General features: G+C 39.4%; 6 protein-coding genes and 1 pseudogene across 10 annotated transcripts in view; 6 read left to right on the top strand and 1 right to left on the bottom strand.

Annotated features, from left to right (window-relative positions):
- Positions 1 to 21615: 21615 nt before the first annotated feature.
- ptgs1 (prostaglandin-endoperoxide synthase 1) lies at positions 21616 to 37586 on the bottom strand. The gene is made up of 11 exons (XM_080894542.1): positions 37491 to 37586; positions 37324 to 37410; positions 30440 to 30556; positions 29702 to 29842; positions 29289 to 29432; positions 29036 to 29217; positions 28849 to 28932; positions 26800 to 27046; positions 25455 to 25741; positions 24871 to 25018; positions 21616 to 22301 (listed from the first exon to the last, which is right to left on the bottom strand). The coding sequence occupies exons 1-11, from the start codon at positions 37495 to 37497 to the stop codon at positions 21952 to 21954; spliced, it is 1794 nt and encodes a 597-aa protein (XP_080750668.1). The 5' UTR covers positions 37498 to 37586; the 3' UTR covers positions 21616 to 21951.
- An 18168-nt stretch (positions 37587 to 55754) lies between these two features.
- Positions 55755 to 65158, top strand: lhx6b (LIM homeobox 6b). 3 transcript variants are annotated; one of them, XM_080894746.1, is made up of 9 exons: positions 55755 to 55876; positions 56594 to 56724; positions 57280 to 57411; positions 57852 to 57973; positions 59836 to 60056; positions 61219 to 61319; positions 61407 to 61502; positions 62251 to 62422; positions 64454 to 65158. In XM_080894746.1, exons 2-9 carry the CDS (start codon positions 56722 to 56724, stop codon positions 64534 to 64536), a joined length of 930 nt encoding a protein of 309 aa, XP_080750872.1. In that variant the 5' UTR covers positions 55755 to 55876; positions 56594 to 56721; the 3' UTR covers positions 64537 to 65158. The 3 variants fall into 3 exon arrangements, with proteins under 3 accessions (XP_080750872.1, XP_080750870.1, XP_080750871.1); XM_080894744.1 differs by having other exon boundaries at positions 55759 to 55966; XM_080894745.1 differs by having other exon boundaries at positions 55759 to 56724.
- A 9758-nt stretch (positions 65159 to 74916) lies between these two features.
- Positions 74917 to 87593, top strand: krt1-c5 (keratin, type 1, gene c5). The gene is made up of 9 exons (XM_080893264.1): positions 74917 to 75066; positions 75928 to 76313; positions 76528 to 76610; positions 78005 to 78161; positions 80102 to 80266; positions 81176 to 81301; positions 82767 to 82984; positions 84135 to 84166; positions 85458 to 87593. The coding sequence occupies exons 2-9, from the start codon at positions 75936 to 75938 to the stop codon at positions 85571 to 85573; spliced, it is 1275 nt and encodes a 424-aa protein (XP_080749390.1). The 5' UTR covers positions 74917 to 75066; positions 75928 to 75935; the 3' UTR covers positions 85574 to 87593.
- Positions 87594 to 92108: 4515 nt separating this feature from the next.
- shoc1 (shortage in chiasmata 1) lies at positions 92109 to 107122 on the top strand. The gene is made up of 28 exons (XM_080894752.1): positions 92109 to 92156; positions 92459 to 92534; positions 92608 to 92737; positions 93108 to 93198; positions 93279 to 93448; positions 93544 to 93706; positions 93789 to 93903; positions 93969 to 94110; positions 94203 to 94307; positions 94467 to 94596; positions 94836 to 94930; positions 95615 to 95860; positions 96464 to 96886; positions 97417 to 97602; positions 98011 to 98205; positions 98313 to 98405; positions 98831 to 99012; positions 99128 to 99200; positions 99369 to 99432; positions 99801 to 99976; positions 100061 to 100160; positions 102445 to 102556; positions 103358 to 103479; positions 103648 to 103735; positions 103923 to 104054; positions 104633 to 104782; positions 105142 to 105850; positions 106867 to 107122. Coding segments are annotated over exons 1-28 (4356 nt in total). The 5' UTR covers positions 92109 to 92154; the 3' UTR covers positions 106953 to 107122.
- Positions 107123 to 110023: 2901 nt separating this feature from the next.
- On the top strand, positions 110024 to 112747 carry tal2 (T-cell acute lymphocytic leukemia 2). 2 transcript variants are annotated; one of them, XM_080894590.1, is made up of 2 exons: positions 110024 to 110981; positions 111546 to 112747. In XM_080894590.1, the coding sequence occupies exons 1-2, from the start codon at positions 110798 to 110800 to the stop codon at positions 111896 to 111898; spliced, it is 537 nt and encodes a 178-aa protein (XP_080750716.1). In that variant the 5' UTR covers positions 110024 to 110797; the 3' UTR covers positions 111899 to 112747. The 2 variants fall into 2 exon arrangements, with proteins under 2 accessions (XP_080750716.1, XP_080750717.1); XM_080894591.1 differs by having other exon boundaries at positions 110025 to 110975.
- Positions 112748 to 116851: 4104 nt separating this feature from the next.
- LOC308404403 (UDP-glucuronosyltransferase 2A2-like) lies at positions 116852 to 119960 on the top strand (the record flags this gene model as incomplete). Its single annotated transcript, XM_080894429.1, has 6 exons — positions 116852 to 117600; positions 117758 to 117906; positions 118047 to 118178; positions 118457 to 118544; positions 119031 to 119250; positions 119675 to 119960. Exons 1-6 carry the CDS (start codon positions 116886 to 116888, stop codon positions 119958 to 119960), a joined length of 1590 nt encoding a protein of 529 aa, XP_080750555.1. The 5' UTR covers positions 116852 to 116885.
- Positions 119961 to 124916: 4956 nt separating this feature from the next.
- Positions 124917 to 129648, top strand: part of LOC308404366 — a 32350-nt pseudogene continuing 27618 nt past the window's right edge. The window contains exons 1-5 of the transcript in view: positions 124917 to 125634; positions 125786 to 125934; positions 126077 to 126208; positions 127197 to 127284; positions 127531 to 127750. The product of the transcript in view is annotated as an uncharacterized misc_RNA (transcript). The remainder of the gene's footprint in view (positions 125635 to 125785; positions 125935 to 126076; positions 126209 to 127196; positions 127285 to 127530; positions 127751 to 129648) is intronic.

Genomic DNA, 129648 nt, shown 5'->3' with positions numbered 1-129648 from the left:
TATGTGTGTGTGTGTGCCAGATTGTGTGTGTTAAGTGGGTGTGGAGGGTGTCCAGAATATGTGAGCTGTTGCTTGCTGTTCACTCCCAGCTTGAAGCTCAGCAAATGTATCAGGAGAGAAAAGAGCAGAGGCACACAGAAACTGACTGAGAGCAAATTAATGGGCACCAGCGCAGAGAAAATTGTTCTAGAGTAAGTATCAGTTCTCTATATGAGCTTTCATTAACCCTGTGGTGGATACATTTTAATAGAAATCTTGTGAAAACAGCATGTGTGGGTATCCGAGGTTTATTTTTTACAACATGTACCTTTAAACTATCAAACTAGCTTTTAATATCAAAGCACATTAAAAGCTGCAATTTTGTAGTTTCTGAAAGTGCTTGTGCTGCACAACAGGTCCTGAATTTGTATGTCTATTGTATATCTACTGAAGGCATGGTCTTAAGTGTCAATAAGCAAAGAAAAAGATGAGATGTAGGCAGCAGGTAATAAAATAAATGGAATCATAACAATAAAAAAAGTAGGAATAGTGAATTAACTCATGGTATCATATTAAATCTACTGTATTTATTACATGTAATATGTAATTGTTGCTTTTCATAAACAATGCAAAGCTGTTTGTGTATTGCTTGTATGTCTCAGAACATGTGAATTACTGTTAAAAGATGAGCAAAAGTTATCATCTTGGAAGCTGATCATGTGATTTAACTTATGTCCATTTAAAACCATACTACAGTCACAGCTCCTCATACAAACCTGAGCTATAACATCTTATTTTACCAACCGTGAACTGACTGCTACATCATCACCTGGATCATTAATGTTTCTATGTAGTGCCACACAGTGCGGGGCCAAAAATCTCACTCTGGTGTCACTCAGTGGTGGTGACAGAAATTCAGTGTTTGTGCCAAATGTTGTCTGTAGAAAGGAAGCTTACAAGTGAGTGTGTGGGCTAGAAACATCTTAATGACATGCTAAACAGTGTAAATGATCTATTGTGAGCCTTGTGAGTCAAACAAATACACACCCCCGGGCTCTTAGCATTATGTGAGTATAAGCAGCCCGTAGCCCTGCTGAACTCACCAGCAGTGATGGCTAATGTACTAATGTCTGTTTTGTCATTGCTTTAAGCACATCATCACTGGTGATTTCTTTTGTTCTTCAGAAGCAATTGAGGTGATAATTATAAAACTAAATTTACTGATAGTTTTTTTTTTCTTCTTTTTTTTGGCATGTAGTTCTGTTTGTCCATTCACACCGCTTTTGGTTTAAATTGTCCAGTATGGAGATATCAACTGTAGAGTGTAATGGAACCAGAAAGCACTCGCCTGGTTACTTACTGCTGAGCGGTTTCACTTAGTTTCAGTTTTCTTTCTAAGAAACGGGAAAGTAAGTCTGTGGCACAAAGCTGAACTGCAATTGCTAGCTTCCCGTTTTTTTTTCCCTCTTTTTTTGCAGTTGGTGGATCAGTTCGTAAAAATAAGCTCACTGACCACTTTATTAGGTACATTTTGCTTATACAGGGTCACATCCCTTTTGGCTTTAGAGCAGCCTTAACTCTTTGTTGCACAGATTCAATGAGGGGTTTGGAAACATTCCTTAAACATGCTGATGTAGATTGATTCATTCATTGATTCACCCTTGATTCATTCCAAGGGTGCTCTGTAGGTTCCAGATACAATTACTTCTTGAATCTTGAATCTACTGTGCAGGCCATTTGAGTACAGTGAGTCAATGTCATGTTCAAAGCAGTTTTTAAATGATTCGAGTTTTGTGACATGGTGTGTTAAACATGGCTGCTTTCAGACATGGTCAGTAACAATTCTCAGACAGGCTGTGGTGTTTGAACGATGCTCAGTTTGTGCGCCAGGAAATCTCCCCCACGCCATTACACCACCAGCCTGAACTGTTGATACAAGGCTTTCAAAAAAAAAAAAAAAAAAAAAAAAGTCGAATTTCCCAGAGGAACCCACCCGAGGGATTAATAAAGTTCTATCTTATCTTATATTTCTTATCCCAAATTCTGTCCCAAATGTCACAGAAGAAAATGAGATTCATCAGGTCATGATAATCTTCTATTGTCCAAATTTCGATAGCTCGAATAAATTGTACCGTCATTTTCCTGTTGTGCGTTTTCCTGTGTTGTGCGTTCAGAGATGCTCTTCTGCATCCTGTCATTTTACAGTAAGTGGTTATTTGAGTTACTATTGTCTTACTATCAGCGTCAAGCAGTCTGGCCATTCTGCTCTGACTTCTGGCATCAAAAAGGCATTTTTACCCAAGCAACTGCTGCTCATTGGATATTTTCTCTTTTTTCTCTGCAAACCCTAGAGATGGTTGTGTGGGAGTTCCACAGTTTCTGAAATACGTAGACCAATCCATCTGCTTAGAACTATTATTTTGTGCAGCTAGATCAGGAATTGTGGAAAGAAACATTGTTGCTGAGTCTTCTTTTTTGGTGATTCTAGGAAAAATCCTAGAATACGATTTTCTGTGAACTCTCTCCAATGTCTCATCTGCTACTTTTTCATTGCGTTGTGTTCTTGACAAATTTGCAAAATCGGGCACTGTCAATATTATCATAGAACTGTTTTGATTTTTATTTCAAGTTAGTTGCTTCCTGATGCTTGTTCGCCGTTTGGTTTTCTTATGGCTCACTCTTCGGCAATAATTTAATGGCAGTAGACCAGACATCAAGCTCCGCTTAATCATTTGTACTTTTTAAAATGTATTTTCTGATTTTTTTTAATATATTCATGAGCAGTCTGCTTTTTATATACAGAGGTTGTCTTAAAAAATCATCCCCAAAATACTAATAAATGTATCCATTATTAGCTTTTTGACTTTGTCACTGTCTGGCTTTAACTATATACTATAATTGTTCACTCGTGGAACTTCATCATCACATTCAAATAATAAAGGGTGAGCCCTTACATGGCCATACTGAGGATCATGAAAGCCTATACGATCAGACGGGTAGCTGTCCTCGCAGGGACCAATAACTGATCTTTACAGTACAAAGCTCCGCAGCCTCTTTTCATGTCACTTTCATTGAGTGGAGGGCCACGGTGCGAGCTCTATAAAGTGGCTGGGCCCATTCAAGGGACTAAAGAGGACAAAGCTGAGCTCACTGCGGCACCACAGACTCACAACCAAAATAGGAATGAAGCAGAGGGGGAAAGGGAGGGGAGGCTGTTAACAGAAAGAGAGGGAGAGAGGGAGGGATTTTAAATTAATCTGCTGAATATATTTACTGGAAACTGATGAGAAATGGTTCTATGCAACACCAGGTTCAGTCTCTGTGGTGTGTAGTGTATGAAAATAAAAGTCATATCACTGTGGAGAATCTCTGGAACACTATCATATATTTTTACATCAGATTGAACACTTAAAATCTGAGAATTACTGCCTTAAAATATGAATAAATATTCTGGTTATTTAAAAGTTGGAAGTATATGATGCTATGTACTACTGCCTGTTAATGGTAAGTGATGTCTTGGGTATGAGCTAACCCACTGTGTCTAACAATGGGTCATTATTTTAATACTAAATCAAAAGGACAACATTAATATAAAAGTTACACCATGTTAATATAACTGAGTAGGTTTACTCAGTTTTGTGTCAGTATATTTATCCAAACTGAACCTCATCCCTCATCCCCCCAAATTTTTTTACTGGTTGATAACTTTGTGTTATAAAAACCTATTTGATTGCTTTCTTGTGTGTCTGCATGTAGCTTAACAACAGCACTACAGAGCTGATAAAAACCCCTTCAGAACAACATAACCGTTTATAGTCACGTTTTGCTTCTGTCTCCTCCTTAAACTTAACCCTTTGCAGTTCGCGATACACAGCATGCATCGCCTCTGCTGCAGAGATGCTTTGAAGATCCTTTTTAGCGTGTCTGTTGCCAAATGAAGATCACACACCTCAGTGCTGCCAGTAAATGTGCAGTCTCCATCAGTGATAGTAAGTAAAGAGAAATAAGAGCTCCTTTATGTGTGCACACTCTTCCAGCTGACACCATGGATGAAGCTGCAGGATGGTCTCCGAGTGGCTCCCATGGAGCTCGGCAATAGGATGCAAGTGTGTGTCTCCATCTGTTTGCTCCCACAGATGACTTCCCATCTTTGCTTACTCATCCTGTCTGGCTTGGCAGTCTCATCCCAGTTTGGTGAGTCCATCTACTCTTTTGTTTTTATTGAGTTTGGCCACGAGATAAAGTCAAAAGAAGGGTTGTTGGTCAATAAAAATGCCACTAAATTAAAAAAAAATAACAAATTTTTTTTATTAAAATGTTGAAATGTGGTAGCACTGTGCTTAAGTAAAGCTTAGATGTACTTGTGCTGTAGCCTGTTATGGCACTTTACACTTATTCTTCTTCCAGAGGATTATTTTACACTACATTTATAATGACTTTTAAACTTTTAAACAAAAAAGGAAACAATCATGCAACTGACATATTCTCTCATGAGAATATACTCTTAAATGTATATACTAATAATAAAACTACTACTACTAGTACTAATAGTTCCGGTTTTTTAAAGAAGATGCCTTTACCATCCTGTTCAAATATTGAAATTACTAATAAACTAAAGCTTTAACTTCTGGTTCAGCAACAGTGATACTATCAGCTGTGGGTAAAATTGATAAGTTGCTCACATTTTATCATCTGTATTTGCTGATTGAAGAAATATATCAGCAAATTAGCAATTTATTACTATTCAAGTAAGAAAATAACCATTAGTTGGTGTCCCCTGCAAAACAACATGGACACATCATTTATATCAAACTGATGATGCAGTGTAAGGCTTAACAGTTTTAGTTTAACATTCGCCTGACCATATCTGTGATATCAATACTTTTACTTAAGTAAATATTTTGAATACTTCCACTAGTGCTGGATAAAATATTGAGTAACATATTCAAAGCACACTGAATGGATACACTGTGTGTGTTCCAGGTTTGGAGGATGTTTTCTTCAGTCCGCAGGACCAGACAGTCAGAGAAGGAGAGGGAGTTTTCCTCCGGTGTGTATCAGGGGAGAGTTCACCTCCTGCAAGCATCACATGGCTCAAAGATGGAAAGGTGGTCACAAGAGGTAGACAGATTCAGGTAAAAAACAACTTCAGATTTTAGAAGGGCATCAAAGACTACTTTCTTGCAGAGTAGGACAAAAAGCAGTAAATATATCTGGTAGATATTAATGTAGTAACAGTCTCCATTAGACTCCAAGACAATAATCAGGCATAGAGTGGAGAACAGTTTTTACACTTTGCATTTCTTCTGCAGTTTAGAGAAATCCAGGCTAAAGAAAGGCCAATTTCATTCTCAAATTCATGTTTTTAACAGTTTTCTTGTGAATTTTAAAGCCATGGTTTGAGCCTCAACTTGATGGTTGGACATAAATTTCATGTGTAAGGCATCCACCTGCACTGCTGGAAACTACTATAATCAGATCAGGCTGTAGTTTCTCTCTTGGGCGTCTTCATTATATAAAAAAACTAATTGATTAGGAGTTTGATTACCCTGATTTTTCTTTTTCTTTTTTTTAAAACAGCATTTACTGAAACTGCTATAGCAATTTTTTTGTAGGTGCAAAATTTTCTGTCTGCAGAGCTTGTACACAGAACACAGTGCTGACTTAAATGCTGGGCAACCTTACAAATAGAAATTGATTTGAAGAACTCACAAACCTCAAGGAGACTCTGAAAGCCTCATGAGAAAAAACACTTTTTATTTCACTCAGGGCAAAAATAAAACAGAAAAATACACGTTGTTTCTTTTAACTTTGATATTGGACATATTTTCCATATTGTATGTGTCATCCTGCTCAGGGTGAATATGGAGGTGGGCACCAGAAGAAAACGTCAGGCACTCTTCATCTTTTCAACGTAACATTAGAAGATGAAGGGGTTTACGTTTGTGTCACACACAATCCTTCACTGAACATCAGCAAGAAGAGCAGACAAGCCAGACTTACTGTGCAGGGTGAGGCTTTTTCTTTAATTCACACTGACAAATTTTCAAATTGCAGCTGATCCAGGAGAGTTTATTAAATATAAATCCTGAGCTCTCTGGTTTTAACAAAAATACTGCTTTAATTAAAAAAAAACTAAACTAATTTATCATACTTGTGTGTGTTTGCAGAGGGTTAGTATCTTACTGTGACTGTCCGCCTTGCAGGGGTCCCTCGGAGGCTGCAGTTCATCCAGGGCCCTGACAACATCACTGTTGCTATAGGAACTGAAGTCTCCATGCACTGCAGTGTTCTCGGCTTCCCTGTTCCCATGGTGCACTGGTTCAAAGACGGGTGCCTCCTGATGAACTGCTCCGGCTCGTTCAGCCTCCAAAACAATGGACAGCTGCTCACATTCAGGTCCAACACTGCATGGCAGAACAGGAATATTAATTCTTTATTGTTTAACTCCAACTGTGGTTGACAGTTGATGATACAGTCAAAGATTTTGTCTTTTTTCTTCTGGTACAATTATAATAGTTTCTGGTTCTTACTGGTGCATAAAAGAAGGAAGGCTAAAGAGGAAGGATAAAGATTGGGTGTTTTAGAGAAAGAAGACATTTCTGTAAATATTCTGTATTCCCTGCAGGGTTGCCTCACAACAAGACTGTTGTGTTTGAATCTGCCACTGGGGGATTCCCTCCAGGAACTCTGGCTTCCTCCCACAGTTCAAATATTAATTAGTGTTTCTAAACTGGTTTCTAAACTGGCTAAGAAAAAAAAAAAAAGCAAACAAAATCAAAAAGAATCCCTAAATGTTAAAATTACATTTAAAATATTTTTTGTGTTTGTCTTCTCCAGAAATGTGAGCAAGGAGCATGAGGGCTCATATCACTGTGAAGCATCAAACCAGAAAGAGACAATCAGGTCGCAGCCAGCCTTCCTACTTCCAGCTGGTATTGTAAACTCTGAACTGTTTAACTCAAGCAAGTGAATTGCCTTGTTAAAACCGTTTAGGTTTCTGCTTCAGCAGATTCCATGCTGTAAAAATCAGCAAAATCCAATAAGAGCAGATGTCCAAACTTATTAGTGATTTACATTTTGTGTTTACAGAAATGGACTGGAGTTTTGTGCAGCAACCCACAAATCTAACGGTGAAGAGCGGCAAAAATGTTACGGTAACCTGTAGGCCTCCGTACAGCAGACCAGCAGCGCAGGTGTCCTGGTTTAAAAACAACCGGCTTCTCACTCCCACTGAAAATGTAACAATGCTGCCCAGTGGAGACCTCTTCATCCACAGGTCTTTATTGTTCATGCCTCATTATATGACTAGATAAATTAAATATAACACAAAAATTGTGTATAAATTAAAACTGGTTGGGCCAAAACTTTTAAAAAAGTTTAGTTAATTTGCATTGTTTACGGTATGTTTAGCGCTTAACATGAAGTCATAGAGTTATAAAATTGTGCCTGTAAATACAGCTCCAGGCAGCTGATTTTTGTTTTTAAAAGCTCTGCTGACCCTTTTCATAATTTTCTCTGTAGTGTGCAGGAGCACGATAGTGGCAGCTACTTCTGCAGGGCCTCAAACACCCATCTTCAAAGATTTCTTACCTCGAGACGAGCAACACTCAGTGTTTTGGGTATGACATCTGGCAGCCCTCCCTACTATCTCACTGGAAATGTATATATACATATATATATATATATATATATATATATATATATATATATATATATATATATATATATATATATATACATATATATATATATATATATATATATATATATATATATATATATATATATATATATATATATATGTATATATACATATATATATACATGTATAGGTGCATAATAATATTCCAGACAGTGCTTTCCCTTCCTGGCAGCCCCTCCATCCGTCAAGCTATGGCCCCAGGTATTGACGGTGCCTTTGGGTGCTCAGGTGGTGCTGGAATGTCAGGTGTCTGGCCACCCTTTACCGTCCATCAGCTGGATGAAAAGAGGCCACACCAAGCAGACAGGAGGCAAAATTGCATTGGGGTAAGTTATAGTGTTCTGACTTTTTGAAAATTTTGTATACAAGCAGTTCATAATATATGGCAGCTTTCATGTTTCCTATTCAGACAGAGAAATGCCACTCTCTACATCCAGTCAGTCCGGAGCTACGATGAGGGGGTGTATGTGTGCGAGGCAACCAACACACTGGGACAAAGCCATGGCACAGCACTCCTGAGAGTTGCTGGTAAATTTTAAACCTTGCTGTTTTGCAATGTATTTACTCCTCAGATCAATAGACGAGTCAAAGTCAAGTCAGGAGCATGTGCCTGATACTTACTAAGCATTTATACACTTTAGATCAGGGGTAGGCAACTCCAGGCCTCGAGTGCCGGTGTCCTGCAGGTTTTAGATCCCACCCTGGGTTAACACACATGAATCAAATGATTAGTTCATTAACAGACCTCTGGAGAACTTCAAGAAATGCTGAGGAGTCATTTAGCCCTTTAAATCAGCTGTGATGGATCATGGACAAATCTAAAACCTCCAGGATACCGGCACTCGAGGCCTGGAGTTGCCTACCCCTGCTTTAGATGTTGTGGTTGGTTCAATACTAAGTATGATGACAGATATGTTCTTGTTAATGCAAACCTTTTAGATCATAATGAAGGTGAGGATTTAGATATGAGTTTGGTCTGACCCACTGATAAGTGTACTAAATAAAGCAAACCCTAGCCTGGAAGGCAAAGGGATTGTTGTCCCTCTGCTTTATGCCCCTATTTAATATTGCTTTTAAGTTGCAGTGAATTTGTAATTCCCTATAAGGTATCTTCATATAGTGTACATAATATTATCAAAGCATGGGCGTGGTCCTCATTGGCAGATCAACAAGTGTGTGTGATCATTCATTTTAACATGTCAGCTGTACTGTGTTGTTTTGAGAGTGCAGGAAAACTAGGCTGCAAAAATGAAAAATCATGAATAATTATCTAATAGGTATTAAGCTGAAATGCATTAAAGAAAAGAAAAGAAAAAACCTGTTGCTATTATAGAAAAGTACATGCTCGCAACCAAGGTCCTTCTAAAAGAACTGAATTATACACAGGAAAGAAACTGAGAAATTCTTCTTGTGTAGTACAAATGTCTTGAAATCCAGTCTTGCAAATGTGATCAAAGTAACAGACCATTTGAATGAAATTGTCATTTTATTTGCCATCTGCACACATTGCTAGTTTCATAAACTAATTCTAAAGAGTCATAGTCCAGGTAGCAGAACATACCGTGTCCTCAAAATTTTACATAGTTACTAAAATCTTTATCGGGGAACAGTTCTTGTATGTGTTATTTCTTTAAGGCACTTCTATGATCTATGAGCTTTATGTGACTTTTTTGATATTGTCTTTTCAATTTTCCCCTCTGCTTGGGCCAGTGAGCCCTTTAATAGTGGTCTTTAAAGATCAGGTGACCTACACGATTGGGACTTTAGTGGTCCTGCCCTGCAGAGCAATGGGGATTCTCCCTATCACATACACCTGGACGAGGGGCAGAACAGAGCCACAGTCCCCTATCAGTACCACCGAAGGCAGACACATAGATGGTGAGTCTAGTTTGTCTGGAGTCATTCTGCATTACTTTTCATCATGAAAACAGAGTAACCGTTTCAGGCACAACGTCCCCTACTTCATAGGTATGTAGAAGAGAATAAAATCTGAATAAGTTAATGTAACACATAGAACAACTTTATTGTTTGATGACCCAGTCAAGCAGTAGAGTTGTTCTATATACCACAAGTGTTGCTGCAGCTTGAACTTTCTCAACATTTATTTTAATCACCAGGTCCATCATTTGGAGTTGTTTTCAGCATATAAAATAAGTAGCATTCTCGGCAGAGATGGAAGTATACAGGAATTTTTTTTCTAATTTCTAAACGGTATGTGAGATCTCAGCTCTTTGTGTTTTATAATGTTTTGTCTTCTGGCCTGCAGAAGATGGGTCCCTGCATATTTCCAGTGTGCAGTACTCTGATGCAGGAGAGTATTACTGCACTGCTGAGAACCGAGCAGGACGACATCAGAAACGGATGATCCTCATCATCACAGGTGTGTTGATTTACCACCTCGTGTTATTTCTTCTCAGTGGCAATATTACTAAAATCATACCTGCATTTGGTATGCAATGGTAAAGCTCTATGAACAAAACTGAAGATGTAAAATGTATGAACAATTTGGCAATTTAATTGAAGTGACAGACTCCAATGTGTTGAGATCAAGGCTTAGTCTGACCCCTGTGAGGGGTCAGACTAGTTTTTTCAGGACATTGAGATGTTTTTCATGACTATCAGTGTATGTTTGGATCAGTATAATAAATGTGGGTCACTCAGATACTTCTCTCAGGGGAATTCGCAACTGTCTTCTGGTCATTTAGAGTGGGTGAAGTTCAGTGCATACTTAAACAACAAAATACTTCTTTGACCCCATATACCCAAGTTTCTTTTGCTTGTTGATTCTCTTTCATGTCATCCTTTGTCTTATGCTGAAGATCGACCTTCTGATAGAGGGAGACGGACAAGACTGGTTTTGTCTGCTGTGAGTATTGAGGATGTGGAAGTCTTTGCTTGTGTATTTTGTTCTCAAATCATTTTGCTAGACCTTGGTTTTATTTTCATAAGCAGTTCCAGTGTAGAAGCTGCAAATTTTCTAAGTGCATTTTTTCGCACAGATCATGTGATGGTCATGCATTGTTTACCCCTGTTTATTATTTGGTGTATGGACTTATTCCTTTTGACTGTGTCAAATGTGTCTCCTCTGAAAATAATCAGTGTTTTGAATATTTTTTAGAGCACCAGCGATAATGAACAACGTCCAGCTTCCAAGTGGAGCGACTCAGTAGCCGAGCAGCGCTTTAAAACAACACGTTATCCACATGTACAGGAAAAGCATAATGAGACAACATGTATGTATTTAAAAAAAAATACTTAGCTCCAGTCATGTGTTGTGTAGGTCATTCAACATAACAAATATATAGTTACAAGTTAACAGGCTAAAACACGGTGCTATAAGGTTATAAGGTAAAATGAATATGGCTGAAAGCAGTGGTAAGGTCTCAGTCATACAGGCCTAGAGACCAGTCAGTGACTACCCCTGGCAACCACAGGTCACTAAGGAAAAATGTGTATTCCCAGATCAGCTGGTGAGTGGTTTTTGGAAGTTTTTAGTGGTTGCTGGCAGTTGCTAGGTAAAATTGGTCACAAAGAGGGATTCAGATCAGGCGATGGTAGAGTTAGAAGTTGGGTAACCAGAAGTTCTCACAAACTTTCCAGGATAAAGGTATCATTTCAATTTTGTGTCTGTTACCATTGCCACAAGACAAAAAAGATGTGTCAGGACATCCAAAAGCTAAAAAAAAAAAGCTAAATGCCAAATAATCCTGCTATAAGAGCTGCAGGAGTTTTTTCTGCTCAGATTTCAAAATTGACATGGAAATATTTTGTTTAAAAAAGTAATAAATCATATTTTTGTGTCTGTGTTATGTTAATGCTACTTTATGATTCAGTTACAAGAAATATTAGTAAATATAAATGTAAAGCAACAATTATGAGAGGCATTATTCTGGTGCGCACGTTACTAATCGAACTGCTTACAAAATGTATGGCTGGATCCCTTCAGATGAAATCAGATTTTTTTTTTCCTCTGAATGACACATAATAATAACACACAACATAAAATTGTTTAGGATATATTAAAGAAAATAAAGCACAAACTCTTTTTTTAATATTTACAGGTACCAACCCAGTCAGTGCAACTACACTTCCAACATTTTTAAGAAAAGCCGGGGCTGAGCTAGATATGCCATTGAGGACCCTTGCCCATGTTTTACATCACCATTTGAAACAGCCAACAACCAATTCTACCCAGTCGTTACTCAGTCAGATCAAGCCTCCTCTTCACCTGAACCTCCAATCAGAAGCTCTACACACCCAAGTACCAATGACCATTAAACCACATTTTATTTCACACAGTGAACCAGCTGCAACACAGAGCCTGGCACCTGAAGTAACCAGTGGAGTGTTGGTCGAAACCCTTCAGCATTCATTCAGTGAAAGTCGATCCCATTTGAGACAAATGCCATCAAAATTTCAGCATTCAGCCAGTAACAAGTTGTTTATAGTGCCCAGTTCTCAGGACCATTCTGTGCCTCAAGTTAATCAAATTGCAGAGACATCAGTAACTCAGCAACCATCTCAGCTACGTGTTACTGGACCTTTTGGCTTTCTAAAATCGGACCCCTTCATGGCAACTCCAACACCAAATCCTGTTACCCACGCTAAGATGAGACACTCCGATTCAGTCACCCTGACAGTTGCCTACAAAACATCATCATTTCAGCCTTTGCAACCTTCACCAACCCTCTCACAAACAACTCAAACTGATCCTCAACACTCCTCTACCTTAAGTTTTTTACCAAAGTTTCATCTTGAGCTTTCTACAATTCAGTATAATCTGCCTTCAACAGAACTTCCATCTTCTTTAATCCCCACGCCTCCAATATCCGAAATTCATCTTTCAACAACAACACCTTCAGCCAGTTCCAAACTTTCTCAAACCCAACCTGAATCATCTCCAACACAAAATTCACAGCTTCCATTCTCCACCATCCGCCCTTCAGATCAGTCACTCCATCCTTCATTGTTAGACGCTGAGGTAGTCCAACAGGTCAACAGGTCACATTGGCTGAATACTACTCATGAAAGTCATCCAGTTCAGCCAGAGCTCACAGACTGGTTGAAAAGGAACACTTCCCAGTCACCCATGACTAGCAATGATCCCAGGTAGGCAAAATAAAAATATGATAGATTGATAAATATTTCACCTGAGTTTATTACATTTAGGGAACAAAAGTAATAAAACATCAATAAGTCACTATCTTCTCCATTTCAGAGTGAAGCAGCAATCACCATCATGGCTGCCTGTGCTGGAAAAACATGACATCCCCATTGTGGTGGGAGTGGGTGTATCTTTGGCTTTCATCTTTATCACTGTTACCTTCTATTCTGTGGTACAAAAGAATGAACCCGCACCAACAAGCCGAGCAGGTCAGCAATCCGCCCTGCATGAAATGCTAGTGTCTTGGTTTTCCTAAAATCATGACCATATTTTGGCAAAATCGAAATGATTGGGGTGGTGAGGCTGCGACAGTCTGGTGATCTGTCCAGGGAGTACCCCACCTCTCACCCTATGGTAGCTGGGATAGACTCCAGCCCACCCTCGACCCTGCATTGGATAAGTGAAAGAGGATGGATCTTGATGGAATTGATAGAAAGTTATTAACCAACACTGCACTGGCTAGCAAGTGAGGTGCTAGTGTAACAAGTTGTAATTAACTGTGTATTAGAGTGCTAGGTTTGGCTAGTAAAATTAAACTATAATTTAGTTTATAGTTTAAATTTACTTAGGAAGTGAACATTTGTATTTTGACTTTCAATACATTGGGCATTTTAACATTGACTTGTTTATGAATTAACTCGCTTAAAGAGCCACCCTCAAGTGGCCATTTAAAGAACTGCAGGTTTTCCATATATACTTGGCTCAAACAAAAATGATATAACATAATAATAACTGAGCTCTACATGTGCTTTCAGATGAATTTTTAACACTGAACACAGTCTGGTTACCTCTTATATCTTTTTGCCAAGGTAAGCTAAATTAGCTTTATTTTAAACAGGTAATTGATCCACTTGTGTCACTCTACCAGAAAGCACATATGTAGAGCATTTTAACCCAAATGTTACTTTTTATTATTACGTCAAAACCACATTACATGTCTTTGACAGCTCAGAGGAATTTAGGTGTTCCCATACGACATGCTGAACGTCGAGCAGCAGGACGTACGTATGAAAACAGGTACTCTACTTCTCAGAATAGAAAAATAAATTATCCTTCACAACCCATCTTTCTGCATTCTAATACCAAGTGTTGTATGTCTTATGCAGAGCGTTTGAAGATGATGACTGTGTTGCAGTGATTGAACAGAGCCCCAACACATCAGAAACCAGAGCCAGACCCCCAGGGCCCAGCTTGGTTACGGTGCAGATGGAGAGCACGTTTGATGAACTACAAGAGGATACCCAGCGCTCTCTGGACAACCACTCAGTCACTGTAGAGACGTACCCTGAGCCTATTCTTGACATCAAGGTCTGGTAACACAGAAACACTTTACCATAAAAAAATGTATCCAGACATTTTTATCCGTGTTTAAGGGGAAGTTAAGAAAGTTACAAATTTATTGAGGCAACCCAATAGTATGGTGGTCAGCACCATTGTCCCACAGCAAGAAGGTCCTGGGATTGAATCCACCGAGCCACAGCAACAGCCTTTCTGTGTGGATCTTGGAGTGTGCATGTTCTCCGGCCTTCTGATAGACTAGATAGACTAGTGACCTATCCAAGGTGTGCCCCACCTCTCACCCTGTGACAGCTGGGATAGGGTCCAGAACAACCACTGATGATTCTTCTTCTTCTTTGGACTTCTTAGGCGGTCAACACAGCAGATCATCTGCCTCTATCTCAGCCCATCCCTTACATCCTCCAACCTTCTTTATGTCCTCTTTCACTACCTCCATGAATTTTCTCTAGGGTCTTCCCCTTTTCTTCCTGCCTGACAGCTCCATATTAACATAAAATACTAACATATTTTGCTTACTATATTGACTATCCCTCCTCTGCACATATCCAAACTATCTCACCCTACCCTCTCTAACTTTGTCTCCAAACTGGTCAACCTGAGCTGTCCCTCCAATATACTCATTTCAAATTTTGTCCTGGTAACTCTCAGTCAAAATTTGAGCATCTTCACGTCTACCACCTCTCGCTCTGCCTCTTGTCTTTTTGTCAGTGCTTTCCCTCTTGGCAATGATAATTTTATTTAAATAGCACATATGCTTTACATAGAAGATAAAAACCTGATTGCTGCCTCTTGCTGCGATCCTTCTGTCACAAATCACCCCTGAAACTCATCTCAACCCACTCCATCCAGCCTGGATAACTGGAAGAGGATGGTTGGATGGGTCACACTGTTAATGATAAATATTAGAAATTATTATATTTAGTTATGAAAACAGCATATCCAGCTTCGTTTATTTAACTAACAACTGTGGCATACTATATAACCTATAGGGGGAGCTAAAACCCTATATAAGTGTACAAACGGTCACAGTTTGCACAGTTTAATAAAAAGAACAAACCATTAAGATAATAAAAAAAAGTACTGCACTGAAAACAGTGCTGATGTCTCCATTTAATTTAAACTGGCACATGCAAGGACTAAACCAACAGCCTTATAGTAATAAAATGCTCAATCATCAGAGTTGTCTTTAAAGATAACAATGTGGCAACAGTGTAATGATTTCACTGCATTTTAAACATTTTTCCCTATGTTATTATTAACAAATCCTCTCTACTTTCAGATTGATCCTTCTCTGGAGGAGGAGAAAGGGTGCAGTTTGTCCCAGCCCAGCATTCAGGTGCACTGTACTGAGGATTGGACCAGTAACAGAGGAGACAACCAAAGCCCATGCCAGGACACGTTGCCTCCTCCCTCACCCTTAATCTCCCGTTCTCCTTCCCCATCACCACCGTCCAGGCGGGAGGAAAGCGTGCACTCTTCTTTAACACTGCAGAGTGCTGAGCCATGCGTTGCACCTATCCACCACAGTCTCAGCATTTCACATGGCAACCCTCCACTGTTGCTGTCTCACAACGTCTCTGTGGGCCTCACCACAGTAGCTGTTGATGTCCATTTTTACCCTGCAGCTACTGCTCCAATGGCAGTAGGGACTAGTACTCACATTAATTCAGTTTCAAACTCCTCAGCAGTGACTGCACCTCTTTTTAGCCCCACGTTAGCTAACAGCCAGGAGAATGATCAGTCAGCTTCCAGGCTGCATCAGTGTAAATAGCTACATTATAGGACAAATCATCTTCAGTGCTGGCACACATTAAGTGAAATGGGAACAAAGCTTTGGCTAGCTTGATGGTGTGGAGATAGGAATGCATAGATTACTAACGCGCTGTCTAGCTGATCCAAATCACATTTAAGAGTGTTTTACACCAGTGGTGATAAGCAGAATATTATATTTCTCTTGGAGTTCATTTAGAGATTTTTTCTGTGTGAAAAAAAAAAAACAAATGTGAAAAAAAGTGATGCAGACCAGAGTCAAACACCTATAGGTGTGAAAATGCCGCAAGTGACAAAGTGAGGAAAGTTGCAGCAAAAGACAAAGTAATATGACACCTGAGTAATTTGCAAAAGAACACATTATAATAACTCAGTTCTCTTTGCCATTAAGTATGAAACTAGAACCAGCAGAAAGGCCAGCTAAACTTGCTATAGATAATGATGTGCCATCATCAGTAGTTGCTGATGAAACCCCAGTTTATCAGTTCACCTTACACATCTGTGCAGTGTCACAGGTGCTATTCATAGCAATTGTGCAAAACAGTTTTTTATGTTTGTGCAAGGATTTAACACACCTAGATTAAATCTGTTAAATATTGACGAGTAGAGGTAAGTGTTAGCAGATTTCCCAGTTTCTAGTTGTCATAACCAAACAGTGCTAATGTTTTCTTGGCTTTAGCTGCATACTTGATGCATGAGTGGAATCCTCATGCACACTTTTTGCCAAGGAATACAAATACATTTCCCAAAATGAATGTAAAACAGCTGACTAAGGAAGCAAATATTCAGTATTAGCATTCACATTGTTTTTCTTAATATATGTATTTATTAGCTTTAGGGCACAATTTATGTGTTATACTTAATTGGCTACGTTTACTGTCAGGTTGTTTTGTTTTGTTCTTTAACCCTGAAAGAGAAAATGTATATGTAGTATGAATTTATCTGTTTTACAGGCCTAAATGGATGTAGGGTAGTTTGAGTAAAAATACTGTAATTTGTGTCTTTTTCTGTTAAACAGCCAAGGATACATGCTTTGCAATTTTTTTGTGATCCAGTCCTGCAAACCTGTTTTGGTTCATGACTCATCATTATGTTGAGGTTGACTGTTACACCTTTTTGAAACCAAAGGATGGTAACTGGTATGTCAGTGAACATGTAGGCAGTACACCAAAAATAGTTACACTGGAGGAGCACCTTCATGCTGTTAAAATGTTAGTTGCATTACTTTATTAAAACGCTGTAACTGTCACCATGTGCTTCATGAGTCCATATCCTGTATGCACTGTGTGTCCACTCTGACAAGATGCTAGCAAGAAGCTTTCTGCACACCATGATATTGTTTTCATATCTTTCGGCAAGGAGACAGTAGTCATTCAAAGTTTATCTGGAACTGTTTAGGTAAAAAATTATGCTTAAAGGGCAACAGAAAAAGAAAAACATGCAAATACATTGTTAAAAAAAATATGAAAAGACACATTATAAAGAGCATGAGGGAGAAGACGAAAAATTATTTAAAAAAAAAAAAAGGAAAAGGGAAGATCCACAAAGTCAACAGATTCAACACAGTTAAGAAACTTCTTGAGACAGACTGTGTGGTGCAATTTTCTGGTCTTGCTCTGCAACAATGGCCACTGAGGATCTCTGCCACCTTGTTGCAGCAACACAGTGCTAATCAAGCCTCAATTCTTCCCTCTTCGTAGTGAACAATGATTGTATATGAAAAACCATACAAAAAAGTGACTTTAGATATATGCTGCAATTTTTATAGAATCAATAACTTTCAACAGTGATCAAAGGAGCTGCCAAACCAAGATGATTAAAAACAAGCCTCGATCCTTATAGCTTAACCTGTAAAATATTCATGATTTTTATATGTGAAATTTGATTTTTAAACTGGTTAACAAAATATTTTCTGATCTTGTTATAATAAATAAAATCTGTGTGTCTTTGATAGCTAACTCATCCCACAGGGTCAGGACTGGAGTAACCAAAAGTACATCCAAAAAGACCCCTGAAGGTTCTTATCTATTGCAGGCAGTATGACATCAAAATGTTGCCTCGCAGCCAATCAACAATGAGGAAAAATGATCAGTATTAAGCATTTATGCTTTATACTATTATTATTTCGTGACAGTAACATTTAATTTGTATTCACAGAAGTTGAATTATGCATGCTGTATTATGATGTCATCTCATTGCCCTGCAGCCACCTAACAACAGATGAAAACGACTTGTTTTTAGTCTTTATGCACCTTTAACACCTTATTGTACGTATTGTACTATTTTCATTTTACGACAAAAACATCTCCTTTATATCCACATCTAATTTATGTCATCAATGGGCAAATTTTTAAAAGCATATTATTAAAATCTACCGCTCCTATTCATCAGTGCAAAAAGGCCCAACACTAATGTAGTATGGGCATGTGCTAGCAATAATAATATACAGAAAATATCCATCCATCCAGCCTCTTCTGCTTATCCTTGTCAGGGTCACAGGGTGGGGCTGGAGCCTGTCCCAGCTACCAGAAAGCGAGAGGCAGGGTACACCCTGGACAGGTCGCCAGCCTGTCGCAAGGCTAACACATAGAGAGATGTACATCCACACCTATTGCTGCTTTAGAATTACCAATTAACCTAACCTCACTAACTGCAGGTCTTTGGACTGTGGGAGGAAGCAGGCGAGAACCCACGCAAACACGTGGAGAACCTGCAAACTCCCCACAGAAAGGCCCCGGCCAGGTGGTGGAATCGAGCTTACAGAAGATATATATACAGAAATATCCTATCTAATATAAATAAATCGTTAATTGTTAAGCAGCTGTTCACTCTAGAGAAATCTAACCATATGACATGTTAAAAGTACCATCAAAGTAATACTCTGTGTGGAAAAATACAGCATGTCTGAAAGGTTACATAAGCCAGTATGGAGCTTTTCATTCAGTAAGTTCAGGTTGATACACAGAAGTAGCAGCGTCCTATTACTATAAATAACTTTGAATTCAGTGTTAGTTATAGTAATATAAATAACTATTTATAATTATTTATCATATTGTTTGAACCTCAGTTATTGCTCAGTTATTCAGCTTGGGTACTGTTATGATACAGCAGTTCTTTTCTCAAAGCAAAGAACTTTTAAATCTAACCACTAAATTCACACATGAAACAGAAGTAACTCTGGGCAGGGATAGCTCAGTAGGTAGAGTGGTGGCCCCATGATCGGAAGGTCGGGGGTTCGACTCCACTGAACGGCTACCCTGAGGTACCCCTGAGCAAGGTACCGTCCCTACACACTGCTCCCCGGGCGCTGCACTGGCGGCTGCCCACTGCTTCACTGGGTGAATGGGTTAAATGCAGAGGAACTATTTCCCTATGGGGACTAACACGCACACTTTACTTTACTTTTACTTTTACCTTTTATGGGGTAAAAACCACAGCAGAGTGGAAGTACGTTTCTCACAAGACGAGACGCTACCCTCTGCATCCTGTCAGCCATCGTGTGCAAACAGAACACCTTAGACCTGTGGCGATAGCATGCAAGACTGCAACTTAAAAGCTCATTTAGACAGTAGCAACTTGTAATGTGTTACTGCAATGTCATGAGGGGTTTTGTGGTATGTTCATCGAAGCTTTAGATGTGTTTATTATCGTTATGTTTTGACTTCTGTTTGATTTTACTGCTGTTGGAATCATTTTAATTTTAAATTATTGCTAGGATTGAGATTTTTGGTTGATTCTAGTTTTTTGAAGGATTACATATTTGAGTCATGATTTCGTTTCTGTGGAATATGCAGCCCCTTCTTCCTTCTGTCTTTCTGTATCAGTTTTACTGTCCTCCTGTTCTATCTCAGTGAGTCTGTGTTAAGCTTCATGTTTTAATACTTCACTTTGATGCTCTGTGTTAGTTTTACTTCCTCCTTTGTGATTGTCCCAATTGTCTTCATCTGTGTTTAACTTCTTTCCCTTGTTTCTCATTCTCCAAGTTATCTATCCACCTGGGTTTCACTGAGAAATCAGCCACACAGGGAACAAGACTGTTGATCATCTGTTAATCTGTTTCTCTCTGGTTAAAGTGGCAAAGTGAATGTCTTTGCCTCTTTTCATGACACGTTGGCTGCTGCTGTGACCCTTAATGACTCACGTGATTGCAGTTGACCTACTGTTGGTGATTTTCAGTCTGATGGATAGACTGCAGGGCCAGGTGCATCTCTCGGGTGTCAGGTCTTTGCTAGATTTAGTTTTTTTTATTTTTAAAGACTATTTTAAACTGTTAATCTGCTATATATGTTTTTAGGCCTGCTGTTTTTTTCCTTTGTCCTTCATTTGGGAGACTTCGCAAGTTTTCAGGCAATAGTCCTTTGGGAAAAATCCAAAGATTTTATGCAATGAAATGGTATTGGGCTGCTAATAATGAAGTGCCTGAAGATACCATTTAAAATTGTTTCTTTGCTGAGTTGTCTGCTATGTATAAGTATGTATATGACACAAAACTGTTTCATCGTTTGGGTTCGGTTCCTTTTTTATGCTTGAATGGTTCATAGGTCAGTGTTAAGCTTTCAGCAAAAAAGGTGGCCTGTGACCTTTGCACAGTACTGTATGATTCATTTACAGGCTTTCATTTTTACTGCCAGAAATGCAGTTTGATTCGGTAAAACTACTTTTGTTTGTGAGCGCCTGCAAAATCACGTGTTTATCTGAACAAACTGGAACTTGAAACAATCTATGTGTTCATTTAAAAAAAACAAAACATCTAAGGACTTGCACAGAGAACCACAGAATGAAGTTACACCCCAAGTATCAATATGCACAAACTGCTTCAGAGCAGATTTTATGTGCCTAAATGTACTGAGGATGTCTTTAAATCTTGAGAAAGAGGAATAAAATGTCATGGTGATAAAACTTATATTATGGTTGATGCTGTCTGTCAGTCTATACTATTTATTGCCACAGAGAATCGAAAACAGAAGTAATAGAAATTACTTTGCATTATCAGGAAATACATTTATAAAATGTAACCCATTAATCTTGGCCTTTGAAAAGATTTAAATCAACTTTTACTCAGGGTTTAATTAAGTCAAGCTTTCTTACTTCATAGAGGTGAATCCTACAATAGGTATAGTAGCACCAGACCTCGTAGGTAATGACAGACAGGTCAGTGTTAGTCAGTGTTGCCAGGATTAAAAAGAAAGCAACCCTCCACCTGTGGCACACACTTCCTGAAAACCAGAGGCTGGGTGATCTTGGCTCGTTTTAATAGGAGTTTAAATTTTGCTTGCTGTGACTTTTTTCTTGTCATACTGACCACTCAAAGAAATTTTGACTATAAATCACATTCTAATCGTATCTTCATACAGCACTTCATAAACTATCCATAGCTAATTTAGACTCAATGGTTAACCTAACATCCATGACTTTGGACTCTGCAAAGAGGATAAAGTACCCGAAGAAAGCAGGCAAACAGGAACATGCAAACTCCCCACAGAACGTCCACATTGCGATTTTATCCAAAAGCTTCCTTCACTCACCACTCCACCAACACGCAGCCTGTGATTTTTAATCTACTCAAGAAAGAAACACACATAGTTTGCCAAAACACTTTGATTTATTCGTAAAATCTCCTGTTATTATTGAATGACAGTGTTTCTCAGAGATTAAAAGCTCATTTTGATCAAAAATAACACATCAATCTTTGGTGTCTCTCACATTTATTTTTTGCACTTTAAAAATACACAAGTTTTCCTTCTTTTTAAAATGTAAAAAATATAATCGTATTCAAAAGCCTGCAAATTAAAGCATGTAAAAAAAAAAAGAAATCAAGGTTTAGAGGAACTGTGGTGCTGAGTATCAAGTCATATATGGGTCACCAGATCCGATTCGATGGTTTGTCATCTTTATTTCTATGAGGTAGACCTCCCTAAATTTTTGGCACATCATTCACTGCTGGCAGGGTTACACCTACTGAGTATTAAAATCATCCTTTCTCAGTAAAAGCCAAAAAACTCTGCCTGAGTAGGATAATAATTCAGGTCGGAATTCAAAGTTCAGTGGACGGTTTCCTCGGTTTTGCCTCGTCCTCATTGCGCGGCACATGGAAGTCCACATATGGACACCATTTGCTGTTGAGACACACCAGTTTTTTCAGAGTGGCCGTCTTGACGATATTAAAGCCGGTTTCTCCTCCAAAGGTGCTGGGCTTCCAGTATTCAGGCGAGCAGATTGGGTTTCCAAGCAGGCCTTTCAGTGAAAAGGGAGCACCCATCTCCACCATGCTCTCTCCAAAAATGGCATTAGGACGGATTTTCTCTAGCATTATGCCTGGGTAAAACTCCAGGGCGTCTATGTCACCATAGAGCTCTTCTAAACCTCGGGCTATTTCAGTGTTGTCTGTTTGGAAACAGAAAAATGGCAGGAAATTACTGCAGTGGTTTCATTTAATTCTTGTGTTGCTATAAATGTAAAATAAAAAGAGTGATTTTCTGTTGCTGAACCAATTTTATGTACAGTTCGAAACTAGTCAAACACTGATTTCATTAGCTACTGGTGCGTTCATTTAATTGTATATAAACATTCATACAAGCACGAAACCCTCAAAATCCACTGATTCTCCAGCAATCTACATGAGGCAACTCAAATTACTCAACATACACTAAATGGTTGTACTGTAAAATTTCAGGCACACATTTAAGTTAGTTTAAATAATTTTTTCATCCAGCACTATCAGCTGAATATTTCTGCTGCTTTGGTTTATAATTTATATTTTTCTTGTCAAAAAGTGTATCCTGCCTCTCACTCAGCTGGGACTACTGCAAAAGGTTTTATTAAAGAAGTTTCAAAAGTGAGTATTTGCTTATATAACACTTTTCTACTCTAGTTGAGCACTATATCCTTTTATAAGCACTTTCTTCTAAAGTGTTTTTTATCTAACACCCACATTTACACTTCAGTGAATGCAGGTTTCTTTCCCAAGGACACTTTGGCATGCAAACTGGAGAGTGGAGCAGCCAGGGATCAAACAACCAACCTTCTAATTATTAGATGAGCTGCTCTACCTCCTGAAGTACAGCCACCCCAACTACTAAGTATCACAATAGAATCAAATTATCATTCTATATGGGATGTGTGAATTTACTGATCATATGTTCAACACAGGAAAAATAAATATATCTAGTAATGCTGTGTGAAAATGCAGACAGTGCCTTGAAAAGCACAGTCCAGTGCTGTTTACACATATGTGCTATGCTGCTGTGTGGTTGACGAAAATGCATGCATACAGTGGGGCAAAAAAGTATTTAGTCAGCCACCGATTGTGCAAGTTCCCCCACCTAAAATGATGACAGAGGTCAGTAATTTGCACCAGAGGTACACTTCAACTGTGAGAGACAGAATGTGAAAAAAAAATCCATGAATCCACATGGTAGGATTTGTAAAGAATTTATTCGTAAATCAGGGTGGAAAATAAGTATTTGGTCAATAACAAAAATACAACTCAATACTTTGTAACATAACCTTTGTTGGCAATAACAGAGGTCAAACGTTTACTATAGGTCTTTACCAGGTTTGCACACACAGTAGCTGGTATTTTGGCCCATTCCTCCATGCAGATCTTCTCGAGAGCAGTGATGTTTTGGGGCTGTCGCCGAGCAACACGGACTTTCAACTCCCGCCACAGATTTTCTATGGGGTTGAGGTCTGGAGACTGGCTAGGCCACTCCAGGACTTTCAAATGCTTCTTATGGAGCCACTCCTTTGTTGCCCGGGCGGTGTGTTTTGGATCATTGTCATGTTGGAAGACCCAGCCTCGTTTCATCTTCAAAGTTCTCACTGATGGAAGGAGGTTTTGGCTCAAAATCTCACGATACATGGCCCCATTCATTCTGTCCTTAACACGGATCAGTCGTCCTGTCCCCTTGGCAGAAAAACAGCCCCATAGCATGATGTTTCCACCCCCATGCTTCACAGTAGGTATGGTGTTCTTGGGATGCAACTCAGTATTCTTCGTCCTCCAAACACGACGAGTTGAGTTTATACCAAAAAGTTCTACTTTGGTTTCATCTGACCACATGACATTCTCCCAATCCTCTGCTGTATCATCCATGTGCTCTCTGGCAAACTTCAGACGGGCCTGGACATGCACTGGCTTCAGCAGCGGAACACATCTGGCACTGCGGGATTTGATTCCCTGCCGTTGTAGTGTGTTACTGATGGTGACCTTTGTTACTTTGGTCCCAGCTCTCTGCAGGTCATTCACCAGGTCCCCCCGTGTGGTTCTGGGATCTTTGCTCACCGTTCTCATGGTCATTTTGACCCCACGGGATGAGATCTTGCGTGGAGCCCCAGATCGAGGGAGATTATCAGTGGTCTTGTATGTCTTCCATTTTCTGATGATTGCTCCCACAGTTGATTTTTTCACACCAAGCTGCTTGCCTATTGTAGATTCACTCTTCCCAGTCTGGTGCAGGTCTACAATACTTTTCCTGGTGTCCTTCGAAAGCTCTTTGGTCTTGGCCATGGCGGAGTTTGGAGTCTGACTGTTTGAGGCTGTGGACAGGAGTCTTTTATACAGATGATGAGTTCAAACAGGTGCCATTCATACAGGTAACGAGTGGGGGACAGAAAAGCTTCTTACAGAAGACGTTACAGGTCTGTGAGAGCCAGAGATTTTCCTTGTTTGAGGTGACCAAATACTTATTTTCCACCCTAATTTACGAATAAATTCTTTACAAATCCTACCATGTGGATTCATGGATTTTTTTTTTTTCACATTCTGTCTCTCACAGTTGAAGTGTACCTCTGGTGCAAATTACTGACCTCTGTCATCATTTTAAGTGGGGGAACTTGCACAATCGGTGGCTGACTAAATACTTTTTTGCCCCACTGTATATTGCATTTTGTGTCACATATGTGTAATGAGTAACAAAGGGGGCATGCATGTGTTCATATTTCTTTAACTTACCAGTTAATTCACCAAAGGACGTGTAAGGCTTCAGGTTAAACCTCTTCCTATATTCATTGAAAGGCTGCACACGTGTAGCTCTGGATTCTCTGATGACCATTTCTGCAACTTTAAGCACCACTTGATGAGAGTTGTGACCTCCTCCTATCTAAAAGTGTGAATATAAGCCACAAAAATGTTTTTTCATGAGCAGTGAGTGACAAACTCTGCTGTTCCATGACAGCTTGCAACACATTCTCAGCCTTGCAACACACAGAAGTACTATACCACTTTGCATTAATCTAATGCTGCTAAAAGACATAACTTGATAGCATTATCACTAATCTCAATTTAGGAAGTAATTGAGAGTTATGAAATGTAGACGTTCAGTGTTTGTGAAAATGTATTGCACTGCATCATCTGTCATAAGTAGCTGCAGTTTCATAACACAGTGAGAACCGATGATTATTGTGATTTATCTTTATTTATAAAACGATAAAGTGTATGAGGCTGATGGTGCTGCTTTCTGTTAACTGATTGACAGCAGCAATGATAAAAATATACATGACCCGTTTCCCGTTTTCTGACTTCTATAATTCTGTTACCTGTCCTGCAATCTGTCGAGAGAATGCATCCACCAGCCTTTCCACCCCGTAATGCATCAGGAGGGAGGTGTTGTATAAAAACTGAGAGTATGGTATTTCTTCTCCCTCTATGACAATGCTGTCGGGCATCAGAGGGTGCCAGTGGTACAGGTGGCAGAACTCCAGGGCGATTCGATTGCTGTACTGGAAACGTGTATTGAAGAGCAGCTCTGGGTCAAACTTCAAGTCCAGCATGTAGCCACTCAGGTGCTGCACATACTCTTCTATTATAATGTTGATGATCTCACCTGAGGGAGAAATACAAAAATTAGCTTAGATTTGTGGAAAAATAATATTATTTATCTTCATGTTTAGTAATTAACGAAACACTGAAACAGTGAACAGTGTCAAATTCATAAGTGGTTTGTTGGTGAATAAATGGCGTCTTCTTGTGGTTTGAACAACAAAACAGTGATCGGCAGACACATCAAACAAAGCCAGAAAAAGAACAGCAACCGTGCACATGTAGTGATCGTGGCATCACCTTCTCAAAGCAGAGCACAAACCTTTAAATTTACAACCTCAAACTTCAAATCTCACAGCTCTAAGGCTGAAGCACTGCCATAAACAGGACACAGCAAATGACTTTAATAAACATTAAAATAACTCTTAGACCTGCCTTTTGTTGTATACTGAGAGTATATGGACATTTTTCTGATTTATGCCTCAGAATTGAATCAGAAAACACCCAAGCTCATATGTGGCCTTTTATCTTAATATATGTGTATCATATGAAAAATGTACTGGCCAAGAGCCTGAAATATGTTTTGTGCTGAGTAACTGTTTTGGTGTGTGGCCCTTTCACTCAAGTAAAATCATAATCCTGCTCAGGTGATAAAATTGATGACACAATAATATTTATATACATAATTTAAGGTATAAATTAGGTTTGACTTAACATTTTGACTTAATGTAGACAAGTGATAATTACTTTGCATAGTCCCTAAAATGACAAGCTAAAATATAACCTTTCATTCAAGTGCTTCATCCAGGCTGTACAGAATTGCATACTATTCAACTGATTCAATCATATTCAAGCAGAGCCATTTAGGACATTTAGCTATGAATGTCTGCAGAAAACTTCATATCAGTCTGTTTTACCAGCAGCGGTTCAACAATAGTCACAAACTGTAGCCAATTACCGCTGTAGCCAAAAAGGAAACAAAAAAACAAAAGATATCAACTCACAGACAAGTAGCTGATAAAGATGTACAAAAAGTGAAAAGACTAGTGTTTTGAATTTACTGTGTTTCACTTACTTTGTGTGTTTCAATCATTCTCTGATTAAATATTTACTTTTACTCACCAATAATGATGAGTCTGGCTGTCTGGAAAAGCTGCTCATCATCCCAGGTGGGATGTTCTGCCTTTAGGATGTCACAGACTCTGTTATGTTCCCGCAGCCATATGGTGGCATACATGGTTAGACCCGGCAGAATGCCAAATACCTCCTGACCGATGGCCAGACGCTTGTCTGCTGGGATGTTTTCAGGATACACCATGTGCACTGGGACCTCAGACACTGTAGGAGGGTACACCTCACCATTTACCAGCTGTGGGTGGAAGAAGAGTTAATTCCAGTGATTTCTTTACTATATTTACCGACTATATTATAGAAATTAACATATACTAGTGGAATTCATGTAAAATAAAATTAAAAAACAAAAACAAAAATCTGATGGACTATATTTGTAAAGCAACAACATCAAGCTGTTAGATGAAGATGGGTAAAATAAAGAGGCTTCTTAAACTGTTCTGAAGACATGCTGATAAGGTGGCAGTGAAAAAATGGTCACCGATTGAAATTTTGTTTTAACCACTTACCACAGGCATCTAGAAAATCCAACACGATGTTCTCACAAGTTAACATGCTAAAGGAAGTGCAAGCAATCTATATCTGACTCAGTGAACATATACAACACAGAGCTCTGGAGAGTTTTCTTAAAGATGAGGAGGTAAATTTGAATGTAGTATGTTACCCGTATTAGGTACCAACCCTTACAAGATATTGCTGAAACTTACAGGTATTACTTTTTTAAACATTTTACTTGAAAAATAAATATGACTGACTGGAGTTAATAAGTTCAGCATTTGGAAGAAATTTTTTGCTTGTCTGGTACATTAGATCAGATTAACCTCCAAGACTGTCGGTGGTCATGGTTCTCACGGTGACAGTGTAAATCTCATCTGTGATGTTATGCTCACTCTAACCACCTAAATTCAAAAGTGTAAGACTCAAAACCCAATGTCTAATTTTCTAACATATAAGGCTGACAGATTTTCACCTTAAAAAGGACGAGACTCAGAAATCTAAAAAATGTCTGAAAGACCTAAAGACATAAAAAGATAAAGCTTGACATGTTAGACAGCTCAGCTAATTTAGGTTAGGCCAACATTTCGGTTATATTGCCATCTTGTTGCTGTGGCATGGTCTTGATAGCACTTATAATTTTTCTGCTTTTTCATGTGGGTGAAGAAATTTTCTTTAAAAAAAATACACGTGTATGTGTGGACAAAGCTTCATTTTCTGGTGAGAACACCAAGTGAGCATTATATTCCTCATGCTTTCTGAAGGTCATTATCCTTAAAAATCTGAGGAAACTGGGCAAGTGGAAAACAGAAGAAGTGTCAGGCTCAAAAAACAAAAGTCATGTCCTTTAAAAACTAGGGGGAAAAAGAAAGGAAAAAAAATCCAACAAAGATCTAATACAGGACTATCCACTGTTTGCTGAAGCCTCATCAGAACTAGTCTCAGTGTGTGGCTGTCAAGAAGCCATTCTTAAAGGGAGGAAAGGCTGATCTATGCCAAACTGCCAAAGAACTGGACGGAATATCTGTGGCAACAGGTCGTATGGAGCAGTTACTGCTAATTAGAAGTTTTTGGTTCAAACCTTCGCCAATATGTATGGAGGAGGTCAGATGAGAAATACAACAAGTATCTACACCCCTCTGTAAAGCATGGTGGATGCTCCTTCATGGTCTGGGGCTCAACCAGTGGTTTTGGAGATTTCATGAAAATTGATGAAACTATGAACACAGAGATGTTCCACAATATGGAAACAATGGTATTCCTGTTCAAGTATTATTGGAAGTTAATTAAAAAACTAAACTAAATAGGTTTTTGTTTTCATTCAAGTTTTTAAAAAAATCTTTTTTCTAAATGAAATTAAGTATTTAACTGTGAGTATATAACTATGAATGTATATGACAGTGTTTACAGGTTTGTAGATAGGTGTATGCGTTTAGCTAGTCATACTAATTATGTATGCAAGAAAGCTCAAGCACTTTCTTTTTTCTCTCTAACTTTTTATAAGGTTCTCCCTTTAGTGTTTATATGCAGCTATGTCAGACACACCTGATACTTCAGCTTTCCATCTTTATGAAGCCGAAGTTGATGTTGTCTCACAAGATCTTCTCCATAGATGTTGCTTGCGTCTACCTGTGTGGGTAAAAGAAAAAGAAAGAGGAAAAAAGGCTTACATTTGGTGTAATGAAATGATGTACAACACACATCTTTGTTATGTAGAATGTCAGAAACTCACACCATGCCCCAAACCCTTGGTGAAGCCCCCCTGAACTTTATGGTCTGTCTTGAAGAACTGGTGCGTGAAGTGTTGAGCCATAAAAGCAAACATCAAATTGGTTCCCTGAGGATTTGGCCTAAACTTCTGTCTCTTGAAAAACCTCTCAACTAAGACTTTGGCATCAGGAAGAACAGGTTTACCTGCAGAGAAAGAAACTCTTGAAGCTTTCCACAGAAACACAGTTATGTCTCTTTAGCTGTGTAGGTCTCACCTTTAGCACCCATAGGCAAAGGGCAGTCTTCAGGTATAGGAGGAAGGATCCGAGTGTAGTAGGAGATATTAGAGTAGGACTCCCAGTTAATGTATCCATATTTGGTATTGTAGGTGGGAGGGCTTGGAATAAGGTCACTCCTGACTTTAGGAATAAATGTCAAAGTCATAGGTAAAATGTCTTTATTAGATACATAAATTTAGCTTTATGAACTCTTCTTATATCTTGCAGGCTTTGTTATTTGCAGCTGTTTATCTGGAAATAGGAAATTGTCAAATCCCTATAACGTGAATTTTGAATGAGTTTTATGTGTCATGAGATTTTCTGGGACCTTCTCATTGGTAAAGGAATTATCTAAACATTTTATAGTCTGCTGACTGAGTAACTCATTTAAGAACGTTTATTTCACCTACCTGTCAACACTAATCTCATGAAGGTGTCTCGTAGGAAAGAGTTGTTTATCAGGCTCCAAAACCACGGGAAGTGAGTAAGGATGAAGTGAGTCACGGAAGGACTGGGTTTCAGCATGAGTCGAATTCTGGTCCAAAACTCCGCTACGCATAAAAAAATAAAAGTAAAAATAAAAAAAAACAAAAACAAAACTGTTTTTCATCCTTTAAATGCCAATTGTAAGCCATTTATAAATATATCACTAATGCCTGTATTAATGGGAAACAAATAAATGTATATGTATAACTTTTGTAACATTCGTTTTCTTTATTCATCACATGTAGCAGGTTTAGCCAAAAATCTATCTCTAAAACAACTTTCATAAAATCTAAGCAATGGGGTTGACATTTTGAAAATTGATGTTTCCGAATGTGACACATGCATGCCAACTAAAAACGTTGATAAATATCAGTAAGAATCGCTTAACAAACAGGTTTTGCATTTTGTTTCTTTCAGTGACTCTGACTTCCTCCCTTCACACAAAACCTAAACCTACTCATCTCAACCAAAAACAAATATTGAGAAGATGGTTTCTAAATGCAAAACATCAGCTCTTTTATCTAGTTACTCATGAGTGTTTCCTTTTGACTTATCTATCATAGCTGTGCACAGATAGGATTATCTAAACAAAACTAAGATAAAGGGTTAGCTGTGTACTCCAGATCAACTTGCTCAGTTTGTAAAAAAAATGTTGTACTCACGAATAGTGCAGTTGTCTCCATAAAAGCCAGTGCGAGTGCAGTCACATTTGAAACTGTCTGTACCAAATCGCACACACACTCCTGCATGTTGACAAGGGTAGTAGCAACAGGGATTCACTGCAAACAAGAAAAAAAATCAATGAATAACTTGAAATAAAAAAAAAAAAAAGCTAAGCTAAATGATTCGTGGGGTGAGAGTGTGAGGGATACTTGGCTTATTAACATGAGGATATCTACAGTGGGGCAAAAAAGTATTTAGTCAGCCACCGATTGTGCAAGTTCCCCCACTTAAAATGATGACAGAGGTCAGTAATTTGCACCAGAGGTACACTTCAACTGTGAGAGACAGAATGTGAAAAAAAAAATCCATGAATTCACATGGTAGGATTTGTAAAGAATTTATTCGTAAATTAGGGTGGAAAATAAGTATTTGGTCACCTCAAACAAGGAAAATCTCTGGCTCTCACAGACCTGTAACGTCTTCTGTAAGAAGCTTTTCTGTCCCCCACTCGTTACCTGTATGAATGGCACCTGTTTGAACTCATCATCTGTATAAAAGACACCTGTCCACAGCCTCAAACAGTCAGACTCCAAACTCCGCCATGGCCAAGACCAAAGAGCTTTCGAAGGACACCAGGAAAAGTATTGTAGACCTGCACCAGACTGGGAAGAGTGAATCTACAATAGGCAAGCAGCTTGGTGTGAAAAAATCAACTGTGGGAGCAATCATCAGAAAATGGAAGACATACAAGACCACTGATAATCTCCCTCGATCTGGGGCTCCACGCAAGATCTCATCCCGTGGGGTCAAAATGATCATGAGAACGGTGAGCAAAGATCCCAGAACCACACGGGGGGACCTGGTGAATGACCTGCAGAGAGCTGGGACCAAAGTAACAAAGGTCACCATCAGTAACACACTACAACGGCAGGGAATCAAATCCCGCAGTGCCAGACGTGTTCTGCTGCTGAAGCCAGTGCATGTCCAGGCCCGTCTGAAGTTTGCCAGAGAGCACATGGATGATACAGCAGAGGATTGGGAGAATGTCATGTGGTCAGATGAAACCAAAGCAGAACTTTTTGGTATAAACTCAACTCGTCGTGTTTGGAGGAAGAAGAATACTGAGTTGCATCACAAGAACACCATACCTACTGTGAAGCATGGGGGTGGAAACATCATGCTATGGGGCTGTTTTTCTGCCAAGGGGACAGGACGACTGATCCGTGTTAAGGACAGAATGAATGGGGCCATGTATCGTGAGATTTTGAGCCAAAACCTCCTTCCATCAGTGAGAGCTTTGAAGATGAAACGAGGCTGGGTCTTCCAACATGACAATGATCCAAAACACACCTTCCTTCCCTCCCCATCTCCAGCTGCCTCCCTCTTCCCGCTCCACCACAACCACCCACACATGCAGGGCCTTGGAGTAGGGGTATGTCACCAGGGTGCAGAGGAGGCTACCCCCCCTCTGTCCCCTTCTGGCTGCCTCTGCCTCAATTTTATCCCACAACTTAGACATTCACATTACTCACACTCTCATTACACATACATATAGGATCTTGGGGGTGGGCACGATACACGGAGTCCAAAGTACCATCAGGGTGTACACCCCACCCCTGGCATCGTTGCCCACCTCTCAATTTTAAATACACGTAGACATTGAGGGCTAGCAGGAGGGACCATGCGCTTACCTGCTGCTCTCTGGCAGGTAGCTCCATGCCCTCCTGGGTTTTAAATGCACCTTAGAACACACATGCATCAACATTACAATGAGCGGGTGGAGGGAGGTTTGGAGTCTTCTCTCACCCCCGTTCTCTGCGACCTGCTGGAGCAGGGGGGCTAGGAGGAGGAGTTGGCTGTCCGACTGCGGTCTGGAGTGTGGAGCCTTCCTGCTGCTGCGGAGTCGGGGCGGTCTGCCTCCCCCCACCGCAGGGAAAAGGGAAACACCACCTGGGTCTGGGTGCAGTTCCCCCCTCCAGGGGCGAGGGCACCTAGACCCGGTTTGTAGAGTACGCTTGGGGAGTGTGATCGTGTGTACAACGTCTCTTTATGTCTGTCTCCACGTTGGTTGAGTGTGGAGTAAGTGCATATGAGAGCATGAGGGTGGGAATGGATGTTTGTATCTGTGTGTGCCTGTATGTCTGTGTCTATATGTCAGGTTGGGTGTCAGGCGCCACCTCTCTGGGGACATCTCAGGCCCTCCAAGGTTTGGAGGCCTATCTCCCCCTACCACCACTTCCCCTGCCAGTGGCGGACCCCCTCAGACATCGGTGCGTTGGTGGTTCTTTGTGTCCGGGGATGGGCGTCCAGGTACACACCGGCTCACTCCTTGGCGGCCGCTTATCGGGGCCTGGAGCCTGGGGCTCGCTCGGGCCACTTCGGAGGTGGGGTGCCCCCGGCCTCTCGGCCTGGGGCTCGGTCACTCAGGCGCAGCTGGCTGCCGGCGGAGCTCACGGGCGCGTCACTGCAACTCCCCCTGGCTTCTGCTCCGCGGCTGCTGAGTGAGCCCTCATCTGGGACTCTCCTCAGCTCTTTCCAGGACAGTGGCGCAGCTGCCCCTCTGTTGGTCTTCCTTGGTCTCTTGTGTTCTGGGGGCCTCTGGATGTCTGGAGTTTTGATCTCCTCCACACCTGCTTCACGCCCTGGAGGACGGGGCTGTGGCCCCCCCACACCCTCTAGCAGATCATTACATGAAGGAACCTTTTAAAAAAACAAAAAACAAGCGCGTCCATGCTCACAGGTGTACACACGGGTGATCACACCCACAAACTACACCCTTTTTGGCTCCTACCTCAAAGCACACTGTGTTCTGTTGATCTTATGTGCTGCACAATAATGTTTAACATTTAGTATTTACTGTCATATTCCCATATATCATTGTGATGTTGTTTATTCTATTACTCTTGTTCTCTTCTGCTTGCTTTCTTTTTTCTTTCTCAGCAGGTGATCCAGGTGATTGATATATGCATTTTTTTTCTCTGCCCGTTCTGTTGGTTTTTGTCTTTTGCCCTTTTCCCCCGTCCCTCTTCTCAGCTGTTTCTCTTTCCCTCTTTCTTTCTCCCCTTCTTTCCCCCAGTCAAGTCTGTCCCGTATTCAGTAAGTGAAAATAAAATAAACAATAAAAGGTGAATCAAATGGACCATTACGGCAAGGCTGGGATGGTCAGTTTGGTAAAGTAAATCCGTTGGGCATCTTTCTTTGCCTTTAGACAACAATTCTGATGGCAAAAGAGCCAAACGGGACAGGCCAAAAAAAAAAAAAAAAAAAAAAAAAAAATCAGAATAAAGCTGTCTGTCAGAGCTTTATTTGATGATGTGCCCACAGGGAGCCAAGAAGTGCAGTGTATGAGTACAGGCTGTAGCACCACACCAGGTGCACGTAGCTGTAATTATGTGTGAAGATTCCTTCAGGAATTTAATAACATGAATGAACAAACTATTGGCCTCTGGGCTTGATTACTGCTCCCCTCTGACAACTCAATTTTTAGAACACGACATTTTACGATGTAGAGTTAACACCTACATGTCACAGGCTGGGTCTCTGACCCAGCGCTCTGAGTTCATGTTTGTATTTGTCTCATTTTGTTATGTGATTTAGTTTGTGTTATTTCCTATCTGCCTTTAGTTTAGGCAGTTATTGTTCCTGGGTTTTCTATGTTTTGGGGTTTTGTATTTATTCATCACATATTAGGTCTGTTAAGTTGTGTTGTCATGTTTTAGTTTTAGTATTTCCTGTTTTATTCTGACAATGTCATGTGTTCTTTGTTTATTGTATTTAGCTTTCCTCTCCTGGTCCTGTCATTAGGTTTATGTCTGTCAGCTGTTTCCCCCATGTGTCTCCACCTCCCCTGATCACCTCATGTATGTATTTAAGCCCTTTGTTTTCTGCATGCCATTGTCAGGTCGTCTGCTCATCCATGTCTCATCCCCAGGTACCCATGTCAGTTCACTATGGTTAAGCTTTTTCATGTTTTGTTATTAGTTCACCCAGTTTAGGTTATTGTTTAGTTTTCACCGATGCCCGATTATTTTTACCCTCATTGCTAGCCTCAATAAACGGCTTGTTTTGTTTATCCACAAAAAAAAAAAAAAAAAAAAAAAAAAGAAGCATTTGAAAGTCCTGGAGTGGCCTAGCCAGTCTCCAGACCTCAACCCCATAGAAAATCTGTGGCGGAGTTGAAAGTCCGTGTTGCTCGGCGACAGCCCCAAAACATCACTGCTCTTGAGAAGATCTGCATGGAGGAATGGGCCAAAATACCAGCTACTGTGTGTGCAAACCTGGTAAAGACCTATAGTAAACGTTTGACCTCTGTTATTGCCAACAAAGGTTATGTTACACAGTATTGAGTTGTATTTTTGTTATTGACCAAATACTTATTTTCCACCCTGATTTACGAATAAATTCTTTACAAATCCTACCATGTGGATTCATGGATTTTTTTTTTCACATTCTGTCTCTCACAGTTGAAGTGTACCTCTGGTGCAAATTACTGACCTCTGTCATCATTTTAGGTGGGGGAACTTGCACAATCGGTGGCTGACTAAATACTTTTTTGCCCCACTGTATATGAAGCAACGGTTGACATTCAAACAATTAAATGCATATACAGTGTTGTGAAAGATAAAGTTTTTGCATGACTCTATACAGATGGGGAAAATTAAGTGCATTAAAAGGTAACAGTAAGATGCTACTAATTACTGTAATTACTTCACTGTAGAGTAAAAATACCACTGAAACTTACAAATAAACCAGCAATTAATATCAGGGTTGGTGCGTCTCAGATCTTAGTAGTGAGCAGTTTTGTACATGTACTGTAGGTATGTCTGTAGAAGCCATGGAGTTACAATATTTGGATGTTTTTTTATTACACTAAACAAAAGTCTTTAAATTACGGTTAATTAATTCTGAGAAACGGAACTAGACTTGAGCTTTATCTGCACCTACATTCAAATAGCTTCAGAAAACCCACTGAATATGATTTTAAAAGCCCATTTTAATTAGGCACAGACAGTGTGAAAGTGCAGGATGAATTCAAATACAGCTGCATTTGTGCTTGTTAATGTATGCATGTCTCACTAAGCTTTTCACAGTCCTTAAGCTAAACATTTGCTGAACTCACTTCCCCAAAAATGTAACCAGAGGCATACAGCAAAAGAACCAAAAACAAAACATCAGTGAATTGGGGTGTCCTAGGACAATTAATAAAGGACAGAGTTTGCATTTAGCTTTTAACATAGAAAACATCCCATGTATGAACTGTGAAACTAAAGTTTGACTTAATGGTTTCTAAGCATATAATGTCTACGAATAAACCCAGCAACCTCACTGTGACTTTAACGCTTGCTGTAATATCGCTTCCTCCCCCCCCTTCCTGCTTGCAGAAGTTCAATGAGATAATGTGACACTGAAGCATTTTTTCCTCATTAGTTGGAAATGAGTGGATAGTTAAGCATGTCTACCCTTGAATGAACAACAGATAGACTTAGGCGTATCAGTGTGACTTTGTCAAAAAAGTGTGAGGTGGCTCTACACTATTTTTAACAATAAAGTTATTAAAATACTTTAACAATTTACAAAAATACTGCACAGGAAGTATAACGCATTACTCCCGCATGAGTTTGGCAGCACAAAGAACTTCCCCTTAGGTCACAAGGAGGTTGTACCATGTAAATTCTAATGCTATGAGTTGTAAAAATCTACACAGTGGCAACAACATTAAATGTGCACACAATGATAGCGAAATGCGTTTTGTTAGTGCCATCGCTCTAAATGTCACCCTTTTCCCCAGTGTACTGGAGGAAAAAAGCAAGGTCTCCCCACGATCAATAAATTCATGTCCGAATAGTCAGTAATTTGCCCTGTGTACGTCTGTAAAGAAAATGCCCTTGTCTGAAACCAACAGGGGTCAACATTTGTGAGTTTAGGAAAAAGCCTTCTTTTCATCCCTCTGATCCAAAGTTGACCTAATTCATGATGGGTTATTAAATAATTCGTTTTTTCTTATGCATGGAAGCACATTCAAGATAAGAACATTTGGAGATTCCCTGTTTACTGTTGCTGACTATAGTAACTATGTTGCAAGAAGTTTAAATCTGTATGCCTTTGTTGACTTCCTTCCCAAATACCTTCCCTTATCTTGGCTTTCTAAACCATTTTTTCTTTCTTTCTTTGTGCAGAGTACCCTGCCAAATTTCACATGTGCATACAAAACCCTTCTCAACCATATATGAAACATACTAAACAGTGGAACTTAAAGCATTGTCAAGCTCTCAATAGTTCCTCCTGATCTGAAGCTCTCTCTGCACCCATCGTCTTCTGCTGTTGAATGAATGATGAATGAAAAAGGAAACAGATAATTTGCTAACCATCATGTGTGGGTAATGACTGTTACCATGCAACTGTGCTCTGCAGCACATCAATTAAAAGTCATGATAGAAGAATGGATGTTACTCAGAAATGCTGAGATACTTTCATAAATATTGTTTAATAAGCAAACCACTGGCAGAGAGAACACAATACGGGCAGCTTGAGATGTTTGTGAACAGCTGAAGTTTTGTGAGGTGTTACTTTCTGGCAGGAATACCAGGAGTATCAGTGCACTTTCCAATGTGAACTTTCCAGAGCCCTGCAGAGGAATGAATGGAAAAGCTAATTTTGGGTCCCTCAGGCCCCAGCTTTGACTCTTTATGTGCTAAATGTTTAATCAGCAAATATTAGAGTTGGTTTGGTGGTTGCTAATATGCTTGATTAACCTTCATGTAGAAAATGAACAGACTAACACAACAAGAAACGATATGGGAGAAATGATTGTTTACTGAAAATCAAAAGGTCATCAGGATAATCAATCATCATGTCCCATGTTGTAATTAAAGAAACTGCTTACCAACACTTGAGTCACCAGCACATGATGAACTCTCCAGCAGCAGCAACAGCAGCAGGGTGATGAACACCCAGATGAAGATGCTAAATGCTACAGAAGATAATAATAATAATGACACTGAGTTGATGTTTTAAAAACGAGCATTAAGTTTAGATAATTTTAGAACTTACCTTTCATGCTGAGCTAAATAAGAGTCTAAATGTTCTATTACAGTGTTATTCTGCTCTTTCTAATATGTTTGAGAAACAGAGATAGGCTGCTGTCTTCATAACGTGCCATTGAGACCATGCTGATGCAGCTTCACTGGCTTTATAATTAACTATCGGGAAATGGGCGGTAAAAAAGCATCCTCCACTTCCTCTATTTAGAATTTCATAGAAAACCCACAGTGTACCACTGGCTTCAAAGCTTTCTGATTGGACAGTCTTACACAGACTGGCAGAAATTCTAACTTCAAAAACTGAAATAGACCCTTTATATATATACATATGTGTGTGTATATATACACACACATATGTATATATATATACCGTTCAGATCAATGCCGTGAAACCAAACCGCTTTGAGAAAGTTTCAAGGTGTTATATCCCCACCTGCTGGTAAATTTTATTTAGCACCGCATTGTGTGAACTAACAGGGGACATTAGCTCTGTAAAATCAACGCATACTGTGTATACAACCTTAACACCCCATTACGTTTCATTTCAGTGACAATTATGATGCAAAACTGTAGTCAAGCCACCATTGTTTTTTTTAATTAGCATACACAATTATTTGCACTTCCTGTTGTATGTTCTGTAGTCTAATTGCACCTATCAAAAGATAAATACCCTGCTAGAATTTGACAGCAAAATAGTTTGTTTTGTTTTGTTTTTTCTAAAAACTTGAATTTGGGTGCATAGTTACTTTGTTAGCTGAAGCAACCCTAATCCTAACCCAGGATGTTTCACTCACTGAAGTATGACTAGGAAACAGTGGAGTCACAGGGGTGTAGTTTAAGATAAGATAAGATAAGATAAGATAGAACTTTATTAATCCCTCGGGTGGGTTCCTCTGGGAAATTCGACTTCCAAAAAGCACAGCAACGACCGAAGTTACAGTTACAGAATTGTTATATATATATATATATATATATATATATATATATATATATATATATATATATATATATATATATATATATATACACACACACACACACACACACACACACACACACACACACACACACACACACACACACACACACACACACATATATATATAAATACAGAGACAAATATAAATAAAATATACAAAGGGGATAAATAGAATAAATAGGAATAAAAAATAAAAATACAAGTGAATTGCACATTTCAAGTATTGAGTCTATTGCACTGTTGACTATTTACAAAAAGTATTGCACAAGGTATTGTACAGTGAGGTGAAGAGGCACTACAGCTTAGTTGTTCCCCCCTCCTTTGTCCTCCTGTTTCCCCTCCCTCTCCCCTCCAGAGAGGAGTTAAACAGTTTGATGGCGTGTGGGACAAAGGAGTTTTTAAGTCTGTTAGTTCTTGTCTTTGGGAGAAGCAACCTGTCACTGAACAGACTCTTCTGATTGTTTATGGCCGTGTGCAGAGGATGCCTGGCATTGTTCATAATGTCCAGCAGTTTCTTTAATGTCCTTTTCTCTGCCACTGTCACCAGAGTGTCCAGCTTCATGCCGACCACAGAGCCAGCCTTCCTGATCAGTTTCTCCAGCCTGCATGAGTCCTTCTTTGCTGTGCTGCTCCCCCAGCACACCACAGCATAGAAAAGTACTCCAGCAACCACCGACTGGTAAAACATCCTCAGGAGCTTCCTGCAGATGTTAAAAGACCTCAGCCTCCTGAGGAAGTACAGTCGGCTTTGGGCTTTTTTATACAGGTGCTCTGTGTTGCATGACCAGTCCAGTTTATTGTCCACCCACAGCCCGAGGTACTTGTACTTGTTGACCACCTCCACCTCCTCCCCCTCTATCTGAACCGGCAGTGGACCTTCTCTGGACCTCCCGAAGTCCACAACCAGTTCCTTAGTCTTTGAGGTGTTGAGTTGCAGGTGGTTTGTGTGACTCCATGCGACAAAGTTCCTCACCAGACTTCTGTACTCCTCTTCCTGATCATCCCAGATACACCCCATGATGGCCGTGTCATCTGCAAACTTCTGAATATGGCATAATTCAGAGTTGTAGCAGAAGTCAGAGGTGTACAGGGTGAAGAGAAGAGGGGACAGCACAGTTCCCTGTGGTGCTCCTGTGCTGCTGACCACAGTGTCAGACGTGATGTCCTTCAGCCTGACGTACTGTGGTCTGTCGGTGAGGTAGTCGGAGATCCAAGCCACCAGGCAGGGGTCCACCTCCATCCTGTTCAGTTTTTCCTGAAGCATACAGGGCCGGATGGTATTAAAGGCACTGGAAAAGTCAAGAAACAGTATCCTGACCGTGCCTTTTCCCCCATCCAGGTGTGAGTGGGCTCTGTGTAGGAGGTACAGGATGGCATCCTCCACTCCGACACCCGCCTTGTATGCAAACTGTAGTGGGTCCTGGGCATGTTGTACCTGTGGTCGGAGGAAGTTGAGGAAGAGCCGCTCTAGAGTCTTCATAAGATGTGACGTCAGTGCCACCGGTCGGAAGTCATTCAGCTCATTGGGCCGGTTCTTTTTGGGGACCGGGACGATGCAGGATGTCTTCCATAGGGCGGGCACTCTCCCCAGTCGCAGACTGAGGTTGAAGACTCGTTGTAGCGGCTCCCCAAGTTCAGCAGCACACGCCTTTAGCATCCTAGGACACACCTTGTCTCGGCCTGCTGCCTTTCTGGGGCGAAGCTTCCTCAGTTGCCTCCTGACCTGATCCACTGTGACACTGGGAGATGTTTGGGAGGAGGGGAGGGGGGGAGATGTCTTGCTGCTGAGAGAGGGATTGGAGGAGGGGGGTGTCATGGTGTCAGGAAGGGGGGGAAGCGAGGGAGGCAGGAGAGTGGGGAGAGGACTCTGTAGTGAAGGTGAGGGTGAGGGTGGGGGGGTTGTGGGTTTGTGGAGTGGTTCGTGTGCTTCATAAAACTCATAATGAAACAGTGGTACACGTCTTCTGAAACTGCACCCACACAACAATCTTTTAGAAAGATAAGACAAACATTTTCATAACAAAGTTAGAACCATATCTTTGCTGGATAAATTTGTATTATTTGGTTTATTTGGTGCATAATTTGGTATTGTTTGCTCTTAAGGAGCTTAAAGGCAATGACACACTGTATTTATTTTATTTTATATATATTATGGTAAACATCAACATCCATTCAGGCAGGTTTTTAACCAAAAACCAAATACATTAATACATACGTACAGTACAGCCCCAAACATAAATAAAGTAGTTTACTCAGGTAAAAAGTTGATTCTTCAGTTGTTTTCACTTGTATTACCAGTAAAGACTTTAAGACTGCCTAATCATCATACATAAAAATAAAATACCAGAATATGGGCTTCTCCTAAACTTATTATTGGCCCTTGTGTTTAGATAAAGTTTGTGTTTCTTTTTAATTATTGTGAATACTTTAGTTGTCCGAGAAGTAAGAAATGATTATAAGGATCTACTATTGGATAAACATATGTATTGACAATACAAAATATAACTGCCATAAGTACAAGTAGTCTGCATATAATTAAAAGAAAGACTTCACTGACTTTACTGAATTCCATAAACGTTAATATTACATTTTTTGTCATTTTCTAATCAAAAACTTATTTTTAAAGTCAGAGTAAATTAAATCACACTTATAAAACAAATGTGTCAAAAATCACAGTCCTGGTAATTTTTATTTGGATGAAGGTCAAAACCTTTTGGGTTCTGCCAAATTTTTTCATGTGCATGAAACAAAAGGCTGCGACCTTAGAAAGTAAGAGCTGTGTTTATTTTTTGTAAGGCTGAGGTCACCAGTCTTACCATAAAGATAGGAACACTGTCACTGGTGTAGCCAGGTTTGAATCACTGGGGAAAAGGAAGGAAAGAAACAAATGCAGCTGAGTTTCCATTTTCCGATCTCTGATACCTTCCAGTTGAGATGCCATTTGAGCCAAACCTTTGTGAGATTTTAGCCTTTTGAAAGCACTTTTGTATAATTCCCTGCATACTGTAGCAATTTTAGAGCTAACCTGTTTGTAGTGTCCTTATTCAGATAAGTTTGATCTAGACTGAAGAATTCAGCTAAGTCTTTTACACTTTGCATACTTCTCTAATTGTGGTGTCTCGGAAGGAAGTTAATCAAATCTGTTGTAAAATGATAACGATATAAGCTATTTGTTAGCCTTATATCTAACATGTGCTCTGTAGCTGTAAATGCCTGCTAAAATCATACAGATACTTTATCCATTTTCTCCAAAATCCTCAGTGAAATTAATGTCGCTTTTTAATTTGTTATATTGTGATTGCATTAATCTAACTTATTGATTTAACTTGTTAAGTTAGAAGAATATTACTGTTTTCTAGTGATATATTTGTGTTTCCAAAAAGATTCCTGAAGGTCTACTTTAAAATGACCAGAGAATCAGACTTCTAAAAGTTGCAACAAAATAATTCAAAACAACAACAAAAGATGACATTTTAAAGTCTTCAAAGCTGGTTTTCCTTCACGAACTTAGTTACTTGTAGCGACTGTATGCCAATTTGGACAGTTATTATATTATTATTATTAAATTAATTAATGGGCACTGGAGAATAAAAATGTATAGAGTCACAAATCGAAACTTTTGCTGACTATGCCCAAAATAAGGTGTTTAAACTATTATTCCCCAGGAATTTAAACTTCTGCCTTCTTTGCTCTAGCTAAAATCTCCCATTTCAATTTAAAATGTTATGAGTGCTGTAAAAAGTCCACTTCATGTAGAATCTATTTTCCACTGTTGTTTTGATTACCTCAAAAATGGCACACATGCTAGATTTCCATATATAGTTTGTTGTCTTCTCTGCATTCGGTTGCTTTATATTCTTCCCGAGTTCATCAAAAACAGCACTGTTCTGTAACCAAAATGAAAACACTAATTTTATATGAAATAATTTAATCCAGCTCATTCTGCTGCCTATATGTGGTGCTTTCTGAAAAAAATGCACAATTTAAAACAACTTATTGTTTAGAGGAAATCAGCGCACCTATTGTTTACAGTTGTCTGAGCAGGGTTTTTCACAGTTTTTCAGAGTTTAGCATCTTGATGCTTTGTAAGTGAAAACTGAGGATCACTCTTCAGCCAGCATTAAGCGTACAAACCAACCAACCAACGTCCGAGGCTTCAAACTGTATTTGGGTTCCATTCTGTTTCCTAGACATGATCGATATGAAGAAGAATGAGACGCATCAGGAACTAATTATCAAATCATCTTTTCCCGCCTTACAAGTGCCTGAAAAGGACCTATCTGCGCAGGTTGCCATGGAGATGTTGGCGCAGGCTGCAACCGAGGCTCGCTGCTTCCTACAGCATTCCTGGTAATTGAGATCAGATGCTCCTCTCAGTGGAACCTGGACTGGGAGTAACCTGGAAGCATTTATTTTATGGAGAAGATGTTTAGTTAAGCCTTGCTCCCGCTCTAAATGAGCCTCGGCCCAGCTCTGGTGATGAATACGATTGGTGAAAGCAGTGAAGGCTGGTTCCTGACTTCTTCCTTCCCCTGGTTCGGGTTACAGATTAGCAGACTTCCTGTCCAGTTGTGGAATAAGCCAAACCAACTGATGGAGAGGCAATAGGTGTATGGGCAATGGCATCATGTGTTATCTCAAATGGGATTTCTGACAGAGCCACACAGCATGGATCCTGAAAGTATCAACTTATTAGAAGAAGCAGCTGATTGCAAAGGAGGGCAGACCTCCTCTGGAGTCAGGTGGTGGTCCATATTAAGTTACTACATTACTTAAGTCGTCCAGCTGTACTAGTAACATTTTGTGTACAGTACAAACAGTACAGTACATTACTCATTGGACCAAATGGGCTGACATTAGCTAGTCACTAGCCAAATTGTGTTAAAAGAATAAATTTCAAAAATTAAAAAAATATTGTTTGCCAGCATCCTGTGAGGATCTAGCTGGTTTAAGTGCCAACGTGTAATTTCTTTATATGGTCAAAAAGTTTAAATGATCAGGTACAAAGAGCAGATTGAAATGAAAAAAACAAACAAACAGCTAATGTCAGTCTGTTATTCCAAAGGTTTGGGCATTTAAACAACACTTGGCTTCAAACAGTTCTTCATATAGGGCAAACCCCCCCAAAAAAACCCTTACTTTTTTACATTACATTCAGCTGCTGTTCTTATGAGCTCTCATAATTTGAACTTTCCTTTTGGTAATGAAAGACCTGAGCATATAAGCCAACCTGTCAATTTTCTGGTCGAGCTATGTCTCATTTATAGCCACGAACAAATAAGATCATGGATGGAAGTGTTCGAAATGAGCATTCTTCAGAGGGTGACTGGGCTCTCCCTTAGAGACAGGGTGAGGAACTCATTCATTTATTAGGGATTCACAGTACAGCCACAACTCCTCCACACTGAAAGTAGCCAGCTTTGGTGGTTTGGGCATGTCCTACAGGGAGGAGGCCCCAGGGTAGACCCGGAGTAGACACTCAGCAGAGATCTGGGAACAGCTCAGTGTTCCTCCAGATTAGCTCTGCCTAGGTTGCTGGATTAGACTAATACATGCATGGCTACCAGGTATTACTTGTAAAGCGTGTATTGTAGTCATACCACTGTCCTGCAGACAGTTGGATGCAGTTGGCATGAGAAAACAATTTACAAGTGAAACTGATGGAAATGTCATTATTTGTGCACGCTATATTCAAGCTATCCCCCGACAAGATGAAAAGTCAGGTGATCACCAAAGTAAAAATGTTTCATTTGAAAAGGGACATGTTGAAAAGTTTGAATTTGGACAAAAACTCGATAATGGTGTCTTCACTCGGAGCACAAAGAGGTACAAATATTAGGTCTACAAAGGGATAATAATTTTGCTCATTGTCTTGTATAATATATATTAATAATATGTAATAACCAAATGATGATGGAAGTTTTGTGTTTTGCTCTACTGCTATCAAGTGGTTCAAAGCAGCTGCTTTGATATATTTTCATGTAAAGCTGCAAATTGATTGAAATAGAAATGCTATATTTCTTTCCTATATAAGGATTTTATATGCATACAAAACATATCAACATTATTACTACCTAATGGTACTCGAGATAAATAGAAAGAGCCTGTCTCCTTTTAAAAATAGCGCTATACTGTAGAGATCATCTCTAACTGGGTCAGCATAGTTTCTCGTAAGTACTGTTTAGGTGGTCATAGTGCCGAGGCCTTTACACTACTTGTTACAAATGATCTGGGATCTGTGGGAGGGGCCAGATTTGGAGTCATTCATCAGCTGTCGACGAGCTGGCACAGTTCACCATAGAAAAACACAGTGTGCCCCCTCTGTAATGCAGCCACTCTGTAGTTAGACCACATTTTAAGTGTTTACACTTAGAGGCACACATGGTCGAGAAAATAAAAGCTTGCGTGCAAATTTGCCACTCTACCAGAAACTGTCTCAGAACTGGTAAATGTGCCAACCATCTTTTTGTCTAAACTATCTCATCTAAACTGCTCTTTATTCGCACTCATATGAAAACAAACTCTTTGGCAGTCCTGCTTGTGCTTCGGGTCATAGATCCTTTCCAATGCTCTCTGCTAAAACACCCCTCTGTTTCCTGCCCACCTCACCCTGTTCATCAGAGCATGAGCGTGCCCGCTGCCAGTCACCCCCACTTGACATGGCTCAAAAGTGCTGCCCTGCACCCGGGGCTGCTGGGATCAATAGAGCTTCAGGATATTGCAGTCGGCATCAAACTAAACACACAATGCATCCTGCACAAGTAATCTCCACGCTGAGTCTATTTGATGCGACAGTTTAAACACTTGAACTCAAAGCTCCCCTTTCGGGGGTGGTGGTGTTGAAGGAGGCTGGGTGGGCTGTGGTGGGGTGTGCATATGCTGACCTAAAGGGGTTTTCGTGATTAGGAGTCTCGTACACCTCTGATTGCTGCGGGTCACTGCAGGTGAGTACAAGTGGTCGGAAGGAAGTAATTTTCCTTCTGGAGCTGGTTACCTGATTGGGTAAGTAGCTGATCTCTGACACTGACCCAAGTCCTCTAACATATCTAGAGCTGAGCTGGAGCCTGTTTAGAGGCAAGATTTGGGGTAGATTAATATGTTGTGCTCATAAAATTAAAGATTTTGTAGATAATTGTCATATTTTTCCTGTTATTTTAGAGAACTATGGAATTATTGCACCTGAAGCAATTTAACTGAACTACATTAAAATACTTTTCTCCTGTTTGTTCTCAGTGAGTTGTTTTTTGTCATGAGTAGCTGCCAGGGCAGGGAAAACCCCTCGAAACTTCCTTCACACAGATGCGTGTACATATGTTTGTTATTGTCAGCAGAGAAGACAACAAATAAAAAACAAACCCTTCTTCAGGGAGGAGAGGGGTCAAATTCACGAAGTGGAGAAGTTGGATCCAGGTCAGAATCATCAAAAGGTTAAAAATCCACAGCATCATGCTAATAGTTAGTCAAACCGTTTGAAATGTGAACCCAAAGCCTGATGACATCAACACTGTTTCTTTCACAAAATTTGAAAAGCTTCACCAGAGTGAGAGAAGATCAGTTCCTACACCCTGAAAATTACTGATCTTGACAGTGAAATAAGTACACAAGAGAAGTACCACAGATGACTCAATGGTAGAAAGAACAAAGTGTTAATTGAACACATAGGAGGATATGTAGCATGAACAGAACATGTTAGGCTAATTGAACACAGGTGTGAAGGACAACACAGGTAAGATTAGTTAGGCCTACAGTCACAAAGGAGGGAAAACGCTATGGAGACAGGAAGCAAAACCAACTTGGATACACGAAGCCCAATAATAATAATATAAAACAGGAAATTAATTGAAAGGATTCCAGCATCATGGCACACTGTCCATAATGAATAAAATAAACTTTTATTTTTAACAGAAGATTTCATGTACAGTAAATCCAGCAAATTCTAGCCTGTACTACTAATACTCAACATATATATTTTCACGAATATAATCTGAATGACAGTAGAGCTGTAGGTGTAAGCCTTGGGCAGTCTTGCATCAATCAGCATGAATTGTAGTCACAGCTTGTTGCACAGCTGCAAAGACGTCACAAAATTAACTCATTCACTGCCATTGACGTCTATAGCCGTCAATTGCAGTGAATGAGTCAATGGGTTTAACTCATTCACTGCCAATGGCTGGCAGTGAATGAGTTAAAAGAAAAAAAGTTTAAATTGCTACTTTTACTAATGCTATAAGATCTCTTGGTTGTAAATGAAATTTCACCACAAACCAATATGAGTTTGGGATAAACTTGTGATGTGTATATCTCTGCCTTTTGTCCCTGTTAGTCGGGTAAACCAGGTGCTCACTGGCTACTAGAGGGGTTTCTACTTTCACCTAGCAGAGGAAAAGGCTTTGGTCTCTTTCCTCCCTCCTGTAGTGGAATTGATCAGCTGCTTCCTGTCTGTAAATAAAGAGGCATACTGTAACCCACTTGATAAATATCAAGGAGAATACGGCAATCAGCTGAAAGCAATTTGCATGTCTGTGCTCAAGCCAGCGGCTCGTGATTTTCTCTCCTGTCATCTATCATAGACCACACGCTTGGGCCAAAATACACAATACTCCCAAATTGCTGTCATATGGAGTGCAAGGCCTGAAAAAAGCCCTTCATTTTTCCTTGTCTGTACTTCAAATAAACTTGTATTTGTTAAATAACTGGAGAGGGTTTTTTTCCTCCCCAGTGCAACTTTTCAGAGAGAGGGATGGTGTAATGTGCCATTTCCTTTGTTTGTTGAAAGCTTGGCTGTAGGACTGTAATCTAGATGGGTTTGATCTTAGAGTAGACACAGCCTGTTGAACAATGGTTGCTGCTGGATGTTAAGTCTTTAAACATAAAACTGACCTGCAACATTCACTAGCTGGATGGAGTATTATCTTGGTCTTTCTTGTTTTATTCATGCATCGTCACATTTTCACTACTCATTGTGTAAAAAAAAAAAAAAAAAATCCCAAAACATAATTTTTCTCACATTTAAACAAACATATAAGGAGACTTCTAGCACTAGTTCCCAGTTTTCAATTTGAACTAATTTATCACGTTCCAAACGCTGCCCGACCTCATTAGGAGAGCAACTGGGGGTTAAAATGAGCAATGTTTACATAGGTGACTTCTTGCAGTTGTACGAATAAAGGCAAATCCACCACTGAACTGTTCTGAACACTTCACTTCAGCATCCTAGTCTTTGACCCAAATTTGGCACGCTTGACTTTAAATCACATGGTAGGCACTCCCTAAAATATACCCTGCTTAGTCAGATATTGCTGCACTAAACAGGATGTTATGAGTGGTGTCATATTTATGCGTTATATTACTTCATGTTCTTTATTTGTATTCTTTCTTTTTCTTAAAAAAGGGTCAGCATAGTGTTGGTGACAGTAGATGGATGCCTTAGTGTGGCCAGTGTGCATCTTACAGATGACTGGCCACCTCATATAGGGCACCAACATGCCACAGAACAGCTTTTTGTGCTGCACTAAAGAAGATTTAAACTATTTATTGAGCCTATCAGCCTGTTAGAAATGCTTGAATTCATAAACTGAGGAAATCATTGTGCCATAGATATCTCTTCTTGGTCAGTTTTCAAACTCTTTCTATCAGTCTGTGGCTTCTTCCTTTAACAGTGGGGGTGGTTTGGTGGTTAGCACTGTGCTTTTTGCCTGTAGTTTGCATGTTCTTCCTGTCTCCATGTTCTTTCCAGGTGCTCCAGCTTCCTCCCATAGTTCAAAGACATGCACAGGGTAACAGTAATGGCCTAAATTGGCTGTAGGTGTAAAAGTGACCGTGAATTGTTGCCTGTTTTCTATGTTAGCACTTCGACAGATTGGTGACCTGTCCAGGATGTGCCCTGCCTCTCACCTTATAACAGTTGGGACAGGCTCCAACTCCCATGTCACCCTGAAGTGGACAATCAATATTTTACGTTTTTCCAAGTCTTTTAGTTCAATACATGATGTTAATTTGTTAAATATGTTGACGAATGCTTGTAATTATTGAAATTTTAACATAGATGATTATTAAGCCATTTTTTAACCACGTTTTTATCTTTAGCAGCCATAAGTAAACATATAAACTACATTTCACAACTTCTCTGTTCGGTTGAGAAATTAGGGCTTTCCACATTTACTCAGGGGTCACTCTGGTGACTACACAAGTAACCCTGTTGAACTGGTTAGTAGAGCAGATAAATCTTTTTCCAACAACATTTTAGAGCCCTGCTCTCACTCAAACTTCGGATATGTAACAATACTCACACAGAGTAGCAGAGTTTCTACAGAAACAAGATAAGAACCTACTGTTGCATTTAGGGCTCACTCCACCCTTCTCCAAACATTTTAAATTCGGCCAACATGCCAAGCAGAGCATCAATCATCCCTGTAATGTGACTTTGGCCCTGTTCTCTGTAATATCCAGATACAGAGAGTCACGAATCATGCTCACTGCATTGTGACTGCAGCTCACCCCAAAAGAATCACAGAAAACAGACAAAATCATTAAGCACAGATAACTGTCTCCTAAAGAAGAAAGTTTGCATGTTTAACTGGTTAATCCTATAATCAAAATGTATATCCTTGCTGTTTCAACAATGGCAGGAGAAATACAAAAGAAGTGATGCAACATGTAATACTGACTGTCTGTGTTTAGTCTTTAAACTGTGCTGCCAGCAAACAAATAAATGAAATCGATTTAGGAAGAAAATAACAAAAACAAAACAGTGTGCATGCAAGAGATGAACCACATGATCATTATCAATTTTCTACTTCAGTTTCATGTCATTAAAAAAATCTTAATGTTGTGACAAACAGTTGTAATTAGGTTCTTCTTCAAAAATCGGGCTCTGTATAAGAAAGATGGTCGATGTACAACAAGATAACTTTGGTTTAAGGTGACAAATTTTGTGGGGTTTTACAGCTTTGTGTGAGACTGCAACCACATCTTTAGTGAGATTAAAGAAAAGTCATTTAATTTAGTGTATCTCATAACATTTTACTCTACTACATAAACGCTACAATATAAAATTGGGAATTTCACCGATAATAACTAAAAGAAAATCATCATAACAAATTAAAACTTTATTTCAGATCTTCTGTTTAATGTGTTTCACTAAACAATCTACCAGTAAAGTGAAACTTTTGCAGGGAAAAGTATTAAATAGGAGTTTTACAGTGAAAAAACATATTCTCCATCATACGGGTTTAATTTAATCAGAATTCATGGACAACATAAGCAAACTACCCAGAACCGTCCTCTGATCCTGAGTCAAATGCTGCTGAATCCTTATTGGTATTGGTACAAGAGTATTTGCCCTTTGCAAAAGTGAGACTCGCCCACTTCAAACCAATGTATAAAGACCGCAGACAAAACTGCAAAAACAAATATCTCTCATGTGAAATTACCACAGGGTGTAAGATTAGCACAATATATTTTGTTCGGGTACTGCAGGACTCCTTTCCTCAGACTCTGAGACAGTAAAAAGCATTCCTCACTCATAAACTTGCATGTGCACATTCGTCCTTCGACAAGAAGAATGACTCATACTAAAAATGCACTAAGACTCATATTTTGGAGACTGAGATGACCTTTTAGTGAATCGTATCAGATAAACAAAACTTCAATAGGCAAAACAATGTGTAATAGTATTAAGAATAGAGAAAAAAGGGCAAAACCAGACATATGGCAGACAGCTGTGCATTGTACATTAATAAATTATTCTGTTCAATAGACCAATCAGGGGTTTCATACATTTGTTTTGATATTAGAAAAGTTGGAAACTGAGAGAAAATATACATTACAGTAAGTGGAAAACTTGGAAAAAAAATGATTTATGTGCCAAGTGTGTGAGAATTGTCTATCTTTCATAACTTCATTGACTACAGGCCAGTACGTTACACAAGCATTGTTATTGGGTTATGACAAAAGGACCCCACCTCAATATCGGGTGCTTCCCAGCGTTCCTCACTTTAAATTAGACTTTGCCCTCATGTGAACCTTGCTGCACGTCCACTGCGAGTGGACAACAGACGTCATACGTTGTTGACATACTAGCTATAAAACAATCCTCTGGGGCCTACCGAGTCTAATGACTTTAGCATGTGCTGCAGTTTTTTTTTTTGTTATGGCATTACGCCGATTTCTTATTGTTTGTATAGTAGCAGTGGTGTGAAATCATTACATCCACAAAGCTGCACAGGATGCAACAGGTGACCCATCATCAGATGTTTGCATTGTCAAGAGGCTGCTGTGCATTTCTTTTTGCCAGATCTTCAAGGAGGAAATTCTGTACAGTGAGCGGGGGGTGGGGGGAGGCGAGGACAAAGAAATGAGAAGTCACATGTGTAAAATAAACTTGTTGCATAGTGCAAATTATTTTAACGCTCACTTCCTTTTCTCTCTCAGGTTGCCTCTAACAGCCTGTGGACTAATTTCTATGGAAAGAAGTAGTAGAAGATCATCAGCAGAAATCCAATCCAGTCTGACGTGTATGGTCGCTCCACAGCGCCTTGATGAAATGCCTCTGTTTTGCTCTCCTGCAGTGCCAAACATGCAAAATACTAACTTGGAAATGTGACCCACTTATTGCTGAAAAGAAAAACCATCTCCCAGCAACACTGACCACTAATGTGGGTTCTGATTTTTTGCTCGCCACACACATGATCAAGGATGCAAGCCAAGGTTTGCTAGTGAGCTGTAATGTGAGGTGACTAGCACATGTTATCTAACAGAAGAAAGCCAGTTTTAAGCATATACAGCATATACAGCATATACAGCATGCTCAGCATGATGTCACCCATGTTAGTGGCAATAGTGAAATCCCAATAAGAAGCCTTGAAATGAGATGAGTTCTGACTCAAAAAATGTTCATAATTTGCCAAATGGTCTTAATGCTCTATTCAGTATGACTAGCAACTAGAGTGTTTGCTGAGTTCAGAGAGCAAGCATTTTCAAATATTTTCAAAGGTTTCTCATGTGATGTCATGCGCACATTATTGAGATTTTTCCATGATAATGGACATGATATAGCCACTGGTTGCCAGGAAAAAAGTAACTTCCCAGTGAATCCCAACAGTGGTTCACTGCATTCGCTGGGCGAAATCAATTGCAAAGTAGCTCCTGGACCAAAAACCTCCTTGGCTTTGAGTGATAGCAAATTTACACTCTTTCCTGTAGTTTTTCATGTTTGTCTGCTAACACTCACTAAGTAATAGCTGATTGGTAGTAAAACCGGAAATGGAGAACCAATACAGTCACAAGGAGGTTTATGCTTGTGATAGTTGGGTCACTAGGGAAAGATATGGGTCACTGACCATCTTTAGGCCAGTGCCAACAGCTGCCATTAGCTTCCAGCAACCACTTGCAACTGGCGAGGTAGTTCTTGTTTTTTCCTCATTGCATCCTGCCAAATGACCATTGACCAGCTTTGATTCTACACTGTCATTATATTTGTCATGCCCAAAATGGCTGACATGTTTATGTCAAATGGTTGGCGCTCACATGTCTGCAAAAGCTCTATATAAACAAAAGGTTTTCTGCAGCCACAGGGCTCACCCCCTGGTGGCCACTGAAAACACTGCAGGTTTAAGGGACTTTAGTGTTGGCTTCAGTTTTCAGAAATAGTAGGTTTGTGCTTCGTTTATACTGTGCATGACTTTTTCCAGTAAATTATATTCGGCCAAATGGCAGAAGAAACAAAAGTTAGTATTGTCAGTGCATTCAAACAACTCTGTGACACTTTTCTTCTGGCTAATTAAAAGTAAAAGTAGTTTGCCTTTTAGTTTAGACAAGTGGCTAGCGTAGAAAATTACTAGTAAATAAGGACTAAATAAAACAAATGTTATTTATATTGAGACTGTTACAAAAAAACATTTCGGTTCATATATCATGTAAGCTTGCCGTCTACAAGCAATACAAAGGTGGTGTTGTGAGCCAGATAGCTAAATAAAAAGCCAGTTAGCTGCACAGCATGTAGGCAAGCTAATGCTGACAGTTTTGTCACCAGATTGACTTTGTTGTCATTACAGTCTACTTTCATATAGGTATTCGATGGTTTCTTAGTTGCTGGAAAACATACCTTTTTGGAAATGCAGGTAACAAATCTGTCATTAACCCCTGATGACTTTTTTTTGGTCTATATGTTGACTTTAGTTCTTGAACAGCAAACTAGACAAAATCTGTCATCTAAACTAAAAGACCCACTTTATTGCTTTTGAATCACAGCGTTCATCTGATTGCTCAAAATATTGACATTTTAAATGTTTGAAATTCATTAATGAGTTATTGTAGAAATATTAGTAAAATATTAGCAAAAATGACGATAAAACACACAGCTGCTGAGTATCAACACTGGCGATGCTGAAAATTTCAAGAGAAGTAAGATATACCACACATCAGGACAAACAGATGTTGGCAATCAGAATTCTGGAGTGCACCTTTATTCATATACAGGCTTATAATATTATAAGTAATATATTTTTTTATGAAGTATTGCCTCATTTATTGCTAGTTTACAACATCTCTTTTCTTTTATCGCGACACTGTTTCAGTTGGGTGATATACAGAATTCAGTTTTTGGCTTCACACTAAGTAAACACTCCAGGAAGCATCATTGTTTGCCACTTCTCATTTCGAGGATGAAAATGGTCCTTTCAGATCATCTGTCAAACATCACTGTCTTTGATAAAAACCTCATAGTGTTCACATGGTCAGAAACTGGTCAAAACCCTCCAAAAACACGGTCACATTATCATTAAAGAACCTCTTTTCTCTTACAGCTTGACCAGCCCACTTCAAGCTGACCCTGCTCCATCTAGTAATTACAGTTAACGCAGAGAGCTTCTGAAGTGCATTACACTGACAATACAAACTGAGACAACCAGGGTTGCTTTTTAAGTGATCAATAAAAATTAAGAGTCATTGATTTTGTGGAAACCTTTACTTTTGTTCTGTTTGTTCCCCTCTCTGAAGGTGTTTGGAGTAAAATCTTATATATATATATACACACACACATAGACAAAGGGATATATTTTTGACGTCGATGCTGTGAAATCTCTAGGGAACACATTACTTCAAGCACAGAAAGAAAGATAAAAAGCATTTCAAACATTTAAAAGTATATTTTGTTATGAACATACATAAAGAGTACAAGTACCCAAATGGTAGTTAAACATCTGTCAACAAAACTTTCTTTCTACAGAAACTCAATTTTATATTGCCATGTATCAGGGGAGCTATTCATAAACCACATTTACTTATCAGCTTAGCCAATCAAACATGAATGTTTACATCATCATATTCACACAACAGCCAAGGCGTTAATCGTCCTCCATGACCTCAGGGAACCCTGAAGTGAACGTGGCAGTCGTAACATGTTGCCATTTTAACATATTTAGAAACAACATAAAACATCATATAAATGACTGCAGTTAAACAATAAAGCCTCTTAAGTATCCCTGTGGAGATGCAAGCAGAATGAGGTGTGTGATCGGTGCTGGTTGTCTGTTTGTCAGTAAGATTACGTAAAAACGACCAAGCTAAATTTCATGAAACTTACAGAAGAGGTGGAGCATAGCCAAAGGAAGAAACCATAAAATGTTGGCACTGCTTCAGTTCACTTTCTTTAAAGTGGACTTGGTAGAGGATGTGCTCTGCACGTCCCTTCATTGTTCAAATGTGTAAGTAAGCATAAGAATAGGTATCTGACTACCGATGCTTTTCAATCTTTTCCACAACGAGTACAGTACTGCAGAGTCCCTTAAATTCAAGTGTTTTTGTCTGTCATTCAGTTTGATTAAATTACCTCAGAGTTGCTGAGATTCAATCAAACTTTAATATTGTCTCTAAACTACTGCCAATTGGGCCAGTAACATTATATTTAATTTCCTGTGGTATTTCTCAGCCTAAAAATGTCAGTGCAGGTGACAAACATGGCAGCAGATCAACAGAAACCATCAGTCAGGGATAAAAAAAAGTCAAGAAAGAGCTGCCTCTCTAGTTTACTAAGTAGCACTGTGATGCTGGGAAACATGTCATCAGTACTAAGTTTAAGTGTTGGAAGTAAAACTGTTATTCTAAGCAATGAGGGGCTTTCTCAGCACCAAATCATGGGTTCACTGCAAGGCGCTGTAAAAATACTGTGTAGATTATTGGATCATTTTCTATCGTTGGTATCGGTGGAGGAGAAGCATCACAAAACCCCTTCTTTGGAGGAGACCAGTGCCAAATGCTTGAGGTGAACAAAGTTATATCAGCATGTTTCTTTTCTGACAGGCAATAGAAAGGTGTCCAAGAAAGAGCTGGAGAATTACTATCCTGCAGGGTATGAGTGAAACTTTGTGGTGGGACTGTTTAAGTCTGGGGGTATTTTCTCAGTGCTTTGCTTAGACATTTTTACAAAGTCTCCTTCATCACGATCAAGTGGTCTATTCTATGATGACATCCTCCGCCTTCTGCTTTGCATTACTGCAAAACATGATTCATATTAGTGCAAATATAAGATACCCCCAAAACAGTTTTAATACAACTTGAAGAGTAGTTGTTAACCTCACTGAACTATTTCTGGAGGAAATCATGTTTGTTAGAATATCCCCAAAATGTATGGCGTCACTTAAGTCTGTCATTAAGCAGAAGGACTTCATCTTTTCACTGAAACTTTTTAACTCACATAATAATAATACTTTTGTACCCCAACTGTATATTTTTATGAACAGTATTCACTTATTTGCTAAAGCGCTGAACATGCACTCTCTAAAAGTATGAATAGAAATCTTCTGGGGCTAATTATATGCTTTAAACTCTAAATAGACCTTAAATTTCTGTAGAGCAGCATTTCCTATATCCTATAGGATCACAAATAGATTTTTTTCCCCATTCTGATAATGCAAAAAAAAGTATACCACTTAAACCATTTTAGAAAAATTAAGAGAATTTCTACATGACTAATTATTACCACTGCAGACGTCATTAAACTCCTTACGTTGCAATCAACTCTTATACATGGAAGTGTGAAATCACTTCCATGTATAAGCGCTGATTGATGAAGTGGCCTCAAAGCTGTGACCTTTATATCCAAACGAAGAAATTCAGTTAATTAGCCGGTATTCGCTGTTTTTTTTTCTTTTTTTTCTTGAATTAATGCGCTAAATCTACATTTTCCTGTGAGAAAGGAGGTCTGCTGGTCCAGCGTGCAGCATCACATCCTGTCTGACTAAACTGGGTGTAAACTCCGAGTCGAGGCGGGGAGGAACGGCAGAACTGTGAGACTGTATGGGAGGGTCACTAGAGCCACTGGTTTGTCCTGCAGAGTGAATGAAGTTGGATTATTATTATTATTTTGTGTTGAATGCAGAAAAACAGAAGGAAACCCTTGGGAGAACAAAAGAAACATGGTCCCCGGAATTATTTGGCTATTTTACCTGTGATGTTTTGGAAAAACTTTCATCGGACGATGTTTTCTCTGCTTTTGGGAGGTTTTCTATGTATGAAGTATATGTTTTTATGTTCCCATAGGCCCTCTCGCCTCATTTTACTGCCTCCAATATTTATACCGTAGCTGGTAATTAACATAATCTTGCATTCGTGTTAATTTCGAGGAATGAAGGACAACACGAAGTCCGGATTGCCACCCAAACGCAGATTTTTTGGCAGTTTATGAATGCAGCTGTAATCACGCAGGGGAGCCTCAAGTACTTAAATGGGTCCATCATGAGAAAGAGACAATCAAGCTCCTTTATGTCTCAAGATCAGCTGCAGTTTCGGCACATTGTCTGTTATGAATAGACCGATCTCCAATTGAGCCTCTTCACTTTGAGATTTTTCGATTTTCGATTATACGGCTATTGAAATTAGGATGTGCCGCTTTTTTCTCTCTCTTAGCTTGGTGGCTTGGTTGCCTTTTTTTTGATTGACAGATGAAATTGACACTCGGGTTGCCTCTTATCAAGCGAAGCATTTCAATCTACCGCTAATTGCAGATATAGTGCCATCCTTTCTTTTCACTGCGTTTGATTGCATGGGAATACAGCCTCCTATCGTGCACAAGAGGAATGATCGATCATATATAGTTTTTCCCCTCCTAATTGCATCAAAATTTCTTTTGTTGCCAGGGTTTAAATGCAGGAGAAACTGTTATTCCTTGTTTTGGACCGGATATAGTGTGGGTTGGGGCAGAGATGCGTAATGCGCAGAGCAAGCTCCATCTCTTCTCCAAATAGGCAGCCTTCAAGATCCGAAAATGGTGAGTCACAAACATCTGGACGAGTTTGGTTTTCAACCTTTTCATTTCTTTGTCTTTCATTCACTCTCCACATTTTATTTATTTATTTTCGTAACGGGATAGAGTTAATTTGGCGGAAGCGCAGGTTTAATCGGGAGGAGATGAAGCGTAAAGACGCCAAAACTCAGTTTATTCACTTTCCTTTTGCGGTTGGAGTTCACACATTGCAACGGTTCTGGGCTGAGATACAGATTCATGTAATTTTATGAAACTTGAAATTGCATGTTGTATACAACATATACGGGTAAATTATTAGTAAATATACACAGAAATAGTTAGCACTCACTAGCTACCAGATCGAGTTTTTTTTTTTTTTTTTGTTTTTGTTTTTTTATATCAATGTTTTTTCCTGGACTGGATCTTCATGTTGGCACCACGTCTCTGGTTAGGATTTACATATTTCACTGACGTTTTATTTTATTTTTAAATCTACAAGATGCAATGAAATTGTATTTGCTATAAAAGTGATTTATTTTATTTTAATTTATTTTATTTTATTTTGTTGTCTTTGCGCAGTCTAAATCGGAGGTGAAGAAGGAGTCTGGGGAGTCCGGCCCGTCGGAGGCCGCCTGCCTCTGCCCTCCTCCGGCGGCAAAGAACCAGTGCGCGAGCTGCGGCATGGAGATCCAAGACCGCTACCTGCTGAAGGTGCGAAATTAACCCATAATAAATCCTACAGTGAGAAGTAAGATTTGTTTTGTTTTTGTTTTCTTTATTTAAAGCGTAAGCTTCTCTTCACATCCCTGTCTTCAGGAAATCACTGATAATGACAGAAATGATCATCCTGCAAACGTTTCCTGAGGTTGCTGTCCATTTTTCTTCATGTCTGCTTTCTTTTCGAAAAAAATCCCAGTTAGTGTAGAATTCCACAGAAGACTGTACAGAACTGGTCAAATGCTTTTAATTTTAGTTTTTTCTAACGCTGTTTAATTTCTAGTTGAGCATCTCGATTAAGAGAGCTATCGGAGTGTGATATGTGTGTGTGTGTGTGTGTGTGTGTGTGTGTGTGTGTGTGTGTGTGTGTGTGTGTGTGTGTGTGTGTGTGTGTGTGTGTGTGTGTGTGTGTGTGTGTGTTTGAATCTACTCAGGTCAACAACCTGAACTGGCACCTGGGCTGTCTGGAGTGTTCAGTGTGCAGAGCGTCTCTGCGCCAACACAGCAGCTGCTACGTTAAAAACAAAGAAATCTACTGCAAGCTCGATTATTTCAGGTAAGAGCTCTGATGTTTTACAACGACTGTAGTTTTCCAAAGCTGCCTGTAAGAGTCTTATAAGATTTACTTAACATTTTAATATTTTTCTTAATATTTTCTTACTATTTTTTCTTAGAGCTTTTTCGACCGTTAAAAAAAATAAAAACTCCGATATGTAATTTGATAACAGTCACAGCACTGAAATGTGTTTATTTTTCTATAAGGCCCGAACTGAAACTTATTAATCATCAGTTATCGTTTATATGGGATTTATATTAAATTTGGCAATTATTGAAGAATGATGTATGATAATAAAATAACATTTAGTGAAGTGTAGGTCGCTTTTTTGCCTGGTCGATGAAAATCATTCAGAAAAATTAATACGACGATTTAACTGAGAATATCCAAAAACGTGTATTATTAATGAACAACACGGGGCAATATTTCCTCTTTACGGAAAAGAATACACAAATGAAAAATGTGTATTTCACTAAAAGCATAATGCTGATACAGATTATTTATCTTGCCATTTTTAACAGTACCCGCCTGTCTTATCATATCAATAGAAATCTACACAGCCAGACTCGTTGGGCATCTACATATCTTCAATTATTTGGGGAAAAAATACAAAAAATAATCTTTTAAAATGCTCAAAGGGTGGAAAGTTTTCCCTAAATGTTTTACATTTAATCCTTCATTTAATAGAGTAGAAAAAACTTCCCATAAAACATTATTGTGCTTATGTGATAAATTATTGCACCTAAATTAAATTAAGTTCTAGCTGTTTTTACAGCTCATTGATCTTTGCTCTCCAAGTTGATCTTTTGGTCTCACTATGATTTGGCTTCAAAGTCATAATTGGAAAAAAAAAAAAAAACAACAACAGAATAAATCACCAGTAAAACAATGTTTTTAAAATAACTTCTTGTGTTTCTATCTGCTTACTCTCATAAAACCTAATGACCAAAAGCCTCCAGAGGAAAGAGCTTGATTACCAGCCGGCTGCCCTAAATGTCCCTTTCCATTTCAGTTAGTTTTGGCCTTTTGACTATTTGAAAATTTGATAGAAAACTGGAGAAATGTGCAAAATCAACAGTTTTACTGACTGATTTTGTGGTTCTTTCTAATGGAAGCAGTGGCTATTACTTTAATTTGAACTTCTTTTTATTGACTTTTTTAAAAATTCAATCATCTTGAGATGTAGCAGTCCATTGCCACTGCCTGCTCTCCCACATTCTCTTACCCAGCATCTCACACAAATCACTCAATGATAAAGAGGACACTTATTATCTTACACTCACTTATTCTTCAGTCCAGTTACTATAAACCGTGTGACTCACAGAAATCTCTGCGTAGGACATTTAGTTTCCAGTGGTGGGAGGAATGCCTCCACCTTTCACTTTTCACGGTTCCAGTTTTCCAAAATCTCACTGGCTTTTCTTTCTGCACCAGAAATGTTCATACACTCAGTGAGATCATGTTGAATCACTGTTTTTGTCCCAGATTGTACCTTTCAGGCTAAATGCAGACTGTATTTGGTGGAGAAGCAATTTGTATTGTGTGTGCAATGTTTAATTACCCCAAACAGAGATGTTGGATCATGCTAAGATAAGTCATGTTCAAAACCTAAAGCTTTATTGAGAGCAGATGATGCAAGATCATATCAGTAATACGACTCCTCTGCACAGATGTTACACAAAACAGTAAAACTAATTATTTCATATTTTGCTGTTCTATTTAGTCCAACAGTTTTTTTAGTCTTTCTGTGTGTTAAAAAATTTAACAAATATATAATAGTTTGGTTGGACACCAGAATATCCCTTCTTGAACTCTGTAACCTGCAGCCAGCCTTCACCTGCTCGTGCCTTTCTTCTTCACAGTAGGTTCGGCACTAAGTGCGCCCAGTGTGGCCGACAGGTGTACGCCAGTGACTGGGTGCGAAGGGCTCGGGGCAGCGTGTACCACCTGGCCTGTTTCGCCTGTTTCTCCTGCAAGAGGCAGCTGTCGACCGGGGAGGAGTTCGGCCTGGTGGAGGGCAGGGTGCTTTGCCGCAGCCACTACGACATCATGCTGGACAATCTACGCAGAGCTGCAGAGAACGGTAACCCAACCAGTGAGAGTTAATCTCACAGACACCGAAGATGAATGTCTGAGGTTGGATTACCAGCTAAAAACTCTGGGGGGAAAGTACCTGTTAGTATTTAGGCACACTAGAAATGCAGATGTTTGATGACTGATGAATGGCAAAACTTTAATCATACATGATGTCCACGTGTGCAATTCTGAGGGATTTGTTTTTTGTTAATGAAACATTTTTGTGGTTTTTGACTGTTGGTCAAACACAACAACATATAAGAAGATTTTTATTCGGTCTGCACGGCTTAATGATGGACCTTTTCTGACTTTTTGTAAACTAAACAATCTGTAATTAGAGAGAAAAATCAGTCTTACTGATAGTTAGTCATCATCGATCCGTTTGTGGAATAAGATCACACAGGTCTTTTGGAGTGTTAATGGGTCCAAACATCGTTAAGAATCGGGCTGCAAGACTGGAGAACCAACATAGCTGACATGCTGGTTCAGTGGTTCAGATTTCGAACATATTTGTCATTAATTAAATAATTTGGAGTAAACCAAGTGGGCTTTTGAGGCCCCTGTGCAGTTATGACTTCACTTGTTTTGTAACCCAGCCTTGGTTTAAGCCTAAGTAACAGAAGGAGTAGTTCAAGCTCTAAAGCTCTTCTACTTCAGTTGCTCTCAAGCTATTCAGCCCCTTTTAACAGTGATATAATGCAAATAATCAGTTGGAAGGAACGTTTTTCTTGATGTTTTTGGATTTTGGATGCACCATTTTAACTGGTGTAAAGTTTCCGAATTGCTTTTGCTTTACTTTGACTATCTAAATTCCCTCCTGTTAATTTGTTGGACTAAAATTAAGTTGCGAGGGTCTGAAAACAGAGCGAGTGTAGAGGTTAAGAGAGCCTGGAAAGAAGGAAGAGACTTTACATGAAAGACAAATAGAGGAATAATTCCTTCATTTCTCACTCTGCTGTGCTCTCAGTGATTCAAACGTATCCCATAGTGGTGTAAATACTTTGGATAGTGCGGCTGCTGGCAAGAAAACATTTTAATTATGTTACTGAGTAAATCTTCCATTTTGTGACACTGTAATAAGATTTTCTTTTCCTTTAACTCGCTTTGTGTAACTTTGCACTCTGATGACTGCATTTTAATTAGTGAATGATTACTGTGTCTATCTTAAGGCACAGGACTGACTCTGGAAGGAGCGCTACCTTCTGATCAGGACTGCCAACCAAAACCAGCCAAGAGGGCACGGACATCATTCACTGCAGAGCAGCTGCAGGTTAGCACCATTCTAATACGTGTGTGTCTACAGCACAGTGTTACTTGGCATTTCATGCCCTCTGTGTCTGGCTTTGTGTGTTTGCAGGTGATGCAGACTCAGTTTGCCCAGGACAACAACCCCGATGCTCAGACGCTGCAGAAACTGGCAGAAATGACGGGACTGAGCAGGCGAGTCATACAGGTAGGCAATGGTCAAATCTGGTGATACACTATATAGTTCAAGTTCTACTTTATATCAAACTAAAAAAAAAAGTTTTCGTGTAATATTAGCATGATAGAAAAGATCAGAAGGATGGTTTTTCTTTTTCAGGCTCCTGGAAACTGGTTAATAATCACACTTAATAACACAAAGTTGTGATTGTAACTTGATCTTTTGGGATCATAAGTTAAAGAAACTGAGGAATCAGGGTATAATATTATCTGTTTAGTATCCAGAGTTTTAAAAGGGTGATCCCATTATTCTTACATTAAAACTTCACATGCTAACAGACTCATACCTCACAATACTTTTCTTGCAATTTGCTCTGATGATGCTTTGTCTTATTATGATTTAATTTTTATCCAAACGTTTTTGATTTTAAGGGTTTCCAAAAGAAAAAGCAGACATCTTTGAGAAAGCTTTCCTTTCTTTTCACTGTTAGTGCTTTAAAAACATGACCCCTCTGGGAATGATTCCATTTCAACTCTAAGACCAATAAAACACAATTACAATTGTTGTACTTCACAGAGAAGCCAGTTTAAACACTAACACCATTAAGCTGCAGACTAAAACACTCACACATCAAACTGTTATCACCTGGCTTAGGTGAAGAAACTAATGGGGTGTGGTGAGGGGAATCTGAACCCGGGACCTGCTCGGCGTTGTTGTAGTGTTTGATCATATCCACCTGCTTTTTGCACGATCACATTATCAGTAATATTTTTTACAGGTTTGGTTTCAGAACTGCCGGGCGCGACACAAAAAGCAGCCGCCTCAGAGCAGCTTCTCTCAAAGCGCTCCGCTGTCCAGGATGCCCCCGTCGCTGCCAGAAGATATCCACTATTCACCGTTCAGCAGCCCAGACCGACCACACCTGCTGGCCCTGCATGGATACCTGGACAGTGAGTGTCAAGTCTTTAATCGTCTGCTAGTGCCATTTAATGCAGGGCCCTTTTTTCCACTGCTGGCAGGTGAACGTTCAGCTTTCAATGCTTAAATGTGACATTTTACCTCAATCTCTCTCTCTTATATCATAAACTATGCACAGGTGGAAGCCAATTTACTCAAGTCCAGCGCTTAAGTAGGAACTTGAAGCATGTAAGGAGGCTACTTCGTGCTTCCTTTAAGGAAGGAAAGTCATGAAAGATGTAATTATTTTACATGTGAAACAGATTGTGCATTAAAAATAGCAGTTTGCAGTGTTAAACCACCAGTAGTAGTTTAACAGTGATTATCATTAAATTATGTTGCATAGAGGAAGCTGTGTCATGTTATGGATCGATAATATTTGTGTCTCATTAAGTTCAGTTAACACTATTTTTAATGCAGGACTTAATTTTAACTATTACTTATTAGTGATTAGTGCAGTGATTAGTGCAGTGGATTGTTAAATGTGTCCATGTTTGATAAATAATAAGAATAAAAAGAAGAATATTTCTAGTGGTTTACGCAATCACCCACACACAAACAATTCCTGGTCTGAGACCTGGAGGAGACACAAATCACTCTGGGATCGTGCCAAATGAAATATGGGGAGCCATCCACTCTGGTGACCTCTTGTGAATAATGGCAAATTTCATGTTTGCAATATGAGTATTTACATGAGAGATAAACGGTGCTTTATTCTGGGGTGGAAGCTGAAAATTTCATAGAGTGTTGAAGCTCTAAGGGAAGCTTTAAAGTAATATGATGGAAACATTTGACTGCTAACATGGAAATTTGAAGGACTGTGAAGGAGGGATCCCCTGTCTGTTTCGTTTGTTTTTTCTCATCAGAATTTTGGTTTGATTTCTGGCAACAAAACAGAAAAATGTATTCATCAGACTTTCAGTCATTGCTGGTAAATTCCACTTGTGTTCATGGTACTTAAATGTTCACTGGAATCGCTTTGCACACAAGTTTTAAACTAGCTGAGCAAAAAACAAAACAAAACAAAAACAACTTTCTGTTCAAGCACCATGAAATAATATGTGGCTTAGAATATTGTTTATTAAACATTTGTACTAGAAAATAAGTTAAAAGAGAAAACTGTGCTAGTTTTTTAGCATTGTAAAGTAAAGAAAGTTTTTAGCCTGCACATCTTTGTGGTCACAAAGATTACTACATAAAAAATAACAAGGAGCCTAATTTCTTTCGTGTTCAACTGATTTTTAATATGTATTACTCTATTTGTGCACTGAACTTAAAGTGAATGTTAAAAAACACTAGCTATAAGTATTTGCACCCAAAACAGCTTCGCATTTTAAAACAATGACAGACTTAAATGTTTGTTTTGAGTAAAAATAAAAAATAAAATCTTTCTGATTTTGAAATTTCTTTATATTTGCATATGTAAAATAGAAAACAATAGCAATAATAAAGAAATAAAGTTTAGAAATAATAACATTTAGGAATGGTGATGTAAAAACTGGATGCCAAAACTCAAGTCTAGAAACATGTTGTTTACAAAAGTGTAGGTTGGGAGAAGAAAGCTATAAATAACTAATCACTCCTGGGAGGATTTTACAGTTTAAACATCCACCCACCTCATCTCCACCCAGTCCAGGTTCTTCAGACTGACCACAGGACAAATTTGCTGGTGGGTGGAAGTTATTTGTGAACAGCTTGTGCAGAACGTTGCTGGTGACAAAACCAGCAACATTCACTGTACACTATGTAGGTATTTCATAGGTACAGATTACATCCAGTGAAGTTACACTTTTATAAAAATGCTGTAATAGTACAAGGTGTGCTTTATGGGTTTTAACACCCTATATGGGAATATTTTGTGATTTTGAAGTATTCACATTCACTCTGAGCCTTCTTCTCTGTGGTTTATCTCATTATTTTGATGCTTTAAGTATTTATGTCAGTCATCAGTAGCATATTTCTTCATTATAATAACGTGGTCCTGTTGCTTGCCAAGCTCATGTTGTTTCTCTTTCTTTGTGCAGCTCATCCCTTCTCTGTCCTCGCTGCTCCGGGCCACTTGACCCACCCGTCCATCTCTTTACCACAGCTTCCCATCAGCCGCTGACTTGCTGTGTCTACTTTTCCACCGTCGACACTCTGATGATGTTGTGGAGGGAAAAAAATCCTTTGGGACGCCCTGTCAGCAATTTGCTCCGTTTGGAAGTCAAGTCCTCGGGTGACGGCAGGACCGCGTTTTTTAATCAGTCGGGTTTCTCATTGTGAGACTGCTGAGTAAACTGTGGTGAAGCCTTCAGGCTAACACAGGAGTAACTTTTTAATTTTGTCTTGTTTTTTTTTTTTATATAATGCAGAAGACCACTTTTATTTTATTTTCCTTTTTTTTCCACGGGACATGAAACATTGCATCAAGTTGGAAATGGTTTTCACTTTCAAACAAGATATTTTAATTGCTCCAACATGAGCTTAAAGAAAAGAAGAAAAGAGGAGTGGTTGTAGCAGTGTTACAGTAAAACCTCAGCATTTTTCTTTTTTACATTTTGTACTGGTGATGAGCACATTTGCAGCTTTATTGTTGTTTGTTGTTGTATTGTTGTCAGAAAATGGAAACTCTTATTTATTCAGAGCAAAACTTCACTTTTAAAAACGCACTTTTGAATGTGTCTTGAAATGGAAAAATTCAGTTACTGTACATTGTAAATACGGTCATGGTTTAATAAAATGTATCAGATCCCTTATGAAGGTTTTAGTGTTTGAATAATAGACAATCAGGCTGACTTGAAGAGCAAGGAGTAAAGTGTTTATACGTGTGTGTGTGTGTGTGTGTGTGTGTGTGTGTGTGTGTGTGTGTGTGTGTGTGTGTGTGTGTGTGTGTGTGTGTGTGTGTGTGTGTGTGGTTGAAAATGCAACAGCTTCTCGAAGATGGAGTAGAAAAATGTGATATTGTATGAGGACACTATTTTTACACTCAAAACCACTAAATCTAAAGGTCACCTGTCAGAGGCTAAGTACCTAAAGTAACCTGTTATTAAGAGCAATATCCCACGACAAACCTGCACATCATCTCCAATTTACATGCTGTACTTTACAGGAATTGTGATCAATCCCACTGCGAAAACGATTATAACCGTTTTCACTCAAAGCGTGGCCATCGATTGGGCAGTTTGTCGGCTTTTATGAGCTCTTCTAGCACAGATTATCTACAGCTGTTATACTGATTGACAGCACTTAAGGCGCCGTGATTGGCAAAGAGTGAATGGGATACTTCGAGCTAAAGCATATCGTTACATGTGTATTTTTCCAAACCAGATCAATGTGGGGGCTTTTTAACAGCAAATCCAAGAGTGCAGCACCTGTGCAATTTCACATTCCTGCTAAGGAAGACCCCTGTCAGGTTCTGTAGAGTTTAGCAAACCACATAAGAGATCACATGTGTGACCATGTGACCAGTATACAGTTAAAAAGAATAGGGTGCGTATTGATTTACTCGAGATTTTTTTATTGTATTAAACCAGTTTTCTGATGTGGTTTATAGATACAGATATATTTAGGATGGCATTAGCACGTTTTCAGATAAGTAGTAAGTTTTGAAGACCTACGGAAATTGAGCTAGCTGTTTACAACCAAAGTGAAAAGCTATTTTCTGTGCATAAAGAATGATCCATTTAAAGGACAAATGCACAGTATATAACTGTTTATTTTGATTCCTAGTTTGCATTTTATCTCATGAAATGAAATAGCTATTTGCACAAAAATCCAGAAACACCGGGATCAGTGAACTGACATACTTTCCATTGACGGTAGTCTTCCTCCTGTTGCTTGTAAAAAAGAAGCAGGAAAGTCCATTTGAGCCCCTGCTGCCTTTAAGCAGACAGCAGATAAACACACACACAATGGTTCCTTCATACTCCTCAGAGATTTAATTAAAGATGTCCATATGTTGGCTGGGCCAGGTGTGTTTGAGTGTCTATTTAGGTTGATTTTAATGTATATATAAGTGCTGTATTATCTCAGCGCTCTTGTTCTTTCCTAAACTTTGCGCTTAAATCAAACTTTCCTCTAATCAATCGCTTCCAATCAATTCAATCCAGGAGGAAACCTTTTCACTGACACGACGCTGCTCCTTGTGAAATCTCAGAACAAAAGCTGTCTTCATGCTGAGCAGAGATGATTATCAGGCTGACACAGCTTGGGCCACCTGCCAGCACTACACTGTAAAAACGCACATTTCTTCCCCTCTCAGACGCGAGCGCTTAAGGCAGCGTTTAGGCATGTCTCTCTCCATGCCAAGCATCCCCGAACGCTAAAGTCGACCCATTTTTGTCATGCTGTCATGCGTCCGCCTCTGTGATTGGCAGCCTCAAGTGGTTGCAGATGAAAGCGGGCCCCCCATGCTAATGAATAGGCCCCTGATTGCAGAGCTGCTCGCTCGCTGAATTACAGCGTCGGCTGCCTAATGAGCAGATACACTGCAGTGCCCCTCGTCTCCACGTATTCACATTTCTCTCCTTCACGCTGATGAGCGCTCCCCTGCGCAACAGTCAACAAAACCTCTGTGGAAGATTGCAACATGAGCCATCTTCATCAGCACCCTCCTCCTCCTCTAGTTTTTTTTATCAGACTGCCATATGCTGGCAGGGTCTTTTTTTTGTGTGTTATTTTTCCTGCTTCACTAGATTATATTATTTGATTGCACTGAAGATGTTATACAAAGTAACTGAAAGGCTGATGAACATGATAATAGCTCAGTTCAGTTTAAATAAAGAAGCTAGATGTTTTGTGTTTTTTTCTTACTTCAGTGGTCTACAGTCAAATGCATTACAAATAAATGTAGTCAAACTTTGCTAATTTTACAAGAAACTAAAAATGATGCTTAAAATTGTTGGTTGGCTCTGATTTCATGACATGCACCTAAGTCAGTGAATCAGTTCTTAATTGAAACCAGAAAAAACTCAAATACATTTTGACCACTGAAATTTGGCCAAAAAATTGCCAGCATAAGTCAAGGTAATTTTCATTTAATCATTCTTCCTTAACTATTTATCCAATTTCAATAAAACTCTATGAAGTATAAAACTGCATTTTCAAATTTCAACATTTATCTCTACTTTTGACCTTTTGACCTCCTCTTTGACCCTGGATCTGACTGGGAAGTTCCATGTTTTTTTTTAAGCATGTTAAAATATCCCACTAATAATAGTTCTCATTGAATGTACAAAACCTGAACCAATGAAATTGTACACTTACTGGCCACTTCATTAGGTACAGTAGTAGTACCTAATACCACAGTAATATGTCTCTTTTAGTGCTGTTCAATCGTTCGCTACAGCAAATATGACCTGCTGAAGTTCAAACTGAACATCAGAATGGGGATCAAAGGTTATTTATTTAATTTGAACGTGGGATGGTTGTTTATGCAAGGTGGGCAGGTCTGAGTATTTCAGAGTGTGCTGATTAACTGGGATTTTCCTGCACACCCATCTCTAGGTTTTGCAAATAATGGTCTGAAAAAGAGAAAATATCCCATGAGTAGAAGTTCTTTGGGGGAAAATTATGCCAGAGGAGAGAGTGGAAAGGCCTGGCTGCTTTAAACTGATAGGAAGGCACAGTAACTCAAATAACCAATGGTTACATGCACGGTATGCAGAAGTGCATAAACAACACATCAAACCCTGAGGCAGATGGGCTGCAGCAGCAAAAAAAAAAAAAAAAACATACCTAGATCCACTCTTGTCTGCCAAGTACAGAAAACTGAGGCTGCAATATAGTTGCATCAAAACTGAACAATACAAGAAAATCATTGCCTGATCAAATCAGTCTCACTTTCTGCAGTGACATCGTAAGGTCAGTTTTGGCATAAACAATATGAAAGCACGGTATCAGTGGTTCAGGATGCTGGTGGTTTTTCATGCCACACTTTAGGTCTTTTAGTATCAACTAAGCTTGTTTAAATGATTTCCTGACCACGCCTATACCTTTGTAATTAGTGTACCCACTTCTGATGGCTGCTTCCAGCAGGATAACGCATCATATCACAAAGCCCAAATCATCTAAAACTGGTTTCTCATGTCACTGAGTTAATTGTGCTCAACCACCAGAGTCAAACTCAATCGAGTAGAGCACCTTTGGTATGTGGTGGAATGGGAAATTCATATACACCCAACCAAATGCAGCAGCTGTGTGAGGAATCTTTCCAGCACTCTCTTGAATCTGTGGCATGAAGAACTAATGCAGTTGAAGGGAACAGGGGGTCCAACATTGTACTAGTAAAGTGTCCCTAATGAAGTTCCCGCTGAGTAAACCAATACTTGGTTGTGGAGACATCCGTGTGCATACATGAAACAGAGTGATGAAACTAACACATCTATTCAGTAATGTTCTGGGTAAAACTGAAACTGACATTTCTCCATGTCAGAGCATCCAAACTTGACAAAACCTCTTGATGTAGCCTGGCAGATCAGGCTCTAAACAAATTCAGTACAGTTTTGTTCAGCTGTCTTTTGATTTACTGCTATTTGCTAAGCCTTGTGTATCAGTTTGTAAAAACATGGAAGAAAAATGTACCCAAAGGTTTATTAGGGTCTTCTTTGCTTCTTTGAACCCTTGTCCTTAGTTACACATGAATGCAGATTCTCTGCTTAAGTTGTTCAGTCATGTATCCCTAATATCTTTATTAATGTTTTTTTTTCTGTTCTTCGTGTACTTAGTCATGTAATTATTAACTCAATCCCAGAAGAAGGACATTTTTTCCAGTCATAGTTACTATGAGCAAAGAGTGTTTTTTTCTGATGTCCCTTATTCTGGAAGACAATTATTTTTTCCCACAGAAAGTCTTCTGTGACTCACAGTTGATGTCTATCTACAGCTTGGAGCAGCACGAGACTCTCCCAGTTAAAACATCAGCTAAGCATATTAAAAGATCATTCTGGTGTATTTCAATCAGCTGTATTTCCCATTAAGGCTGCTACTTTGGCTCTAAAAGTCATTCTAACTTTGCTTCTCCTTCTCCACCATTCAGATCAGGGGTACTGAGGAGATGCAAGACAGGGCATCACAGCTTTGAGCTTTCATTATGTTCTTGATTCTTACATGAAGCTTTTAAAACCTTTGTTTTTAATTTTGACTCAGTATAAGTTAAATTCCTTACTTGCAAACATCTTACAAGACTCTTGACTATGCTGACATAATAAAATCAGACTATATCAACTGCGAATTTAATGTAAATGATGATTCCCAGTGTTCACATCTTACATGATAGGAATCTCCAGGTCCACAACGTCCCAAAGGTGACCAGATTGAGATGTGCTGGAAGGAAACATAAGAGCTGGACATAACAGCAACAACACTCAACTAGGCTGGACAGTTTAAATGATGCTCAATAGGTACCAAGAAGCTCAAAAAGTTCCAAGTAAATACCCCCTCCACGAATGCTTCCACATCCCTCACATGCTTTTATTTTGTTAACGCTGAGCGACTATCTGGATGTTACAGCAAACGTAAGACTCTCCAGAACATGTGTTTTTCCAATCGTCTATTGTCCAATTTTGTTAAGCCCCAGTGAATAGCTTCAGTTTCCTGTTATTAGCTGACAAGAGTGGCACATACTGTGGTTTTCTGCTGCTGCAGCCGATCTGCTTCAAGGTTTGTTTGGAGATGCTGTTCTTCATGTCTCTTTTGTAACAAGTGGTTATTCAATTTAATGTTTCCTTCTACAACTGGAAGATTGACTGGTGATTGACTGATTTATGTCAACTAGCCTTTGCTATGCTAAAATGTAGCCTTTCTTACATTTTAGCATAAGAAGCTTCAAATTAAGTTTCTATTATGTTGACAGTTTACTTTATTTATATAGCAATTATCATGTTTAAACTTTCCTTTTAAGCTAATGTTAGCTTAAGCAGCTAATCAGCTATAATTGAGAAGATACTTCATCATGTGACTTTTTTTGTATTTATTTATTTTCAGTTATGCATTATGTTAGGTTTTTTGTTATATTTTTTATATAATAACAGTTTATATTCTTATTATTTATTATCAGTTTTGTCAATAACGTTACAAGGAAAACAGGTTTGGTAGCTACTCCGCTGCTAGCTACATTTATTGCAAAGTTTCAGTTGTAAACCTATTGATACTGCTCAGCCTTAGCATAGTTGGGTGTTATCAAAAGTGTTGCAGAGTGTCTAAGAGCCCCAATATCTTTTAAAGATTGAAACTTATGATCACCTTTTAGATTAGATTAGCTTTTATTACCTGCAACCAGGGCTGCTATGGCGGGGAAAAAATATAAGAATTTAAAAATTTGAAAACATTTTACAGGCCTTTCTAGAACCTAGATCTGGTTATAATAACCTTCTCTTTCTTTCTTTTCTTTTCTTTTCTTTTCTCATCTTTTGCAGTCCTCCAGCTGTCAGCCAAACAGCAATGACTTTGCTAATTTCCTCCCAAAAACAGGTGTTTATTTGCAGAGGCCTCACTTGTAAATGTAATGTCATCAACCATCAACAATTTCATCTTTTTTTATTCTAAGACTCTAAATGTGTACCTCAAAAGTGGATTATTTGAGGCTTCAGAGCTAGACCACGTCGACAAACAGCATGATGGTTAACACTACACGAGTGAGCATTTTTAGGTGAAATGTCCTTTCTTTAGGAAAACTGGACCACAGTGAATTTACTTTATGGCTTAGAGTGTTTTGTTTAAATATAGATACTGCACAGCCCTACCATTTAACCCTGGCTATAAAAGCACTGCACAACTGTATTTGGTATCGTGTTTCCAAACAAAGTCAAAACAAAGCAACAGGAATTTATTTGACTCTGGATTTTGGGCCGTTGCATAGTGCGCTGTAGAAAGTCATAGAAATAAACAAAGAACCTTTTTTTGTGTGTGTAACCGATAACTCTTACAGTAGCACATGAGAGCAGGGGCCCTGACGAAAGGCAAGGAAATAGCTGAAACTTATGATTCACTTCACCCAGGCTGACGGCCAACCACGCACCATGCAAAAATAAACATAGGACTCCACAGCAGGTTCCCAGATAGTGTTTACTTTGGGGAAATGACAACTGGTTTTGAAACATCACTGCACTTAAGTTTGATTTATGAGAAGCTGGAGCAGATTCTGAATCAATCTCCTGAGACTGATATGCCTAGGTGTTGCATGTCATATAAAGACAGTGGCACTAAAGCACACCTGAAGGCTGAGAATGCTGTTGAATTACTACATTTCACCCTATCAGATGGAGACTAGCTTAAATCAAATGATTCTGTATATCATGTAGCTTCCTCCATTTCCACAGGTTCACAGACACATTCAGAAATTTCAAATTCTCCTATAATTCAGTCCTGGACAAATATTAAATACATAAAGTAAAGAAGAAGTCACTTTAGTGTATTACAATAAAGATCTAAATGTTTTTAATCTCTGCACAACCATTTCCATGTCAGTTATGTGGCGTATGGCTGCTAATGATGGCTGTTTAAAAGTTGTTAGAGCAGTGATTCCCCAAGTGTGGTCTGTCGGCCCCTTGTGGGCGATGAAGGTACTGCACTTTAAAATTACAGATTATTGTTTTAATGGAGATTCCCAAATAAGTGAATTGATAAAAACACAAAGAAGAAAGTGCTTCATTTTCAGCTCAGAGGTGATCAGAGAAAGGTTTTGTTGGATACCATGAAATTTTCAGACTTTAAAATGGGCCACAGTGACCAGTGGGCTTAATGCTGTTTCCTCCCCTTTAACAAAAAAACCCCAAACTTTACGAAAGTACACCCAGTACACTTATTTGTGTGTCTTGTAGTAGTACACTTAAAGGTTTGATCATATAAAGTCTATCACCAGTTAGAATAATTTATCAGTCTCATGGTAATGGCCTGATAACGATATAGGAAAGACAACATGAAAAAGTTATATTTGTTTCGTATCCAGTTCGAGCTTCTGCCATACTGGAATGAGATGCCTGCTAAGGCTAAAGTTGTCCTTATTCCAGGCCATGGGATATCAAAAGCATGAGGACAACATGTGCAATCACTTTATACGTTATTTATAGGTTATATTGGCTGTAGTCTAATTTAAAGTCTGCAAGTTAAGAACCAGTTTTTCCATTTTTTCTCCAGTTTTTCAGCATTGTGAGCTAAACAGAAACATCACATAAATCATTACCCTTATCAAAAGATGTTGTGTCTTGAGCTTAAACTTGTCTTGAACTTTTGTATATTTTGACATGAAAATGGGAAATAGTTTAAGTGATTTATTTAAACTTGTGCAAACCTACATGGGATAAAGCAAATAAGGCCAATTTATAGTAAGCTTGAAAGTCAATATTTGGTATGCTCACTTTTATGGACACTCTCAGGTAGGCCTTCTTGGAATTTTGCTAGTCTTGAAGGCCTCTTGAAGAAGAAGCTTTTTTATGTCGACTGCTTTTTGTTCCGTTTTCTGTCAAGCTGATCCTACACTGCTTCAGGGATGTTGCGCTCTGGGCTCTGGGGACGCTGATCTATGACTGACAGTATTGCCACCAGCACGGCTTTTACTGCGAAAGTATGCTGATCAGATTATTCATAATTCCATTAAATTTGACAAGATCCTCCAACACCACTGTCTGAAATACAGACCCAACCCATGACAGAGGCTAGCTCACAGATGGCTTTAGACACTCCCCTGACCTGGACTGGACCTATGTCAGGGATTTGCTGTATTTCTCCCAATATTTCTCAAGGAAAGGACTTTTAGATGCTTTTCATCTGCTGTAGATAGCGTTTTTGAAGCCTACAACCTCCATTTGTCATATTTACTTAATTTTTCAAGGAGACACTGAACATGCTGAGATATCCTTAGAATACTTAAAGTTATCCTCAAGTTGTCTGTTGTGTGTAGACACATCACTGGTTCATCCCTTGAGTTATAGGTTCCCTTTTTGTGCTTGAATGATTTATAAATCATTTCTAAGTAACTTAAACATAATTCCCCTGAAAATGGTCAAATACAAAGACTGGACTGAAAAATGAGTGAACAAGCAGCCGGTGCCTTTCAGAAAGCCTAGAGACCTACAGCTCAAGACCGCTTTAAAAAATTATAAGAACGTCTGTGTCATAAAGAAATCAGGAGTAGCTCAAGGGTTTTGCACTTTATTGGAATATAAATCTTTATTTCTATATAATGTTTCATTTTCATACCATGTCTCTTCATAATTCAAGTAACTTGTGTCTGAAAATTTGAGCTTTAAAAATACTTAAGTTCTCTGCTGTAGTATGTGTTTTAAGCCACATGATGTCGCTGTATCCTTGCTATGTCTTGCTTTTGTGCTTGTGAGAATCAGTTTTATGGCTTTTCCCCTTTGACTAAGGAACAAAGATCCCACACATACATCAGAAAAATGTAACGAATATCAACACAAGTGTATTTGTACAACATGTATGCATCCAGTTGTATTACATTATAATGTAGTGACACTGTAATACAGACACACTTGTCCTGCAGTTAAGACTGCATTCAGTTTAAGTTAATATCCATTTGTTTGATTCATTCTGGGCCAAGTTGGACAGCTTTAAGTCATTAATGTTACTGTGCCTGCAGCCTGTAGAAACAGACAGGTTATAGGTGACTTTTACGGTTAGCTTAGAAACGGCACAAAAGAAAGTTTCCACCGTGAGCTGTCCCAGAATGTAGCTGGCCAATGCAGACGAGCGCTGGGCGGGGATGGCTGCAGTGAGATGTAATTCATACAGCACTAAATCAGGTCACTGTCACTGAGAGCTCTGATCTTCTTGGCATGATAAAGCCCAAAGAAATCAAAAGTCATACATGTTTTCAACAGTAACAAGGGATTATATGCTCTAAGATGGAAATAGAGGGCTGAGAGACAATTCACCCTTATAAAATGGTGCCTGTGCGTGTTGATGTGGGTGTGTGTGTCTGTGAGTGTGTAAATATAAGCCAGGTTTCCAGTTCATCCACAACTACGCCCTGCATTTCTTTGTGTATTTCTCAGGGGTCTTCACTTTCTTTTCATTCTTTCTCTTCATTGTTCCCGTTTCCTCTCGTTTCTTCCCATCCTGGCTGGCCGTCCTCAGGTGAAGCCTTCTCACATCACTCTAAAGCCATTGTGTCTGCTCTCAATACAACCACTGTGGAAAGAGACAGGTCAGATTCAAGTCTGAGGAAGCTATTGTGAGGACAAATATAGAAGTAAAGGCCAAATTTTCTGCTGGGCAGGACTGGCTTGTTTTTTATGTAACAATATTGAGTGAATGCAACTTTTTTCCCCCAACAACCTATTACATTTGTTCTCTTTTGAATGATTTTTCTGCCATATTCATCTTAGATATACTTATATTACCTGAAAAAGGCAGGTTAAAATATAAACTATACTGACAGTAGCAGTACAGTTTTTCCTCAAATGAAAGGACACATTGATTTAAACTCATGTGCACCTCTGTATTTTTTCAGTCCTCCACAAGGTGTCATATTGCATCCTCTCCTTTGTTGTTGTGGGATTGGTTACATGACTGGCTCCTCCCCAGCCAGGATAGCTGATCCTCTACAGCCGGACTCACCTGTGAAAGCTGCTCCAGCAACAACAATCACTCTCACCATCAGCGACAAGAAGAGACCAACTGAACAACTGAGCTCCAGGTAAATACTGTTTTTGTCCCTTTCCTCTGTTTCTGTTCATCAATTTACAGCTCAGAGTAGCTGAATAGGGAACACATTTTCTGGATGATGTAAAGCTCTCAAGGACTTGAAATTTACTAGAACGTCATTGCTGTTCTTCTTAAATAACTCTGTGACGAGGAAAGAGTGATGATGCTTGGTATCCAGCACTTGTATTTCAAACACAGTGTTTCTTTAGTAGAACAGAAACATGATTGGTAATATTTCCTGCTTGAATGTTCAACAGAAACCTGGAAAAGGGAGACAAAAGATGACAAAAAATGTTACAGGGTGATCCAAGTGACTTTTTAAGTTTTTCAGGATCTCAAGAAAATCATTTATTGTTACATTTTTGGCAATCGTTTAGTAGAAAGTCATAAAACTCAGAGTTGTTTCAGATCTATCAAATCCAACAAGACAAATCAAATGGCTGATCTTGCTGGATTAATCATGTGACTTTAAGAACCAATAGGTGTGCACTGTCTGTTTTCCTAACCATTGTTGTCTATTCTGAAGTACTTTCTGTTTTTTCCTTTTGGGTGATTTTGAGAACAAAATAAGACAGAAGTGGCCATGACAGCCTGTTCATGTATCAATCTACTAATATTTTTATTTTATTTTCTTGATGGGAAATCATCTCAAAAGGAAACTAGTTATAACCTAGTAAATAGTGACTCCATTCTTTGAACAATGCCTAATGACATACTACCTTAAGATATGACAGGGTGCCTTGACTTTTAGCCCTTTCAGAGTTTTCTGGTGTATGATAGGCATAAAAAACCTCTAGGTGTGTTTTTGTCTTCCTTATTGATCCTTATTGAATGTATCTAACTATCTGTGTAGTGGACACCATGGCATCTGCTCTCTCTGTGCGCTCAGTGCGGCAGCCCTCCTTCTCCAACATCTCTGTGAGGGGCAGTGGACGCAGCATCCGCTCCAAACCCTCTGTCTCCAATCTTTCCTTGATTGCCACTCTGTCGCGCTCCCTCTCTCTGGGCAATGGCCTCAACGTGCTGGGCTCCAGCCTCTCCAATGGCCTCAGCGTCAGCGAGAAGGAGACCATGCAGGGCCTGAACGACAGGCTGGCCAACTACCTGGACAAGGTGCGGTCACTGGAGAAATCCAATGCTGAGCTGGAGGTGAAGATCAAGCAGCTTATGCTGGACAGAGCTCCAAAAGGGTACGACATTGAGGGGATGATGGCACAGGCCCATGCCATTGGACAGGAGGTCAGTGTCTAGTGCTTTAGACTATACAATTCATTTTAAGACTTCCTGTCTTGAGAAAAAAATAATAATATTTGTGCGTGATGTTCTGTCATGAATTCTCTAATTTAAAGTGCAGTTTTGGTGGAAGAACTCAACTTAACAAATTAATATTTAACTAGACACATTAAAACTACACATAATTTTAACTTGCTGTGCATTGTGTTCTTTCACTTAGGTGAGAAAGAAGACACTGGAGAATGCCCGTATAATGCTGGAGATTGATAATGCCAAGCTGGCGGCTGATGACTTCAGGGTCAAGTGAGTGTCACACTGCAGTCTTTTCCCTGGCTGTGAGTGTTCACATGGGAGCGCCAGACTGCAAAACAGTATGAATAAATGACCTTTCTGTCAGGGGCCAAAATAAATGCCTTATTCCCACGGTGGGTGCTCCAGTACCAAACAATGGCAACATCAGTTAGAGAGGAATATGATAGATGGTGCAGGCCAGAAAGAGAATCGTCCCCTTACGGAGATTCTACAGTTGGTAAGGTGAAGCTAAAGGTGACAGTCAGGAAATACCTGCTGCTGGTGTTTTTCACAGTGTGTTGATAGTATGTTTTGTGGTCTAATGTGAGGGAGTAATATGTCAGCTGACAGTGATTCATGTTATTTACAGCAAAGTGAGTGTGGACCTTAATAACTTTGAGCTTTGCAGGAGTTTGCATGCGATTTTTCACGTTTGTGCATCCATTCCTGAGTGGCCTCAGTGCCAAATTCACAGAAGAGTTACTAATTAGCTCCAGCTGCCTTTATCAGGTGCCTGTTAATCAAAGTGTCAACACTCCTAACACCAGTATCCACACGAAGGAGTTAACAGGCTGTAAATCTGCTATTTAATGTTGTAAAGTTGGATATTTTAATGTAGAAGTTCATGGGAACTGATTTTCTTTAAGAGCTAGTTGCCTCCTGAGGTACTTGAGGAAAAATTAAAATAGCGTGGAAGTGTCACTTCTGGTACTTGTTCAAAAGTCTTTTTCTTTATGCAGAAGCAGGAATATTTTTGATCTATAGGTACAGAAAGATTGTATTAAATAATCTGCAGTATTTTCAGATCTCATGAAAATGAGTATTTTTCAATAATGTACACAAAAGGTACAAACCTGGCCTAAAATTGCACATGTTTACTGATGACCTCCTTTTCTCTTAACATGAACTTGTGAGAATTTACAGGGAATCGTGTTGGGATATTTTCCACATGTACAGACAGCAGGAAGTAGCCACTTCAGACACATTGACACAACTAGAAATGCTCTATGCACCATAGGTAACGTGGTTACTTGGATATAGTGTACAGGAAGAGCTGGCAGGTTAAAAGTAATTTCTGTGATTACTTTCTGCATTTACCCCCATTTCCTCAAGAAATTTTAGCTTTTCCCAGAATGTTGTGGTAATGTATGTGTGCATTCTTACTGATTTGCCTGGCTGACTTGCCACAAAATTGTGGTACATATTTCTATATATGAAATCTCTTCAACACAACACATGGGTCTTTTGGAAATAAAGTCACAGCTGTTATTCTGTTGATTGCTCATATCCAACCTGACTACATCAGATATTTCTGTTCTCAAGTGCAGAGCTACAGCACAAGTGTGAAAGTTCATTTATTTGATTTAATCTTGTCTTTAATGCTGTTTTTTTTTTTTTTAATGCAGATGGGAGGCAGAGGCCACCTTGTGCCAGTCAGTGGAGAGGGACTGTCAGGCTCTGAGGAGAGCAAAGTCAGACCACGACCAGATCATCGCCACTCTCCGAGGAGACCTGGACAGCCTGAAGGAGGAGCTCTACTTCCTCAAGAAGAATCACCAGGAGGTGAGACTGCTGCCAAAACGAAGGTTACAAGAGGTTAAACAGTGTTTACATATCCATTATTATTATCTTCTTCACAAGACACAAGTTCATATAAACTAGTTCTCTGCCAGGTCAGTTTGTGTTTTCTCCCACAAGGTTTAAACAGTGTCCGGTGTCTGAAATACGATAATATAAGTACAGGGACACACCCTTCATCTTTGTAACCAGACTGCTTCAAGATAACGAGGTAACTCCAATGTACACAAAGCAGGAGTGTTTGAGCCCAGTCATCGCAACAGTCTGTGTGTGTTTAGGCAGTCAGGTGTGGTGTCCAGGATGTAGACTGAATTTTACACAGAGGGAATTTTTTATTTTGTCTTAAAAATGTATAAAATTTGACTGACTGTAATTAGAGTGTTATCATAACTGTACAGCGCAGCTTTTTTATTTTGTTATTTTTCAACACATCTAATTTTTCTTAAATCGAGAATTAAAAAACAAAACAAAATTCATAATTGTTGCAGCCAGTAAGAACTACAAAACCCAAGAGGTGTTGATGCAGCTACCATATAAATGTCTCAGAAATTAATTTGTAGCAAAGGTGAAGTAGATGAAGCCTTCTGACACACAACCTGTGGTTACACTCTTTTAGGCAGCTACAGTGATCACTCATTTAAACTTTAATTATCTTGTGAGCTTTATGAACAATACAGTAATAACTTTTAATTCACGGTGGGATTCTTTCTTTAAAAAACCTTATTATATTTGGCTAGTCCTCTGAAGATTATCACTTGGCACTGGCTTTTTCTTGAGGCTTCATATGTTGTGAATAAAAACTTTACAACTACTGTAAAGATTTAAAGGAAGTGAGAAATGGTAGCGTAAAATAGTTATCGGAGAGCTGTGAAGTTTCTGTGATATGAAAGCTGAGCTGATTTTGTGGGATTACTCCTGCACATGTAGCTGATGTTATTATGGGTGTCAAAGTAGGAAGGCGAGAATTAAAATTCCAGAACAACTATTTTGCACAGCTCTTAACTAAACAAAGAGCAGCAGGTCAGGTGCTGAAAGTACAACTCATCTGGGGAAATGCACGAGGAAGGACACGGCCATGAGAGAGGATGTGATAAAGGGCAAGGGATGAATGAGACAACACATATATATGCAGAGGATAACGAGAAACAAGCAACAGGTGTGAGAACAGCTGCATCTAATTACAGGTGACAGGCAAATAGAACTGAATACACGACAAACCACCAAAATGAAACAGGAAGAAACGGAACACGGAAAGAGAAACTCAGACATGACACAAAGACAGAAAGATAAACAAGCACCAAAACAAGACTGACTTCACAAGAAGTCACAGGGAACACAGGGGAGACGTGTAAAGCTAATTTAACAAAGTACATTAGAGTTTTGATTGACTCTAACCTACATCTGCTGTAACAATAGGTTAGCTCATTGAAAACAAACAGCCAATTAGGCAACATGGATGATGTTAAAGCAGGTTTACCAGCTCTCGCGCTGATGGCATGACTTTCACCTTCAGTCTCACGCTGCTGAAACAGTCTCACACCAGTTAAAAGGAAGCCTCAAAGCTCCTCCTTTATTAAAACAAACAAACAAAACAAGCAGACAACAGGTTTTTTCCATCTGAACATCAGACCTTTTTCTAAATTTCAGCTCTGGTCCCTGAACATCTCAGTTTACAAGCTTAATCCACCAGAGGCATTTAATGGTTTTCATTTAATATAGCAGCTCTTTTAGCACACAACTTCTTTTTGTTTGCTCAATGTCTCTATCAAAAGGCAGTACTAAGTGTAGTAAAACCACTTGAAGTTGAAGTTGGTGGATTAATAGGTGGACATCAAAATATTTCTGTTATAACCATGATTTACATTACAGTGCATCTACAGTAAGATGCTGCTTTTTCTCTCCATTCCTTCTTTAAATGTCTGCAGGAAATGAACTCCCTGAAGGCCCGTTTGGACAATGAGCAGGTGAACGTGGAGGTGGATGCGGCTCAAAGTCCTGATCTTGGGGCCATCTTGGCTGAACTCAGGGTCCAATATGAGGGCATTGTTCGCAAGAACAAGGAGGAGGCCGAGTCTTGGTACCTGAAGAAGGTGTGTAACTGCACAAACCAGCTCTTGTTCTTCTGTCTTTTCCCCACAGTAAATAAATATGTAGGACTGCTTTCTTTCATCTCTGCAATATTGTAAAAATTACAATTTATCCTATCCTAACAAACTAGATGCATTGGTTACAGCTAGTCGGGACTATTGCCATTCCTTTTTATCAGCATGTCCTAAAAACTCCCTGAAAAGCTGTCAGTTGGTCCAAACGAGTAGAGAAAGAGAGAAAGCGAGGGATCATATTTGTCCCTTGTTTGTTCACCGGCTTCCTGTTAAGCTCATCATTTAATTTAAAATCCTCCTTCTTGCATAGAAAGTCTTGAAGGGTCAGTCCACATAACATCTTAAAGACCTTAATGCATTATATTATCCCATCAGAGCGCTTCACTCTCAGACTGCAGGCCTACGTCTGGTTCCCAGAGTTTCTCAAAATAGAACTGGAAGCAAAGCCTTCAGCTACCAGAACCACCTCCCTAACTAGGTTCAATGATATACTAATTAGGCTTCAAACTTTCACTTTTGGCTTATAGTTAGCGCTGCATCAGGTTGACCTGAAACATTGCTTAGTTAACCAGCTTAGGCAGCTAGAAAGTAATCAAGTACTTCACCTCTTGTTACTCATCGAGCATTTTTATGCTACTACATTAATTTTCTTTTCCCTTCCCTTCTCTGTCATCACCAAATCAGTTTTAGCAGATAACTGCTCCGCCCTGATCTTGGTTCTGGTTTCTTCCTGTTAAAGCACGTTCGTCCTCTTCAAGGTCTCCAAGTCATAAGGGATTGCCTGATTTTGGGGGTTCTCTACCTAATGTTGTCGGGTCTTTACTTTACAGTATGAAGCACCCTGAGTTGAGTGCTGTGTTGAATTGTTTTGAATGTTATGTTTTTATGTGTTTACAGTTAGAGGCAGTACAGTCGGAGGTCAAAGAAAGCAACGAGGCTTTGCGTTGTGCCCAAAGTGAGCTCAGTGAGAGGCGGCGTTTCCTTCAGGCTCTAGAAGTTGAGCTTGAGAGCGTTCGTAAACAGGTACAGTACAGTTTGTTCATATACATTTGAATGACTACTTATCTTCTTCAGCGGTGAGGTTTCCGTGAGACGGAGACATTAGAAACCCTGTATGAGGGCACATGAATGACTGGTCCTCACCCCATCCTCACATCCTCCCCCGCACACTTGTCGAGACTAGCTTTTTGTCAGTTAAGAGCTGCTGCTGTATAGATACAATGTACACAGCAGGTTAATAATGTTTCCACAATCAATCAGTGTGACAAGACACAAAAACCTGGTGTTTTGTCTCCACTTCCAGTGAACTCAGTAATAATGTACAGCATGCAGACATGTTCACTGGAGGCAAATGTAGCTTTCAGATATTTGCTCAGCCTGATCGCACAGTAATGAATGCAGACGTATTATAGTGCTGACAGGAAAACTTCTTAATAGGTAAAATTACAAAGCAGCAGTTTTTGACTGATTTTCTGACAGTGGTGACACTCTTTATGGTCCGTGTGAACAGTGAGTTAATATGGAGGCTTTACCGTTTCATCCTCACTGTGTTTACCTCCATCCTCAAAGTTTCTACTGTTGCATGAAGACCATACAGCCCGTTAGAGCAGGAGTATCAGACTATAAATTTACAACTTAATATTTTTTTAGCCATTCCCAAAATTAAGACTGCTATACTACTTTTTGAAATGTGAAAAGCTTTAACAAAGCCAAACCTTTAACACAGCTTTGATCCTTCTTTATGTTTTAATTGATTCATTTTAGTCTCCTAAAGATTTACTTCCTGGTGCTGAGCATCCTTTACAGTAACGGCTTCATTTCAGCTTCTTATAGCCAGTGCCTCATTTTAGCTATTTGCACTACTGATGAGATTTAGCAGTTAAAGATTTAAAGAAAGTCAGAAAATCAAGAATAACGTGTCATTTTAAAATTTTCTGACTGTCGGAAATCACTGTGTACACAATCGATGACAATTTAAATGCCATTAAGAGCAACAAAAAAAATGTTCATGCAGTTTTAAATATTTAAATGGCTGTTTTGTTATTTTGTTATTTGTGATTCCTCTGTAATTAATTCCCCAAAAGGCAAGTCTATTCTACTGTCACCCTAAGCCAGCACCCTCATTATTGATGCTTCATCTTTAGCACACAGACATTAGAGCATTAATTATTTCACTTTAATAAAAAATATATATATTTTAATATCAGAGTGGGCAGTCCCATCTTAAGTAAGCAAAGGACGACATTTTAGACAACTAACTCAAAATTTGATTATTGTTCCCAAAGACATTATGTGTTTTTAACCATGCATGCTCAGACTGTTATCTGTGCTTCTCAGGATGAAGCTGTTCCTTAAACGCAGTTCTTGATGACATATAGCGAAGGAGGCGACCTGTCTGAATATTCAAGCCAGCTTTAGTAATTATGTAACACAGAGGAGAATATGTTATCTGTTGTGGCTATTCAGCATCAGTATGCTGTGTTTACAGGTTAGCGTGTTAGAGGGAAATCTCGGAGAATCGGGACACAAGTACTCTGTGGACATGGACCGTCTTCAGGCCATTCTGACACAGCTGGAGGATGAGCTGTCTCAGCTGCGTTTGGACATGCAGCGCAACAAGACTGACTACGAGCAGCTACTACGCATCAAGCAGAACCTGGAGATGGAGATCGCCACCTACAGGAGGCTGCTGGAAGGAGAGGACATGTAAGCAAGTAGAAAAACAAATCTAAGCCTAAGGGATGCACAGTCCCAAAATAACAACAGTCACAGGACCAGTTCCTTTTCAAATGCATATTTTTTTACTTGAATATTATCAAAAAAACAAATGACTCTTGTAGTTATTCATACTTTCTACAAGAAGGAGGCATTTGTACATTTATTAGTCTTCGAATTAAAGGACTTGTTCTCCATTTTGGGACATATGTGCATTTTGTTTTTAGCAGAAATAAGATTATCATGTCCGTCCAGTAAATTTAACCACAGTTTGTTTTAGATGAGCATAGATTAGAAACAGGGGTCGCATTTACACGGAAATCAGCGTACCAGGAATCTCAAGTTTATTAACACCTTATATTTTATTTGGTTATTTACTTTTGCACATACGTTTGTATAGACTAAACTTTGGACAGAGTTAAAATTAAGCTACCCAGAAGCAACTGTAGCATCATATTCAGTTCACTATGATTGTTCATATCAGAGTTATTATAGCTTTGTGCTTTCTAGTTAGTATTTTTATTTCATATTTGAGTTTTTGTTTTTAAACTAGTTTCTTCTTAGTTTGTTTTCAGAGTTGATTTACTTATTTTCAGTTTAGTTTTCAGAATTTGAAAATGTTTAGTTTTTGTTTAGTTGTTATTAGTTTCATTGTTTTGTTTTAGTCTTTTTAATTACTGTATGGAGGGCATGTCTCTGAGACCAAATTTAGAAAAATCAGTGCAGGTAATTTAATAAAAACACACAACTTTTTAAAAGCAACTGACCGATGGTCAGACTCTCAATAAAAATGTGCATCAATGCCTCATCAAGCAAGGTGTAATAACATTTTTACTACACTAAGCATAAATGTTTCAGTTAGTTAAAACATTTTTAATCATTAACTAAAATGTTTTTTCTTTTAGTTTGTACTTTAGTTTTAATAAACAAGCTTAATGACCTTAAATGGTATGAATATTAGTGACAAGGTGTAATAAATGATACCCATAACTACAGTGAAAAAAAGAATAAATATAAAATACAATAAATAATTAGACAAAAGAAAACATGAGAACAAAGTGTTTTTTCCCACAATGCAGAACTGTATTTGCTTGAACCTGCTTTCTGCTTTGCCTTCACTGATTATAATTTTGTCCTACAGGGTGAAAGAAACTCCCCCTCCACCTCTTAAAAGTAAGTTCAGATTATTAAATTTAACAAATCTGTTGCAAATCTGAGCGTGTCATCTGTAAGTTTAGGTTGGATAATGCTAGTCTGGGAGAAGCACTTGAAATCCAACAAGTTTTCTGAGCCAGAGTTGACATGCTTTAAAACTGCTGAATTTAAACCAGAGATATAAAGGCTGTCGACGGTTTGTGTTAAATTGTGATCGTGACACTCGTTGCAGATGTCCACTTGTCAGCCATTTAATACAACGCACCAACTAAAAATGTAATCTACAAGAGAACTCTAGAGAACTTTACAAGAGAATAGAATAGATATTTATCCACGGTGTCTGCTGCTGTCTGTGCTCCAAACATTTGAGAATTTATGCGACTTGGGACAGAGTGACATAAATTCAAGGCTCGATGCAGATGTTCGTGTTTCTGAAAATGTTTTGTGACTCACTGCGGCACACTGTCACACTACAATCCACCAATCGCAATGCATTTTAAGGCCAACTTAACTGGATATTATCGCTTGCAGAGGTGGGACGTCTTGTCACTATTATGGAGTCCCTCTGAGCAACACACTCTTATTTGGTAAAATTTTAGTAAAGCTTTGCTTGGACAAATAATTAGAGTTCGGAGCTTCGTTTTCACCTCATTGGTGATGAAATGTACATCACTCAAATGCAACCAATGTAAAAAAGGAAGGCTTACTCACCAGCAGTTTCTGCAGCTTATCCTCAAGCAGGCATGATCGAGGCCACAGAATCTATTTTTACACACTTGAATACAGGTGTGCCTCGAAACTTTGGTGCGCTCTGGGCAAAAAAAAGTTTGAAAACCATTGTTGAATGGTATCCAGTGTCATACCAGAGGCCAGAATTCATCACTACTGCAAAAGGGTCCCATGTTTCAGTACAGGCTTCTATAGGAAGTCAGTATAAAAAGAACTTGAGTGCTGTTGTCCTTTATGTCTGTTACAGTCTGCTCTTGTAAAGCTGGGTAATTTTAGTCATCTTAAATTCTTCCAGTAGGCCAACAATGCAGGAAAATCTGATCCTTTCCTTTGCTATCCAAACTCTTTTGTGAACATGTGTTCACTTGATACTCACACGGGATCATAAAAAAATCAAAATAGCACATGACTCACTCGGGGAAAGTAGGAATCCCTTTTCTCGGGGTCAGTGTGGCTTCGTAGCCTCAATATAAACTTCTTATCTGAGTATAGCACTGTTGTTACACTGTTAATGACACTTTCTGTGGCTTTAGATTAGCAGCATTAGTGTGACTAACCATTGTTCGCTCCTGTGTTACAGAAGACCCCGATGTAAGGACTAGGAAGATTGTGAAAGTCGTCACTCAAACAATGATCAATGGCAAAGTAGTCGATGAGTCCAGCGAGGTGGAGGAGATCGAGGAACGCAAAAAATGAACCAAAGTGCATCAGTACGGAAGCAATGTTTCATAAAGCATTAGCTGACTGTGGATCAAATTATTGTTTTCTTTATTTACTTTATTTAATCACAGCTAATTTTAGCCCTGTGAGGTTTAAATAATGGCTCCAGCTGTGACCATACACCTGTATTTTGGAGATATATAAAAAGATCTTCTTTCCTATATAATAGTCTTAAATAAATAGTTTATACACATCACTTAAAATTACTTTTTTGTTCCCACGATTGCAAAGAATATGAAAAAAGAAGCAAAAATGGCATATTCTTCTACCGTAGGGTTAGGGTTGTGGTGATCAGCAGTGATGAATAAGACATCACAAGATTATCACACGTTATTGTCAGTGTATTGGAACAAGGCTGACCAGATTCTTCTTCTTCAATACTAAAATAAGGCTGACTAAAGATTTATAATTGCTTCCACACTTCTGAGGGTTACAGTCAGTTTAGAAAATGATGCACTGTGATGGTCTTTGTTGTGCTTTTCAGTCTTTAAATCAAATCCATGAAGTTTAATTTTCTTAAAATGTCTTTGAAAAGGTCAACCCATTTTTAATGCAACTTCTCGTCACTATTTTCTAAAATAAAATGGAATTACTGATATATCCTAGTTCTGCAGCATGAAAGATTTTCACATATTTTTAGAAATTATTAATTAAGACCCAGTTATGCAAATAATATACATAAAATGTTCTTTTTCCAGTATCATCACAGGTGGCAAAAGTATTCTTTATGTAAATAGAAGTACAGAAACCTGTGTTTAAAAAGTACTCCGGTAAAAGTGCAGGCTCTGAGATGTACTAAAAGTACTTTTAGAGGATATTTCTACCAGCGATTTTTGTGCAAAGCTAACTGAAGCTTGTAGTAATAATAATCATCATCATCATAAAATTATGTTAGTATGTGAGACTACAAACAAAATTCCAATCTGTATTCCAATTCTAATGAATGTAGTCAGCTTGAATCTGTTATGTAGGACACATCATCATCTGCCTAAAATCAAATTTGCTACACTGGATGTAACCCAATTTGACCATGAACACAACAGTCCAACACTGGTCCAACACACTGCCTCACTGTAAATCCATCAGCGTAACACTGAAAAATCTGAATTAGTTAGTTTACCTCAGTGTGTTTCGCAGGATGTTTCAAAAAATATGAAAGTGTATAATTTATCAGAACACATCATAAACAGACCCACTGTTTGATTAAAAATGATACTATAAAACATGATAGTAACAGTTTACAATTTTCAAATATCACTGAGCAGTCCTTACCTTTAAATATAACCCCTGTTCTTCCTCTTCTGTCCTGTCTTTCTTACGTCGTTCTCCATCTCTGGGCAGCTTTAGCTAGCACACACACTGCCCGCAAACAGTTTGTGTTGATATTTGTTGAGCTGTTAGAAAAGTTTCTTTTGAAATTATCTGCCACAGCATGTTATTCCCGTTATGCTGTCATAGATGACTTTGCTCAAATTGCATTAAAATGAAACATCCAGGAAAAAACATGATCATGTATTTTTGCGGTTTCCAATATTTTAAAGGTTTAATATATGTGAAAAGTGAAAATGAAAGTATTTCCTAAACTTTAAATCCTTTCTTTTGATCATCACTGGAGGCTAAATGTGTTTAAATATTTGTCTTAACTGTGCCAATAATGTCATTCATAAAGTGACTGTACCAACTCTGTTATTGTGTGATAGTTTCACTGTGAAAAACTACTGAAAGTATTGTTATGTACTTTTAATATCCAAATAAACATTTTAACCAAAGCGGCTTTACAGTGCCAATAAAACTCAGTGATTAAAATGTGTTTTGTGTTCTGGGTTTGTTTCAAACAGAAACCTTGACTCATACTCAGAGAACAAAAACGAAATGTGATTCTGCACCTACAGAGCAGAAACTACCAAACCTGAATCCAGCAGTGTCGGGTAACAACCTTTGTGTGTGTGTTTCTGTGAGTTTGTGTTCACATTAAAGTGAAAATTTACAAAAAAGATGGCAGAGCAAGCTCCTGCAGTGTTTAATGTGGTCTGCTGTGGTGGTGTATGAAAAAGTCAGATGTCAATGCAGAAACAAAGAGCCTACAGTCAAAGTGCAACAGGTGGAACAGGTAAGAATCGTATCAGAGTTTGTTTTGGGCTTTTTTGCTGTATGTGCGACTCGAGTAAAAGATACTTGGGTGTCTACCCAGAGGATTCGTCTTTGTTTTTGTGTGGTTTTTTTTACTGGGAAATGTTCCTCCTTTTGTTTCCTTGTGAAAACAAAGTGCTCCGTGTGCAGTCAGGATGTCATTTGGGGATTTCAGCCACTTTGAGTTTTTGTTGTCTGGTCGCTGAAGGATTTTATCTTTCTTAGAGGTGTTTGTGTGTTGAGGGAGGAGGCTTCATTTAAATACTGAATACATTTCAAAAATGTGTGTTCTTGGGATGACTCTAATATAGGAACACTGAGGACCAGGCAGTTGGGACACAAAGTAATGAATAGTCAGGATTGCTGGCAGGTGTGCAGCAGGGGTGTTTCCAGGCTTGTTAAAAAAAGGCTGGCGTGGGGGACATTGAGGAAACTGTTAAAACCAAATAAAATCAGTTCAGTGAGTTGTATTTGCACACACCAACTGCTGCCATAAACGTGCATTAAGATTAACATGGCACCTAAACCAAAGCACAACATTTAATGGAGACCTATCAAAGCTAAAATGCAGCCTGGTTAGAACAGTAAATGTGATTAACTTATTCTGATGTTAGAGGCGATCGTGGCTCAAGAGTTGGGCGGTCGCCCTGTAATCGGAAGGTTGCCGGTTCGAGCCCCGGCTTGGACAGTCTCAGTCGTTGTGTCCTTCACCCATTGCCTACTGGTGGTGGTCAGAGGGCCCAGTTGCGCCAGTGTCCGGCAGCCTTGCCTCTGTCAGTGTGCCCCAGGGTGGCTGTGGCTACAATGTAGCTTGCCGTCACCAGTGTGAGTGGGTGGATGACTGGTTGTGTAAAGCACTTTGGGGTCCTTAGGGACTAGTAAAGGCTTTACTAGTCAGGCCGCTTAACTTACTGAGTGTTAATAATGTCTTACCGTTTGCAAAGTAAAGGAGGGGAGGAGGAGTAGGCTGTGGACCAAACCATGAGGCAGAGCCCACTTTAAAAAAATGAATTTGTTTGAACAGTTTGAATAATTAACCAATAGTATTCAGCTCATTCAGTGTTATTGTATACATTTACAACCATTCACTGAGGAGAACAATCATTTTTTTTGATGGGGAACCTTTTGATCTCACCCATAATTTCCACTTGCCTCCACTCACATGTCAACACATTTTTGCCTGGAGGCTGCTCCCTTCTGTACCTGGTTTGTTCGGTGTAACCATTTCTGTTTTCATTTTGTATTTTTGCAGTCTAGCTGAGCATTTCTTGGACATAAAAACTCAAATTCAAACTGCTTAAATAGCTCTGTTATGACCAAGAACTCTGGGGACTGAGTTGGCTTCCCACAGGGGCAGTGTCTGTCTTCTTGTCTTGTAAATAGTGAGTTATTTAACCCACATTGACTGTTGTGGCTCAGTGTGTGGTGTGGGTTTTGTGTGGGTAGAGGTGATGTGTTAAATGGGATTCAGTCCAGAACATTGAAGCAGCCCCCTTAAAGCTCCCCAGACTGAAAAAAAACTTTTAATTAAAACCTGCTGTGACACCTCTGCTCTATGTTCTACATATGGACTGTCCTCAGTTTTCCTTTATTTTTAATGACATGTTTTGGATGGACCAGTGTTCTTTTGTTAAAATGTAGAGATTTCTTCTGTCCTTTAGATGATTATTCACAGCTGCTCTATGACAGAGGGGGTTCTAGAATTCCAGTCAAAGAAAATAAACCACCAGCTCTCCTATAAAAACCACTGGATGTGATTGTTGCAGTGTGTTTGGCATCCTCATCTAATTCCTCTCCTGTCAAGCTTCTGGAGAGCAGGAGTCATCTTTTAATTCAGTGTTGGGAGCATTCTTATTCACCCAGGCATCGCCCATAAAACCCTCACACAGCCTTGACAGTCCTGTGGTCTTGTAGAGACACAACACTGAACTTCACCTGATCTAAATACATTCTCTGTTTTCTTCTCTCCACACTGTCTGGGCATGACAGATAATCTTTACCAAGTCATAAGCAATTTAACTTGTTTTCAATGTAAGGCTATGTAAATAGTTAGTTAAACTGAGTGTCATTGATAATATGGCTGCCATTTTACTTCCTAACCCAGTGATAGAGTAAGCAGGTTAATATCACTCAACTAACTAAACAAATCCTTACTTACAATATAATTAGAGGACTTAGTGAATATGAATAGGTTATGTATTTCAAAGTATGGATAAACCATAAAAGATTGTATAATAAGTACAAATAAGTTTGTTGTATAATGCAAAAGTAGTTCTAAGTAAAAGAATAAAACTAAATAGTTACATAAATGTGGCAATATTTTTATAAGTTTAAATACATATAATAACAATTAGCTATCTGGAATAAATATCCATGTAAGTAAATATAGTTATAAAGTTATAAGTATTTAATAAAAGAGCTAAAGAGTCATAATATGTTGTGTATATTGCTGAAAAAGCTGAAGATAATGGACAAACGTTAAAACATATAATTATATACTATGATATACTATGAATAAAGTAGCTGAGACCAAACTGAGCTAAACACTGACAGTGTGACTGGATGAAAAACATCCTCTACATGAAAATAAAACATCAGAATAAGAGTTGTGTTTATGATGAATCAGTCTGACAGGCCTGTGGAGATGTCAGCTACTGTCCTGAAGTCTGCTGCAGCTGTTTGAATGTCTGTTCAGCAGCCCTGTGACACTCATGCTCCCTCTCACATCGTCATGAAGTCTCACAGTCTAATGTCTTCCTTGTTCAGGCAGCTTGTCACCACATGGAGCCACACTGCATAACACACAACCTACTGTAAGTTCAAACTATAGAAAGCTATGATATTTACTAGTTTCTATAATTATAATACAGTTGACTCTAACTAGAAATTATATAAATACTTGTGCCTTATATTAAGGTTGTTTATATTCATCTGTTTATATTGTATGTTTTAAATCATGGAAGAACATTCAGTTCATTCTGTGAATACCTGAGGCAGTAATCCAGAAATCGAGACAAACTCCAGCTCACATTTAGTGCAGTTTCATGTCAGTGTGAATTTTCTGTATGTTATCACTCCTGTGAGAAAGCACACATCGGCAGAATCTGCTGTCTTAAAGCGAAGCCTGTAAAGCATGCTGGTATTTTGTCACCTTGATGAGAAACTAGTGAACTCCAGACATAGACCTTTAAGCGTTTAATAACTTTTAGTTCATCCAATCAGGATACACAGAAGAATTACAGGGTCACAGAAGAGACAACACAAAGATAAAACTGTCAACACCCATTTTTTCTAATGAGGGGAAAGATAATAGAGAGGATGGAAACACCTCGCTGTTTGTTTCACTTTCTTTTCTTTTCTTCTCTTTCTTTTCTTTTCTGTATGATTGAAAATCATCACATGTTTGGAAAGTGAAAACCGGAGGGCCCATATCTTGTAGGCATATAGAAGAATTGGATTGGTAATTGTACTTCCTTGAATGATGTTGCTGTTGAAGAGCGCCCTCCTGTGGTGAAAAGTAGAGTGTACATGCAATTGAAAAGCAGAAAACACAGAAGCCATTTAGTTCATTATTACACTATAACTATTATTGTGTTGATTTGTATGGGAAATTGCAACCCAGTTTTTCCATATTTAATATAGAAACAATTTGCATTGTGCCACAATATGGCACATTAACACAAATACTGTGTCGGGAAAATAATGAATAAATAGCTAAGAAATATGTATTACAGTGAGCTTTATTTATGGTTATCTGTGATTTAAGTGATTAAAATCAGTCCATAGTCAACATCTTAGTTGATGTTATCCGTGGTGGACTGGCTTTATACAGGAATAAATAATGTATGACTTTTAAATTTACCTTTTATTTTGTTCAGTCTATTGGGGAATTTAAAGGGGCGTTTTGACACATAAATGTGTGTTTCTGGCATAATGAGACCTGTAGGCACTGACCCAAACTGAAATCTGGTGACATCCTGACATAGAAATGCTTCGTCACCAAGAAGAAAGGAAGGACTCGTGGACCATTGTACTGCAGAAACGAGTTCCTTACCAGACCAAAAACATTTATTCTAGCGCCTCTGATGGCCTATGTTAGGTATTAACATTGCCATCCACACAACCACAGAAAAAAACGTTGGCCAGCGTCCATTAAATATTTGTGTCCATGGGTCTATAACTTCAGTGGAGGCCTTTCCAGGATTTACAAAGAGCTTGTTGGGGTCCCAGAAATATTTTAGGTTTTCTAATTTTTTTTAGGCAAATACTATCCAGATATTTTTTTTTTCAAAGGCTGATCCTAGCTTTACTGGTCATATGCCTCAGAGCGCATGCGTGACGGTTTCACCTTTTGGTGACCTGTTAATGCATCCTGAAAAAACAATCTTGGACACTACAGCCGCGCAACACTAAAACTTAATTGCATCATGTAAGTTTGCTGTTACTGAAACACACAGTGCTCTTATTTACTTTTTTTTGTCAGCTTTCCATATTTAAAGCTTTAAATTTAGAGTAAAAATGTGTAAAAAAAAAAAAAAAGTTACCTAGCTATAGTACGACACTTGCTAGCTAAGCAAGCTAATAAACTTGAAAGATTTCCACGTGAAAGTTATTTTTATCCGTTTACATAAATATATTTGTTTATAGCACGAGACATTAAGTTAGTTGGTGTGATGTAAGATACCGAGGTACAGACATGTTACCTGTAACTCCGCTTCTTTGTGTGCACAGGCCAGAAAAGGACAACTCTCCCCAGACTGAAGTCTTCCCTGCTATCAGATTTAAAGCTCTTGACTATGTTTTTGAGGTGAGCTTGTTCATTTTACCCGGAGTATTTCTCTAAAAGCTTGTTGTTCTGATTCTTTGTGTGTGTATTTCAGGCCAGCACCAGTCTGAAAGTCATGATGAACCTGCTGGCTCTGCCAACACCTTACCTGACAGGTGCCAGTGACCTGTATCCACATAGTGGAAAGCTGCTTGAAGACACCTACAGGAAACCGTGGGTCAGAGGTATTAAAAAAACAACAACTTAAGTTTGTAGAGCGGGGATGTAAGTGGACCAGACTAGTGAAAATCTCATTTCTGTTAGTGCAAAGAAGTTTGACTGCATATTTAATCCTAATATAAGAAAAAGATGTGCAACTTCAATAGTACATTTCAGTTTTTATATATGATAAAGAAATGCTGCCATAGTTAATGAAAGAAATCTGTCAGCATGACTCTTTGGGCTTTGTAATAAATCAACGTGTAAAATTACTAAAGTAATTTTGAAAGTACTTAAGCAATCATAAAAAACCAGTAATAGTGTGTTGATGATACAGGTAATCTTCACATGCCTGCCATATGAGTTAATTTGCTTATATATTTATTCCCTTGACAGGACAGGTGATCTCCACTTGCAGACTTAATGTCGGTGGCTCTGTCCTTGATAATCTGAGAGAAAAAAATCCACCAGTAAATTCAACAGAAAGGTTCTCCTGTTTAAAAACACAATCCATTCACTGAATTTTGTATTTGTGGAGAGATATCATAAATACTTGTTACTTTTCAGATTTGATGTGAAAGATGAGGTGGAGGTGATACCCAGCTCTAATCCTGACTCACTTCAGGATTTAGATGAAGATTTGTATGGTTCCCTTTTAAAAGACTCACAGACTGATGGTCCATGTCAGGAATCGTTTTTTAAGCAGACACCTGACGCGATCACGGATAAGAGTGAAGGTGAACCATTTCTGTATACTACAATAAAGTTGTAATTCTAATCTTCTTAAGGAAATCAGTTATGTTTAGTAAAACATGTTTGTGTTCTGTGAAAGACCTCTTCTTGCCAGAAGAGCTCATTCCAGTCGATCACCTGGCAGAGTTTAAGAGACATTTGCCTACACTGAGAGTCAAGTTGTCCAGATTGAGGATGCTTCCTGTAGCTGACCCGCTGCTGAGCTCATCAGGAAATTCCATCTCAGAAGACAACATGTTCAGGTGCATTTTAAAACCTGCAAATGAACAACCTTTGTGTGTTTATGGCCCCACTAACCATCATGTTAAACCTGTTGGATTGTAGCTGTTTCAAGCACTGTGCATCTTATGAAAAACCGGCAGATGTGGACACCACTAATGTTCAGACATGCGTAGACATTCAAGAGGAGTTTGTTAAACAGCCACTCACGAACGGAGAGGTAACTAATCCTTATAAACATGAGACTATTTGCTCAGTTTATTGTTAATAGTTTTTTCTCTGTAGTTGCTGCTGTTGCCTGCTGTAGTGGAGACTCTTCAGCTGAGCACAGAAAAGTTCACAAGGTTTTCAAACATCTACAGTCATGTGAATGTTTCCACTGAGCTGATGGACGAGGAGATTCCAGTCCTAGATGTGCTTCAAAAAGGTGACAAAGACCAAAATCCTTTAAGATGAAATAAAAAATATTTTTTTTAAACACTATTAAAAGATAAACTGATATATTTGACTTTTCTTCAGCTTCCCTTTCAAATCCTTCAGTGGATATTTCCAAGTTTGATGTACCAGATGAAGCCAGTGAAGAAACCAAGATGAATGGAGGCCTGATTGAGTCAGATTTTGCAGGTACAGAGAGCTTAGATAAAAACTGTAACTTGTTGGTTATACTTTTCATCCAATAATAGAGAAATATACAGAGGCTACATCAGGCACACCATGTCTCTTCGATTGTTTGAGGTGTCTAATTCTCTTTCAATGTAAGTTTTAGTTTACTGTGTCTTTAAGAATGTGCGGTGCTTCCCACTGAAATGGAGCTGGAGTTGACTCTCAACCCGACTCCCCTGAAAAGTCAAACTGACATCTGTCTGTCCACCTCTGAGCTCAAGAAGGAAGAGATGTCTCCTTGTTGCAGAATGTGAGTAATGTCAGGTTGAGCTGCTAACTAAACAGTTCTGATAGGTTTTTTTTGTTTGTTTGTTTACTTTCACTGATTTCACATTAACTGAACAAGCATGATGCACACATAGAGATGTCATCTGTAAGTCATCTGGATTAACATTCTTATAAACTGCTACAGCATGATGAGAAAATATGAGTGATTCCCATTTTATGGTAATTGGAGAAGCTTTTGAAACAATAATGATTTTCATCTAGATCTTTGGTGTCGCCGAGAGCTCAGAAAGAGATGAAGGCGGTGCTTTGGAAGGCAGAGAAGCACCTGAACTTTGTGGTCGGCTTTCTGTTGTCAGGTAATTTTGTAATTAAAGGAAGACTCCACAAATTTTCCACATTAAATACTCAACACTGATTAACAGTGGAAAAGTGCCAAAGCCTCCACTGGCTCTTTAGAAACCACTTTGTTCACTGTGACAGTTTTGCTAAAGTGACTTTGGGGGAATCAGCAGGGGGAACAAAAGCCATTAAGTTTAAATCATATGAGTACACATTTTGTTTTTATTATGCAAAATTTGGGGTGAATCTGCTGCAGCACTTCTGACTAAGAGGACTTTAAAACTCACTGAGGTGCTGCAGTGCTTTGGCATCAATAGTTAAAAGGCTGATGTTTTTGGAGACCACAAGATGTCACTGTGGCCCCAAAACATCTTGGTCTTCAACCACCCATCTACTTAAACATTTCTGATGGGTTTGCAGCTCTAAATGGAGTCTCAAATTGGATGTAGAGACTTAAAACGTAATGTATCACAATCTAGGGACAGGGGTTGACAAAATGTGACTGTTTACCATGCAGAGAAAGTCAATTCAAATGAATGTTGCTATCATGAAAACTCTGGGGTGCATGTTTTTGTGTCATGATTGGACTTAAAGTGAGATTTTTTTTGTTTTGTTTTTTTGTTTCTAATCTATCACATTTACAGACGTACTGAACACAGAAATCTCTGAACTGTGTCACTAAATTGCTGTATTTCCTACAGAGCCTCAAATGTATGAACCAGCTGTTGACTTCCAGCCTCTGTGGGAAGCCTTAAAAGTTATCAAACTAGAGAAAGAAAGTTTCATAAGCGCTGCTGACAAACTGCAGTCCGAGATGGAGACGGAAGTCCCGCAGTTATCTTTGTGCTGCTGCTGCGACTTCACAGAGAATATGAAGTCTGATCTTCCCTCCATCAGAGAGGAAACTGGAGAAGACTTAAGTAAACTGCCACCTGAACATGTGGAGGGTGAGTGTTTTTGGTTTTTAGATGTGCATGAGTCCATGTGTAGCTGTATTAAACATATGTAGATAATTAATTACTAAGCTATCGGTTTACTGACACTTTTCCGCATCCATTTCTTGGAAGCAGCAGTCTGAGTAGAGATACCCAGACTTCACTCTCCCCAGCCACCTCCTCCATCTCTTTCAAGGACACACCAAAATGTTCCCATCTAGCTGAGAGACGTAATGTCTCCACATGTACTGGGTCTGCTTGGGCATTTGCTGGCTAAACATGCCCGAAATATCTCATCTAGGTGGTATCCTGAAAGGATTCTATGCCAGAACCTCCTCTGCTTGCTCCTTTTGATGCAGAGCAGTAATCAGTCTCAGGTGGGGCTCAGACCCCTTTAGGAATTATCCACTCTGTGGTGGTTGGTGGTTTGCATGATAGTTTTTGTCCATCACTGTTTTTTGGCAGCTCACCTGGAGCTGGTTTAAATGCCGAAATGCCAGTCAAAACCAGGTTAATTGTTTCAGGTGTTTTGGGTTTTTTTTTAGTTGAAGTGCAAAAATTATTTATATTAAGTATCATCAGATCTCATCTATTTTCCTTCTATTCTGGTTTCAGTCGACTCCTTTCTATTGAGCACCACAGCTGAAACTCTTCTCCAAAAGAAACCCACTGATGATTCATCTCTGAATGCCTCCCAGATGCCTGCGTTCAACACAGTGAATAAAGATGTCAAACCAGCTCCTGTCACCACCAAATATGATATTGGTGGCAAGAAGTTTTCAGAAGTTGCAAGCTGGTCTTCAGCTCATGAAAAAGGCATCAGCAGACAAGGACATGACTGTCAGATGGAGCTGAGTGCAAAGATTTCTGAGGAGGCTGTCGCCTCCACACTGAATACTAGAGATGATGACAGAGGTTTGCTGTTGGCAAGAAATCCACCAGAGCTGGACCTTGACCCCCTGGCCACCTTCATGATGCTTAGGTCTCAGCAGATCGCTCCTGTTTCTGCATCACCTCAGAGCTCAGGCAGCACTGCAGGTACACTATGCTTACTATCTGTTCTTGCATAGTCTGAAGGTGATTTATGCTTTTGCAGCTTTATTTTCAAACATTGTTCTCTGAACTTAAGACCAGAATGTTTGTATCTATTATGTGAAAAATGTAAATGAAGTATTATAGTCAAAGTCTCCACAGGAAAACCGTGTGTAGCCACAGATCCCTACACTTCCCACAAAAGAAAACAAAACGCATCAATGCACTGTAAAGCTCTTAGATTCTTCATGTTAGATTCCTCAGTAATCATCATAATTTCTTCAGCTAATCTTTTAATCCCGATAAGTTTATAAACTTCTGCTCATCCAACTCACATAAAGAGGGCATTGTTTCTAAGAAGGCTCTAAAGCTCTCAGGTAAGCTGATTTTTTTTTTAATAGTTAAAAACCCTAACAGATCCAATAAATTTACCCTTGACCTGAACTTTCTTGCTATGACTCCAGATGTACGCCTGTAAAAACTAATGTAGCCTAATAAAAACATGTTTTACCTAAGCTCATCCTTTTATTTATCAGCACATGAGGTGAACCACCAAGCACTATTATCAGAGCTGCAGCCTTCTCCAGTGCAGAGTCAAACACTGGACGTGAGGCCAGGAAATTCAAACAGAGAGGAAGAACCTGCTAATCAGTGGATGGGTCAACTCAGTGGAAAATCACAGCAAAGACGGGACAGCAAAGTAGTTAAGATCAAACCTACAGGTGCGACACAAGTTATCAGAGTGAAGTAAAGTTACAAATATCCACACCTTACGTTCACATTTGAGTTTCAGTCAAGTAATTCCACACTTTTACAAATGTATCATTAGCAGCAATTTAATGGAGACCTGAAAGCCAGGCGCCTCCATAATTTTTTCATAGGGGTGGCCCTATTGGGGCTACTAAAAATATTGGGGTCACAGACCAAAAACAGAATTTCCAATATAGGTTACTTGAAAAATATGACAAAAAGAGACAGGTCTTGACAGGAGGGACCACATGGGGGGCCAGCAAAGTTTGGGAGTCAGGCTGCTTGACTGCATGTCTCATTGACCAGACTGTAGTAGGGTCTGTTTGGAAAGCATGGTGGTTCAGATGGTGTTTTAAATTAGTGTTTTAAACCCTGTGCAGACAGCCAGCAGCGAGCCTACTGTGAGCTGCTGGCCTTCGCTCAGCCTTGTCTGAGCTCTGCCAGACAGCTGGGGCTCAACTTCCCAGGGTGTGGAGACTTCAGCAGCCTGGCACCAGACCAAACTCACTTCCTTCTCAAACAACAGGAGAGGGCACTCTGCAGGGCCCCTGCACAGACTGCAGAACTGATCAAAGGTAGGAAATGCCATGTTAATGTTTTAATTTGCATGTTGTTGTATTAATGTATTAAACCTAGATTTGACAGAAGTAAATTATCTACTCCCTCTCCCACTGTGTTGCAGATCAGGAAGCGCTTTTCAACCTTGCAGCTCTGATTCATGTGCTGGTGACATTTAAGGAGCTGCTGCTGAAGTGCGACCTCAGTACGGGTTTGGGTGAGATGAACTACTGTCACACAAGCACCCAACCTTTAAAGTTTATTAAGTTAGTTCAAAATGCTGCAGTTGTAAAGGTGGGAAAAATCTAATTGTAATAAATTAAAAGTTCAAACAGTTAACTGAAAGTAAATTTTATAATTGTGCTATTTTTATTATAACGTAGTATGATATTGTTTTTACTTTCATATAAGTAACGACTTTGTCGAGCCAGTAGGAGAGAACCTGGGTAAGATACAGAAATATCCCCTGTAAATATTCTAAAACAGTACGATAGAAATTATGCAATCATGTGGGATCCCATCACTCAAAACTGGAAGCTGGAATTTCCAAAATCTTAACTTTAGTTTCAGTGTCTACACTGAGGTTTTAACCAAACAGATGCCATGTTGTGAGATTTTTAACCTGGTGTTCTTGGACAACAGAGTACCTGACAAAGGCAGCTAAGGGATGTGCAGAGCAGAGTCTGCAGCAGCTGCTGAAGAGGCTGCACATCATCCTCTACCTCACTCAGAAAAACCAGGAGTCCAGCCTCAAACTGCAGGAGCTCCAGCACCTGGTGGCTGAGTGGCTGAACAGCAGTAAAGGACAGAACAGCACAGATAAAGTCAGTATTGTGTAATCAATCATATACTTCTATAAGCTAAATATGATATTCGTTAAAGTCATAAATCCTTATGTGAAAAACACTTGATAAGAGTTGCTTATTTACCTTTGTGCAGATTCTTGTTATCGTATCAGTTCACTGTGATAGCAGCAGATCAACAATAATCAACAGCTTGAACCAGGTGACAGGTAAGCAGCTCACTGATCATTTCAGTCATTTCAGTCAAAGGTTATTAAACTAAAAAATATTCAAAGAAAAATTAAATGCTGCAAAACATGCAGAAATAAGACAAACAGGTGACTGTCATTGTGTCATAGAGTTAATTATATTTGTGGTTTTTTTTGTTGTTGTTTGAGGCGCAACTGCAGTTTGTCCAGAGCAGGACAAGATAAAGCTCAATGGTGCAAGTGTAGTCAGCAGGTAAAAGTGTATCATAATTCATTCATCTAGGCCTGTGTGATACATTGGTATATAGAGATATGAAGTCATATATAATTACATGATATTGTAGAGACACAATAAAGCTGTGCTTGAGGTCCCATCCCCTGCTTTCCAAGTTTTTTTTTTTTAATTAACATACATTCTTTATTTTATTTTATTGTTTCTGAAAGATTTGAAAAGCGTATTTTCAGTTTCAAATGGTAAATAATATCTATTTTATTATTTTATATTTTGGCAATAGCAAAATGTATACATCTCATAGCTATATTTTCAGATTAGGAGCCATTCATCACACTGTCTTGAGTATAAGTAAACACATTGTTGTCACACCTCTATCCTTTTTACAGCATGCATGATAGTGTGTGCGTGGTGGTGTATGAACAGGATATTGGCCCCGACTTCCCTTGGACCTGTTTCTCTCTAGTCGTGGAGTACGACCATCCGGGCCAGTCTCCATGGTCTGCAATCTGTAGGGAGAGGAGCATCAGCCACCTAACGTTCAACACCACCGTCTCTGATGCAGGTCAGCTGCCACCAAATTCCACGTATTCATATTATTGTTGATATGTTCGCTTAAATGCTTTTAAATGTGCTTGTTTCCCTAAAGAGAATATCTTGTGGTGCCTGGAGGACAACGTGCCGTATGTGTTGTTTGTGATGGAGGGACTTATTAACTATCCGCTGCTACTGCAAATGCTTGAGTCAGAGTGAGTTTTCCTCCTCATCCAGACAAGTAAAAACAACTGTGTTCAAGTATCGAGTATTATGACCAGCCTTTTGTCGAGAAGGGAAATTATTTTACTGCTATTGTTAAATAATTGTCATTATTACCATTGCATTAATAATAAAATCTGGAGTTTATATTGCATTCAGGGGTTAAACAGTGTCTCTTTCAGAAAGACTGAGTTGCAGGCTGACAGGAAGTTGTATGCAGAAGTGAAAGCAGATAGTTATTTTGAGCCGCAGGCTAAGACGAGGCTTTAACAATGTAACAGATAGCTTTAAGAAGGCCTTAAGCAGTTATGACTATTTTATACACAATGCATATCTGTGCTTATTAAAGAGTTGGAGCTCGGTCAATTAATTGGGGGTCGGAAGCTTTGTTCGGCGCGATGTTCGGACAATCTATTGTGCAAGTGACTTGGAGCCATAGAAGGAATTGCAATACATGCTTACAAAACACTTATATATCAGATCATTTTATATTAAGGTTTTAGTAGAGGTTCTTGGTTAAAACATTTATTTAGTAGAAGACATACACATAGTCTCAGTGAGCTTCTGGTCTGGTAAAAGGTCAGAAGTGCAACAGGTGAATTGAGAAAGAGCATTTGAGGACGAGACACAGACAGTAGGTGAAGAGGTGACACAAAGAGCATGTGAGGTCGTGACACACACACATAGAGTTAAATTTATTTAGAGGAACCGTCCTTGTTGTCTCGGCAAGAAAGAGGAACAATTCATTTTAAGATAAGAACGGAAAGTACCAAGCCATGAAAATAGAAGATGATTTTCTAGGTGAAAAGTCATGATGATGTTGATCTGATCTATGTATAAAATGTACCGGTGACGCATGAAGGGGCGTCAGTAAACAAACCCTGATGCTATAAAATATCTGTTCATGCTTTGATTAAGTCGAAGACTACTTCCTGTCTGCGTACAGAGTTGTCTTCCCACACGTGTGTTCATTAAAATCATCGTTTGACTTCACCCGGCCGGATCGGTGTGGTTATTCTTCGATCACCTCTTGTACCCTTCCTCAATACTGAATCTTAACACTTTACATCAGAATAATTTTTAAATGTTTTACATCTGAGTAGCTGAGATGAAAAAATAGTAAAAATAACTAACATCAGGTTACATATCACATAATCTAATATAAGAAGTTTTAATTTAAAGTTAAACAGAAAACTACAGCCAGATTTTAATAACAGTTAATGCAGAGTAGTATGTAAGCGCATGAATGAAAAAGGAACAGTGCATCATGGCAAAGCCCCATCAGCCTAAATCCATTGTAGGGTAATTAACCCTTTAAGACCTACCATAGAACCAAGTCCGCCAGAGCTTATCTTTATATTTTTACACGCAGTAGTGCCATTTTTGAGAGCATTTCAAGTTGCTATACATCAATACAACCGTTATAGCCCAAATTGTAATAATATGTATGCATTAAGTCCATAGTAACTACATAAATTGCAAAAAAATGCAATAAACTACAAAAAATTGAAAATTGTTTTTGGTTTTTTACATATATTTCTAGTTAAAGAAATTTAAGAGGTTTATCCCTCACAACTGTAAATACAAAAAAGTTGCACAAAATAGTTTCCAACAACAGGAAATTAAATTCATAGTCATAGTCAATTTTTATATACTGCAGGAAAAATGAAAATAAATATTATAATCCAAATTTTTGCAAAGCTATATGTGGAAGGAAACCATGACCCAGGGCAAGCTGATGGCATAAGATGTAAGTACAACTCCTCCGGTTTCATATGCAAAAAAAATTATTGCGGTAGCTTACGTGGTTCCGGTTCTACAGGGATTTAAAAATAGTTCAGCAAAACGGAACGTGCCTGCTCCAACCGGTTTTAAAGGGTTAAAGGAGGACTCAGAGTCACCTGATCAAGCCTATAACTATATGCTTTAAGCCTAATCTTGAAAGTAGGAGCTGGCCCCACGGAAAAATGAAGACTCTGCCTCCAATTGTACTTTTAAATATCCTTGTAAGTAAGCCTGCAGTCTGAGTGCTGTTGTAGTCATCACAGAGTTTACTCATATCATGGATGGAGGAAACTTATTTTCTAGTTCTGCTGTATCACTTTTGACATTTTAACAGATAATTATAACTCTGACAGCTAAAAATCAATCAATCATTATGCTGCCTCTGCCTTGGACTTTCCTGACCTTCAGACAGCATTTTTTTTAGCATTTTTACCTGACCTCCCAGTCCTGACGAGCACTGTTTGATCATTTGGTGAAACATGTCTGTCACAGGTTTAATGTGATGGTGCTGGAGAGGAGCCACTGTCCCTCCCTGAAGAGGCTCGGAGGGATCCACAATTACACTCTCATCACAGTGGATGAAAGCACCGCCATCGTAATTCAGGTATCAGGAAACACATAAACACTTCATCTTTGTGAGGAAACTTCACGTAATACGGTGGTAGCTGTAAATTTTAAAGCACATCTAATAACAGTAGACTCCACAAATGTGGGAAAGGAAACATTTTTCTTTACACATCTCAGGCTCTTCATGGTTTGTAAATGTCTGTGATAAAATAAAAATCCGATGTCTGACAGTGTTTTTAAGGGAACTGGTAACATGTGTTTCACTTAGGTATGGAAGCTTTTTTCTAATGCTGAAAAAAAATGTACATGGAATTTAAACTGGTAAGTTATTGTGATGAAATTTTTGAGATACTTAACTCAAAATTTTGAGTTTTTAAGTTGAAATTTCAACATGCATAACTCAAATTTTTGACTTACAGACAAAATCAGTGATAAAAGTGTGCTTCCATACTTAGTTTTATGGTTTCAGCTTTTTAAACATCTTGGTTTTAGCCAATTTGTTTTAGATCCCACTCTCACCACTTGACGACCATCTTGATACACTTCTGGGCAGTTATTTTGAAGCATTATGTAACTTTCATTTCAGTCCAATCAGTCCTCATAAAGACAATATACACAGTTAGACTTGTTATGGGGGCGGATTTCCTCTGCGTTTAGTCCCAATGCTCTAATGAGTCTCTTAAGTGAAAATGCTGACCAATAAACTCTGCAACTACTTAAAGAAAAACACACACTTTTTTGTGTGTGTGTGTGTGTGTGTGTGTGTGTGTGTGTGTGTGTGTGTGTGTGTGTGTGTGTGTGTGTGTGTGTGTGTGTGTGTGTGTGTGTGTGTGTGTAGGAGCAGGATGAACTATGTCAAGAGCGAGCCAGTGAGGGAGTGGTGATGAGGCTGACTGCTCTCTCTCTTCAGTACAGCTGCTGCTGGCTCATCCTTCATTGTCCAGAAGGTCAGGGAGGAAGGTGGGTGTCCACATATACTTAACCCTACACCCTCACTTGGAGAGTGTATTTAACTTTGAACCAAGTATTGACCCTAAAACCTGATGATTTTGTCTTCCAAAAGGGTCCTTATTTATCTCCCCTAAACAGTAGTAGTATATGAGAAGGCTTGATTTTGTGTGTGTGCAGATTTTCCAGTGAGGCCTTCAGCAACTTGGTGCTAGTCTATTCATCTCTGGTGCTATTGAGAATGAAGTCTGAGGATTTGGATGTGAAGGTAGAACATAAGTGGTGCCCCTCTCTGTAACAGATCATTATTATGATTATCATCTTCATTCAAGTCAAATTAATATCCTTTCAGGATATTGAAGACATTTCACCAATATTTTAAACAAAAAGACCAAAAGTAATAAAAAAGAATAAACAACAGTAGGATACAGGCATTTCTGTACATCGTCTTGCAGGTGCTGTTAGTGTCAGATGTATTGGAAATGGCAAAGTCCATCAGTCAGATCTGCTTCCACAGCCTGATGTCCAGTGACAGAGACCCTGTCAGCTTCTTGAACAGAGACTGGCTGACTGTGATGCCCTCACAGGTGAAACTCATATCCCCAAATCAAAGCTATTCATACAGAAAGGTCTAGAATAAATTGCACTGTTTTCAGTGATGAATTAAAGCAGTGTTTTGACTCTATTCTTAAGAGCATGTGGATACATTTTTTTTCTATGGTTAATTATAAGCTGGTCCAGTTGTAATCAAGAGGGATAACTGGACAGCATACAGTTAGAAAATACAGGTTCTGTGTAGATTTGTTTTTGTATTTCTGTAGTCACATTGCAGAAAACAGTGGTTGGAGACCAAGATATTTTATTATTAACTGTGATAATTAATACTGATAAATCAGGGGAAAATGCCATCTACATAGACAGAAATTCACAGTAAACAGAATTTTTTTTCATTAACTACTTATACTGAGAGACCAGTCAGGACCTCATAGGTTTGAAACAGAAATTATTCCATAAATGGTTGTGAAGTTTCAAAGAGACAAAAACTAAATGCACCTTTTACAACTGTCTTATGTCTGCTGTGTGATTTTATTTTTTTATGAATCAAAATCTATTACATGTCTTGTCATTGATTGCATTTCTTTTTTTTCCCATTTGCTTCCTCCAGGAAGAAGAATGTTTGTCACAGTTCCCTTGCATTAACCCCCTGGTTGGACAGCTGATGCTGAGCAGAGTGCCATCCTTTGAGTGGCTCCTGGGGGCCTCATTGTGTCAGCTGAAGGAGCTGCTTCCTGAGGTGCCACATAAAGTGCTAAAGGTGATCATCTGCTGTAAATATGTTTGTATTTGGAACACTTGTTTTACAAAAGCTTATTACTTTACACAGAAGTACAAATAAAAATAAACAGAGTTCCGGGCGCCGGTTTAGCTCAATGCGTTGAGCAGGTGACCATATGCCATACGGCTAAGAGCAGCCGACCCGGGTTTGAGTCCGACCCGCGGCCCTTTGCTGCATGTCTTCCCCTCTCTCTGCCCCCGCTTTCCTGTCCTTTCTTCACTGTGTCTATCAAATAAAGCTGAAAAAGTCCCCAAAATATTTAGAAAATAAATGCATAAAAAAACCGAGTTGTTAAGAAATTAAATTTGATTTTTTCCCTCCTTCTCTTCCGAGTTTAGCTCTTCAGTGACACGACCTCCCTGTATCCACTGGCAGCAGATCCAAAAGACCGTCAAACTTTGACCACTGAGACAAACCAACAAAGCAGCCCACAGACTCACACTGGGGATTATGAATGCATGAAGTCCCCCCATCCAGACCTTCTCTGTAGCAACCAGAACACCAGCTTCCTGTTCGAGATTCCACAGGAGAGCTTCTACCCAATATTCGAGGATGGCAACTCAGATTTCAAACTTGACCTGAGTGATACTTTTGGCAGTTCAGATGTTTGTTTCCAGGGAAGCTGGAACATCAATGATCCATGGAGAGAGGATGGGAAGATCTCTGGCTGGAGGAGCATAGCTGGAGCAGTGGGGAGGGTTGTTGAAAGATCAGTCAATGAGTGGACACGCAAGACTCCGGTAAACGATTACACCACTTCTTCACACCCTGCTGACAGCCCACTCAAACTGGACTCTACCTTCAGTTACAGTACCAACCTGCAGCAGCCAGCCAGCCCCCAAACGTCCACATACCCTACACTCTACAAGGACTTTAATCCTCCCAGTCAGCACATCACCTACAGTCTTAGCACACCTACAGGTATCCTGTGGGGTCATGATCACGTTGGGGGAGGGATGACATCACTTTCAGCCAACTACGGCTCCAGATGCTGGGCAGGACAGGAGAGGAAGAGGAACAGAGAGGCTGCAGGCTTGATTGGATCAGGTGAAAAATAGAAATAGAAGCTGTTCAGGTCTCTAGCACAATACTAGCTGTTGACACAACCTTTGATTCTATACTTACGTTGCCATGGTTCCCTGTAGTTTTTGTGGAAGATGTCTATGTCTGTAAATACTCATCAAAATCTCTCTGAGCAGCAGTAAAACTGAAAAGTGCAACACAAGTCGCAAATGGAGACCATTTGCCTTCAGAGTAAAAGTTGTTTCAAAAAGGTGGAGCTTTTACTTTGAAAGTGAATGTAGTTTGTATAGTTGACCATTCACAAGTTTACAATAGCAGGAAAATGCAACAAAGTATAAAGTACATTGTGCATTCTACACCATGGTCCTCAAACTTGCACAGAGAACAAACAACTTTTATTGTCTGGCATACTAACCTGAATTTTATGCTGGTGATGTGAGCTGAGTCACTTTTACTTCAAGAGTCAATAGTTTCCAAGCCTGAAAACAGCACATCAGGTGAGGAGCAAGACGAGGAGCATGCTCAGAATCTTTTTTTTTTTTAACCTTTTTTGTTGTTGTTGCTTTACAACTAAAGCAACAACAAAAAAAGTCCACTATATACAGAAAAACAAGACCCCTCTAAATCATGACAAACTATGGCAACGTTCATAATGCCGTGCTACTCCCGGTGAGACTGTCAGCGTGGAGTTCTGCTGTGACATCCCCAAGTCTCTGAGAATAAACATTCAGCAATTTTAACTTTCTCGATTTTCCTCCCAGGTCCTTTATCTACATCTTATAATTAAAAATTTAGTTGACTAGTCACACGAGAACCAGCAAACAAGTATAAGTGCGCATAACAGGAGTTGTGTTGGGTGATCTAATTTATAGATCCCATGTTCAGAGCTGCACGAGAAAATGATCCTGAACAGAGTTTGTGGTTGGAAATGCACATTATAGTCTCCTTTTTCTTATTTTGCAGGTAAACGTTTAGGTGCTAACATAGCCCATTTGTTCTTACTTTATTTTTTTTGTTGTTGTTTTTTTTTACATTTGCAGTGTTGTCACCATCGAAGAAGGGAAGGCTGAGCTATGAGAGGGTGCCCGGCAGAGGTGATGGACAGACGAGGCTTAGATTGTTTTAGAAAAGAATGGGAGAAGGAATAAAAAATATTAAAATGCATTAAAACATTAAAAGTTCAGTCATGGCATAGTTTGCGGTGGGGGGGTTTTCTTCTCAGATTACATTTTTAGTTTTTCACCTAAAAGTCTACATTTTAAATGTTTATAAGCAATTGTGATTTTCTGAATTCCTTTTTTGTCACCGAAAATACTGTTAATGTTTAAAAAAGGAGGAACAGTTAATTTTATTAAAGTTCAAAGCAATATCATATGATTTTTGTATTATTTCAATCTAAACTATTGTTTATTGTATAAATTTGTTTTGCACTTTTTCATATTATAGTATTAACTATTTTAAGCTGTTTTACAGGACACGCTGCTCCTTTTCTATTTATAATTATCTATTTGTAATTTATCAAAATTCAAAATTTGTTTGATGATTTTTTTGTAAGTGTCCCTGAAGTTTCCCAGGCTGGTATAGAAACAGACAATGATTAGTACTAATAACATGGTAGCATTTTAAATTGATTAACGCCTTAAATCTGCTTACAACTACATTATAATGTGTTATAAATGATTATATGTTTAAATACTGCTAAGTAACAAGGAGAAGGTGTTGGCAGGTTCTTCTTACAAAACAAGATTAAGCATAATTATAATTATCTGCACATGTTTGCTGTGCCCCCTCCCCATACTGAGCATGCTCAATTGAGGAAAAACAAATTGTGATTTATGGCTGGAGGAATGGGATGGAGGGTGTTTCCCAGTTAACCTGATAAAGTCTCTTTTTAGCAGCTCCAATGGCGGGGCTTCTTTTTTTATATATATAATTTAGTGAAGCAATCCCCTTATCGTGCTCTCTCAGCATGTGGAGAGAGTGCTTATCTTCACGAGCCAGCAGAGTGAAGCCAGCTCCCTCAGGAATGATCCCCAGACAAAGACGACCCCAGGGACATCGACTCCAAGCCTCCCTGCCTCTGGACAGCCATATCAAGCACTGACTACCACCATCAATAACCCACCACTTTCTTTTTTTTTTTTTAAATGTATCCCTCTCCCTACGTGTCCGTCTCCCTGGCTGCTGCCTGCTTAGAAGCAGTGGACAAACAAAGAGAGAAATGGTTTGTTTTTTTAATGGCACAGGAACAAAAGCAGTCAGCAGGGTGGTCAAAGGAGTCCCCCTATGAAGGCGAGGCAAACAGTAGCCTAATGGTGCAGTAATGGTCCCTGACTACACTGGAGCCCTGCACTGAATGGGACAGGAGATATATTGTGGGAAGGAGCAGGCTGTTTAAACCAAAGCATCCTTTAGTCTGGCTCCTATTTTGGCTTCAGCTGTAAAGGTCACACTGTTATCTTTAATCACAGCCTGCAATTAAGAGTCACCTGTGAGTTTTCTGTTTTAAAGAAGAGATGAAGCCCCAGCAGAAGCACCTTTATAGTTGGATAGTGATTACAGATAAGGTGGGGGGCTTTTGGGCACAAAAAGCAGCACCTCAAAATGCTGAGTAAAATGAAAATGACACAAGCGCCATGAAACAAATCAACAAATAATGATTCGCATGGTAAGAATAAAATTTTCTGAAGTATAAGTAATGTGTTGGTATTTGATAATCCAAATGTAGATTTATCTTGTAGTTTATCACCTGGTTCTAGTTTTAATATATAAGGTTTATTACATTTTCATTATATTCTGGGATTCCTGTTCTTAAAAAAAAAAAAACAACACAATCTAAAAAGCCGGTGCTGAGTTTTGCACAGGGTTCTTATAACATAATTTTTTAAGGCAAATACATTTGAAAATAAAGTGAATTTAAGATTAGGATTTTTTTTTTTTTTTAATTTAAAAAAAACTGCCTCCGGGAAACAGTTCGTGAAATAATAACTAGTCAGTCAGTGATCATCAAGATAACAATTTAGTCATGTGTCAGTTCAAGTCAAGTCACACTTTGACAAACCTTGAATCATTGACTTAGCAATCCACTGCACACATGGTGTCACAGTTGTGCTAAAATTATAATTGTATAAGATAACATTGTATGAATGTTAGCTTATACTGAACGATCTAAATTGTTTAAACTAATGATGGTGCTGTAGAGAATAACCAAAATGCTACATGAATGTCCATCTGTACAAAATGTGGTTCCAGTCCTTCAGTTTTCAGGGTGTTGTCCCACAAAAATGGACATTTCCAGGTAGAATGGGTTGCTTTAGTTGATAAAAAATGATAAAGTTTACCACTATATGCCTCCTGATGATTAACAAAAATGTATTTAAGGCTAAGCAAAACTAAGCCCCAATCAACAAGGCTACTTAAAGTTTGCTTTGTTTTACATTTCTGATGAAAACCCCTCACATGGTACCAACTGTCGAAATGAGATGGTGCTCAGGTAAAATTAAAAGGAACAGTGCATCAACTTGCAAGGGACAAACTCCAAAAATAAAACGCCTGATTATGTGGTTTTTGTCAGCTGTTTGAACGACGGCATCAGCAGGACGTATTACGTTATATATACTAGTATACATGTAGTTAAAAATGTTAAGTATCCAAACAGCTCAGACTTAATTTACTGTAATTTCTCCGAACTTTGGCAGTGTTGTAACAGTGTAGGAAGAAGTAATGCAATTTGGTCTACTCCTAAAAAAAGATCCAGTGTTTGGGGTCCTTAGGGAGTAGTGAGACGCTATACAAATACAGGTCATTTACCATTTACAACATTTGTTTTTATATGAATTCTGCAGTGACTTCTGGCTTAGATTTTCTCTGCAGAACCCCCTGAAAAAACACAAGATGCTGCTTCATTCAGTTGAATTTATTTTACGAGTTTGCCCTCATTCTGCTCCCAGATGATGATGATTTACAGCAGGTACACTCCGCCATCAAACCACCACACAGAGAAGTGAGTCTGCAGACCTGGAGTGGAGGCTGGACGGAGGCAGCGAGCAGCGGCGCCTGGCCTGCAGGTGCAGCCTCTTGGACGTGCAGCGGGGTCTCATGAATGCCCGATTCAGAAAACGGCCCCCATCGGGCCTGTTCTCCAGGCCCGGGGCTAATCCCGGCCCCTAATCGGATTATGTAAATTCCTACTCCACACAGAGACTTTTATGGAAGGCTGCGTCTTTGAAACAACACTTGAAGGGTGTAAAAAGAACAGTGACAATTGGTTAAACTAGATGTGTTTTTCTGTCTGAACGAAGGTTGAAAGTGGGAGGCAGAGGAAGGGGGTGAGATGGGGGAGTGAGGAGTGGCTGCAGAGAGGTGAGTTAGACGCTGTGCTCTCCGTGTTTCCGCTCTAATTTATGTGTGGCCCCTTGGAATGGCTCAACAAGATTACCGTAGTCATAACAAAACCCATATTGTCCGACTGTCAATCTGGATATGGTATTTTTACCTTTTGTGGCCCAATCAGGCCGGATTCAAAGCAGAGCAGCCACTGATATCAAGGTCTTTTCCTCGGTGGAGGGGACAGTGGGTTGTCCATGCCTAATGTCAGAGAAGCAGAAAGGAATAAGTGTCCACAGCAGTAAGAGAAGGATCAGAGAGATGAACGTCTCAGTTTCACTTCAATAGGAATTTATTTGTCACCTTTAGCGCTAACCTTCAAGGATTAAATGAGCAATGAATCATAAAAGCAGCACAAATAGTCATTTAAAGAGCTGTTAAATCATAAAAGCGGCAGAAAGGCCCCCACAAAAAAGACAAATCATTTAAACAGCAGCATCATAAACACACACACACTTGTTCCAAGTGACAGAAAAAGGAGGAGTTACGTGTTTTAACAATCACACCAACCTCACACAATGCACGCAGCGGCTCCACGACAGCACATGTCAGACAATGGAGCTTGCGCTGCTATAAAAATGTGGGATGCGAGCACTCGGCACTCTCATCCCTCCCTCCTTCTCTGTGGCTCTCCCCTCTCCTCACTTGGAGCTCAGTGAGCATGAGGAGACGCGTCTAAGTGGACCTTCACACTGGTCTCCAGGACACGTCAATGACAAAGGAACCTCTGCCTCTGAGATTTCTGCACATTTCCCACACACAGGTACAGGTGAGACATTTACTTCATTCTCTAGGATTTTCCCTCCTCCGAGGCAATATTTCCAATTATAGTAGCATAGTAGATGTTTAATGTGCTGTAATTTATAGTTGATAGCTGCAGATATTTGTTATCAAAATATTAAGTGCAAAAGAAGTTTAATAAATAGATTCTAATGTAGCTTAAAATACCATCTGTTAATGATTTAAAGGCTTCATCACTTGCAAATGGTAAACACTGCAGAAGAACTTGATGTGTCACTTGTGCCAGCCAAAAAAACCTCTTGAATATGCCTTTAAATATGAAGAAAAACACAAAGGCTGCGTATTGCAGAAATAGGTAGCAAATGAATCAATTATGATAAATGCTTTTGGGGGGTTTAAAACAGTTTGCAAATTTCACCATGCTCCTGGTGCCTCCACCTTCCTCCTATCACTCCCCAGCACTGATGATTTCTTTATTTATTTTAAAGCTTTTTTCTGTTTTGCATTGAGTTTGGAATCAAAAACTCAAAATAAACACAAATTACTCTCATATCTTGTATTAAGTGGCCTAACATTGTGTCACTTGTTGCAGCTGAGCTCAGCACCATGACCAGAAAGGTGTTCACCAACACGAGGGAGCGTTGGCGCCAGCACAACGTCAACACTGCCTTTGCCGAGCTCCGCAAGCTCATCCCCACCCATCCTCCGGAGAAGAAGCTGAGCAAGAACGAGATCCTGCGCCTGGCCATGCGCTACATCAACTTCCTAGTCCAGCTGCTGGAGAGCCAGAGCGGCCAGCCGGCCGGCCACTCCCCCACCGCCCTGCTCACCTTTCTCAGAGGCAACATGGAGCAGCTGCACTCCCCTCCTCACCCCTGGGCCCTGACCAGTGACACGGAGGCTCCGTCGCCCGGATCCAGCTGTGACAGCTCTGAGGCCTGGTAGAGCCACAGCTCATCTAACAGAAGCAACTCTGGAGTGAACTTTTGGACCCTTTCTTTCTTCCCCGGGGTTTCTGCTCTGATCTGGTCCTCTGTAAAGACTGTTGTGTGTCTGCCTTCAGGGCAGAGTGTGTGATAGTCAAACGTGGCTGAAAAGTGAGCACCGTCTCTGTGTTGAAGTTATGAAATATAATTTGCAGGTGAAATTGATTTGTGTTCTGCATGGGTGTGTAAAAACCTGGATGTACTATTCCTCTCGTGTCTTTATGTTAATATTCCTTGTTGCCGGCCCGCCTTGAACTAATTTCGTTTTGCAGTATCGGGGTGTTTTGCCAACGAGGAAAAATGGAAGGGATTAAGGAATTTCTCATTCCGAGCAAAAGATTGAATAAGGAATTTGAATAGATAATGGTTCAGCCAAGACTGCAAATAATCTCAAAATAACCAAGGGCACTTTTTCCCCACTAGTCGACATGCTACCCCCGTCCTCCGAGAGAAGACTACATGTGACCTTTCTTTTCAATTATCAAGGTTATACCACTTTACAAAAATCAATCCTAAGAAAGCCTTCCCCCCCTTTTCTCATCCCTTTCACACAACAGCGTCAGTATTTGTTACTAGTCAGGTTGGATTTTGGCAAAACTGACAATCTTCTTTCAGTAACTGTACACAAATCTCTTCGCTGTGTTTTCACTTGGTCATTTTTTGTACAATACGCATGTCATATAGCCAAAGATGATGATAATAATAATAATAAGTTGATTGTCTCCTGTTAAGAGTGTGCCGATGATCTTCTGATACCTCTTTTGTAAGTTATTTTGGTTTGTTTGTGAATATAAGGTATGTTATTTATTTGAACTATTTATTTAATAAATGATTTGTTACCTTCTGAATTGTTAAGTATGAGTAATTGTTTCACTAAAGTGTTTCAAAGCCCCCAGTAAGCAAATACTGAATCACATAGACATAGATACATTTTATCATTTTAACCTATTATAGAAAAGGGGATCTGGACGATAGTTTCAGTCTGACATTTACTCCAGGTGCTGATATGAAATCTAATCTTTCAGGATGGTTCAGTAAAAACAACAATCCTGGTTGAAAAGTAGTTTTTAAATTGTAGCGTCGTCTGTGTGACCACTGAAATTTAAGTTTATTCAGATAATGCAACAAATGAACTGCTCAGAGGAGTTACAAAGATTATCCACACTTCTGCCCATCTTTCCCCAGGTGTGTATCAATGCAGCTAACCAAAAATTTAATTGCATACTTTTAGATAATAAACTACATCTTTTAACTAATTTACTTTGCCATTTCAAACTTTTGTTTTTTTTTTATCTAACAGTTTTATTTTCAAAGCTAGTTGTTTCACCCATCCACCCTCCGTGTTTAAATGATTTATGCACTTCTTTTAGCTATCAGTAATTTTTGTTTTTACATTTTGTTTCCTTTTTTGTTTTATTCATGCTAATATTAAGTAATCTCTGGGATATTTGTAACCCTGCTTGGTAATCACTATTCTAAACTGGTAGAGGAAGCAGGAAAGTGGACACTCCTACAAAAAGGTCAATTTGTGGGTTGAGGTAAAAAATAAATAAATAAATAAATAAACATAAAAAATAAACACCCAAACACTCAAAAAACCCAAAAAATAACCTATAGTTAACAATAACCAATAAATATACTATATATAATTTCATATAGATAGATATATAGTTTTTTACAATGTAAGTTGCCTTTTCAGAGTTGCTGTGAATGGAACAAACTCATACAATGCACAGTAAATAGTGACATGTGGAGTGGAATAGTTAAGTTGTTTCACACTATGTCAGAAACACAGCTGATGGGAAATTAAGAGCAAATCTGCTGCTCTTTGTTCTTGCTCAGTAAGCCCAGAGACATTTGCTTTCAGCAGCGCCCGTGATGACCGTGTGGACACAAAACTGACCTCTGCTCTCTGTCTACTGACCAGAGGCCTGAGGGATGAGTGCTCTATGTGACCGCTTAACTTGCAACCCCTGAGGTCAGAGGTCGCTCTGGAGTCAAACACTGTCGAGATGACCAGAGTGCAAATGCCGCTCTTGCTCTCTCTCTCTTATTTTTTTAAAGGATAGCATCACTCTGTTGCTTCATAAGGTATTTAGCAGCCCTCATTTTTACTGCTGCCAATAAATAATTAGGCCTTTTTTTAATTATCAGAATAGCTGCGGATCAATTTTTAGTCAGCAAACCTATTAATGGATTATTTCTTTCACCTCTAGCTACAATATCAACAGTCTTCTTGTTTGGCAGCCGGTTAAACTGAGGTCAGACATTTACATGTCTAATCGCCTATTGTGACTACAGAAAATGGGCCCCGTTTTCAGGCAAGAGGCAGCAACTAACTGAGCTGCAGAGTAAACACTGAGTCGGTTTTAGGCGCTTTCACCCCGGCTGTTAAACTCCGGCTAATGGTGTGTAAACGGAGCAGAGGGCAGCTGGACACAGTGACTGCAGGCCTGTGGGAAGTGACAGGTGACTCTTTGTGATGCTGCAGTAATACTAAATGAATTCTATGGTAGAGGCAGAATGACAAATATTTCAATCAAACATTATGGCTCACCTATAACATGAATTTAGGAAGTGTTTACTGCTTGAGCAATTTAACAGGAAATTGAGAAACTTTCTGGTAAAATGCAAAAAAGATTAAAATAACAGGGGACTCCTCAGTGGGCTGAACTTTTTGGTGAAAATCATCATGATGTTTCATAATTCAGTCATCTGACACTGGAGGAAGGCGTGTGAAGCCTTTTCCGTACAGGCTGTAAGGCTGTGAAAAAGCATTTTGTTGAACCACCTTATTTACAGAAAACGCCTAAGCAGTGTGAGCATAACTCTGACCTCAACTTTCCACAAGGATTATGAAACCATGCACTGAGAAATAATAACAAATCTGTACGCTTCTCATTCCCTCCACCAAGTATATTTGCCTGATTGACTATTCTCTCCCAAGTATGTGGGCAATCGTCTACTGAGAGCACATTTCCTTATCAGCGTCAAGCACACTGTCTGAATCCGTTATCACAATGGGCCAGATCAGTGCAGGCAGCCCCTCGCTCTCTCGGCTGAGGCGCCCATGAAAAAGAATTTCTGGAGTTGGGTGCCAACCGATAGGCCCTGAGCTCTTTATCCCCTTAAAGCCAATTCACACTCTGCATGTTTAAATATCTCAGCTCAACCCCTGCCCTCCCACTCCCATCACGCACTCGAACCCCTCCTCCTCCCCCTGCACCTTCCTCTCGCTCTCTCTCTTACCCTTCCGAGTCCAAGCATAGAATTGCGAAGCTGCCGACCTGCAGCACGGGTGGGTGGCTGGGTGGGATGCAGGTGCAGGGCTGGTTGGATAGTGAGAGGAGGGGAGTCTTCCATTGTTGGGCTGGACAGCACCCTCTCTCCTCTGGAGCACCCTCTGATGGGGGAGCCCACTGACAATCACACATCCTAATCTGATTATGCAAATGTCTACTTCAAAAAGCATTGCGCTGTAACCCCTTACCCTGTGGTGGGAAGACAGAGCAAGGAAGGAAGAAGTGGAAGCAGTAGGAATGCAAACAGGAAATGGTAGATTGTTGAGTTCCAGAGAAAATTAAATATGAAGGCAAAAGCACAGTTAGGGGCTCAGTGATTCTGCTGGTTAATCACTCATTGATCACTCACTCTCACACATCCACTGCACCACCAGGGGAGGTCTAAGGTTGAAAACAGTACACACTCGCACACTGAATGGCCAGTGACTGCCTCAGCAGGGCATTGAATCCAATATTCAAATGCTTATTGTTTTTCCAGACGCTCCTGAATCCAGCGTCAAAAGGAATCTACAATGTTAATGAGGGGGACAAAGTACCCAGAGTTAAGATTTACACGCCCAAACAGTCAGCGGTGACATTTCCCAAGAACAACAACGATTCCTGAAGGCGTGGCTGACAACTCTTGCGACCCTTCTGGCCTCAGCAGGTTTCTGAAATCAGCTGCCTCTTTCTGCTCCTGGATATCTTTCTACTACGAGTCTTTAAAATGTTGGGAGACGTGTAGTTATACACTGTAGTACTTTCAGCTAAGTGCTAATGGTATAAAATTCATTGTCGTAGTGTATCATGTTGACATGCACACGTGCCTCTTATCCAAATATGGACTGGAGGCACAAGTGAATATTGTCAGATCAGAAAGTATTTGGTCAAAAACCAAAGTTGAAACTCAAACATAATAATATAAGGATCTGAGTTAGTTCTTGGAGAGCTAAAACTTTACCTATTTTCTTAACTACTTGTTCTGTTGGTAGCCTGGACCGTCCCCCAACTGACGTTTGGAGAGAGGCAGGATGTAACCTGGACAGGTCACAGGCAATGATGGGGTTAATTTGGAGTCACTAAACAAAGACAAAGAACACACAAACTTGCAGAGATGCTGGAACTAACCACTAGTTTTAAGCTAGGGATGCACCGATGCAACATTTTCCTAGGGCAGATATTAAACTCTAGCTTCCATAATCCAGATTTACATCGTAGATGTAGCAGTAAGTAGTGAAGAAGGCCGTGCAGAGACTTTATGTGACGCAGGAGGCTTTTTTAAAAAGGGAAGCGATCAGAAGTATGAGTAATCATATTACTAACTCAAGTTCCACATAAGGTGTGGGAGTTATGTATAAGCCTATATAACTGAAATTTCTACTGAAATTTCCAATTCACTCTACCTCTACTATACTAACAACCACAAACTGGTGCTCTGAAAACTTTTATCATTTCCTAGTGTATTTCTCCTATTTATTTGTTTTATTTTTTCCAGCACTGTCAAATTTACGGTTATTATGTTTTAACGCATGGTGAAATAAGACATGGTTCATAAAAAGGAAGTGAGTCAAGGTTCAGATTTATTTACTTAATAATCATCTTTTCTTATATACTTTTAAAAAAGGATCAGACCACAGCTGGTTTTCCTGCTGACATTCAGACACCATGGATCTGCGTCTCTCTGCCTGCATCCTGCTGGTACTTTGTGCGACATGGAGTGCAAAAGGAGGGAACATTTTGGTGTGGTACACTGATGGCAGCCACTGGATAAACATGAAGCCTGTTCTGGAGACGCTGGTTGACAGGGGACACCAGGTGACTGTACTGGTCCCGAGCTCGTCATTATACATGAACACCAATGAGCCATCCCGCTTTCACTACGAGCCCTTCAACGTATCTTTCTCAAAAGATGCCCTGCAAGATTTTTTAGAAGAATTCCTTCGATTCTCCATGTATGAAATTGATTATATGAACTACTGGGAGATCTACATCAGATTCAGTGAAATAATCAAGACTCAAATGCAGTTTTCTATCCAGTATTTGGACGGTGTGGTGAAATCAGAAGTCGTCATGAAGAAGTTGAAAGAGGGAAATTACGACCTTCTCTTCGCTGATCCAATCTATCGTGGCAGTGACTTGGTAGCAGATATTTTGGGGATCCCGCTCGTTTTCTCCTTGCGCTTCTCCTTAGCTTATAACTGGGAGAGGCATTGTGGTCAGATGCCTGCTCCACCATCCTTTGTTCCCGGTGCCATGAGCAAACTCACAGATAAGATGGACTTCTCAGAGAGAGTGTGGAACTTTCTCTTCTATGCTCTCCAAGACATTGCAATGAGTCACATTTTTGGAAAAGTAGACAGATATTACTCTGATGTCAAAGGTGAGCAAATAGGCACTAAGCACTGATAAAAAAAAAATTGAAATCTGCTAATACTATAAATACAGTGTTTTATATTTCATCAGATCTGATTAAGAAAATATGTCTTCAATGAAATATTGGTGATACATTGATGTCCATTACTTATGCATTGCAACAGGAACTCCCACCAGTGCCTGTGAGTTGATGAGTAAAGCAGACATCTGGTTAATTCGAACCTACTGGGATTTTGAATTCCCTCGTCCTTTCCTCCCCAACTTCAAATATGTTGGTGGGATCCACTGCAGACCTGCTAAACCTTTACCAGAGGTAAGGACACTCAACTATTACCATCTGATTAATCATTACATCACAGAATATTCCTGCCAGGAGCAGTGAAGCCATCAAAATTTTGAACAAAAATGCAAAAACAGTTGGCTGTTGGTGGGATAATATTCGACTTGTTACAGGATCTGGAGGAATTTGTGCAGAGTTCTGGAGATGATGGCATTGTGATCTTCACTTTAGGATCCATGATCAACAACGTCACCAAGGAGAAGGCAAACATGATAGCCTCAGGCCTCGCTCAGATCCCACAAAAGGTCAGAGGATAATCTTTGTGCTAGCTGTAATCAATTTGTGTAAAGTATGGAGTAGTTTTTCATGTTTCAGATAACTGCATTAATTAATGACATTACAGATTGGACGTTTCAAGTTCCCCTCCCTTATGGGAACATGCCAACTTAAGTTTGTTTTGTTTTTTTAAATTCAGAGTGTGCAAATTCTTTGTCACCAACTTGATACACTGTGATACACCAACAAAAACACCACAGTACACCAACAACACAGTGTAAGCTTAGAAATGTTTCACCATTTACAGGTGCTGTGGAGATACAGGGGAGAAAAACCAGCAACTTTGGGTGCCAACACTCGAATATATGACTGGATCCCTCAGAATGACCTCCTGGGTAAGTAAAGTTGGTACTCATGGATATGGGCTTGGGTGGGCAGAAATTGTACTAGTGAAATGAGATGCTGGAAAGATTGCAAATTTAACAGTACCACTGCCAACCAAATTATTTTTTTTCTCAAAACCTTTACTTAATTTTAATTCTTAAAGCCACTTGAGGCTTATTTCACAACATTAAATGTGTTTTTGGAAGCTGTGAGCACTTTTTATAACACAAGGAAACAATTTAAAGACTGAGAATTTTCTGACATACTATCCTGATAACTTATTACTTCTTGTGCAAACCTGCTATGTTGATTAGGTTGTGATTCTCTCTCTCTCTCTCTCTCTCTCTCTCTCTCTCTCTCTCTCTCTCTCTCTTCTTCTGTTGCACTATAGAGTACTACAGTGCTAAAATCCCCTGTTCCAGATTATTAAAATGCTCCTGTTGTCCAAATGTAAAAAACTAACTTTCAATGTCACATGGTTATTTGGCATGTGTTAGGTCACCCTAAAACTAGAGCTTTCATCACTCATGGAGGCACAAATGGGATTTACGAAGCCATCTACCACGGAGTTCCCATGGTGGGCATCCCAATGTTCGGTGACCAGCCAGACAACATGGTCCATATGAAGGCTAAAGGAGCTGCAGTTATTCTCAATTTGAACTTCATAACAACGGAAGCGCTTAGAGACGCAATCAACACAGTCATCAATGACAAATCGTGAGTTCTCTGAACTATCTGCACTTTGGATTAAGCACTGAAAGCATAGACTGTAAAACAAAAAAAGCATTCAAAGAAAGGATGAATGTAGGTTCAGAGTCTGAAAAGTGAAGTCTGCCTCTGCAGAAATCCATACAAGAGGATATACAAGCCTATAGCTCTTTCAACACAAAGCGTTCCTAAATTATGGTCACATTTAAAATAAAACAGATGTCAACACTTTAGGACATGGCTACTTTGCGTCATTACCCTATGAATGTGCAGTAACCTCAGATTCTCAGTTAGTCATGCTCAAGTCAAGGCTTCAAAATAGGATTTTACTAATCTGTTATTTGTCATATGGGCAATTTTATTTTTTTATGTACAGTAAATGATTGAAGCTGATTTTTTTTCTTTTTTCAAAAACCTATATCCACATTCACAGGTACAAAGAAAATGCTATGCGGCTGTCCAGCATCCACCACGACAGACCCATCAGTGCTCTGGAAGAGGCAGTATTCTGGATCGAGTTCACACTGAGAAACAAAGGAGCCAAGCACTTGAGGGTCCAGGCCCATGAACTCACCTGGTACCAGTATCTCAGCCTGGATGTCCTGGGCTTCTTCCTCACTATAGTTCTACTCATCATATTCATCTTCATCAAGACCTGCAGTTTGTGTTTGAACAGGTGTTGTGTCAGGAAAGGAAAGACAAAAAAGAAGGCTGAATAACAGACTGAACAGAAACGGTGCTGTGAGTGTTGGACTGGGGCAATATTTGTTACCTGCATGAAACTTTCTTTCATATATGTTGAATTTCCCATCATCTTCTCCTTTATGTATCACCACTAGCTACATTAACAGATGCACCAATTTGCAGAAGTGTACCTGAAGTTGATCTGACATTAAAAAGAGGTTTACACAAGCATATACATTTGAATAACATCTATTATCTATGTTTCTTTTTCCCCATCTTCTTTGAACTTCCCCAGCATCAGCTCTATAAATACTGTACCATCTACTGCAGTGTAATGGCCACAAATCTGGATTTGAAAAATAATAGAAAAAGGTTTCTTTTTTAGGCAACTCAAATGTCAACCACCATCCTGTGAAGCAGCTGCAGTAAATTGGAAGATATCTGGTCACACGAAAATACACAACTGCTATAATTTTATTTCCAAAATATCTGATGTAATGTGGCTTTATTGTCATGTAATACCACTTAAATGGTGCACTGAGTCAATGTAGCATGATCTCTGCCCTGAAAGATGTAGGCAATACAATGCAAAGCACTGGTGTCCTAGTCAATGGGACAGCAAACAGTGACTTGAACACCTTGAACATGGCTCTCATCACTACCAGATCCTCCCAGAAGATAACATGCTCACTTCCAAAGAAAATAACATTGGAGCAGCTTACAGCTCTTCAAGAGTAAAATGAATCAATGATACTCAATTAACACCATTTCTTGTGAACTGATAAGATAAGAAATGTTGTTGCCTATGATGACACGTAGGAATAGCAATCTGTTACTGACAGTTCAAATACATTTGCTAAGATAGCTTTTCGTGAAACGGTTTCATACAAACACAATTGCTATTCATGATTAGCTTAATTATGTCAGAGCAAACTGTGAATTTGTTTCTATTTCATGAAAGTGTTGCCACCTGGTGGTGAAAGTTTTAGGTTCATTTTTGCTGACAGTAATTACAAATAGCACCCACATTGGTTCAGTTATGTGGATCTGGATGACACCTGGTGAAAATCAAATCTCAGGACTTACCACAATTCACTGATCACATTAACTCGGTGGACCAACATTGAAAATTCACCAGGTAGGATATGAAAAGTAGCAGGTTAGCCTTCCTAGACTGTGAGATTTCCATCAGTAATGGGGGGCATTGAAAAGTCAATGTGTACCATCAACCTATCCATACTGATCAGTATTTAAGCTTTGAAGCTCATCATCCATTGGAGCATAAACTGGGTGTCATTAGGACGGTACAACACAGAGCAAACACCATCCCCACAGACACAGCAGCCAGGGAAGCAGAAGAACATCACATCAAGAAGACCCTGAGTAAATGTGGTTATCCCAGCTGGGCATTTCTCAAAGCTGGGAAGGCGCCTCAAGAAAGCTCCAGCCAATAAAGGAGAGATGGTCAACTGCCGCCTAAGCAAAAACCCTTAGTGATCCCTTATGTGTCAGGAGTATTGGAACAGTTGAGATGCAATTTTTTTTCTAAACGCTGCATCTCTGTGGCTTTTAAACCCCAAAACACACTGCGCCAAAAGATTGGTCCACCCAAGGATTGGGTCCCCCAACACAAACAGAGTAATGTAGTGTACGCTGTTAAGTGCCAGTAGGATTGCCAGGATTTATACATCAGAGAAACCAAACAACCTCCAACTGTAGCCAATCCCCAACTCTCTGTGAATGGTACTCTTGGCCATTGGTCAATGGTCATTAGAGGATCAATAGGGTGCCCATGACCCTCTAGGGGACACTCCCACAGGGCTTAAAATCTGGGACTCTCCACCAATTGTTCTTACAACTGAAGAAGCTTCTTGGATGAGAGATGAAACATCTTCAAGGAAACTTAAAGAAGTTCAGACACTTTTCCTTGATTTCAGTCATTGTGCAAATGTACTGTTTATAAGATCGGGGAAACCTGCTGTCAACTGAGACTGAAGAAATCACTTGGATGAGTGACGAAACGTTTCTCCCACTGAAAATGACACGTCCAGATGAACAGAATCAACCTTTTGGAATTTACTTACCTGCATGCTTGAGCATGCACCAAGATACAAATAGCACAATTAAGATACTCTAGCTTGCCAAATGTATTTGCATTATTTCCCATCTGCCTTCAAATGTATATGAACTTTAGTGACATCTCACTCTTCATGGCGCAGGGTCAGTTTTTTGGACCCAGTCTCCTGTTCATTGCAGGCACTGTGGCACATCTTTTTGAAAACGTCGGGGTGCTTCAAATCTTAAGATTTTTGGGGGGCAGCTATTTTGGCATTTCATCACCATGTCGAAGGCAGGCAACTTGGCGCTCTTTTTTGGGTAATGGAATTTCAGTTCCCATTTCAGTTCCCTTGGTGTTCATCTGAACAACAGACTGGACTGGACTCATAACTCAGACGCCCTCTACAGGAAAGGGCAGAGCAGGCTGTACCTGCTGCGGAGACTCAGGTCGTTTGGGGTGGAGGGCCCACTCCTGAAGACCTTCTATGACTCTGTGGTGGCTTCTGCTATCTTTTATGGTGTGGTCTGCTGGGGCGGCAGCATCTCTGCTGGGGACAGGAAGAGACTGAACAGGGTGATCCGAAGGGCCAGCTCTGTTCTAGGATGCCCTCTGGACCCAGTGGAGGTGGTGAGTGACAGGAGAATGGCGGCTAAGCTGTCATCCCTGTTGGACAACGTCTCCCACCCCATGCAGCAGACTGTGACAGCACTGAGCAGCTCCTTCAGTGGGAGACTGCGGCACCCACGGTGTGGGACGGAGAGATTTCGCAGGTCTTTCCTCCCCACTGCTGTCAGACTCCACAACAAAGACTTTAACTGAACAAACACACACATCCACACATGTGCAATAACACTAAGTGCAATAATCTTTTCTGGCATCGTTGTATTTTTACTCAGTTGTATATAGCATTCGTATTCTATTTTTATCTTATTGTATATTTTTATTCTATTTTATTCTACTGTATATAGTATATTATTTTATTCTATTCTGTACAGCTGTGTACTGTATTTATTCTTATTGTATTCTAATTTTTGCGTCATAACTTTTGCACTGTCCACTTCCTGCTGTGACGAAACAAATTTCCCACGTGTGGGACTAATAAAGGTTATCTTATCTTATCTTATCTTATTAGATCTCTTGGGCAGAACCAGATCTAGCTGCAGTCAATATAAGGGTGATAATGTGGGCTGTCTAACTGCAGTCTTGGGAAGTGATTTAGTGGACTATCACTACAGCGACAACGATGACAAGCCAGCTTGTCATTGTTGCGCTTATAGACATTTTGCCCATGTTGTGCAAAATGGGGCTAACAGCCATTCATATACCTAAATCTTAAAATCTCTGTGTGGGAAACACTGATTTTTTTGTTTTGTACATCTCCAAAACATGAATTCTACCTAACCTAACTGATTTGCTTAGTTTTGTTCAGTTGAGTTGCAAATAATTCAGTTCAAATAATGATACTCAACAATGATTGCGCTTAATTGTCTAAAGCTGATGTATGAATGTACTGAAAAATATTGTTAAAGTTAAAATACTCAAGAGTAATAAACTAGTACAGTTTATGAACATTTTACTGATGGGCTTTTTTAGACAGAGGATTTAATTATTTCTGATATTTCTGAATTGGATTAAATAGTTAGAATCAGAAAACACTCTGTTTTAATGTTCTCCAGTGTGAGCATCTCTAATCTGAACTAATATCAGCCTTCACTGATAGCCAAGGCTCTCTGACACCGGTCATTGAGTGTTACTATTAAACCCCATTTCACATTTAACTTTCAAAGTAGCATTGCAAATATCATCAAAGGCAAATGTGCAATAAGAAAACGCTGAGCTTTTGTAGAGCCATGAACACGTTACTCAGCTACATTTCATCTTGAAAGGATCTGCTCAAAAATCAGCCACTACGAACGGATCCAAAACAGATCCAGACCAGATGAGCTGTGAAATGATTTGTTCCACACATCTGACTGCGATCATGATCCTTCCCGCTGTGCAAGTGGACCCGGTGTTACGGATCCGGTATTGAGCCTGTGGTACATCCGGGGCGGGTCCGGTCCGGATTAGTCAGGGAAGTTTTAGCGGATTCAGGCCCGTGTTTACTTTCGGCGGTGTTGAGCTGTTCTGTCACCTGCTGTCGCGATTCACCGTCTCTTTACTCTGGTAAGCTGCGCTTATAGACATTTTGCCCATGTTGTGTAAGCAGTTACATTCATACTGACACTTTATAGTTTTATTTTAGGGAGCTCGGTCATGTCTCCGTCAGCGGCCCGAGTTTAATGCCTTCCGGTATTGTGGTCACGTTAAATCAAGGTTGTATAACGGCCACAACCAGTAACAATCTTCATTCTCGAAGATTGTTTTCCTTACTTTCTTGTTTGTTTTTCTGTGTGGCTTTGTTTGTTTTTTCTCGCTTGTGTTTCTGGTGACAGAAACTTAATTTCTTTCGAGGGGAATTTTGTTCCATCGAGCTGCTGGTGTCAGGTTCAGGCAGCAGGCTGACTTAGAAATTGTTTACTTGCACGCTAGATGTATCCTGTTGAATACTTTGTTGAATATACTCTAGTTTTTTATATTTTCAGATGTGATACGGTTTCTTGGACATCTCATAGAGAAGTTTGGTGAATTCAACATTTGAAATGACTACTATTTTGTATTACTTCACTCTACCTCTCCTCAACTAACAATTACAACATCAGGCTTTCATATCCTTTTTATTTCTTTGATTCTCATACAAGTTAGATGTTACTCTTGTTTTTTCCCCCACTATTGTCAACTTTACTATCATTACTTTATAGCCCATTATGAAATGACCAATGCAGTACACAAAGAAGTGAGCCAGAGTTCACCTTTATTGAGTTAATGATTATTTTTCCTGGAATGCTTTCACCAAAGGATCAGACCACAGCTGGTTTTCCTGCTGACATTCATGGAGCTGCGTCTCTCTGCCTGCATCCTGCTGGTACTTTGTGTGACATGGAGTGCAAATGGAGGGAACATTTTGGTGTGGTACACCGAAGGCAGCCACTGGATAAACATGAAGCTTGTTCTGGAGACATTGGTTGACAGGGGACACCAGGTGACTGTACTGGTCCCGAGCTCGTCAATGTACATGAACACCAATGAACCTGCCCGCTTTCACTATGAGCCCTTCAATGTCACTTTCTCATTGGAGGCTATGGAGGAGTTTCTAGAAGAGTTCCTCCAATTCAATGTATATGAGATTGATTATATGAGCTACTGGGAGCTCTACATCAGATTCATTGACATAATGAAAACTGACCTGCAGTTTTCTATCCAGTATTTGGACGGTGTGGTGAAATCAGAAGCCGTCATGAAGAAGTTGAAAGAGGGAAATTATGACCTTCTCTTGGCTGACCCCATCAAAGCTGGCAGTGACTTGGTAGCAGATATTTTGGGGATCCCACTCGTCTTCTCCTTGCGCTTCTCCTTAGCTAATAACTGGGAGAGGCATTGTGGTCAGATGCCTGCTCCACCATCCTTTGTTCCCAGTGCCATGAGCAAACTCACAGATAAGATGGACTTCTCAGAGAGAGTGTGGAACTTTCTCTTCTACGCTCTTCAAGACATCATGATTGATCACACTTTTTGGAACGTATTAGACAGATATTACTCTGATGTCAAAGGTGAGCAAATGGACATGAAGCACACGGTTGAAAAAAACAACAACACTGTTAAATGTAGTGTTTTTATATCCCATCAAACCTGCCTAAGAAAATACAACCTGCATGAACTATTGGTGATATGTTGATGTCTATTATTCATGCACTGCAACAGGAACTCCCACCAGTGCCTGTGAGTTGATGAGTAAAGCAGACATCTGGTTAATCCGAACCTACAGGGATTTTGAATTCCCTCGTCCTTTCCTCCCCAACTTCAAATATGTTGGTGGGATCCACTGCAGACCTGCTAAACCTTTACCAGAGGTAAGGACACTCAACTATTACCATCTAATTAATCATTACAGAATATTTGTGCCAGGAGCAGTGAAACCATCAAAATGTTGAACAAAAATAATAAAAAAAACAGCTGGTTGTTGGCTGTGGGATAATATTCGACTTGTTACAGGATCTGGAGGAATTTGTGCAGAGTTCTGGAGATGATGGCATTGTGATCTTCACTTTAGGATCAATCATCAACAACGTCACCAAGGAGAAGGCAAACATGATAGCCTCAGGCCTCGCTCAGATCCCACAAAAGGTCAGAGGTCAGAGGATTTGTGCCAACTGTAATCAATTTGTGCAAAGCATGGAGTAGTTTTTCATGTTTTAGATAACCAATTACCAAGTGCTCTTCTTCTGACCATCAGAAATGAATTACTATTTCTTAACATGTTGTATTGTAATTAACAATTATTATTCAAGTTGCATGTACCTTGTGGGAATTGGCTTACTTCATTTTTATATCCTTATTCTTTTAAATTTCACATTAATATTTCTGAGCAGTGTATTTTAAAAGAACCCTTTGAAAACACATTAGATCTCAGTGTGCAAAAAAAAATCATGTTGAATATCTATAATGATACTGACTGTAAAGGGAAAGACAACCTAACAAGTGCTGAATTCAAAGACGCACTGAAAATGCAAATGTAAAAAATAATGATTCAGCAGGCTAGTCTATTTTGCCAAAATATTATTGCAGCAAATCAAACAGGGTATTCTGTAGTTTCAGACGACTTCACAAATAGGTACCAGGGCATCACAGGCAGTCAGCGCTATCCATTCCTTTATCCACCAGGAACTGCCAGCATACTCCTGCCACATGAGCCTGTGTATTGTTGTGCATCAAGAAGAACCCAGAGCCCACTGCATCAGTGTAGAGTCTGAAAATGGGTCCAAGGATTTTATCCACATACCTAAATGCAGTAAAAGTACTGTTGCCTAGTCTGTAGGTCTATGCATCGCTCCATGGATATACCTCCCCAAACTATCATGTAACTAGAAACTCCTCCATGCTCACGACACTGTGCTGGGAGACAGCAAACCTTCTTTCAATGTGACATATTGAAGTACTACCTGCACAACTTTTAACTGATTAACAACTCCCGCAGCTACTTAGCCGATCAGTGTAAGTTTAGTTATGCTGGAAAAAAAACAAACCACCAATAAAATTATGTGATATATGTACTACAATAAATAAGTATAATAAGATGTAATGAAAAAACACCATGTGAACTTTCTATTTAAAGGTGCTGTGGAGATACAAAGGAGAAAAGCCAGAAACTTTGGGTGCCAACACTCAAATATATGATTGGATTCCTCAGAATGACCTCCTGGGTAAGTAAAGTTGGTACCAATCACAGTTATTTCTTTCTATGTCTGCCTTTTATTCCATGAGAAATAATCCTAATGAAATCAGATGCCACAGAGACGGTAAAGTTCACAGTAACACTGCCAACTAAGAATTTTTACAAAAATACTCAAATCAGCTCAAATTAGTTGTTCAGGTTTATTGAAACCTTTTTGCTGTCTAAGTGTGAAAAACTTACTCCAGATCTTTCATGGTTATTTGACATGTCTTAGGTCACCCTAAAGCTAGAGCTTTCATCACCCATGGAGGCACAAACGGGATTTATGAAGCCATCTACCACGGCGTTCCCATGGTGGGCATCCCCATGTTTGGTGACCAGCCAGACAACATGGTCCATATGAAGGCTAAAGGAGCTGCAGTTATTCTCAATGTGAATTTCATGACAACTGAAGATCTTAGAGATGCAGTCAACACAGTCATCAATGACAAATCGTGAGTTCTTTGAACTATCTGTACTTTGGATTAGGATTTGAAAGTATAAATTTTATAGCAAAGATGAATGTGGGCTCAAAAAGTATGAAGGCCAAGCAAAACATAAATATGGATTACAGTGGTTCTTCGTTTATCGCAGGAGTTACGTTCCAAAAATAACCTGCGATAGGTGAAATCCGCGAAGGAGCCAACTTTATTTTTTTTACAATTATTATAGATGTTTTACCTCTCACTACTAGGGATGGGTGGTTCTGACATAAACGGTAGTAACCAGACCGAAAAGCAGCACACATTTCAGTGCTTTATTTCTGTGCTTTTTTTAACTGAGATGTCATACATTTTGGATTCTAGCCAATCATTTTACCTTTACAAGGATAGTAGGCGGGCCCAGGTACGTACGTTCTTTTAGAGCAGAGCTACAGATTAAAAATGCCCAAGGTGAAGCGGTCAAAAGTCTGGCTGTACTTCACAGCAAAAGATGCAAACTCAGCAGCCTACAACAAGTGCTTTAAGGTGATACTGTGCAAAGGAGGTAACACCTCGAATCTGATGAAACACCTGGCGACGCATAGCGTTTTTTTAAGAGCCTAGAAATGCGCCGTATTTGATAGCTTGCTGCAAGACCTCACACCGAGTGTGGGTGGGTTGCCTGTTATCGGACCCGGAGTTAGCAACATCCCCCAAGAACCCGAAGAGGAGAGCCCTGGCCCCTAGCCCTGCCAGTGTAACAGAAATGATGACGGATGATGATGCAGCAGCAGCCGTTCTCCTCTGTGCAAGTAGCTTAATGTTGTTCGAGTGTAATTTATGTTGAGTAGGCTAACCATGTTATTAAATTAATGCACGTAAGGTGAACTAGTAAACACCATCGTAGTTACATGCGGCTGTCTTCTTGTTTGATGGCAGATACTCTCTTGATCCAGGCAAAAAAGGCTAAAATGACCAAAGAAAAAGTGGAAAACGGCTAAACATGGTAAATGGTCTGTATTTATATAGCGCTTTACTTGTCCCTAAGGACCCCAAAGCGCTTTACATATCCAGTCATCCACCCATTCACACACTGGTGATGGCAAGCTACATTGTAGCCACAGCCACCCTGGGGCGCACTGACAGAGGCGAGGCTGCCGGACACTGGCGCCACCGGGCCCTCTGACCACCACCAGTAGGCAATGGGTGAAGTGTCTTGCCCAAGGACACAACGACCAAGGCTGTCCAAGCCGGGGCTCGAACCGGCAACCTTCCGATTACAAGGCGAACTCCCAACTCTTGAGCCACGATCGCCCCCGACTAAACATGAGGTTTTTTGGACAAAGTTTGTGTTTTTTTTCCATTGTTTAAGCTCTGCTTCCAGCCAAGAGTGATACCATATATGCCCTATAGCTGCAGAAAAGACTAACATTGTTATCTTTTTATTAAAAAAAAAAAAAAAACAGCTAAAAATTAGAGGTTTTAGGACAAGTTTGTGTTTTCCATTCTTTAAGCACCAGTTCGAGCACCGTTTAAGCACCGGCACAGTTTCAAAAGTACCAGTTTGGCACCGGTATTGGATAAAACCTAAACGATACCCATCCCTACTCACTACACACTTTATACACTTTTCTCAGACAGGCACGAACATTTTCACACTTTTCTTTCTGTTTTAAACACTTTCAAACTTCAAACTTTTGTAAAAAAAAAAAAAAAAAAAGTCCAGTATTATAGAATGAAACCAAAGGTCCCCAGGGTTCCTCTTGACGGTGCAAAACGTTTCGTCGGTATTGTTGTGTTTGTTGGGGAGAAAACTTACATACATACAGAACAGCACTTCAGAATCACACTGCTAGTGATCAAAGATTTATGTCAATTTGACAAGCTGAACGCATTCTGTACTGTACTGGAGACACGGCACGAGGTTGATT

Source organism: Rhamphochromis sp. 'chilingali' (genome assembly GCF_963969265.1).
Source record: "Rhamphochromis sp. 'chilingali' genome assembly, chromosome: 10".
Taxonomy (NCBI): Eukaryota; Metazoa; Chordata; class Actinopteri; order Cichliformes; family Cichlidae; genus Rhamphochromis; species Rhamphochromis sp. 'chilingali'.
Note: the sequence above shows the minus strand (reverse complement) of the source record. Positions and strands in the feature narration are given on the sequence as shown.

Coding starts and splice junctions, on each gene's coding strand:
- ptgs1 (XM_080894542.1), bottom strand. Junction 30,557..37,323: donor TGCTGGTGACTCAAGTGTTG/GTAAGCAGTTTC, acceptor TCTTGTTTGCAG/TGAATCCCTGTTGCTACTAC. Junction 28,933..29,035: donor CCAAGGGTTTGGGGCATGGT/GTGAGTTTCTGA, acceptor TTACCCACACAG/GTAGACGCAAGCAACATCTA.
- lhx6b (XM_080894746.1), top strand. Junction 57,974..59,835: donor TGCAAGCTCGATTATTTCAG/GTAAGAGCTCTG, acceptor TCTTCTTCACAG/TAGGTTCGGCACTAAGTGCG. Junction 61,320..61,406: donor TCACTGCAGAGCAGCTGCAG/GTTAGCACCATT, acceptor GTGTGTTTGCAG/GTGATGCAGACTCAGTTTGC.
- krt1-c5 (XM_080893264.1), top strand. CDS start 75,936: ATGGCATCTGCTCTCTCTGTGCGCTCAGTGCGGCAGCCCTCCTTCTCC. Junction 76,611..78,004: donor GCTGATGACTTCAGGGTCAA/GTGAGTGTCACA, acceptor TTTTTAATGCAG/ATGGGAGGCAGAGGCCACCT. Junction 78,162..80,101: donor TCAAGAAGAATCACCAGGAG/GTGAGACTGCTG, acceptor AAATGTCTGCAG/GAAATGAACTCCCTGAAGGC.
- shoc1 (XM_080894752.1), top strand. Junction 99,201..99,368: donor CAGCTTGAACCAGGTGACAG/GTAAGCAGCTCA, acceptor TTGTTGTTTGAG/GCGCAACTGCAGTTTGTCCA. Junction 104,783..105,141: donor TGCCACATAAAGTGCTAAAG/GTGATCATCTGC, acceptor TTCCGAGTTTAG/CTCTTCAGTGACACGACCTC.
- tal2 (XM_080894590.1), top strand. CDS start 110,798: ATGCGAGCACTCGGCACTCTCATCCCTCCCTCCTTCTCTGTGGCTCTC. Junction 110,982..111,545: donor TTTCCCACACACAGGTACAG/GTGAGACATTTA, acceptor CACTTGTTGCAG/CTGAGCTCAGCACCATGACC.